The sequence below is a fragment of the Cyprinus carpio genome, chromosome A2 (assembly GCF_018340385.1).
Source record: "Cyprinus carpio isolate SPL01 chromosome A2, ASM1834038v1, whole genome shotgun sequence".
Classification (NCBI taxonomy): domain Eukaryota; kingdom Metazoa; phylum Chordata; class Actinopteri; order Cypriniformes; family Cyprinidae; genus Cyprinus; species Cyprinus carpio.
In genome coordinates this window covers 23,525,008-23,669,186 of record NC_056573.1, presented here as the reverse complement: position 1 = coordinate 23,669,186, position 144,179 = coordinate 23,525,008, and the positions used below count along the sequence as shown (strand labels likewise).

General features: G+C 36.8%; 10 protein-coding genes, 1 long non-coding RNA gene and 1 pseudogene across 14 annotated transcripts; 8 read left to right on the top strand and 4 right to left on the bottom strand.

The window, feature by feature from the left end:
• Window positions 1-14,792: 14,792 nt before the first annotated feature.
• Window positions 14,793-16,984, top strand: LOC109057324 (C-type mannose receptor 2-like). The gene is made up of 5 exons (XM_042711538.1): window positions 14,793-14,961; window positions 15,039-15,398; window positions 15,494-15,829; window positions 15,952-16,052; window positions 16,278-16,984. Exons 1-5 carry the CDS (start codon window positions 14,925-14,927, stop codon window positions 16,407-16,409), a joined length of 966 nt encoding a protein of 321 aa, XP_042567472.1. The 5' UTR covers window positions 14,793-14,924; the 3' UTR covers window positions 16,410-16,984.
• Window positions 16,985-41,822: 24,838 nt separating this feature from the next.
• Window positions 41,823-44,207, bottom strand: LOC122147084 (annotated as a pseudogene).
• A 3,648-nt stretch (window positions 44,208-47,855) lies between these two features.
• On the top strand, window positions 47,856-50,988 carry LOC109092742 (macrophage mannose receptor 1-like). The gene is given in 6 exon segments (XM_042768171.1): window positions 47,856-48,669; window positions 48,758-49,094; window positions 49,730-50,073; window positions 50,159-50,482; window positions 50,602-50,702; window positions 50,860-50,988. Coding segments are annotated over 6 exon segments (1,614 nt in total). The 5' UTR covers window positions 47,856-48,290.
• An 8,555-nt stretch (window positions 50,989-59,543) lies between these two features.
• On the top strand, window positions 59,544-60,521 carry LOC109057325 (hepatic lectin-like). Its single transcript, XM_042767732.1, has 2 exons — window positions 59,544-59,670; window positions 59,748-60,521. The coding sequence occupies exons 1-2, from the start codon at window positions 59,634-59,636 to the stop codon at window positions 60,119-60,121; spliced, it is 411 nt and encodes a 136-aa protein (XP_042623666.1). The 5' UTR covers window positions 59,544-59,633; the 3' UTR covers window positions 60,122-60,521.
• A 2,803-nt stretch (window positions 60,522-63,324) lies between these two features.
• LOC109057328 (C-type mannose receptor 2-like) lies at window positions 63,325-65,114 on the top strand. The gene is made up of 5 exons (XM_042767717.1): window positions 63,325-63,551; window positions 63,629-63,988; window positions 64,084-64,419; window positions 64,570-64,664; window positions 64,754-65,114. The coding sequence occupies exons 1-5, from the start codon at window positions 63,515-63,517 to the stop codon at window positions 64,886-64,888; spliced, it is 963 nt and encodes a 320-aa protein (XP_042623651.1). The 5' UTR covers window positions 63,325-63,514; the 3' UTR covers window positions 64,889-65,114.
• Window positions 65,115-66,632: 1,518 nt separating this feature from the next.
• LOC109057340 (macrophage mannose receptor 1-like) lies at window positions 66,633-67,554 on the top strand. Its single transcript, XM_042768156.1, has 3 exons — window positions 66,633-66,669; window positions 66,747-67,106; window positions 67,202-67,554. The coding sequence occupies exons 1-3, from the start codon at window positions 66,633-66,635 to the stop codon at window positions 67,552-67,554; spliced, it is 750 nt and encodes a 249-aa protein (XP_042624090.1).
• Window positions 67,555-67,578: 24 nt separating this feature from the next.
• On the top strand, window positions 67,579-68,629 carry LOC122134395. The gene is made up of 2 exons (XR_006153085.1): window positions 67,579-67,752; window positions 67,953-68,629. It is a non-coding gene; the product is annotated as an uncharacterized LOC122134395 (long non-coding RNA).
• Window positions 68,630-79,493: 10,864 nt separating this feature from the next.
• Window positions 79,494-117,121, top strand: LOC109057329 (period circadian protein homolog 2-like). 2 transcript variants are annotated; one of them, XM_042711524.1, is made up of 24 exons: window positions 79,494-79,686; window positions 88,573-89,052; window positions 97,585-97,683; window positions 98,032-98,189; window positions 98,748-98,869; window positions 99,014-99,215; window positions 99,537-99,588; window positions 101,290-101,432; window positions 101,705-101,783; window positions 101,971-102,077; window positions 102,309-102,459; window positions 102,957-103,065; window positions 103,344-103,484; window positions 103,626-103,701; window positions 104,395-104,560; window positions 105,176-105,303; window positions 105,967-106,152; window positions 108,456-108,512; window positions 108,787-109,023; window positions 110,064-110,989; window positions 111,877-112,057; window positions 113,687-113,906; window positions 115,036-115,186; window positions 115,842-117,121. In XM_042711524.1, exons 2-24 carry the CDS (start codon window positions 88,667-88,669, stop codon window positions 116,004-116,006), a joined length of 4,242 nt encoding a protein of 1,413 aa, XP_042567458.1. In that variant the 5' UTR covers window positions 79,494-79,686; window positions 88,573-88,666; the 3' UTR covers window positions 116,007-117,121. The 2 variants fall into 2 exon arrangements, with proteins under 2 accessions (XP_042567458.1, XP_042567462.1); XM_042711528.1 differs by lacking the exon at window positions 108,456-108,512 and having other exon boundaries at window positions 79,495-79,686.
• A 2,306-nt stretch (window positions 117,122-119,427) lies between these two features.
• Window positions 119,428-121,070, bottom strand: LOC109057287 (transcription cofactor HES-6-like). Its single transcript, XM_019074508.2, has 4 exons — window positions 120,795-121,070; window positions 120,625-120,711; window positions 120,444-120,525; window positions 119,428-120,340 (listed from the first exon to the last, which is right to left on the bottom strand). The coding sequence occupies exons 1-4, from the start codon at window positions 120,849-120,851 to the stop codon at window positions 119,901-119,903; spliced, it is 666 nt and encodes a 221-aa protein (XP_018930053.1). The 5' UTR covers window positions 120,852-121,070; the 3' UTR covers window positions 119,428-119,900.
• A 2,107-nt stretch (window positions 121,071-123,177) lies between these two features.
• On the top strand, window positions 123,178-130,514 carry LOC109057292 (integral membrane protein 2C-like). Of its 2 annotated transcripts, none has more exons than XM_019074517.2 (6): window positions 123,178-123,404; window positions 125,975-126,115; window positions 126,293-126,481; window positions 127,252-127,362; window positions 127,952-128,102; window positions 130,023-130,514. In XM_019074517.2, the coding sequence occupies exons 1-6, from the start codon at window positions 123,312-123,314 to the stop codon at window positions 130,118-130,120; spliced, it is 783 nt and encodes a 260-aa protein (XP_018930062.2). In that variant the 5' UTR covers window positions 123,178-123,311; the 3' UTR covers window positions 130,121-130,514. The 2 variants fall into 2 exon arrangements, with proteins under 2 accessions (XP_018930062.2, XP_042567445.1); XM_042711511.1 differs by having other exon boundaries at window positions 123,184-123,404; window positions 125,978-126,115; window positions 130,023-130,512.
• Window positions 130,515-131,519: 1,005 nt separating this feature from the next.
• On the bottom strand, window positions 131,520-133,300 carry LOC109057289 (lysophosphatidic acid receptor 6-like). The gene has a single exon (XM_019074512.2). It carries the CDS (start codon window positions 133,116-133,118, stop codon window positions 132,138-132,140), a length of 981 nt encoding a protein of 326 aa, XP_018930057.1. The 5' UTR covers window positions 133,119-133,300; the 3' UTR covers window positions 131,520-132,137.
• Window positions 133,301-139,623: 6,323 nt separating this feature from the next.
• Window positions 139,624-142,851, bottom strand: LOC109057290 (G-protein coupled receptor 55-like). Of its 2 annotated transcripts, none has more exons than XM_042711495.1 (3): window positions 142,723-142,851; window positions 141,879-141,957; window positions 139,624-140,994 (listed from the first exon to the last, which is right to left on the bottom strand). In XM_042711495.1, the coding sequence occupies exon 3, from the start codon at window positions 140,985-140,987 to the stop codon at window positions 140,049-140,051; it is 939 nt and encodes a 312-aa protein (XP_042567429.1). In that variant the 5' UTR covers window positions 140,988-140,994; window positions 141,879-141,957; window positions 142,723-142,851; the 3' UTR covers window positions 139,624-140,048. The 2 variants fall into 2 exon arrangements, with proteins under 2 accessions (XP_042567429.1, XP_042567436.1); XM_042711502.1 differs by lacking the exon at window positions 142,723-142,851 and adding an exon at window positions 142,164-142,654.
• Window positions 142,852-144,179: the final 1,328 nt, after the last annotated feature.

The window sequence follows — 144,179 nt, the reverse complement described above, 5'->3', positions numbered from 1 at the left end:
CAAGATGCTTTGTCCAGTAATGAGACAAGACATGCAGAAATGAAAATGAGCTATTTGAATAGGAAAATTATTCACATCTTTTCTTCGCAAAAGTCAGCATGTGTGTGTTTGTTTGTTACACTGGGGTAAAGTCAAATTGCGGTGCAAACTGAACGTCATCATCTCATTCTGAAGTTTAAATGTTAATAAAAGTGTAATTTTGGGTGTTCTGGTGGGTCAGACTCAGATTCAGAGTTTCTATAGTAGTTCACTTTTAGTTCCAGGCTAATATGAAGGAATCTTTGGCAATTTTGCAATTAATTACGAAGAAACAGCAAGTAGCCCTTTGACATAAACAAGAAATGTTTGAATAGAAAGACTGAAATAGTATTTTCTTGTAAAATGTACTCCAACAATCTTTGTTTTATTTAAAGTTTGAAAATCTACATTAATAGAATTAATAATACAGTATCTTCCCAGGGAATGCATAAACTGTTCAAATGTACTGTATACTGTAGCTTGAATAACATGTAAGTCACTCTGGATAAAAGTATCTATCTTTGGTTCCAGCAGATTAGATCTCACTAGACTGAGAAACTTCCAGACTGTGAGTGTCTCATGCTGCCTGACGATGTGTAGAATTCTCTGACTGGAAGCTGTAGAGTTTTCCACAGCACTTTCTGCGCAGGTCTGGGTAGATTATGCTCAATGTTATCTTTAAAAGACAGTATGGCCAGTTTTAGACTATTAATATTTTTAAAATAGTACCTTCACTAAATCTAATGTAACTGGTACAATAATTAAAAGTAGAAAATTTACAAGAAATAAAATGCTGAAATTGTTAAAAGGATGCGTAGTTAACACAAATTGAATAGTTTAGTAAGTTTACCATATTTAAGGTGCATTTCTTGACATGAGGTATGTCAAGTCACAAAGAATGTGACTGTACACTGACCAGGCTACTGTAGACAGCATGGGTGATGTGAACATGCTGGTGAATATAGTGGATGCTGGATACAGTGGATCAGTGTGGATTGGACTGAAGAGGGGGACACAGAAACGCTGGGGTTGGTCTAATGGAGAAAACACAACTTCTCAGTACTATAACTGGGCTTCAGGACAGCCAGATGGGGATGGAGATTGTGTAGTTATTTATTCTGGAGGTTGGCATGATATGTCATGTGGCTATAAGCAATATTTTGTGTGCTATGGTGACTTCCCTGTTATTTTAAATGTATTATTGTGCAGTTTAAATAGGAAAGAAGAGCTGAGAATTAATACTTTCCTTGCATCTCTCAATAGGAAGTGATGGATGCATAATGGTAAAAAATGTTCAGATCTGGAGTGATATTCAGAGCTATTGCAGACAGTATTACACATATGGTGAATTCAAATAATAAAAGTAATAGGCATCTTCCACATACTTTGGAAAATAGTAGTAGTATACAATATTTATTAACAACATTAATTAATCTAACTTTAGCTACATATATTTTAATTCCTATTTCAATTAATTTATTTAATTTCCTTATTTCCTCTCTAATTTCTTTATTAAATTGACCACTTAATACTCAAGTTAAACAAAGTAAATATTTTTTTGTCAAATAAACATTACTTAGGTTCTAGTATGCAGAGAGGAATTTGAGATATGTTGAAAGGTGACAGAATTTGTCGGTATTTGATACTATTAGTTTACATCACTTCTCCCAAAGTTACGATTCAGTTTCAGAGATCTTCAGAATGAGCTTTTTTCCAGTTTTGACCAGCAGTGTGATGCAGTCTAAAAATGAAAATGACCTATTTGAATATGAAAATTTACTAATGTCTTGTCATAAAATTAGCATGATCTTATTCTGCTACATCTGTTTTTGAGCAAAAGCATTTGCTTTTTAGGTAATGCAGCAATGTTCTTTAAGTTTAAATGTTAACAGAAGTGTGTTGGTGTGTTCAGGTGGGTCAGACTCTGTGTCACATGTTTCTGTAATGGTTCACTTTCGGTTCCAGACTGTTATGAAGGAATCTGTGAAATAAGTGAAAGTGATGTGACATACAGCCAAGTATGGTAACCCATACTCGGAATTCGTGCTCTGCTTTTAACCCATCCAAAGTACACACACACAGCAGTGAACACACACCTGGAGCAGTGGCCAGCCATTTATGCTGCGGCGCCAGGGGAGCAGTTGGGGGTTCGGTGCCTTGCTCAAGGGCACCTCAGTCGTGGTATTGAGGGTGGAGAGAGCGCTGTACATTCACTCCCCCCACCTACAATTCCTGCCGGCCTGAGACTCAAACTCACAACCCTTGGATTGCGAGTCCAACTCTCTAACCATTAGGCCACAACTTCCCCAATAAATAGGTCTTGTCTTAATGTATGAAAGCTGGAAGCATCTAGGAAACATGTAGGCAAGGGGCGGGGGCTTCTTTAGGGCTTCTGTGCCAGAAGGAACACAGAGCCGAGGATAATCGAAAGAGTCTTTATTAATCCAACAAAGGGGTAAATCCAACATGGAGAACAGGAGGAAGACACATGTACTTGACTGGTAGACCCGACAAAACTGAACTGAAAGGACTGGGGCGTAAAAAGACAGGATAATGAGGGAACTAAGGAGACACACCTGGAAACTAATCAACAATCAAGGAGAGACAGAGGCTGCATCCGAAAACTTAGGCAGATGAATTGCTGCCTCGCTGCCGTATCAAGCAATGACTTCTGAGGCAGAGTAATGGGTAAATTATCTACAGCAAAATATAGAGAGCTTTGGTGATAACTAAGTGGATATTTAATTACTGCAATATTAATTTCTTGCTAGAAATGACATAAAAAGTGGAAAACGTTGATCAAAAACATACATTTACACACAAACTGAGCACCAACTGCAACTTTCAGATGCCATCTTAATTTTTGGCTTAACTGTCACAGAATGGAACGCGCTGTATTGTTGTATTTCAAATGCTGTGATGGTTTCATGTATGTTGCATTATTGTGTCGGCCAGATGAAGGCATCTCAGGAGACAGGAACTGAAACTAACATGCCTTGATGCCTTCCTGCCTTGGAATGCATCCTCCGAAGGCAGCATTTTTCAGTTTTTGGATGGAGCCAGAAACTGGGTCACAGGGGAAAAAACACACAGACAAGTCCATAGTTCTGACATATACCCAATATCTAAAATGTTCATGTTTTCTCTTTATGTTACAGACTTTTGAAACAAACTGTGTTGCAGCATTTATTGGTCCTAAACAACAATTTAAATAATAATAATAATAATAATAATAATTTGATTTGACTGTCATGGAGAATGATTTTTCTTTTGTAGAAAGAATTCTGCTCTATCTTCAAGATGATCTCTCTTTTTTTTTTTTTTTTTTTTTGCCCAAGATGCTTTGTGATGAGATGAGACATGCAGAAATGAAAATAAGCTATTTGAATATGAAAATTACTGACATCTTGTCATCACAAAAATCAGCATATACCACCTTGTAGAATATTCTTTGTTTTTATTTGTGTATATATATATATATATATATATATATATATATATATATATATATATATATATATATATATATATATAATTTTTTTTTTAAGTTGGCTTCACACTCTGAGTCTGTGCACTTTTCCAAATATTTGCCAATATTAACCAATAATAATTACAGTACTGCAACTCTTTAATCCTGTAGCTCAAACAGTAGAGCATGCACCAACCACATATGGAAAAGAATGCCAAGGTTATGGGTTTCGATTCCCTATGCAAAAGAATGCCAAGGTTATGGGTTTCGTTTCTTGTAAGTCACTCTGGATGAAAGTATCTGCCTTCTATCCTGTATGTTCCAGCAGATTAAATCACACTAGACCGAGAAACTTCCAGACAGTGAGTGTGTCATGCTGCCTAACGATGTGTACCTCATTCACTTCATGCAGATCTGTGACACAGAAAACATATGTTTAATCATCTTTTATCAGAATCCAGCAGAGAGGATCTGTGTGAGCAGTCATGGACGGGAGTCTGTTTGTGCTGCTTCTGCTGTCAGGTTGGTGTGGTCATTACCTTCTATGTTTACAGATTTATAATATCACTTCAAATGCAAATAAGATCTACACTGCTATTATTACTATACTATAAATGTTAACTGAGCCAGTGCATTTGAAACTTACGTAGCCTATGTTTGGGTCCTGTGAATGAATTAAATACACTAATGTTCACGAAATGAAAGTTGAACTCATGGTGTGTACACACAGCTGCATAATGTCTTTTTCCCTTACCAATTATGTAAATGTACAAATTACTTATTTCTCGAAAATGTTTGTATTACATTGATTTTTTTTTTTTTTTTATGAAATATTTACCTTGTGAGTATGGAAGCAGATTAGTCTCAAATATAATTCACGCAAAAAACACGATTCACACATGCGTAGACAATTTCACATGCATGAAACCTAATTCACGTACACACAAAAAATATTCATGTGCGTGAAAAAAAATTAATTCACAAAAAGCAATTCACCATGCGCAAAATAAAATTATATATTCATAAAATACATTTCACAAATGCAAAACACAATTCGTAGATATACAACTGTGCACAAAAACCTTTGAATGTTTAAAATGTCCGAGTGTCTGAATGTACAAATCGTCATTTACTACGAATCCACTCGGATTTGTGTGTGTGTGTTTTTGAGACTTTCCTGGCAGAGCTCTCTTCCCACGTGGGTCTGTCGTACTCTTTAGCCAATCAGATGCGAGCTTACCATTCAACCAATCATATCATAAGCCACTGAGAGTGCATTCAAGGAGCACGATTCTGCGCACCTTTTGCGCAATATGGATGAATTAGAACGGAAATTAAGCCTTTACATCAGTAATCCCATAGACAGTAAAAGAAATGGACACAGTGACCCAATTGGAACTCAATTCAGACAGGTGAAGCCCATTTTTAGCGATTTTTAGCACTTCCGTTTCTGACGCGCAGACTCAAACAAAGGAAGCTTCTGCCATTATTGTGACTTCATCTGAACATGTGCAAAACTACTCTCCTTGAATGCACTCTCAGTGGCTTATGATATGATTGTTTGAATGGTAAGCTCGCATCTGATTGGGTAAATAGTACAACAGACCCACGTGGGAAGAGAGCTCTGCCAGGAAAGTCTCAAAAACACACACACACAAATCTGAGTGGATTCGTAGTAAATGACGATTTGTACATTCGGACACTCGTACATTTTAAACATTCAAAGGTTTTTGTGCACAGTTGTATATCTACGAATTGTGTTTTGCATTTGTGAAATGTATTTTATGAATATATAATTTTATTTTGTGCATGTGAATTGCTTTTTGTGAATATATTTTTTTTTCACGCACGTAAATTTTTTTTGTGTGTACGTGAATTAGGTTTCATGCATGTGAAATTGTCTACGCATGTGTGAATCGTGTTTTTTGCGTGAATTATATTTGAGACTCATCTGCTTCCATAGTAAAATGGTACAACTAGCCTAATACATGAATATTTTTTATATTTGTTTTATCTGATAATTAATGCAAAAGAAAAATGCGCTGCTTATAGACAGATAATGATTTATGCTGCAGAATGCAGATCTTTCACATAACAGATAAACATTGATAAAAACACACATGAATGCAAACACCAATCTTTTTTATTAATGCAAACCTACCATAATTACATTACATTAAATTGTACAGTTACAGTTATAAATTATGTTATCAAGTAAAGTTAATAAAACATACATGCTTTATCAGAAATCTCTGTCTCGTTTGACAGTCGGAAACCTTATGAACTTATAGATAACAGTCAGAACGAAATCAGCTCTCCGAAAATGTAAAGTAGCCCATTGCACATTTGAGTGGTTTGTGTTTGAATGAAAAGATCCCTGTGGACTGATTAACCGCTGATGCTGAACCGCATAATCAACAGAAGAAAGAATAAAGCAATCTTCGCAATGTATCTTGATGAATTTCCACACAGAGGTACACAACAATGTAGGGAGGATGTTTCTCATGTCTTTGATATACCAATATCCGCTGTTTAATCTGAAAAACATTCATTATATCCATCTAGCCAAGTTCCGTATGTAAGTTTCCCTTAAAGTAAATGTGGGCGTCGGAAGACCGGAAGGATGCACTCGCGTCACCAAAGCTCACCGACGCCATCTTGTGCACCGAGCCCACTGCTATAGCAAAGCTTAACAACTCCCTGTTGAAAAAAAAAAAAAACAAACAGCTAAAACCAGCCTAAGCTGATTGACTGGTTTGATTGGTCTCCCAAGCTGGTTTTAAAGTGTTTTTTAAGCATTTTTTTTTAGTGAATCAACTGGTTTTAGGTGGATTAGCATAGAAATATGATAACAAAATGCTAGTAACTTGCTAATCGTGCTAGAAACATGATAACAACATGCTAGTAACATGCTAATCATGCTAGAAACGTGCTAGTAACTTTGCTAATCATGCTAAAAAAGGCTAACACCATGCTAGTAACGTGCTAATCATGCAATTATGCTAGTAACATGCTTATCATGCTAGAATCATGCTAGCAACATGCTAGTGATTTGTTAATTATGTTAACAACATGTTAATAACTTGCTAACCATGCTTTAAACATGCTAACAAAATGCTAGTAACTTGTTAATCATGCTAACAACATGCTAGTAACTTGTTAAACCTGCTAGAAACATGCTACTCATGCTAGACACATTATAGTAACTTGCTACTCATGCTAATACCATGTTAGTAAAAAGTTAACTATGATAACATGATAGTAACATGCTATTAACTTGCTAATCATGTTAACAACATGCTAGTTACTTGCTTATCATGTTAACAACATGCTAGTTACTTGCTAATCATTATAGAATATTGTTAACAACATGCTAGTAACTTGCTAATAATGCTAGAAACGTGCTACCATTATACTAGTAACATGTTAATCCTGTTAGAATCATGCTTGTAACAAATGCTAATCATGCTACCAACATGCTAGTAACATGCTAATCATGTCAGAAACATGCTACTAACGTGCTATTCATGCTAACAAAATGCTAATAACATGCTTATCATGCTAGAATCATGCTAGCAACATGTTTGCAACATGGCAATTATGCTAATAAAATGCTAGTAACACGCTACTCATGCTAGAAACATGCTAGTAACTTGCTAATCATGCTAGCTACATGCTAGAAACATGCTAGTAATGCTAGAAACCACCTAGCAACCACAGCAGGTACCCTAACAAAATGTTTAATACTTATCTATTTTTCTCATAGACTGTATTGCCGTGAAAACATTCTAACTTTATAATCTATTTTAAAATCTATTTTGACTTTCAGACTACTTCAAACTGAAACTTTTCAGACTGCAAGCTTTTAAAACTACTTCAAACTTTCTGGCTAGGCTTTTTCAAGCCAACTTAAAGTTTGCTTACAAACTTTACTCATCTAGCTTGTAATCTGTTTTTAATCATGATGTGTTCACATATAGATGATTTAACAGGTTGATTTTCACAGGGCTCCTCTGGAGCAGTTCTGCTCTTTCTCGTCCGTACTACTATATAAATGTGAGAATGTCGTGGCCAGAGGGTCAGAGTTACTGCAGATCGAAGTACACTGATCTGGCTACTGTAGACAGCATGAGTGATGTGAACAGGCTGGTGAATATAGTGGATGCTGGATACAGTGGATCAGTGTGGATTGGACTGAAGAGGGGGACACAGAAACGCTGGGGTTGGTCTAATGGAGAAAACACAACTTCTCAGTACTATAACTGGGCTTCAGGACAGCCAGATCAGGGTGCATATTGTGTATCGTCTTATTCTGGGTCTTGGTATGATATGCCATGCAACCATTTACGGTATTTTACATGCTATACAGGTGAGTTCTAGTAAAATAATGAATGCACAGTTTAAACTGGGAAAGAAGAGCTTCAAACTGAATTTTTTTTTCTTTGCATCTCTCAACAGGAAATACTGCATACCTAATAAGATCTGCTAAAACCTGGAGTGATGCTCAGAGCTTCTGCAGACAGCATTACACAGACCTGCCCACTATTCGCAACTCTGTGCAAAATAACCAGATAAATCAGATTCTTTTATCTGGATATTACATCTGGATTGGTCTGTTCCTGGACTCTTGGGAATGGTCTGATAAATGGATCCTCTTCTTCAGACACTGGGTAGCAGGTCAACCATCCATGAATTCAGGATCTGGTGACTGTGTGGGCATGTCAAGAATGAATTCTGGCAGATGGGCTCAATACAGCTGTGATCTTCAGAGTCCTTTTATCTGCCATGGAAGTGAGCATCTAACAAATTAGATCATGTTAGACAGAATGCCTTATTATTTCTCCAGTGTTCTGTTCTGCCATTTAATTTATTCATCACTGTATTTAACAGTGATTGTGATTACCAGCACAGCAATATGCTGATAACTATCAAAAACACTAAAAATTAGCTTAGAGAATGTGAGCAAATACCGTTTGTTTTAAAATCAACAAAGCTGTGACTGAGTTCAAAACAATCTTATATCGTGAGAAAACGTAACTATTTTCTGAGTTGGCTATTTTATATGAATCTGTACCATTTTATTATACAAAAGTATATGAAATGAATGAAGGCATATTGTGAATGAAAGCATGAATACTAAGTCGCCACCAGTTTGCCAAAAAGTGAAATAGTTAAGAATTGCCATGAGAGTGTATTGGTTCTACATATTTTCAGTCTACTATATATTCAGTCTGTTACCTTTACATATTTTCATATATAATTTAATTGGCTTTCCGCTTATAAATTGCTCAAAAAAAGTTAATGCAATTTGTTTTAGGGCAATATGATTTTGTTTTAAAGACTTTAATCGTGACTATATCTCTATGATATTTATATCTCTAAGCATCTATGATCTTTACAATCTTTTTATTTTCCTCCTAAAGTGCCTAGGCCTTCAGTACCAATGTACCAGTTTATGAACCAAAGTATGACATGGCTTGATGCTCAGAGGTACTGCAGAGCGAGATTCACTGATTTGGCAGTTGTTATGACCATGAATGACGTGAGAAGGCTGGTAACTACAGTGGATCCTGGATACAGTGGTTCAGTATGGATAGGTCTCCGTGCTGTGTGGGTGGGACGCTGGGTCTGGTCTATGGGAGACAGCGCAATCTCCCAGGACAGTATGTGGAATCCAGGAGAACCGAGTGGTGATGGGGAGTGTGTGAGGAGTTTTAATGGAAGCTGGTATGATGAGAGCTGCAGCACTGTTCTCCCATTTGTGTGTTTCAATGGTGAGTTCTCTTAGAGTTTATTTTTTTCCACTTTAGCTGATCCTTGACTGAGGGCTGGTCCTTATCTTGTGTTTCTGAACAGACAGCACTGGTTTTGTTATTAATAACACTGCTATGACATGGAGAGATGCTCAGAGTTACTGCAGACAACAACACACTGATTTGGCGAGTATCAGCAGCCCAGAGCAGCAGAATCTGCTCAGTAATGAATCGTCGCTCTGGATCGGTCTGTTTCTGGACTCTTGGGTATGGTCGAATCAGTGGAGCTACTTCTTTAGATACTGGGAAGCAGATCAACCATCTCTGAGTTTAGTGTCTAGTAACTGTGCTGGCATGTCAGCAACCGATTCTAGGAAATGGGCTCAATACAGCTGTGATCTAAAGCAGCCTTTTATCTGCTATGGAGGTGAGTTTCCATTCAAACAAGAAATTTGTAGGTCACTCTTGAAACAGATATTAAAAACAACTGTGATATGTTTTCATTTATTCTGTGTTGAGGATGATTTTAACTCTGTATTTCTCTAGATGACAAGTTAATTAAAAAACAGATTGTCAGAGTGAAACTGTCCTGTAATGGAAAATGCACACTGAATGATCCTTCATTACAGACGACCATTCTGAATGAGGTTTGTATCTGCCTCAAACACTGAGTTCAGTTTCATTGTCAAATTCTGAATGAATAACTGTGCCCTGGCAACCATGCACCCTCAAGCTTTGTGTGTTTTCTCTCGTTTCACATTGTTGTAGTTATTAGGTTTTGATTCTTTCTTGCTGGTCTTCCAGATAATCAAAAAGCTGAAGAGCATGGGGCTGGAAAGTGACAGAAAATTAAGCTGGAGAAAGGAGCAAGATGGAGACGTGTTTCATCAGGAGAGAAAATCTAGAGCGAGTTCAAATACTGTGTGTAATAGGCAGTAATCTTCTATTTCTCTATTTAAACTTTCAAATAGGTTCAAAATATATAAAAGATTTATAATAAATGTAGATTGTTTTAAGGAACTGTGAAGTAGTTGTATATTATCTGCTATTTAAACATCATTATAAGTGATAGTATATGATATATTTATTGTAAGTGATTGTTGTTTTTTTTACTTTTCCTGTTCTAAATATACCATTTAATACTATGGTTTCAAAAGGAAATATTTAAACTGAAATCATTGAAAGTATAATTTAAAAAAGGTTTAATGCAAAAAGAAGAGATATATATGAGCTATTGTATGTCAAATAATTATAATTATTCTCATAATTAATTGAAATATGATTGGAAGAAATCATCCTGTACATATTATTCCCATTTTCAGGTGATAGAGATGTGTCAAAATGTCAAGTCAAGTCAAGTCTGCTTTATTGTCAATTCTTCCACGTACAGTACATACATAAAGAGAATTAAAATTGTGTTACTCTCAGACCCTTGGTGCATACAGATAACTAACAGTAGAACATTAAATACAGATAATAAAATATAAAGTACAACTACAAATATACAAATAGGTCATTTAAAAAGAAAGAACGATAAGTAAAGCTTGTTTTAATTAGTTTTAGTGTTTCAGTGTTTTTCTTTTGAAATTGATGACTGATTTAATATGGGAAGTTTAAAATGCTATATGTTAAAAATAAAAATTGCTTTATAAAACTGAACTTCAGAACTTCAAATTTTTTGAAATCATTATCATTGGAGCAGCCATGTGAATTCTTAAATAGAAATGTCTCTATCTCTCTCTCTTTGATTGTGTGTTTTGAAATTAGAATAATTATTAGATAATAAGTATATAATAAGGTAACAATTGCATATATTTATATCTTGCAGTATACCTGTCACTCGTGTCTTGTGTGTTTCCCCTCTATGCCCTTATTTGTTCTTTCTGTCCTAGTTTAGTTTGATTGTTTAGATTATGTTCCAGCGGTGTATAGTTAATTATCCTGTGTATATTAGTTCCTGCCTGTTCAGTTAGTTTTAGTCTGGTGTACTTGTTACATTCCCTTGGTTGAAGTTATTCTATGTCTTCAAATTCCTTGTTCCTCCCTGCTGTGTGCACTGTGACAGAAGACAATACCTAAACAAAGTAAGCGGCACCTCTTTTTCACAGTTTTGTTTTCCGTTATTTGAAAGGATTTTTTTTGTTTGTTTGTTTGTTTGTTCCTGGTTTTGTTTTCCCCATGACACTCAAGCCCGCCGGTCGCTCCAAAGTTAAGTTCACGGGCTGCCAATCCCTCAAGCCCACCGGCTGCCGCTCCCTCAAGCCCACCGGCTGCCGCTCCCTCAAGCCTGCCGGCTGCGGCTCACTTCAGCTCCCAATTTCGCTCCAGTTCCCCAGTTTCAGCCAGGATTGCCGTTTATAGTTCCTGACCAGAGTCCAGTGCAGGCTCCAGCCCCGGACTAGAGTCCAGTGCAGGCTTCAGCCCCTGTCCAGAGTCATGTCATTTTAAAATCTTGTTGTGTCCACAGGAGCAGTTTTAATCTTGTCTTGTCGGTGTTGTCCATGGAGACTCGTCTGGGGCTGGCAGCTCTTCTAGTCATGGCCACAGAGGCCATTCCCAAGCCGCCTGCTCCTCCTGTTGTAGAGATGGAAGTGGTTCCTGAGTTAACCCTGTGAGGGCCCCTGACTCCACTTTCAGCCCAAGGAGGGCTGTGGATCTTCCGTCTTGCCCAGTAAAGGACCTCAGATTCCATACCTAGCCCAGAGTGGGCTCCTGTTCCTTTGGATAGCTATGTTCCTGTGTTTAGCCCACAGAGGGCTCCTGTTCCTGTGTCTAGCCCACGGAGGGCTTCCTGTTCATGTGTTAATCCCATGGAGGGCTTCCTGAGTGTAGCTCATGGAGGGCCCCGGAGCCCATAAGTTCCCCCAAGGAATTTTTGGGGGGGTAGTAGGGTTCAGATTGTAGTGGCCAGGGTGAGGGGACTGAGGCCATGGACACGAAGACCACCCGCCATGGCTTTCAGAGCTCCCTGCACCACCAAGGCCTCCTGAACTCCCAGATACGCCATGGCTGCCCCAAACTCACCATGGCCCCCCTCCCCGGGGGTACTGTTACGGCGCGGGACACGCCTTCCGGAAGGTGGGGGGGGTTATGTCAGTCGTGTCTTGTGTGTTTCCCCTCTATGCCCTTATTTGGTCTTTCCTGTCCTAGTTTAGTTTGATTGTTTAAATTATGTTCCAGCAGTGTGTAGTTAATTATCTTGTGTATATTAGTTCCTGCCTGTTCAGTTAGTTTTCGTCTGGTCTACTCGTTACACTCCCTGTGTGTCTCAGTCCTGCCTTGTCTTGCCTCGTTCCTCCCCGCCATGTTCACCATGACAATACCAGACAAAGCATCACATATAGCCTATTTAACATTTATTATTTCTTTTGGTGCTAAATTGGAAATTTACTTTAAGTATTCCTGAAATGCACATTGCTTATCTTGTTTCATTTAGCAAAACAGGCCATACTGCTTTTGTTTTTCTGGAGCATAGACTGGGTCTGGAGTTGAGTTCATGAAGATCATATTTGTTAGGTGCTATATTTTCATCATTTGACCACAAAGTAACCTGCAGACCCTGCACTGTTTTGAAAGGAGCTGGCTAATAAGCACAGATTAGAGTTGATGATTGAGTCAGCATACGAACTCAGCTTGGGAGTAGAACTTTTCTTTTTACATTTAGACTAGCTATGCAAAAGTTGCTTGTTTCTTTGAAAATAAGTTACTCTTTCATGGAAATAGTTCACTCTCCTGTGTAATCTGAAGCAATAATAAAATAATTGTAGATGCAGAAATATTCATCCATTAGAAATAGCTAGCGTTATCATCATCATTATGTAATTCATGTATGAAGCTGAACATGAACCTTGCAGTAAGTCAAATGACTGTGGCATGGTTAAAATAGATCACATATTATGCAATTATTAATTATGCATTTAAGTCTCATTCTGTCATTGCCAAATCGTAACACAGTTTGTTAGCTGCAGTTCATCCTTTGACTACCAGATGGCCCTAATTCGTTTTAAGATGCAGTTCAGAGGAAAGCGGTGCTGCAAAAGTCTTCCTTCCGCTATCAATAATTTAAAATGGACTAAACACCATAAAACTAAAATCATGAAGTATATCGTTTAGAGCATCACAATGCCCCCCATTACTGTACCCCATCAATATACCGTTTATTGATTTTTCTAAAAGTCTAATGTCACTGACTATATTAATTAGTCCAGCCTATCTTAACTATAAAAAGTAAATTAAACTCATAATGCACAATATCCTATAACTAGTGCTCTAGTTAAAAATGTTAATATTTTAGTAGATTAAGTTTAATTAAGCTACTGTTAATTACTAATGAAGATTATATTTGTGTGTGTGATATCACCCTTTTTTGTATGCAGAGAAGAGTGTAAGAAATGTGCAAATCCTTTTTTAATATGTCAAATTATATTAAGATGATATTCGTATATCTGTCCCGTGCTATGAATATGTCAGCCATTGCAATTTTGAGAGTAAATACTGTATTTATATGCAGATGTCACTCTCAAAGCTTTGCAGTGTGTGGCTCTTGGCAGCATGAAAAAAAAATCTGATATTCATATTCTGAATGGATTATAGCCTAGAAAGCACAAAACAGCACTCCCTTTATAATAATTTCAAGTCTGTCACTCTCTTCAACTGATTGTGGTCTCATAAAGTTACTTACTAGTAATGTCTTGTTTACATTGTGTCTGCACTTTATGTGTTATAATGAGAGGATCTGCACAAAATCCAGATTATAACTTAAATGTGTCTGATTGGCCATTGCATCCAAGAAATCAACAGATATGCCTGTGATTGTCTCCATTGCTCAACACTGCAAAAACATTTTGAAAATAAACCTTTCACACTTTCCAGAGCACAAACACAAATACACAGAATTGTTTGCCAAATCTGCCAATATCCTATTATTGCAGCTTCAAGGGTGCTCTTGATTTCATTTGAGGCTGTTTAACATCTTCTAGCATCCCTGTAGAACCAGGCCTGCTGGGAATGGATGTAACACTGTCAGTTTAAGCACTTAAATCCCTGTATTTGACCATGATCAGGTGACAGGAGAAGTAGTTCCTGTGTAGTGCAGCAGGTGTGCATTTAGGACAAGTATTTTGTGATTCCACTTGTCATGACCATATTTAGATTTCCTGTGTTTATCTGGCAACCATGCTAATTTAGGGAGATAATTTGCCCATTTTTTGTTGCCTAGCGATCCAATAAACGAGGACGTGATTGCAAGGATTTCTGTGTAATGAGACTCTGTTTACTACACAACACAATGCAGATTAAACACTGCTACAGTAACAATATAAAAAAATTTTTATAATTTTTTTTTTTATATATAATTATATAGCAATATATATATATATATATATATATATATATATATATATATATTTCAAAGAAGTGACACTGTGTGTAAAGGAAATGTAGTACAAAAAACAGATAAAAATGTGACCTTTACGTTTGGTTTAAAATTTTAATTGATATGAAATTTTAATTTCATATTAATTTTAATTAATATGAAATGTGTCATGTGTCATTTTCAGATTCTCTTTTCACTTATCGATAATGGCATTAGATCTGAAGGTTTCAGTTCCACTTATTTTCCTACACATTAGAATACAGCATCAGACAGTGCTGATAAACAGCAGAGAGGATCTGTGTGAGCAGTCATGGAAGGGAGTCTGTTTGTGCTGCTTCTGCTGTCAGGTTGGTATGGTCATTTGTAATCTGTATTTATGATGATGTGTTCACATATAGACGGTTTAACATGTTGATTTTTACAGGGCTCCTCTGGAGCAGTTCTGCTCTTTCTCGTCCGTACCACTATATAAATGTGAGAATGTCGTGGCCAGAGACTCAGAGTTACTGCAGAGAGAGATTCACTGATCTGGCTACTGTAGACAGCATGGATGATGTGAACAGGCTGGTGAATATAGTGGATGCTGGATACAGTGGATCAGTGTGGATTGGACTGAAGAGGAGGACACAGAAACGCTGGGTTTGGTCTAATGGTGAAAACACAACTTCTCAGTACTATAACTGGGCTTCAGGACAGCCAAATTGGGATGGAGATTGTGTAGCTACTTATGCCGGTGTTTGGCATGATATGTCATGTAGCTATAAGCGATATTTTGTGTGCTACGGTGAGTTCCCTGTTCTTTTAAATTTGTGAATGTGAATTTTAACTGAGAAAAGAAAGCTAAGCACTGAATGATTGCTTCTTTGTATCTCTCAATAGAAAATTCTAGATACATATTTGTAAAGACTGCTAAAATCTGGACTGATGCTCAGAGCTACTGCAGACAGAATTACACAGACCTGCCCACCATCCACAACTCTGAGCAAAATAACCAGATAAATCAGATTCTTTTATCTGGATATTACATCTGGATTGGTCTGTTTCTGGACTCTTGGGAATGGTCTGACAAATGGAGTCTCTTCTTCAGACACTGGGCAGCAGGTCAACCATCCCAGAGTTCAGGATCTGGTGACTGTGTTGGCATGTCAACAGCTGATTCTGGGAAATGGGCTCAATACAGCTGTGATCTACAGCAGCCTTTTATCTGCTATGGAGGTGAGTTTCCCCAGTTAACAGAATCAAATAATTCAAACAAATTTTACAAACAACTATTAAATGTTTTCATTTATTTATCTGTCTTCTGTGTTGAGGATGACTTTAACTCTGTATTTTTCTAGATGCCAAATTCATTAAAAAACAGATCATCAGACTGAAATTGTCCTGTTATGGAAAATGCACATTGAATGATCCGTCACTACAGATGGCCATTCTGAATGAGGTTTGCATCTGCCTTAAACAACCATTTTAATTTCATTGTCAAATTGTGTTGTTGCAGTAGAATTTGCCAAGTATGCCAAATATGTTAAGTATATACCTTATAACCAACCAGCACCACTCATATCATCATCATCATTGTTGTTGTTAGGGTTAAAAATAATATGTAGCCAGCAGTAGTGTGATGATATTTCATGTATTATTTCATTTTTTCTTGCTGGTTTTCTAGATAAGTGAAAAGCTGAAGAGCATGGGGCTGGAAAGTGAGAGCAAAATAAGCTGGAGAAAGAAAGATGAAGAGGTGTTTCATCTGGAGAGCAACCGTACAGCCAATTCAAATAACAAATGTAATAAGCAGTAATCTCTCTAAAGGAAACAAATATAACTACTTGTTATATTATTTTGAAGAATTGGGAGGTAGTAATAATAACCATCATTTAAACTGATCATGAATTGTGATATTATATAATATATTTATTTACTGGAATCAATTGTGAAAATAATTTTTAAAGTTCTGTCCTTAACTATAATGAATCTAGCAAAAATGTACCTATAAATAGTTTTATTGTGTATTACAGATTTTCTTTTAGTAAATAAATCATTTAATGCTCTAGTCCTAAATGATTTATTTATGTATCTATTTTTATTTTGTCATAATAACATTAAAGTTTAGCACAAAAATATTTGAGGACAAATCAATTTGAATTGTAAAAATGAAGCCTTGAAATCCTACATCTATGAGTTCATTAGCTTGGGAGTATCCCTTTTCTATTTACATTTAGACTTAATTTTATGCAAAAGCTGCCTGTTTCTTTCAAAACAAGTTACTATTACTTGGAAATGATTCTGTCTGTGTATTACAAAACTATAATAGCGAGAATTGTTTACCCATTAAAAACAGCACCCATAAAAAAGAACTTCTGGTGCAAACTTGAATATTTACTATAAGTATTTCTGAAATATACATTGCTTGTTTCATTTTATATCCAATCAAGCCATACTATGTTATGAATGTCTGGACCTTTGCTACTGTACAACTCTGAGAACAATGCAGAAGTACACTGTTGTATATATGAGAACACATTCAAGCGTGTATAAAAAAGTATAGCCTACTAAGGTTTCTCATTGCATATTTAGTTGCACTGAAGTACAGTGTAGTATTAGTTCGGCTAGTAGAGTAGAGCATCCAAATAGCAGACGTAGAGTTCTTAACAATTATTTGGTATAGTCTAGTATGACACTAACCATGGAAATGTCCTTTGTTCAATTCACAAACAAGACGCATGGATAAGAAAATCTAGAGCGAGTTCAAATACTGTGTGAAGTAATATTGTGAAGTATTTGTACTATTTCCATTATTTAAACACCATCAGTTGTGATAGTATATAATATATTTATTGGATTTGTTTGTCAAATTATTTTTCTTATGACTTTTCCTTTTCTAAATTTACCATTTAATATTATAATTTCGAAAATAAATATTTTCAGTAAAATCATCATTAAAGTATGATGACATCATTCGCAAAATTAATTTGAAAGAAATTTGACAGCAGAAATTGTGCATATTTTTCCCATTCTTAGGTCATGCCTAGATGTGTCAAAATTTCATATTAGTTTCTGTGCTTTTCTTTTGAAATTGATGACTGATTTAGTATAGTAACTTCAATACACTATAATTTAAAATAACATTTGCTTTGTAAAACTGACATTTGGAAATTCAGCTTTTATGAATTCTTTAGCTTTGTAGCAGCCCTTCAAAATATTTTACTCTTATGGAAATAACTCTTTATCTGTATATTCTGAAATAATACTAAATGTTAGATAATAAAGTAGATACAGATAAATATGCATTTAGTCTGTTATTTATTACTTTTGGTGCCAACTTGGATACAGAAATGCACATTGCATATCCTGTTTCATAAAGCAAAACAAGCCATACCGGTTATGTTTGTCTGGAGTAGAGTTCATAATTTGATTGGTGTGGCACTAGCCATGGAAATATACTTGCCAAGGTACTTGGCTTGGAAGCTTCTTTTGCCTAAGAACCACATGACTAGAATGTTTCAGTATTTTGTGCGCACTGTGTTTTCAATGCATTCATGAACACTTCTGATGAGCGGAGCTCAGTGAGCGGACCAGCGTGAGAGTACTGAGAGTTGTACTGATCACGTGTGATTCATCTGCATCTGAACGGTGCCACACGCTCAATTCCCATGATCCAGATCACGGATCGTGGAGCGTTTTCATCGGAAACCCTCTCCTTGGTCTGGCGGTGGAGCCGCGGCTGGTTGTCAGCCTTTTGGGGGGCGGAGTGTGGCTTCCGCTCGGCTGTTCAGTGGCTGGCGGGAGCTGAAGACTTTCTCCTTGGGGGCTGCTGCGGTCTGTGACGGGAGCCAGTCTGGGAGCTGGAGTGGCCTGGCGTGGGAGAGGTGCGGGCTTGGCGAGCTGCGTGCTAATATGGATGCATGCCTCGCTGGCTAGCTGTGTGGCTCTACTTGGATAAATGACAGTATATTGCATTGGTAAGTGCAAGCCACTCTGGAATTAGGTCTTTTCGCTGACTTTTTGACTTCCTCTGTTGAACCATGGATATACTCAAACTATTTTGCATTCTTTCCGCACTTTTTTCATATTTCTCAGTACCTTGCGTTACTTCATGTGCAATCAAACAACATGACCTTGCTCATTTAGGCAGTAAAACAGATAGTCTATTCAAATGATAGCGATTCTCCCTCTTTAATGATATTACAGACTTTTGGGTTAGTGCCTGACAGATTTTCTGTCACTCCGGCTCTACTGTCATGTTTTATTTTGAGAACGCTTATTAATATTATTGCATTACCTTACAAACTGCATACAACTGTTTTGTTAAAAGAACATTACTGTAGTGCCTCAGCTGTGCTCTGTCAGGCCTTGATTATATTACTGCTTATGATCTCTGGTAATGTTCATGTCCACCCTGGCCCTTCTTCTGATGTTCTTTCTGATGTCCTCAGGATAGTGTGGCCTTAAATAACATATGTTTTGATGATTTTTGTAACCGCAATAATCTTGGGTTTTTGCATGTAAACGCAAGAAGCATATTACCTAAACTGGACCAGCTTAAAGTATGGGTTGAGAGTTCTAACCCTGACGTTTTAGTAATCACTGAGACATGGCTGCGTAACTCTATTCCCTACCCTGACCTGTATTTATCTGGTTACAACCTGTTTCGGCAGGATAGGTCATCTAAGGGTGGGGGGGTGGCGATTTTCACCAAAGAATATCTTCAATGTACTATAGCCCTGGCAAAGTCTATACCCAAATAGTATGATCTTCTTGTTCTTAACATGAAATTATCAAACAGCTTTTCTTTATCTGTGGCTAGCTGCTATCGCCCTCCATCTGCACCAGCATGTACCCTAGAGGCCTTAAGCAATGCTCTTGCGCCTTTCACCAGGTCTGAGTTGGTCATACTTGGCGATCTAAACTGGGACATGCTTAAGCCCCCTGAGAAAGTTGTACAACAATTTGACTGCCTAAACCTTCACCAAATCATAAACCTACCTACTAGATACAACCCAAAAAGTTGTGACAAGGCCACACTGATAGATGTTGTGTTCACAAACGCCCCACTCATGTACGTATCAGGTGTTTTTTGCAATGACCTCAGCGACCACTGTCTCATTGCCTGTGTTAGGAAACAAACTTCTGTCAAACAGCCTGTCGTAATCACTTCTAAACACATTCTGAAATATTTTGATGCTCAAGCCTTCTTACGTGATCTGACCAATGTAAACTGGTATAGAGTCAGCCTGATTCCCACCGTGAATGATGCATGGTTGTTGTTTAAATATCTTCTTACTACTGTGATCAACAAACATGCCCCAAACAAAAAGATACACATAAAAAAACCGCAACAGCCCATGGATTAATCGTGATCTAGCTGTTCTGCTTCAGCAAAAAAATACAGCCTGGCACAAAGCACGTAAGACACATTCTGTCGAAGACAACCTTTTATTTTGCCAAATTAGGAATAAGGCCACACAAGCAGTGAGGGAGGCTAAAGCTGGCTTCTTTAAAAAACAGTTCACACTTTGTGGTGCGAATCCAAAAGCATTTTGGAATACGGTAAAAAAAAACTTGCAAAAAAAAACCCCAGACCATACCATTGTCCCTAAAAGTGGATGGCATAGTTGTCACTAATAAAAACTCCATGGCTGAAGCATTCAATCACCGCTTCATAAATTCTGGCTTTGTTTCCAATGCATTAAACCCTATTGCTACAGCCCATGCTGCCTCTAATACCTGCAGCCTTTTAGCACCTCCTCACAGTTTTTCCATTCGGCCTGTTTTAGTAGGGGAAGTCCTGAAGGAATTGACCGCTCTGGACCCCAATAAAGCAGCTGGGACAGATGATCTTGCTGCCTTTTCATTAAAATTGCTGCCCCTGTCATTGCGGCTCCTCTCACATCCCTCATTAATCTCTCCCTCCATACAGCCGAGATTCCACCTGCTTGGAAAGAAGCGGTTGTGCTTCCCCTGTATAAGGGTGGTGATCAGGCTGACCTAAACAATTACAGGCCAATCTCCATCTTGCCTTGTGTGTCTAAAATTCTGGAAAACTTGTCAACAAACAACTAATCAATCATCTTAATGTGAATGGTATCTCTGGGGCACAGTCTGGCTTCCAATAAGGGTATGGTTGTGTTACAGCCACCACTAAAGTGCTCAATGATATTACATCTGCGTTAGATAAAAAACAACACTGCGCTGCTATTTTCATTGACCTTGCAAAAGCTTTTGACTCTGTGGACCACAATACACTCTTCCACAGACTCAGCAGCATTGGTGTCACTGAGCACTCACTGGTTTGGTTCTCAAATTATCTGTCTCACCGGGTTCAATGTGTAAGATTTGAAAACCACTTCTCCCATTCTCTCCCGGTTACCAGGGGTGTCCCCCAAGGCTCCATCCTTGGCCCTAAACTTTTCTTAATTTATATTAATAACATTCCCCAGGCAGTTGGTAATTCACTCATTCACTTATATGCTGATGATACAATCCTTTATGCCACAGGTTCCTCCCCCGATGCTGTTCAAGCTACCCTGCAAGATAGCTTTTACCAACTACAGCAGTCTTTTACACAACTCAAACTCACTCTCAATACCTCCAAAACAAAAATAATGTGGTTTTACCGTAAGGGTACTACGCCTCCTCCTGCCCCTAACATCACCACCTGGAAGGGGGTTATTCTATAACAAGTCATTGTATATATGCCATCAGTGGTTCGGTTGTAATGTTATGTTTCTTTGAGGATTCGAGTATCAAAGCTGCAATCAAAGGTCAAAGCCAAGCTTGGTTTCCTTTACAGAAACCGCTCTTCATTCACCACCTCTGCCAGACTTATTCTCATTCAAATGACCATTCTACCCATGTTAGGCTATGGAGACACTATATACAGGGTTGCTTGCAAGTCCACTCTTTCAAAACTTGATGCTCTTTATCATTCTACTATCAGGTTTGCCACAAATGCACCCTTCAATACATACCACTGTGCTCTATATTCATCTGTTAACTGGCCCTCCCTTCACAATCGCCGTAAAATTCACTGGTTCACCTTCATTTACAAGAAACTTCTCGGCCACTCACCTCCTTACTTAGGTCACCTGCTGCAGCCAAAGCCTGTCACATATAACACTCGGTCCTCACTTCATCTTCAACTAAGCATTCCCAAAACTAATTCTGCGTTTGGTCTTACATCTTTTCAATCTGCTGCCGCTCGCAACTGGAATGCTCTGCAAAACATTCTCAAACTAGATAAACTAATTCCAATTTCATCCTTCAAAACTAGTATATCATACTTGTTCACAGACATATGCAGTTGCTTCACTACATAATTATTAATTTATGGTGTTTTTATGTCTGTTAGTCTCGTTTCCTCATCTTCAAACAGTCTCACCTCATCGCAAAACCAGCAGATAAACACTCGGAAACACATCTATGATTGACAGAGCCTTTTGGAAATCGGCAGTGTGTACAAACAACAGTGTTATTAATAACCGGATTCTCCACATTAGTTCTCCCATTTACTCTCTTCACTGTACGTTTTAAAGGGGTCATATAATGCGATTTCTATTTTTCCTTTCTCTTTGGAGTGTTACAAGCTCTTGGTGCATAAAGAAGATCTGTGAAGATGAAAAGACTAAAGTCTCAAATCCAAAGAGATATTCTTTATCAGATTTGAGACTCGTCCACACCCCCCTGAAATGGCTCGTTCTAACACACCCCCACATCTCTACATCACTATGTGGGAAGATTTGCATAATGCCGCCCAAAAGTTCACGCAAAGAAGAAGGCATAACATTTATTCTCTCTGTTGCCCCCGGCACCATGTTGTGGAGTCGCTGTGTGTTTCATTGAAGTGAAACTTTGTTTGGCCTTCCAAAAGAACACATGACTAGAAATCAGTGGTTAAGTTGTATTTCAACACTGTTCCAGAACAGTTCGACCCAAATATTCAGATGTGTGCTGCGCATTTTATGGAGGACAAGGAATGTTTCCTGAACCAATAGGCTGCTGTGTCTGTTGCACAATGGCTGTTTCTATAAAGTTGGGCAGTTCAAACTTTGCAAGGACAGTCTGGCGCTTCTTACTCACAGCCGGTAGGTATGTTTTTTTTGTATTTAAATAATTTGCCAATGATGATTCAAATGCAAGTTTTGAGCAGTTAGAGTAGGCTTGTTTGTTGTTTCTCAGATCACAAATGCAGACATGGTTTTATGTTTATGCAGCGTGATACGCAACGCAACACGTTAAAAGGCAGTATAAGTCATTATAATCAGTAATTATGTCCCCATTGGATGCAACAAATGCCTGATTTGTAATGGGGTTTATTTGTTTTGTCTGTCTCGTCTAGTGATGTCCGGATCGCAAACGAATCTTTCTATTTAACTGGATCTTTTTAGTGAACCGGTCGAACCAGTTCACCAAGTCGAACTGAATCGTTTGAAATGGTTTGCGTCTCCAGTACGCACTAATCCACAAATTACTTAAGTTATTTGGTTTATAAATGTGCCTTACACTCCTTCTGATGTGAAATAAACTAATATCCCGAGTTATTCAGTTACGCCTAACAGTACATTGACTGAACTGCTAAAAGAGAACCGATAATGGGATGTGCACGAGCAGAGCAGCTGGACTGAGTCTCGTCCTGCTGCTGGCCTAAGAGATGGCATAGTATCTTAAGGGGTGTAACCACAAAATTTGAGTGAGTCAGTGAGTCTTTCTGTCTCCTAAGTTCCTCTGACGTCATTTCTAGCCTCTGTTCTCACCTCATTTATTTGTGAGGTTATTGTAAGGCCATATTGTGGACAATAATTTACAGTTTATTGAAGTAATGTTGCTAAGAAACATTGAATTTAAAGGGGTCATATGATGCTGCTAAAAAGAACATTATTTTGTGTAAATTTCCGTCACCTGCTTGAGGCATTCGGCCAATCACAACACACTGGGTAGCTGGCCAATCAGAGCACACCTCGCTTTTCAGACCGATGAGCTTTGTAAAAATCGACGCGTTTCAGAAGGCGGGCATAGAGGAGAAACTATAATGTACAAACCCGATTCCAAAAAAGTTGGGACACTGTACAAATTGTGAATAAAAACAGAATGCAATGATGTGGACGTTTCAAATGTCAATATTTTATTCAGAATACAACATAGATGACATACATGTATCAAATGTTTAAACTGAGAAAATGTGTAATTTTAAGGGAAAAATAAGTTGATTTTAAATTTCATGGCAACAACACATCTCAAAAAAGTTGGGACAAGGCCATGTTTAGCACTGTGTGGCATCCCCTCTTCTTTTTATAACAGTCTGCAAATGTCTGGGGACTGAGGAGTCAAGTTGCTCAAGTTTAGGAATAGGAATGTTGTCCCATTCTTGTCTAATACAGTCTATTACAATCTAGTTGCTTAGGTCTTCTTTGTCGCATCGTCCTCTTTATGATGGGCCAAATGTTTTCTATTGGTGAAAGATCTGGACTGCAGGCTGGCCATTTCAGTACCCGGAACCTTCTTCTACGCAGCCATGATGTTGTAACTGATGCAGTATGTGGTATTGTCATGTTGGAAAATGCAAGGTCTTCCCTGAAATAGACAACATCTGGATGGGAGCATATGTTGTTCTAGAACTTGGATATACCATTCAGCATTGATGGTGACTTTCCAGATGTGTAAGCTGCCCATGCCACACGCACTCATTCAACCCCATACCATCAGAGATGCAGGCTTCTGAACTGAGCGCTGATAACAACTTGGGTTGTCCTTGTCCTCTTTAGTCCGGATGACATGGCGTCCCAGTTTTCCAAAAAGAACTTCAAATTTTGATTCGTCTGACCACAGAACAGTTTTCCACTTTGCTACAGTCCATTTTAAATGAGCCTTGGCCCAGAGAAAATGCCTGCGCTTTTGGATCATGTTTAAATATGGCTTCTTTTCTGACCTATAGAGTATTAGCTGGCAACGGCGAATGGCACGGTGGATTGTGTTCACCGACAATGTTTTCTGGAAGTATTCCTGGGGCCCATGTTGTGATTTCCATTACAGTAGCATTCCTGTATGTGATGCAGTGCTGTCTAAGGGCCCGATGATCACCGTCATCCAGTATGGTTTTCCGCTCTTGACCCTTACGCACAGAGATTGTTCTAGATTCTCTGAATCTTTGGATGATATTATGCACTGTAGATGATGATAACTTCAAACTCTTTGCAATTTTTCTCTGAGAAACTCCTTTCTGATATTGCTCCACTATTTTTCGCCGCAGCATTGGGGAAATTGGTGATCCTCCATCTTGACTTCTGAGAGACACTGCCACTCTGAGAGGCTCTTTTTATACCCAATCATGTTGCCAATTGACCTAATAAGTTGCAAATTGGTGCTCCAGCTGTTCCTTATATGTACATTTAACTTTTCCGGCCTCTTATTGCTACCTGTCCGAACTTTTTTGGAATGCGTAGCTCTCATGAAAACCAAAATGATCCAATATTTGGTATGACATTTCAAAATGTCTTACTTTCAACATTTGATATGTTATCTATATTCTATTGTGAATAAAATATAAGTTTATGAGATTTGTAAATTATTACATTCCTTTTTTACACACAATTTGTACAGTGTCCCAACTTTTTTGGAATCGGGTTTGTTTTTTTAACCTTAAACTGCATAAACAAATTGTATTACACCAAATACACAAAATAATGTTCTTTTTAGCAGCATCATATGACCCCTTTAAATTCAATGTTTCTTAGCAACATCACTTCAATAAACTGTAAAAATTATTGTCCACAATATGGCCTTACAATAACCTCACAAATAAATGAGGTGAGAACAGAGGCTAGAAATGACGTCAGAGTTACTTAGGAGACAGAAAGACTCACTGATGTTGATGAAAAGGTATTCAAATTCTGTGGTCTACCATCTATTGGCAAACCAAAACACTACCAGAGCACTTAAATGGTTAAACAAACTGCAAGAGTGTCTGCATGCAACCTCTTGGCATAGGGTTGATACATGACTAAGTCAATATTGTCAAACAAACAAACTGTCTCCATGGAGATTAATCTATAAATTGCGCAATCCGAATTATGCTTGCACATTTGCAAGAATGAAATCTTTAACAATGTTATACATATATTATTCAATAATGTTATTTAACAGTGTTATACATTGTTAAATGTACAAATATTGCATGTAGTCTGTCAGTCAGTTTGAGGTCATTATAACTGCATACAAATCATTAAAAAAGAATTAACATAATGCTGTTTATATAGTTTGGCAATAGTAGGCATGTTAAACAGCAGGATATGTTAACTTTGCAAAGATAGTGAAATGTAAAGAACAAATTGGCAGCAGTAGTCCTGAAAAGTCAAATGCTGGTGAAGCAGAACTTTGCCCTCAACAACAGTTCTGTCATGACTTAGGTCTGAGTTGCGGTGTTTTTGTCGTTGTGTCTTGTCTCTGAGCACATGGGGTTTTGTTTTGGCAGCTCATGTGTTCTGCTGTCAGTGTGGTGTCTTCCCCCTCCCACTCATTATCCTTAATTCTCTGTGTTCTGTCACACCTGTAGCCACTCTTTCCTCATTGACTCTCCCCTATTTTAGTTCCTCTCGTGCTCAGTCTTTTGTCAGACTGTTGTATGTCATATAATTCTTTGCTAGTGACCGTCTTGTCTTGTTTGCCTAGCCCTGCCATGTTATGTTGTCTTAGGCTCCAAGTGTTTTGATTTTTTTGTTTCTGTCTAGAACTGTTCCCTTTCATTCTACTAGACTTTACTGGTTCTGCTTCCGGCCCTGGCATCTAATTTCTGTTGGGAACCCGATACTTGACTCCAGCTCCTCTCTGCACACTAAACATTCTCATTCGGGGAGTTCGGTGGGCCTTCGACGCTGCGTCCACAATGATGCTCAGATTTTTTATTACTCATACCACAATAGTAAATAAGTGTCTTAGACATTTTTTATAATATATGTTATCTTGAAAAAGACTCTTCCTTTTAAATGGATAGCAATATATTTAATAATGCCTGTCAACATATATAAAAATGAAATATTTAATGATCTACATTTGACAGATTTCACTGTACACTACCCTAATAGCACACGCACATCACAGAGATGTCAATTTGACATCTGCATTTACATCTGCAGGACATATTTTTAGAGTGTTTGCTCATCTGCAATACACCTATAGGACATTTCCTAGATATTTAGAAAATGTCTTTATGATGTTTATGATGAAATCTTAAAGAGGTCTATCAGATGTTTGTACACAGGAGATGTTTTCCAGATGAACGACCTTTAAAATACCAAGTAAAAAATTACATTTGTTGTCTTGGCATTTAACTGTTGGCTGTGTTATATTAAAATGACTATGACATATTCTTTTATAGTCATAAAATAACCAAAATTTAATACACTTGCCCCCCAGATCCCGTTATTAGTGAAATAGAGATGTAAATGTGTAATGTAAATGAAAGAATTGTGGAAGTCAGGGCTGTACAGTGCGACATATATGTAAACTGGTCCGTGCAATTAATACATTTACCACTGTAGCACGCATGCGATACAGTTTTGCATGTACATAACACAGCCACTTAATAGGGTGAAGTGATTTCGTTGTTCTTGTTTGTGTCTGAGATTGATTACAGCCTTATGAGGAAATAACTAATAGTTTAGTCACACTTACACTTGTAGCCAAAAAGAAAAAGAAATACTGATATTGTAATGTCATGTGAAACACATTGGAAAATTAAACAACCACGGTGTCAGGAGCCGTCTATGTTCCCCTGTCTTTGGTTTTGTGGACTCTTATTTTGAAATGTTCTTGTTCCCTATTGTTTCTGTGTTCCCTTGTTCCTTTGCCCATCTTGTTAGTTTCTATAGTAACTGATTAGCTCCTCCCTCCTCGTTACCTCATTATCCTGTCAGTATATAACTCACAGTCTTACACCACCATTCGCTGCCGAGTATTGTTTAGCCCATGTTGTCTTGGTTCCTGCCTTGTCTTGCCTTTGTGTTTTGTTCTTGGATTGTTTACCTGGTTTTTGATTCTTGCTTTCGGATTTTTGGATTTACCCTTTGGATTACCCTGTCTGGATATTGTTCGCTCATCGAGGACCCACGCCTGCCCTAGGATTATTCTTGTGTCTTGCCCTCTATATACCTGTTTTATACCCTGAAATGGCTCGTTCTAACATGCCCCCACATCTCTACATCACTATGTGGGAAGATTTGCATAATGCCGCCCAAAAGTTCACGCAAAGAAGAAGGCATAACATTTATTCTCTCTGTTGCCCCCGGCACCATGTTGTGGAGTCGCTGTGTGTTTCATTGAAGTGAAACTTTGTTTGGCCTTCCAAAAGAACACAGTGGTTAAGTTGTATTTCAACACTGTTCCAGAACAGTTCGACCCAAACATTCAGATGTGTGCTGTGCATTTTATGGAGGACGAGGACTGTTTCCTGAACCAGTAGGCTGCTGTGTCTGTTGCACAATGGCTGTTTCTATAAAGTTGGGCAGTTCAAACTTTGCAAGGACAGTCTGGCGCTTCTTACTCACAGCCGGTAGGTATGTTTTTTTGTATTTAAATAATTTGCCAATGATGATTCAAACGCAAGTTTTGAGCAGTAGAGTAGGCTTGTTTGTTGTTTCTCAGATCACAAATGCAAACATGGTTTTATGTTTATGCAGAGCGATATGCAAAGCAACACGTTAAAAGGCAGTATAAGTCATTATAATCAGTAATTATGTCCCCACTGGATGCAACAAATGCCTGATTTGTAATGGGGTTTATTTGTTTTGTCTGTCTCGTCTTGTGATGTCCGGATCGCGAACAAATCTTTCTATTTAACCGGATCTTCTTAGTGAACCAGTCGAACCAGTTCACCAAATCAAACTGAATCGTTTGAAACGGTTCGTGTCTCCAGTACGCACTAATCCACAAATAACTTAAGTTATTTGGTTTATAAACGTGCCTTACACTCCCTCTGATGTGAAATAAACCAATATCCTGAGTTATTCAGTTACTCCTAACAGTACATTGACTGAACTGCTAAAAGAGAACCGATAATGGGATGTGCACGAGCAGAGCAGCTGGACTGAGTCTCGTCCTGCTGCTGGCCTAAGAGATGGCATAGTATCTTAAGGGGTGTAACCACAAAATTTGAATATCTTTTCATCAATATCAGTATGTCTTTCTGTCTCCTAAGTTCCTCTGACGTAATTTCTAGCCTCTGTTCTCACCTCATTTATTTGTGAGGTTATTGTAAGGCCATATTGTGGACAATAATTTACAGTTTATTGAAGTAATGTTGCTAAGAAACATTGAATTTAAAGGGGTCATATGATGCTGCTAAAAAGAACATTATTTTGTGTAAATTTCTGTCACATGCTTGAGGCATTCGGCCAATCATAACACACTGGGTAGCTGGCCAATCAGAGCACACCTCGCTTTTCAGACCGATGAGCTTTGTAAAAATCGACGCGTTTCAGAAGGTGGGCATAGAGGAGAAACTATAATGTACAAACCCGATTCCAAAAAAGTTGGGACACTGTACAAAATGTGAATAAAAACAGAATGCAATGATGTGGACGTTTCAAATGTCAATATTTTATTCAGAATACAACATAGATGACATACATGTATTAAATGTTTAAACTGAGAAAATGTATCATTTTAAGGGAAAAATAAGTTGATTTTAAATTTCATGGCATCAACACGTCTCAAAAAAGTTGGGACAAGGCCATGTTTAGCACTGTGTGGCATCCCCTCTTTTTTTTTTATAACAGTCTGCAAATGTCTGGGGACTGAGGAGTCAAGTTGCTCAAGTTTAGGAATAGGAATGTTGTCCCATTCTTGTCTAATACAGGCTTCTAGTTGCTTAGGTCTTCTTTGTCGCATCGTCCTCTTTATGATGGGCCAAATGTTTTCTATTGGTGAAAGATCTGGACTGCAGGCTGGCCATTTCAGTACCCGGAACCTTCTTCTACGCAGCCATGATGTTGTAACTGATGCAGTATGTGGTCTGGCATTGTCATGTTGGAAAATGCAAGGTCTTCCCTGAAATAGACAACATCTGGATGGGAGCATATGTTGTTCTAGAACTTGGATATACCTTTCAGCATTGATGGTGACTTTCCAGATGTGTAAGCTGCCCATGCCACACGCACTCATTCAACTCCATACCATCAGAGATGCAGGCTTCTGAACTGAGCGCTGATAACAACTTGGGTTGTCCTTGTCCTCTTTAGTCCGGATGACATGGCGTCCCAGTTTTCCAAAAAGAACTTCAAATTTTGATTCGTCTGACCACAGAACAGTTTTCCACTTTGCTACAGTCCATTTTAAATGAGCCTTGGCCCAGAGAAAATGCCTGCACTTCTGTATCATGTTTAAATATGGCTTCTTTTTTGACCTATAGAATTTTAGCTGGCAACGGCGAATGGCACGGTGGATTGTGTTCACCGACAATGTTTTCTGGAAGTATTCCTGGGGCCCATGTTGTGATTTCCATTACAGTAGCATTCCTGTGTGTGATGCAGTGCCATCTAAGGGCCCGAAGATCACGGGCATCCAGTATGGTTTTCCGCCCTTGACCCTTACGCACAGAGATTGTTCTAGATTCTCTGAATCTTTGGATGATATTATGCACTGTAGATGAGGATAACTTCAAACTCTTTGCAATTTTTCTCTGAGAAACTCCTTTCTGATATTGCTCCACTATTTTTCGCCGCAGCAGCATTGGGGAAATTGGTGATCCTCCATCTTGACTTCTGAGAGACACTGCCACTCTGAGAGGCTCTTTTTATACCCAATCATGTTGCCAATTGACCTAATAAGTTGCAAATTGGTGCTCCAGCTGTTCCTTATAAGTACATGTAAATTTTCCGGCCTCTTATTGCTACCTGTCCCAACTTTTTTGGAATGTGAAGCTCTCATGAAATCCAAAATGAGCCAATATTTGGCATGACATTTCAAAATGTCTTACTTTCAACATTTGGTATGTTATCTATATACTATTGTGAATAAAATAGAAGTTTATGAGATTTTTAAATTATTCCATTCCTTTTTTACACACAATTTGTACAGTGTCCCAACTTTTTTGGAATCGGGTTTGTTTTTTTAACCTTAAACTGCATAAACAAATTGTATTACACCAAATACACCAAATAATGTTCTTTTTAGCAGCATCATATGACCCCTTTAAATTCAATGTTTCTTAGCAACATCACTTCAATAAACTGTAAAAAAATTGTCCACAATATGGCCTTACAATAACCTCACAAATAAATGAGGTGAGAACAGAGGCTAGAAATGACGTCAGAGTTACTTAGGAGACAGAAAGACTCACTGATGTTGATGAAAAGGTATTCAAATTCTGTGGTTTAACATCTATTGGCAAACCAAAACACTACCAGAGCCCTTAAATGGTTAAACAAACTGCACGAGTGTCTGCATGCAACCTCTTGGCATAGGGTTGATACATGACTAAGTCAATATTGTCAAACAAACAAACTGTCTCCATGGAGATTAATCTATAAATTGCGCAATCCGAATTATGCTTGCACATTTGCAAGAATGAAATCTTTAACAATGTTATACATATATTATTCAGTAATGTAATTTAAAAGTGTTATACATTGTTAAAAGTACAAATATTGCATGTAGTCTGTCAGTCAGTTTGAGGTCCTTATAACTGCATACAAATCATTAAAAAAGAATTAACATAATGCTGTTTATATAGTTTGGCAATAGTAGGCATGCTAAACAGCAGGATATGTTAACTTTGCAAAGATAGTGAAATGTAAAGAACAAATTGGCAGCAGTAGTCCTGAAAAGTCAAATGCTGATGAAGCAGAACTTTGCCCTCAACAACAGTTCTGTCATGACTTAGGTCTGAGTTGCGGTATTTTTGTCGTTGTGACTTGTCTCTGAGCACATGGGGTTTTGTTTTGGCATCTCATGTGTTCTGCTGTCAGGGTGGTGTCTTCCCCCTCCCACTCATTATCCTTAATTCTCTGTGTTCTGTCACACCTGTAGCCACACTTTCCTCATTAGCTCTCCCCTATTTTAGTTCCTCTCGTGCTCCATCTTTTGTCAGACTGGTGTATGTCGTATAATTCTTTGCTAGTGACCGTCTTGTCTTGTTTGCCTAGCCCTGCCGTGTTATGTTGTCTTAGGCTCCAAGTGTTTTGATTTTTTTTGTTTCTGTCTAGAACTGTTCCCTTTCATTCTACTAGACTTTACTGGTTCTGCTTCCGGCCCTGGCATCTAATTTCTGTTGGGAACCTGATACTTGACTCCAGCTCCTATCTGCACACTAAACATTTTCATTTGGGAAGTTCGGTGGGCCTTCAACGCTGCATCCACTATGATGCTCAGATTGGTGTGACTTTGTTGCGTCACGGGAGACGCTAGGATCGGTCCCTGCGGAGAGGTTTCTCTTTGGCCCTGTGCTCTTGGAGTGATCCGTCATTTTTTTCCCTGTTTGCCTAGTGAGGGCATAATAAACTTTTTTTTTTTTTTTTGTTACCTGCAATTGAATCCTGTATTTTCCTGACAGAATGGTCTGACCAATGATGGATTCAGCAGGTGCAGACCAAGTCAGAGTTGCAGTCAGCCAACGAGGCATTCTTCTGGGACAGCATTCCAGTCAATTGACTACCACTTCAAGGGAGGTCGAGTGCCTCACAGCCCAAGTAGCAGACCTCAAGGTCCAGATACAGGAACTCCAGCTCGAAGCCTTTGCCGGCAGATCAGCTGCTACCTTTGGCCATTCCCAGTCTCATGCTGAGCCAGAACCCCATGCCAATAGTCCGCCGCCATACGATGGGGATCCCGACTCCTGCCAAGCCTTTCTATCCCAATGCTCTCTGGTCTTCGCACTCCAGCCTTGTCGCTATGTTACCCAAGTTGCATTTGTTGCACCCTCCTGAAAGGAAAGTCCCCGGAATGGGCTACGGCTGTGTGGGACGCCCGTGCTCCATTCTGTGCCACTTTCCAGGACTTCAGAGCGGAGATGATCAAACTGTTTGACCGCTCTGCTCAGGGCGATGAGGCAGCCGCCCAGTTGGTGCGATTGAGCCAGGGCAGACGTTCTGTTACCGATTATTCTATCCAGTTCAAAACTCTGGCAGCTGCCTGTGACTGGAATGAGGCGGCTTTGCGTGCAAGGTTTCGGGAGGGATTGGATGACAACATCCAGGATGAGATCGTTACTCACGAGCTGCCTCCGAGTTTCGACACCCTTGTGGAGCTGGCCCTCCGTGTGGAGGGGTGCCTTCAATGTCGACGTCAGCAGTGGACTGCTCGAACCTCTTGGATGCTGGAGGAGGGCGCTTCCAGTGCTTCTCCCACCTCCTTGTCACCTTCAACAAACCCTGAGCCAATGCAAGTGGGGCGTCTTCGCCTTACCCCTAAGGAGAAGCAGGATCGGTTGATTCGGGGCCTTTGCCTGTACTGTGGGAAGCCAGGCCATCGGGCTACCTGGTGTCCTTTAAAAGCTGGAGCCAATCAGTAGTCCGGGGGATCCTGGTAGGTGCTACTCCTCATCTCGACCCCCCCATCTCACGTACCCTGTTAAAGGTCTCTATTCAGCATAAGGGCTCCTTTCATTCCTGTTCTGCACTGGTTGACTCTTGTGCCGAAGGCAACTTCCTGGATGCATCTGTTGCGGCACGGTGGGGTATTCCTGCTATTCCACTTCCTTCTCCTATTTCTGTCCGCTCCCTAAATGGTCTCCTCATCTCTTCCATCACCCATTCCACTACTTCCATAAGTTTAACTGTCTCTGGCAATCACCGTGATGTAATTGAGCTGTACCTCCTAGATTCCCCGGGTGCTCCTGTTGTCCTAGGGCACCCGTGGCTGGTGCAGCACAACCCTCATGTGGGTTGGTCTGGCAATTCTGTGTTCTCTTGGAGTCAGTCATGTCTTGCGTCTTGTTTGGGTTCTGCCTTGTCTCCTGGCTCTGTGTCTACTGTTTTTTTCAGGTTGAGGAGGGTGATCTTGCCGGGGTCCTGGAGGGGTACCGTGATCTTTGTCAGGTCTTCAGTAAGTCCCGGGCCACGTCCTTGCCTCCTCATCGGCCGTATGATTGTGCCATCAATCTCCTCCCAGGCACTTCTCCGCCCAAGGGTCGTTTGTATTCCCTATCCGGTCCTGAGAGAGAGGCCATGGACAAGTATGTTCAGGAATCCTTAAATGCCGGCCTCATCCATCCCTCTTCCTCACCTGCAGGGGCTGGGTTCTTCTTTGTTAAGAAGGATGGCTCCCTGCGACCCTGCATTGACTACCGTGGCTTCAATGACATCACTATAAGAAACAGGTATCCTCTGCCTTTGATGTCGTCAGCCTTTGAGTTGCTACAGGGAGCCAAGGTCTTTATCAAGCTAGACCTCCGTAATGCCTACCATTTGGTCCATATACGTGAGGGGGATGAGTGGAAGACAGTATTCAACACCCCGATTGGACACTTTGAATACCGGGTCCTACCCTTCGGGCTCACTAATGCCCCAGCTGTCTTCCAGGCCCTGGTGAACGATGTGTTGAGAGACATGGTGAACAGATTTGTCTTTGTGTACCTTGATGATATTCTCATCTTCTCTCCCTCATTGCAGGTCCACATTCAACATGTCCGTCAGGTGCTACAACGGCTGCTGGAGAACCAGCTGTACGTCAAGGCGGAGAAGTGCGTGTTCCATGGCAAATCTGTTTCGTTCCTGGGGCATATTATCTCGACAGAGGGGATCAAGGCTGATCCCGCTAAGGTAAGGGCCGTGGCCGAGTGGCCAACCCCTGACTCACGGAAGGCGTTGCAGCGGTTCTTGGGGTTCGCCAACTTCTATAGGTGATTAATCAGGAACTTTAGCCTGGTTGCTGCACCCTTAACCGCACTCACCTCACCTAAGGTACTGTTCAGATGGAATATACAGGCTCAGGAGGCCTTTGTCTCCTGTTCTTTGTCTCCCAGATCCAGAACGGCAATTCATTGTTGAGGTGGATGCATCTGATGTCGGTGTAGGCGCGGTCCTTTCCCAGCGGTCCCCCAGGGATGGGAAGGTGCATCCTTGTGCCTTCTTTTCTCACCGTCTGAGCCCTGCAGAGTGAAATTATGACATAGGTAACAGGGAGCTGCTGGCAGTCAGGTTGGCTTTGGGGGAGTGGCGCCACTGGTTGGAGGGAGCAGCGTGGCCCTTCTTGGTCTGGATGGATCACAAGAATTTTGAGTATATCCGTTCTGCCAAGAGGTTGAATTCTCGCCAGTCCCGCTGGGTACTCTTTTTTTTTTTTTTTTTTTTTTTTTTTTTTTTTTTTTGGTTTTTTTTTTTTTTTTTTTTTTTTTTTTTTTTTTTTTTTTTTTGTTTTTTTTTTTTTTTTTTGTTTTTTTTTTTTTTTTTTTTTTTTTTTTTTTTTTTTTTTTTTTTTTTTTTTTTGTGCAGTTTAACTTCTCCCTCTTGTATCGGCCAGGAATGTTAACCCTCTGGAGTCGATTAACGCGTATACGCGTTTTGGGGTATTTTCGCCTGATAACCCCGAAAAGAACTTAAATTACACTTTCAGTTTTGATCGTACAGATAAGAGCAATATATCAATCGAATCTGTAAAGGGTCTACTTTTTTTTTGTATAAAGACATAATAACAACAAAGCTTTGTGCACTTATAAAATAAAGATAACAAACAAGGAGTGCTGTCTGCAGCCTTTGTCTGCGCTGATCTTCAGTTACAAATGCGTCATTAAAATGAACTGTAACTCAGTGAATACTCAACGAAGAGAAATGAGAGAGATATCTATAGAAAGCCTGACATGTCTACTTTTAAACTAAATGAGTGCTGCTGAAAACAAATATTCTGTGATAAAGTAATCCATATGAAAACAACGTGATGTCCGTTTTTCACGTCTCCCTTCATTATCTTCTAATGTGACCACGCCCCCGCGCCGAGCGCGCTTTTGAGATTCAAATGTTTCACTGAAGCGCGCGGCTTTTGAATATGCCCACACAACAGAAGACAACGCAGCGAGATTGTTCTTCAAGTTTTATTTTATATTATACTGTTTGCTTCGCGATGAGAGGAATAAGACATAATTCACCCCAAAAAGATGTGATGTGGTTGAGGATTTGAGATTTGGATTTCCTCAGAAAAAAAGAATGAAGCACTTTATTCAGCAGAGATCATAAACATGACTAAGTCTCTTTTTATTTATTTATATACTTGTACTAGTTTTCACATAACGTGTAAACATTTTACTAGTTCGACTTGTTCCAAAGACTTTTTCCAAACTATAATTCCTGACTAACTGTATAATCAAGTGAAATATTATGAAGTTTCAATAACAATATACACTACTATACCATTAAAAAGCTTGATGTAAATAATATAAATGTAACAATAAATGTAACTAACAAATGTAACAATCATTGCTGTTCTTTCAATTTATCCCCCCTAAAAAACCTAAAAAAAAATATTCTCAGCTCTTTTCAACATTAATAATAATAATAATAATGATAATGATAATAATAACAATAAATGTTTTTTTTTGTAGAAAATCAGATTGTTAAAAGGATTTCTGAAGGATTGTGTGACTGGAGTAATGATGCAAAAAATTCAGTTTGAAAGTCAGCTTTGATTGATCCTAATAAACTGTTTAAAACTGCACTCACAAGTGAATATTAAATTATGTTGTGGGATAATTAAATATATTCTAAATAAACTACAAACATAAAATTATATACATTTATTTTGTCCTCACATTCTTTCTTGTAACTCATCCCTCTCAGTGACACAGCTGACTGAATGGCTCATTATGCAGCTCATTATGCAGGCCTTTGTCTTCTCAGGTGTGAATTCATGATAGTTGGACGCCTACTCGCATATGACTTTTACCAACAAAAAGTGTCTTAGAAAATTTAAATCAATATGTTGTTTTCTGTAAGTGAGTAAACAAGATGATTTTCACATCATTTAGAAAAAAAAAATTCTAGGTTACAAGCTCCAGTTCTCCAAATTCCTGGGAACCAATTTTCTATATGTGTTTTATTGCCTTATTCAAGTGATTTAACATTTTTAGTTTTTCACTAACCACGCATAACATTTTTTTTTTCTCAAAAACACAATCATGTACATACATGCTGTTTACATATTATTATTATTATTATAGCCCAGTTTGTGCTGATTACAGTGAGATTCGACTTTAGCCATTTAGATATTTATAAGAAATTGAAAAAAGCACAAATGTCAGGGCATGCGTCCTTCGGTCCTTAAATGGGGTCATGAGTCCAGAGTAGCCTGTCATCCAGGGGTTCGGAGATCGCTGGCTGCCATCCATCAGTGATTTTTTTGTGGCCCTCCATGGTCCAAGATGTCAGGCAGTTTTTGTTGGCTTGCTCCGTTTGTGCTCAGAATAAGACATCTAACCAGTCTCCTGTTGGTCTATTACAGCCTTTACCCATTCCCTCTCGTCCATGGTAACATCTGGCCCTTGATTTTGTCACTGGCCTTCCCCCGTCGAGAGGTAACACCGTTATTCAGATGGTGGTGGACCGCTTCTCCAAGGCGGCCCATTTTATCCCCTTACCCAAACTCCCCTCCGCCAAGGAGACCGCTCAGGTGGTCGTGGACCATGTCTTCCGGATCCATGGTCTTCCGGTTGATGTGGTCTCCGACAGAGGACCACAATTCGTCTCCCGTTTTTGGAAAGAGTGCTGTAGACAGATCGGGGCCTCTACGAGTCTGTCTTCAGGTTTCCACACTCAGACCAACGGGCAGGCTGAGCGAGCCAACCAGGATCTTGAGCGTGCTCTCCGCTGTCTGGCATCACAGAGTCCGAGCTCCTGGAGTCAGCAGTTGTCGTGGGTTGAATATACCCACAATTCCCTCCCGGTGGCGTCTACGGGTATGTCTCCTTTTCAATGTTCCATGCACCTCTTTTCCCTGAACAGGAACCCGAAGCTGCTGTCCTGTCTGCCTTGGCCTTTATCCATAGGTGTCGGCGCACCTGGAGGAGGGCTGAGGAGGCCTTGGCCCGGGCTTCCAGATGGACCAAAATGGCGGCTGACCGTCACCAGACTCTGGCTCCCCAGTATGTTTGCGGTCAGAAGGAATGGCTTTCCACCAAGGACCTGCCTCTCCGGGTGCCTTCTCGTAAGCTGGCCCCCAGGTTTATTGAGCCATGTCGCATCACCAAGGTCCTGAGTCCGGTGGCAGTGCGGCTCAAGCTTCCTCCCACTCTTGGTCGGGTTCACCCTGTCTTTCACGTGTCCAGGGTTAAGCCTGTTTAGGTTCCCCCTTAATCCCATTGTTTCTGATACTTGACTCCAGCTCCTCTCTGCACACTAAACATTCTCATTATGGGAGTTCGGTGGGCCTTCGACGCTGCGTCCCCAATGATGGTCTGATTGGCGTGACTTTGACGCTGCGTCACGGGAGACGCTAGAATCGGTCCCTGCGGAGAGGTTTCTTTTTGGCCCTGTGCTCTTGGAGTGATCCGTCATTTTCTTTTCCCTGTTTGACCAGTGAGGGCGTAATAAACTTTTTTTCTTTTTTTTTCTTTTTTTTGTTACCTGCAATTGAATCCTGTATTTTCCTGACAAGTTCAGTTCCTAGACCATTATAAGCACACTACACTACCTTTTAAAGGTTTGGAAGCATAACTGTTTTCAACACTGATAATAAGAAATATTTCTTGAGCAGCAAATCAGCATATTTTAATGATTTCTAAAGGATTATGTGCCACTGAAGACTAGAGTAATACTAATGATGCTGAAAAAGCAAGTTTGCATCACAGGAAAAAATTACATTTTAAAATACATTAAAGTAGAAAACATTCATTTTAAATTGTAATAATATATTATTTTGAAATATTACTATTTTTAACTGTACCTTTGATCAAATAAATGCAGCGTTGGTGAGCATAAGGATAATTTAATTTATTCATAAACATTAAAAACTTTACATACCCCAAATTTTTGAAGGGTAGTGTTTTGAATGGTAAATTCAGAATAAATCAAAATGGTTATTTTAAATAATAATAATTTTTTTCAAAATATGTCTTTTTTTTTTTTTTTAACCAAACTTTTGAATGGTAGTGTATACAGATCCAGAATAATCAGTTCTGGTTACATATAGCTATTGTCAAACATTTTGGCCCTGTTTACACCTGCTGTTCTCTTTTGTCCACTTTTAACCACTTTCCTGATTTCTTTGAGGGTAGGGTCTATGGGCAGGTGCATGCATTTTTCTGATCTCTTGATTTAATATTCTGAAATAAGCTTGTGTAAATAACATACGAATGCAAAAGGAGACAATGGAAAATGATATGGAGAGCAGCTTTCATTTCTGCTCTTATAGCCACAAAACTATGCCAAACGCTGTGGGTTTGTGTTAGAATCAGGAATGGTATGAAAACATTGTGCTTTTTACAGGTTTTTTTTTTGTCTTTTTTTTACTTCAAACCGAACTTACAATTTCAGCCAGCAAAGTTTAAATCCCATCTGTCTAGTGCACTTCAACAACACATCCCATGATGTTTAAGAAACAGGTCAGTAGACAGAGAGGAGGCGGTTCAAATGCATTCGAACACATGAGTGTGTTTTTAGCTAACTCTAAGAATAGTCAAAAGTGGACAAACTCAAAACATTTCCCAACCCATTTACACCTCTATTTAACATTCTCCACTTGTGATTGGATCAGAAAAACAGGGGATGTGTCTCAATCAGCTCTCTAGCTCTCGAATCAGTGTATCATGTACTTGAATCCGGGCACAGAGCTAGAGCATTTACCAATAAAACCCAGAAATTTGATGTCGTTTTACTCACCGTCTGCAGTTCCGACTCGCATCGAACTGGGCCTTGTTTATAAAACATTTGTCACCGAAATGACGGGATCAAACAAATACACTTGCGAAACGTTCTAAAACTTATTCGAACCCAGATGTAGTGTATATGGCACAGAAATACCGTCATACATCCTAACCACTTTTTGAAACCTTGGCCATGTTTAGCATGATAATCCAACTCTTTAACAGTGTAAATAACTCAGAATGCATGAAACAGCATTAGACCCACCCTTTTATCATGTGTCTATCATATTTACTTAGTTGGCTTGTACATTTTATGTTTCGCACTTCACAAATGTGGCATAATTTCTGGTAAAGAAACATAGTGAGCATCAATGCTCTCTGGTTTTTGCAGTGTATTTGCCATGGGACTCATTGCCATGAGACTCTGTTCCACTCCCACTGGACCCACTGCTCTTCATCTCCACATCCTCATGGAGGGAATGTGCTATCTTCCGTTTGTTGTGGGGTGAGGCGGGAGTGTCTTGGCTGCTGTTGCTACCTTCAGATCCCATGCCAAGTTTGGTCCCCATTGCAAAACTGCCCATACGATGCAGTGTCGACATTGAACTGCATCCGGCTGCTTCATTCTGCCCCTCCAGGGAGGAGAACAGGTACAGTTTGGATTCTGAGTCCTCAGACATTGGAATAGGTTTGAAGAAGTGAAGAAAGGAGCCAGCAGATCAGATCATATTCGTGGTGGGGAGCATAGAGGGAATGTAGACAACATTTATATTTCTACAGGAATAAACACAGAGAGAAAAATTTTCCATCTCAAATAGGGGCATTTTTACCTTTTATAAGGCCATTTTTTTCATACCTAATTAAATGTATGCATCATCTTTTGTGGCAAATTTTTAAATTTAATCCATAAATTCACATTTTAAGACACTACAGGGCTGTTACCAATTAAATGAAATCAGTATCAACAAAATTTGTGTTTGCAATGCAGAGGTGGCACAGAATCTGCATCTGATGTGGCATTTAGATGCATTTACACAGACAGGACATGAACGCAGATAACCTGCAGTAACAAATGTATAAATAATGTTTTGATGTTTTAAAACAAAATGCTGAATACTGATATTTGAAATGATTTTGGCAGACAAATCACTGCATTAGTGAGTCATTGAGTCATTCATTCAACCAATTTGTTCAAACGGCTGATTGATTCAGTAACGAATCACTGTTGTGTGTTGCTCAGAGATGCAAAACAGTTCTGCTGTGGCTTTGTTTGGAACTATTTTCATTGTCGAAATACAGCAAAAACAAGAACTGTTGTGTCTAAAATGTAAGTCAGATGAGACATAATATAAAAGTCATACGGGGCATTTTTGCCACCTATTCTTGAATTTTGGGGGAATTCTAAAAGTATTTTAATAGACTAATTCATTAATCTAATTCATGACTAATTCGGTCTCCTCCGTCTCTCATTATGTACAGAAATACATCCTTGTGGCGCGGATGACACAGAAGAGCATACACAGCAAACGGTGATAAGGAGAGACACAGAGGAGACCGTTGACAAAGGAATTATTGAATAAAGTCGTTATTTTTGATTTCTTCGCTTACAAAAAGTGTTCCTGTCGCTTCATATAACCCAGATTGCATGTTTGATGGCAGATGGAGTATTCTGACAACGAATTTCATACCTTTCATGGACCTTGACACTGTTATTTATTTGGCAGTCTATGGGACAGTCTCAAGCCTCCAGGATTTCATCCAAAATATCTTAAATTGTGTTCCAGTGGCATGACAAATGAATTTCTCTATTAATAAAAGTCTGTAATTATAAAATAATGATAAAAACACTGTTTATAATAGTTTAAGACAGAGTATAGCATGTCATACAGCAGAATAAACTAAATTACAAATACAGAACACTTGCCTGTTATGAGCCAAAGGAAAAACACAATGAACTTCAAACTGTTAGTCCTTTTGTTAAATCGTTGCAATGTTTCTTCTCCCTGCATCTTCATCACGTGATAATGCTACAGAAACAGTTTATCACTCAAGGAGAATTATATGACCTTAAGTTCTCACTGTCTCAGTCTCTCACTTCCTGACTGCTCTCTCACTTCAGTCTCTCACTTCTCTCACTGCTCTTCAGTTGCTTATGTCACAGAAACTTAATTTACAATAAAATGTCATAATGCTTGATTGCAATTGTTGCAAAAAACCACAAGTTACAAATGCATCACTTGGTCGAGGCATGTAAGATTATTCTGAAAAAAAATATTTATTTTACTTGCAATGCAGTCAATATCAAAGTGTTTTCCTCTAGGTTTCTGGGTATTAATGCTGTTTCATTCTCCAGTTCTCATTTTACAATTATAGAACTATTAGAATAGGTCACTGCTGAAGTGAGTTTCTTACATTTATTTATATGCAGTATGTAGCAAACAACTTCAAATAAAGATTTTAATAGGACTTGAAACAGGATTTGAATTAAGCACTATTTCTGTACAGAGATTAATAGTGGACAAAAGCTTTTCATCATTTATATGCTGATAAAACAGAACAAGAGATAAAATAGTCTCTATTACGGCAAACAGTGAGATATGGGTAAATTCTCAGTGCTTCTGTATGTTTTTGTAAAGATTCACACTTTCACACATTTTCTGCACTGTTAGTTGAGAATAACTGCTCATGGTAAAAACATCTTCACACAGCACAATTCACTCATAAGGCTTGTGCTTACTTACAAACAAATGTGAAATACATGACATGAAAAATGCATTACAATGAAATATGATCTTCCTGTTAAATGTATAGGAATGTCAAATAATAGACCAGTCTTGAGTTTCTCCAGTCAGCAGGACTCTCTTAGACTTCATAAAGACAATTAAAGAGTCAAAGTGTCCATCAGTTCACTTTAGGATATTCTTCATCATGAATGTCCATGAGTTTGGTGTTTCCCATCATGAGGCTCCTCTGTTAGAGCATCTGGGCCTGAGCTGGAGCGTGCAGGAAAATCACCGAGGCCTTCTTATAGTCTCCTTCTTTCCATGGACACATCTGAAAATGAGTGAAATATCAAATACAGCAGAAAAAAAGTTCATCACAATTGGACACCAGACACAACATCATCATGAGTTGTGGATCTTTGGTAAAGATTTACATTGCACTCCATTCTGTCATTTCTTATTAAAGCATCTGTATGCACGTATTTTTTCCCCTTGAAGCATCAGTTTTACAACATTTAGTCAGGAAAAATGCATCTGTACTTTGTATTTTCATTCTGGGAAAAGTAAACTTTTAACTGCATTACGTTTCTCGTTATTTCCAAGTAAAGAACGATCATCTTTCAATGAAGCAATTAACCGTTTGTTTGTTTGTTTTTGTTTGTTTGTTGTTTTTTGTTTTTTTTTTAATAATGTACACAGATAATACTTCCACAAAAGAAGAGGAGGGTATATTAAGAATGTAAATAGGGTATTTTTTTATTTAATGTTGACAGTAAAATAACTGCACTGACTGTGAGATTATCATTTATTTCATTTGTCCCTTGATGTTTCTGCTTTTTATCTGCAAAATGAAACAAAGAACATTAGAATGCATCCTTTTTATTCTAAATCTAAATTAGATAAAATTAAGGAAAACAAATGCTTAATAATTCAATTAATTTATACAACACAAAGAATGACAAATAACCTTGGAAACTTACTACATAGCTGCCGCAACTTCCAAAGTGCCAAACACACAGTCAGGACCAGCAGTACGACCCCACACACCACTAGAGGAGACTCCCAAACAGGACGCCTGAACAGATATGATGTGTTAGTCAAATACCAGTTCACCAATATATATGGCACAGCTGATCACAATTTTTTTTTTATCCATTTATGAGAACTTGACCATGACCAGAACTCAACCATGAGGAATTACACAGAAAAGTGCTGGTGTAGAGCAGGAGGTCAACTGTGAGGATCATCTGAGTTCAGTACAGATGGATCCCTGACTGTTGTTTTCAGATTCTGGAGAGGAGACACTGTGCTCACTGGCATAAGGATAGAAATCAAATGCAACAGCATTGAGCAGAAATGTTTTTATGCAAAATATCAGTGATGCAGCATGGCAGAAACTACATAGCAATGTGCCACAAGCAACCTGTTTCAATAGGTTTCTCTTTTTTGGCATCAGTAAAAAACACTCGCGTTTCTACAAAGTACGTTTTTGTAGTATGGGTGTTAGCTGTTATGTGTGTGACATACGTGTTGTGGTTTGTGGTGTGACTGACACATGAACAGCCACCTTCTGTTGACCAGCTCCACACCAGTACCAGCCTGAGTCTCTCATCTCCAGCTGCTGTATCGTCACCGTCAACATGCTGTTCCTGTCATCATGGATGAACACGTTTCTGCTGCTGAAAGTTCCTTCAGAGTCCGTCATGACCTCCGTGGAATGACCTCCCGATCTCAATTCGAACAGCTGAGTCTTTACTCATTTTCAAAAAACATCTAAAGACTCATCTTTTTCGCCAGCACTTCACCAACTAATACTAGTACTAACCTTTTCTTTTCTTGTCTATCATATTCTTAAAAAAGTAAATAAATAAACCCTGGCTACGTGTTCTGTACTAGACTAACTGAGACTTGTCATAGCACTTGTATACCGTTGTTGTTCTCTTGTTGATCTGATTGCTTCTATTGTTCTCATTTGTAAGTCGCTTTGAATAAAAGCATCTGCTAAATGATTAAATGTAAATGTAAATATAAATGTCACCATGCAGGAGTTCCAGTTCCCACTGCGACACCACCGCTTCTTACTGGACCTGCAGGAAGAATGGGAAAAACGCGACAGAAGGAATTTTAAAATGTAAAAAATAATCAAAATGCCATATTTAATATAAACACTTTATGTATTAAATACATTGCAGTGATACTCATACATCTTGCATCTCTTAGATCATGGGTCTGTTGAAGATGTACAGTAGGTTATCTGAGGTTTTTAGAGACATTGAACAGTGACGCTGCTGCCTTCATCTGCACTCAGCAAACTGCTCACCACTGACATACCTGCAGCACAACAACCACTGACTAACACACACCTTCACAAATAAATGGCAATATTAACATTACTGTAAGCAGATATGGTCACATTCCAAAAGGATATATATATATATATATATATATATATATATATATATATATATATATAATATTTTATTATATGTTTTACATATGTTTTCATTGTGGGGGAAATTTGCTTAATTGTCATGAAAACAACAACAACAATAATATAAAATAAAATAATATTTTATACATAACTTTACCCCACCAAATCCTCAGTTTTTGCATTATCTTAAGTCAGCATAAATTAAAGGAAGCACAAGAAATACTTGCATGATATATAAAATATTTATAAATATTTAAATATTAATATTATTATTATTAGTTACAATGAAATAAAAATAAGCGCTGGAAATAAAAAATAAGCAATTATAAACATATAGAAACATTAAAAAATATATTTCTTGAATTTATACATTTATAAAAATAATAACAGAAAATATTATAGAAAATTACAGAAAATTCCCCAACTCCACCAAATTCTAAAAATTTAATTTTTAATGTAATTTTGAATCAGCATAAATTAAAGGAAGTACATTACCAGCATAATGTATACATTATTTTTATGTAAAAAAGGAAAAGTTTAAGTACTTATAAATATATCTTTATTTATTTGTTTATTTATACATTACATTTGCAGGAATTAGATTGTTCTGCATTGCAGTAATGCAAATAAATATGGAGCAAATGTGATAACTGTCATGGAATTAATAATAATAATAATAATAATAATAATAATAATAATGATAATGCAAAACTCTTAATATACTTAAACAAGACTTAATTTGAATATGAAATATGATCTGAACATTTCAAGTTTTGTTGAATTCACATAGCCATAGCATTAAAATAATTATCAGCAATAGACAAAGATTTATATATTAGTGCACCTCTAATAGCAATCCTAATAGCAAATCCTTTTTTTAAACTGTAATAATAATAGAATGTAAAAAAAAAAAAAGTTTTGATTTGCAGATTGATATTATTATTATTTTCTATATAGATTTGAATACATTGTAAAATGAAGTTAATGTTAAATTAATCATTTTCATTTCTGGAAAAAGAAAATAGGAGTAACTTCTCTAATTAAAAAATGTCATCAAATCAGGAGTCTGTTTTCAGCATTTAAACATCAAAATCATGATGCCCTTCAATAATAGGCTAAAATTAGGTTTATGCATTCCCCATGAATGAAGAAAATAAGGTTGCATCCCAGGAGCTCTAGCAGCCAAGGAAAACATGAAGAAAAGAAAGTGGAAAATACCACAGGTAAGACAAATAAATTAATTATTTCCATTTACATGTTAAACTGTTGGTAAGCCGACAAGAAAGGGTATTTAGAAAATGTATTATTTTAGTTATTGCATTTAAGACTACTATACTACATGCAGCTCAAAAAATAAATAAATAAATAAATAAATAAAAATAATGTAATATAGCCATATTGGGAGATAGAATCCAAGCAAGTGTCGATCAAATGCACTTGATCGATTGACATCACTTTAGGGCACGCAGCATGTATCCATGGCAACGCTCAGCTGCTTAGTGAAAGTTAACGGTCATTCCAGTGATCCCCTCAGACACGGCCTTGAGATTTCGCTTTTGTTTGGTCGAAAAGTTATTTATACTTTTATATTATTAGACATTATAGCTACCGTAACTACTGTTTATCTCCTAATGCTTACATTTTATGAAAAGTTTACCTTTTTAAACCTTGCTGAAGTTGTCCCATAAGGCTGCTGACGGTAGGCTATGTGAACACTTTCGAAGCTAACGTTAGCATGTAAATATTAAATGATTACGTAAAAAAGACTGACAGATATTGAACTTAAATATTGAATTTCCATATGGTAAAAATACACATCGAGACGCCTATATGCGGCAAAAAGGCATATGTCCTCTAAATTTCGGACAGCTTGGTCTAAACCGTGCTCCTGTAGCTCAAGTGGTAGAGCATTGCATTATGAAGTGCAAGGTTGGGGGTTCGATTCCCTGGGAACACATGATAGGTAAAAATTGATAGCCTGAATGCACTGTAAGTTGCGTCTGCTAAATGCATAAATTTAATTTAATTTTAATTTAAATCCAAACTGTCAACAGTCTTTACAAATCTTTTTTCAATGGATTAACGATAGTCCTAGACATATAAAATCATAACACTACTGAATGTGTTCATTTTGTTGTTTTAGGTTAGAAGACAATGGGAATATTGCCATTGGACTAACCACAAATGACATGCTTCAATAAAATATGAAACCCTGCCCCCTTGCGTAAATGTCCGGAGGACGTCTTCGCGAACGTCCACTCGACGTCAAGGGGGCCCTACACGCTGACGTCCGGGGGACGTTCGCAGAGGCCATTTAGGGGACGTCCTGGGGACCTTTTTTTGTTAGCTGGGAGATACTTCCGGTTGTGCTAAACGCCAGTGCAGAGAACCGGAGAAATCCAAATATTAGCCTACCTTCTGTATGTTTACAGATTTATAATATCACATCAAATGCAAATAAGATCTACACTGCTATTATTACTATACTATAAATGTTAACTGAGCCAGTGCATTTGAAACTTACGTAGCCTATGTTAGGGTCCGGTGAATGAATTAAATACACTAATGTTAATCCCTACTGTTCATGAAATGAAAGCTGAACTCATGGTGTGTACACACAGCTACATAATGTCTTTTTCCTTGACCAAAAATTTACAAATTACTTATTTCTCGAAAATGTTTGTATTACATTGTTTTTTTTTATTTAATTTTTTTTTTTTTTTTTAATGAAATATTTACCTTGTGAGACGTGGGCTGCGATTTGTCTTCATAAATGTCCATTTCTCAATTGTGCACATACAGTTTGTATGTGCACAATCATCATTATTTTCACAACATATTTTACACAGTTAACTTTGCATAAAACATTTTTTTAAATGAAAAAAAACGGACTGTAAAATGGTACAACTAGCCTAATACATGACTAATTGTAATATTTGTTTTATCTGATAATTAATGCAAAAGAAAAATGCGCTGCTTATAGACAGATAATGATTTATGCTGCAGAATGCTGATCTTTCACAAAACAGATAAACATTGATTAGAACACACATGACTGCAAACACCGATCTTTTTATTAATGCAAACCTACCATAATTACATTACATTAAATTGTACAGTTACAGTTATAAATTATGTTATCAAATAAAGTTAATAAAACATACATGCTTTATCAGAAATCTCTGTCTCGTTTGACAGTCGGAAACCTTATGAACTTATAGATAACAGTCAGAACGAAATCAGCTCTCCGACAATGTAAAGTAGCCCATTGTACATTTGAGTGGTTTGTGTTTGAATGAAAAGATCCCTGTGGACTGATTAACCGCTGATGCTGAACCACATAATCAACAGAAGAAAGAATAAAGCAATCTCTGCGATGTATCTTGATGAATTTCCACACAGAGGTACACAACAATGTAGGGAGGATGTTTCTCATGTCTTTGATATACCAATATCCGCTGTTTAATCTGAAAAACATTCACTATATCCATCTAGCCAAGTTTCGTATGTAAGTTTCCCCTTATAGTAAATGCGAGCGTCGGAAGACCGGAAGTAAGTATGCACTCGCGTCACCAAAGCTCACCGATGCCATCTTGTGCACCGAGCCCATTGCTATAGCAAAGCTTAACAACTCCCTGTTGAAAAAAAAACAAACAGCTAAAACCAGCCTAAGCTGATTGACTGCTTTGATTGGTCTCCCAAGCTGGTTTTAAAGTGGTTTTTAAGCAGTTTTTTTAGTGATGGTTTAACATGTTGATTTTAGCAGGGCTCTTCTGGAGCAGTTCTGCTCTTTCTCGTCCGTACCACTATATAAATGTGAGAATGTCGTGGCCAGAGACTCAGAGTTACTGCAGAGAGAGATTCACTGATCTGGCTACTGTAGACAGCATGAGTGATGTGAACAGGCTGGTGAATATAGTGGATGCTGGATACAGTGGATCAGTGTGGATTGGACTGAAGAGGGGGACACAGAAACGCTGGGGTTGGTCTAATGGAGAAAACACAACTTCTCAGTACTATAACTGGGCTTCAGGACAGCCAAATGAAGATGGAGATTGTGTATCGTCTTATTCTGGGTCTTGGTATGATATGCCATGCAACCATTTACGGTATTTTACATGCTATTCAGGTGAGTTCTTGTAAAATAATGAATGCACAGTTTAAGCTGGGAAAGAAGAGCTTCAAACTGATTTTTTTTTCTTTGCATCTCTCAACAGGAAATACTGCATACCTAATAAGATCTGCTAAAACCTGGAGTGATGCTCAGAGCTTCTGCAGACAGCATTACACAGACCTGCCCACCATTCACAACTCTGTGCAAAATAATCAGATAAATCAGATTCTTTTATCTGGATATTACATCTGGATTGGTCTGTTCCTGCACTCTTGGGAATGGTCTGATAAATGGATCCTCTTCTTCAGACACTGGGCAGCAGGTCAACCATCCCAGAGTTCAGGATCTGGTGACTGTGTGGGCATGTCAAAAACCAATTCTGGCAGATGGGCTCAATACAGCTGTGATCTTCAGAGTCCTTTTATCTGCCATGGAAGTGAGCATCTAACAAATTAGATCACGTTAGACAGAATGCCTTATTATTTCTCCAGTGTTCTGTTCTGCCATTTAGTTTATGCATCACTGTATTTAACAGTGATTGTGATTACCAGCACAACAATATGCTGATAACTATCAAAAAGACTAAAAATTAGCTTAGAGAAAGTGAGCAAATACCGCTCGTTTTAAAATCAACAAAGCTGTGACTGAGTTCAAAACAATATTATCTTGTGAGAAAACGTAACTATTTTCTGAGTTGGCTATTTTGTATGAATCCTTACCATTTTATTACACAGAAGTATATGAAAAGTATGAAGGCATATTGTGAATGAAAGCATGAATACAAAGTCGCCGCCAGTTTGCCAAAAAGTGAAATAGTTAAGAATTGCCATGAGAGTGTATTGGTTCTACATATTTTCAGTCTACTATATATTCAGTCTGTTACCTTTACATATTTTCATATATAATTTCATTGGCTTTCCGCTTATAAATTGCTCAAAAAAAGTTAATGCAATTTGTTTTAGGGCAATATGATTTTGTTTTAAAGACTTTAATCGTGACTATATCTCTATGATATTTATATCTCTAAGCATCTATGATCTTTACAATCTTTTTATTTTCCTCCTAAAGTGCCTAGGCCTTTAGTACCAATGTACCAGTTTATGAACCAAAGTATGACATGGCTTGATGCTCAGAGGTACTGCAGAGCAAGATTCACTGATCTGGCAGCTGTTATGACCATGAATGACGTGAGAAGGCTGGTAACTACAGTGGATTCTGGATACAATGGTTCAGTATGGATAGGTCTCCGTGCTGTGGGGGTGGGACGCTGGGTCTGGTCTATGGGAGACAGCGCAATCTCCCAGGACAGTATGTGGAATCCAGGAGAACCGAGTGGTGATGGGGAGTGTGTGAGGAGTTTTAATGGAAGCTGGTATGATGAGAGCTGCAGCACTGTTCTCCCATTTGTGTGTTTCAATGGTGAGTCCTCTTAGTTTGAGTTAGTTTTTTCCACTTTAGCTGATCCTTGACTGAGGGCTGGTCCTTATCTTGTGTTTCTGAACAGACAGCACTGGTTTTGTTATTAATAACACTGCTATGACATGGAGAGATGCTCAGAGTTACTGCAGACAACAACACACTGATTTGGCGAGTATCAGTAGCCCAGAGCAGCAGAATCTGCTCAGTAATGAATCGTCACTCTGGATCGGTCTGTTTCTGGACTCTTGAGTATGGTCGAATGAGTGGAGCTACTTCTTTAGATACTGGGCAGCAGATCAACCATCTCTGAGTTTAGTGTCTAGTAACTGTGCTGGCATGTCAGCAACTGATTCTAGGAAATGGGCTCAATACAGCTGTGATCTAAAGCATCCTTTTATCTGCTATGGAGGTGAGTTTCCATTCAAACAAGAAATTTGTAGGTCACTCTTGAAACAGATATTAAAAACAACTGTGATATGTTTTCATTTATTCTATGTTGAGGATGATTTTAACTCTGTATTTCTCTAGATGACAAGTTAATTAAAAAACAGATTGTCAGAGTGAAACTGTCCTGTAATGGAAAATGCAACTTGAATGATCCTTCATTACAGACGACCATTCTGAATGAGGTTTGTATCTGCCTCAAACACTGAGTTCAGTTTCATTGTCAAATTCTGAATGAATAACTGTGCCCTGGCAACCATGCACCCTCGAGCTTTGTGTGTTTTCTCTCGTTTCACATTGTTGTAGTTATTAGGTTTTGATTCTTTCTTGCTGGTCTTCCAGATAATCAAAAAGCTGAAGAGCATGGGGCTGGAAAGTGACAGAAAATTAAGCTGGAGAAAGGAGCAAGACGTGTTTCATCAGGAGAGAAAATCTAGAGCGAGTTCAAATACTGTGTGTAATAGGCAGTAATCTTCTATTTCTCTATTTAAACTTTCAAATAGGTTCAAATTATATAAAAGATTTATAGTAAATGTAGATTGTTTTAAGGAACTGTGAAGTAGTATTATCTGCTATTTAAACATCATTATTAGTGATAGTATATAATATATTTATTGTACGTGATTGTTGTTTTTTTCCTTTTCCTTTTCTAAATATACCATTTAATACTATGGTTTCAAAAGGAAATATTTTAACTGAAATCATTGAAAGTATTATTTAAAAAAGGTTTAATGCAAAAAGAAGAGATATATATGAGCTATTGTACGTCAAATAATTATAATTATTCTCATAATTAATTGAAATATGATTGGCAGAAATCATCCTGTACATATTATTCCCATTTTCAGGTGATAGAGATGTGTCAAAATGTCAAGTCAAGTCAAGTCTGCTTTATTGTCAATTCTTCTGGGTGTATGGTGCGTAAGTTGTGTGATTTGGAATTGTGTTAGTCTCAGACCCTTGGTGCATAACGATAACTAACAGTAGAACATTAAATACAGATAATAAAATATAAAGTACAAATATACAAATAGGTCATGTAAAAAGAAAGAACGATAAGTAAAGCTTGTTTTAATTAGTTTTAGTTCTTTAGGGGTTTTCTTTGAAATTGATGACTGATTTAATATGGGAACTTTAAAATGCTATATGTTAAAAATAAAAATTGCTTTATAAAACTGAACTTCAGAACTTCAATTTGAATTTATTATCATTGGAGCAGCCATGTGAATTCTTAAATAGAAATGTCTCTCTCTCTCTCTCTCTCTCTCTCTCTTTTATGTGTGTGTTTTTAAATTAGAATAATTATTAGATAATAAGTATATAATAAGGTAACAATTGCATATATTTATATCTTGCAGTATACCTGTCAGTCATGTCTTGTGTGTTTCCCCTCTATGCCGTTATTTGGTCCTTCCTGTCCTAGTTTAGTTTGATTGTTTAGATTATGTTCCAGCGGTGTATACCGGCCATGGCTCACTTGAGCACCCATGTTCGCTCCAGTTCCCCAGTTTCGGCCAGGAGTGCCGTTCCCAGTTCCTGACCAGAGTCCAGTGCAGGCTCCAGCCCCAGACCAGAGTCCAGTGCAGGCTTCAGCACCTGTCCAGAGTCATGTCATTTTAAAGTCTTGTTGTGTCCACAGGAGCAGTTTTAATCTTGTCTTGTCGGTGTTGTCCATGGAGACTCGTCTGGGGCAGGCGGCGGCTTGGGAATGGCCTCTGTGGCCATGCTCCTCCTGTTGTAGAGATGAAAGTGGTTCCTGAGTTAACCCTGTAAGGGCCCCTAACTCCACTTTCAGCCCAAGGAGGGCTGTGGATCTTCCGTCATGCCCAGTAAAGGACCTCAGATTCCAAACCTAGTGGGCTCCTGTTCCTTTGGATAGCTATGTTCCTGTGTTTAGCCCACAGAGGGCTTCTGTTCCTGTGTCTAGCCCACGGAGGGCTACCTGTTCATGTGTTTATCCCACGGAGGGCTTCCTGTTACTGAGTCTAGCTCATGGAGGGCCCCGGAGCCCATAAGTTCCCCCAAGGAATTTTTTTGGGGGGGTAGTAGGGTTCTGGTTGTAGTGGCCAGGGTGAGGGGACTGAGGCCATGGACACGAAGACCACCCGCCATGGCTTTCAGAGCTCCCTGCACCACCATGGCCTCCTGAACTTCCAGATCCGCCATGGCGCCCCAGACTCACCATGGCCCCCCTCCCCAGTGGTACTGTTATGTGTCGTGTGTTTCCCCTCTAGGCCCTTATTTGGTCCTTCCTGTCCTAGTTTAGTTTGTTTAGATTATGTTCCAGCGGTGTGTAGTTAATTATCCTGTGTATATTAGTTCCTGCTTGTTCAGTTAGTTTTCGTCTGGTCTACTCGTTACACTCCCTGTGTGTCTCAGTCCTGCCTTGTCTCGCCCTGTTTAAGTTCATTAAAGACTGTTATTTTGAAGTTATTCTACATCTTTGAGTTCCTTGTTCCTCCCCACTGTGTGCACAGTGACAATACCAGACAAAGCATCACATATAGCCTATATAACATTTATTATTTCTTTTGGTGCTAAATTGGAAATTTACTTTAAGTATTCCTGAAATGCACATTGCTTATCTTGTTTCATTTAGCAAAACAGGCCATACTGCTTATGTTTTTTCTGGAGCATAGACTGGGTCTGGAGTTGAGTTCATGAAGATCATATTTGTTAGGTGCTATATTTTCATAATTTGACCACAAAGTAACCTGCAGACCCTGCACTGTTTTGAAAGGAGCTGGCTAATAAGCACAGATTAGAGTTGATGATTGAGTCAGCATACGAACTCAGCTTGGGAGTAGAACTTTTCTTTTTACATTTAGACTAGCTATGCAAAAGTTGCTTGTTTCTTTGAAAATAAATTACTCTTTCATGGAAATGATTCACTTTCCTGTGTAATCTGAAGCAATAATTGTAGATGCAGAAATATTCATCCATTAGATGAATAAGCGTTAGCTAGTTAGCGTTATCATTATTATTATGTAATTCATGTATGAAGCTGAACAACCTTGCAGTAAGTCAGATGACTGTGGCATGGTTAAATAGATCACATATTATGCAATTATTAATTATGCATTTAAGTCTTATTTGCATATAGTTTAATTCTGTCATTGCCAAATCGTAACACATTAGTTTGTTAGCTGCAGTTCATCCTTTGACCACCAGATGGACACAAATCGTTTTAAAATGCAGTTCAGAGGAAAGCGGGGCTGCAAAACTTCCTTCCACTATCAATAATTTAAAATGGACTAAACACCATAAAACTAAAATCATGAAGAATATCGTTTAGAGCATCACAATGCCCCCCATCACTGTACCCCATCAATATACCGTTTATTGATTTTTCTGAAAGTCTAATGTCACTGACTATATTAATTAGTCCAGCCTATCTTAACTATAAAAAGTAAATTAAACTCATAAGGCACAATATCCTATAACTAATGCTCCAGTTTAAAATGTTAATATTTTAGTAGATTAAGTTTAATTAAGCTACTGTTAATTACTAGTAATGAAGATTATATTTTTGTGTGCGATATCACCATTTTTTATACAGAGAGGAGTGTAAGAAATGTGCAAATCCTTTTGTAATATGTCAAATTAAATTAAGATGATATTCGTTTATCTGTCCCGTGCTATGAATATGTCAGCCATTGCAATTTTAAAGAGTGAATGCTGTATTTATATGCAGATGTCACTCTCAAGGCTTTGCAGCATGTTTGTGGCCATGTATGTGGCTCTTGGCTGCATGAAAAACAAAAATTCTGATATTCATATTCTGAATGGATTGTAGCCTAAAGCACAAAAACAGCACTCCCTTTATAATAATTTCAAATCTGTCACTCTCTTCAACTGATTGTGGTCTCATGAAGTTACTTACTAGTAATGTCTTGTTTACATTGTGTCTGCACTTTATGTGTTATATTGAGAGGATCTGCACAAAATCCAGATTATAACTTAAATGTGTCTGATTGGCCATTGAATCCACAAAATCAACAGATATGCCTGTGATTGTCTCCATTGCTTAACACTGCAAAAACATTTTGAAAATAAACCTTTCACACTTTCCAGAGCGCAAACACAAATACACAGAATTTTTGGCAAATCTGCCAATATCCTATTATTGCAGCTTCAAGGGTGCTCTTGCTTTCATTTGAGGCTGTTTAACATCTTCTAGCATCCCTGTAGAACCAGGCCTGCTGGGAATGGATGTAACACTGTCAGTTTAAACACTTAAAATCCCTGTATTTGACCATGATCAGGTGACAGCAGAAGTAGTCCCAGTGTAGTGCAGCAGGTGTGCATTTAGGACAAGTATTTTGTGATTCCACTTGTCATGACCATATTTGGATTTCCTGTGTTTATATGGCAACCATGCTAATTTGGGGAGTTAATTTGCCCATTTTTTGTTGCCCAGCGATCCAATAAACGAGGACGTGATTGCAAGGATTTCTATGTAATGAGACTTTGTTTACTACACAACACAATGCAGATGAGACACTGCTACAGTAACAATATAAAAAATATACAGAACTAAAAAAAAAAAAAAAAAAGGAAAATTTCAAAGAAGTGACACTGTGTGTAAAGGAAATGTAGTACAAAAACAGATAAAAATGTAACCTTTACATTTGGTTTAAAATTTTAATTGCAAAATTATGAAATGTGTCATGTGTCATTTTCAGATTCTCTTTTCACTTATCGATAATGGCATTAGATCTGGAGGTTTCAGTTCCACTTATTTTCCTACAGATTAGAATACAGCATCAGACAGTGCTGATAAACAGCAGAGAGGATCTGTTTGAGCAGTCATGGAAGTGAGTCTGTTTGTGCTGCTTCTGCTGTCAGGTTGGTGTGGTCATTTGTAATCTGTATTTATAATGATGTGTTCACATATAGATGGTTTAACATGTTGATTTTAGCAGGGATCTTATGGAGCAGTTCTGCTCTTTCTCGTCCGTACCACTATATAAATGTGAGAATGTCGTGGCCAGAGGCTCAGAGTTACTGCAGAGAGAGATTCACTGATCTGGCTACTGTATACAGCATGGATGATGTGAACAGGCTGGTGAATATAGTGGATGCTGGATACAGTGGATCAGTGTGGATTGGACTGAAGAGGGGGACACAGAAAACGCTGGGGTTTGGTCTAATGGAGAAAACCCAACTTCTCAGTACTATAACTGGGCTTCAGGACAGCCAAATGGGGATGGAGATTGTGTAGTTATTTATTATGGAGTTTGGCATGATATGTCATGTAGCTATAAGCAATATTTTGTGTGCTACGGTGAGTTCCCTGTTCTTTTAAATTTGTGAATGTAAATTTTAACTGGGAAAAGAAAGCTGAGCACTGGATGATTGCTTCTTTGTATCTCTCAATAGAAAATTCTGGATACATATTGGTACAGAGCGCTAAAAACTGGACTGATGCTCAGAGCTACTGCAGACAGCATTACACAGACCTGCCCACCATCCACAACTCTGAGGAAAGTAACCAGATAAATCTGATTCTTTTATCTGGATATTACATCTGGATCGGTCTGTTTCTGGACTCTTGGGAATGGTCTGACAAATGGAGTCTCTTCTTCAGACACTGGGCAGCAGGTCAACCATCCCAGAGTTCAGGATCTGGTGACTGTGTTGGCATGTCAACAACTGATTCTGGGAAATGGGCTCAATACAGCTGTGATCTACAGCAGCCTTTTATCTGCTATGGAGGTGAGTTTCCCCAGTTAGCAGAACCAAATAATTCAAACAAGAGGATTTGAAACAAATTTTACAAACAACTAAGAAATATTTTCATTTATTTATCTGTCTTCTGTGTTGAGGATGACTTTAACTCTGTATTTCTCTAGATGACAAGTTCATTAAAAAACAGATTGTAAGACTGAAATTGTCCTGTTATGGAAAATGCACACTGAATGATCCGTCACTACAGATGGCCATACTGAATGAGGTTTGCATCGGCCTTAAACAACCATTTTAGTTTCATTGTCAAATTGTGTTGTTGCACTAGAATTTGACAAGTATGCCAAATATGTTAAGTATACCTTATAACCAACCTGGACCACTCATATCATCATCATCATTGTTGTTGTTAGGGTTAAAAATAATATGTGGCCAGCAATAGTGTGATCATATTTCATGTATTATTTCATTCTTTCTTGCTGGTTTTCTAGATAAGTGAAAAGCTGAAGAGCATGGGGCTGGAAAGTGAGAGCAAAATAAGCTGGAGAAAAGAAAGATGAAGAGGTGTTTCATCTGGAGAGCAACCGTACAGCCAATTCAAATAACAAATGTAATAAGCAGTCATCTCTCTAAAGGAAACAAATATAATTACTTATTATATTATTTTGAAGAACTGGGAGGTAATAATAATAACCATCATTGAAACTGATCATGAATTGTGATATTATATAATATATTTATTTAATGGAATCAGTTGTGAAAATAATTTTTAAAGTTCTGTCCTTAATTATAATGAATCTAGCAAAAAATGTACCTATGAATATTTTTATTGTGTATTACAGATTTTCTTTTAGTAAATAAATCATGTAATGCTCTAAATTATCTATTTATGTATCTATTTATTTTGTCATAGTAACATTAAAGTTTAGCACAAAAATATTTGAGGTCAAATCAATTTGAATTGTAAAAATGAAGCCTTGAAATCCTACCTCTATGAGTTCATTAGCTTGGGAGTATCCCTTTTCTATTTACATTTAGACTTCATTTTATGCAAAAGCTGCCTCTTTCTTTCAAAACAAGTTACTATTACATGGAAATGATTCTGTCTGTGTATTACAAAACTATAATAGCAAAAAGTATTTACCCCTTAAAAATAGTACCAATAAAAAAGAACTTCTGTTGCAAACTTGAATATTTACTGTAAGTATTTCTGAAATATACATTGCTTGTTTCATTTTATTTCCAATCAAGCCATACTATGTTATGAATGTCTGGACCTTTGCTACTGTACACCTCTGAGAACAATGCAGAAGTACACTGTTGTATATATGAGAACACATTCAAGTGTGTATAAAAAAGTATAGCCTACTAAGGTTTTTAATTGCATATTTAGTTGCACTGAAGTACACTGTAGTATTAGTTCGGCTAGTAGAGTAGAGCATCAAAATAGCAGACGTAGAGTTCTTAACGATTATTTGGTAGAGTCTAGTATGACACTAACCACGGTAAGGTCATGAGTTCAGTTTAATGTAAATATGCTCAATAAATGATAATGGGAGTTTAGGAATGTCATTTAGTGAGGAAGGAAATAAATTTAAGGTCCCACTTTATAGTAGGTGGCCTTAACTATTATGAACTTACATTTAAATTAATAATTTAATACAATGCAAAAAAATAAATAAATAAAACAAAGTCATAAAAATAGCTAATAATAAAAACATACATATAAACAACTAAACAATAGTTCAAATTATCTTCCTTCTTCTTTATTGGACAAAATAAAGGACTACAGTGTGGGACACGATAGAGTGTTCTGACAGAGGAATTGTTCTCTGATGACATCAAGCCAGAATTAAAAAGTAATGGAATAAAAAAAAAGTAATAATACTAGAATTCAAAGGTTTTTGTGAATAGAAAAGGTTGGGGGGCCTTGCAGTATTGATTCGGAGAGGAGGGGGACCTTGGGGTAAAAAAAGGTTGAGAACCACTGCTCTAGGCGAAAAGTTGATTAGAAAACAGGTTGTCTGACTAATATTGACCTGAAATGGAAAATGCACATTGAATGATTCTTCAATACAGACGACCGTTCTGAATGAGTTGTGTATCTGCTTTAAACACTGAGTTCAGTTTCATTGTCAATTTCTGGTGCAACAACACAGTTTGCAGAGTATGTACTGGGTGAAGCAGTTTTAAGAAAATGTCTTAAAATACATTACATGACAGAGTACATGACGAAACCACTCATATTATCAATATTGTTGCTGTTGATGTTGTTATTTAGGGCTATAGATGATATGTAGCCTGTAAATGTGATGTTTTTTTTTTTTTTTTTATTCTTTCTTGGTCTTCCAGATAAGTGAAAAGCTGAAGAGCATGGGTCTGGAAAGTGAGAACAAAATAAGCAGCAGAAAGAGAGATTAGCTTTCCTCAGCCTTTGCAGAAAGTAGAGACACTTCCGGGCTTTCTTCACTATGCAGCTGGTGTTAAGAGACCAGGTGAGATTCTCCGTCAGATGAGCACAGAGGAATTTGGTACTCTTGACGATCTCCACAGAGGAACCATCAGTGTTTGGCAGAGTTGATGATGTGTGCTCTTCTAAGGTCAACAGCCATCTCTTTTATTCACGTTCAAAGACAGGTTGTTGACTTTGCACCAGCCTGATACCTGATGCATCTCCTCTCTGTATGCTGACTTGTCACCTTTGCTGATGGGACCCCCTACAGTCATATCATCTGAAAATTTAATGATGTGGTTTTGCTGCACAGTCATGAGTCAACAGAGTGAACAGCAATGGACTAAGCACGCAGCCCTGGGGGGTTCCTATGCTCAGTGTGGTGGAAGCACCACGAAAAAGAAAAGAAAAGAAAATAACTTCCTCTAAAAAAAATTTAAAACAGACATATTTTACATATGGTTTAAACATTTGAATTGTTATTGTCAAGCTTTTATTCCATTTGAAAAATCTGATTCTTCTTTCACATTTACACAAAAACTCAACTTGAAGTTTTGTTCTTGTGATCTTGTGATTCTACTCCCTATCAGTAAATCTAACAATAGAATTTAAATATATTTTCTAGTGCATTAACAGTGGTGTCAAAATGTCATACTTAGCCTTATTTACGTATTACTTGTGATACAGTATGCTTATTGTAAGTGTACTTGGTTTTAGCCATGCAGCTTATGAACAACAAACCAGCAGCTTTCTAGTTACAAACTCCAAGCTTGGAAAGTTGACACTGTCTGATGTTTAAGTAAGAAAATTTGTAACACATCTCAAAGTATTTACAGTGCATGTACAGTGTTCTGTATGTATTCACCACCCCCCTTATTGATGATTTGTTTAATCATCTTTCAGTTTCTCTTATTTTCCTAGTTATTACAACAGTAGCACACATACTATACAGCAGAGAGGATCTGTGTGAGCAGTCATGGAAGGGAGTCTGTTTGTGCTGCTTCTGCTGTCAGGTTGGTGTGGTCATTTGTAATCTGTATTTATGATGATGTGTTCACATATAGATGGTTTAACATGTTGATTTTAACAGGGATCTTATGGAGCAGTTCTGCTCTTTCTCGTCCGTACCACTATATAAATGTGAGAATGTCGTGGCCAGAGGCTCAGAGTTACTGCAGAGAGAGATTCACTGATCTGGCTACTGTAGACAGCATGGATGATGTGAACAGGCTGGTGAATATAGTGGATGCTGGATACAGTGGATCAGTGTGGATTGGACTGAAGAGGGGGACACAGAAACGCTGGGGTTGGTCTAATGGAGATGATACACTCGCACAATACAGTGAATGGAATGAAGGACATCCAAACAGTGAAGGAGAATGCAGCTATTTTGCCTTTGGAGTTTGGTATAGTTATCCATGCTCATCACTTTTACACTCTGTGTGCTACAGTGGTGAGTTATAAGTTGATATCTGTGTTGATATTCAGATTAGCTTGGGTTGAGGCCTGATTCTTGCTTTCCATATCTCAGTAGAAAGTGCTGAATACATCAGGGTACAGAAGTGGAAGAATTGGACCGATGCTCAGAGCTACTGTAGACAGCATCACACAGACCTGGCCACCATCCACAACTCTGAGGAATGGAATCTGATAAAGAGTGTAATTCCATCGAACTCGTGGGTCTGGTTTGGTCTGTTTCTGGATTCTTGGGAATGGTCTGACAAATGGAGCCGCTTCTTCAGACACTGGGCAGCAGGTCAACCATCCCAGAGTTCAGGATCTGGTGACTGTGTTGGCATGTCAACAGCTGATTCTGGGAAATGGGCTCAATACAGCTGTGATCTACAGCAGCCTTTTATCTGCTATGGAGGTGAGTTTCCCCAGTTAACAGAAACAACTGATTAAAATAAATCAATAAAACTGTAGATCTCTAATGAAACAAACATTACAAACAACTGTAATGTGTTCATGTATATATCTTGAGGATGCTGAGGATAAGAGTAACTTTTTATTTCTCTAGACAAGTTGAATAGAAAGCAGATTGTCAGACTGAAATTGTCCTGTAAAGAATGCACACTGAATGACCCTTCACTACAGACGTCCATTCTTCATGAGGTTTGTATCAGCCTTTAAGATGTAGTAAGGGATTTTTGAGAAATATTGTTGATATTTGAAATCGACAGCCAAACAAACACCCCTCCCTTCGTCGCCCTGCTCGCAAATTCATGAACACACTATGCAACACAGGCAACAAATAACAGCTGGCAGATCAAATAACAGCATACAGTATGTTGGTTCTGTGAAATATAGCAAAACCAATGTTATACACATGACGATCAGAAACAAATCAACCTTACCGTCCATCTAATATAATCACAGGTTCTAGCTGGTCTGATCGTAACCCTTACTTTTCCACTGATATTCCTCCAGCCTTTTCCTCTTTGGTATTGTCTTTGCTATTTTGTTTTCCACAATGTCTTGAAATACATTACAGCCATCCGACACCACTCATATCATCAATATTATTGTTGCTGCTGCTGTTTTGGGCTATAGATGGTATGTAGAGTGTAACGTTTTTTATTTTTTGCTGGTCTTCCAGATAAGTGAAAAGCTGAAGAGCATGGGGTTGGAAAGTGAGAGCAAATTAAGCTGGAGAAAGAGAGAAGATGAATGGAATGTTTGATCAGGAGAGTAACTATATGGCCAACTCAAATAATGAATGTAAAAAACAGTAATTTTCAGTGTCCCTCTAAGGTAAAGTAAGTCTTTAAAACAGACTTAAAAAAAAATATAAAGTAAAAGTCTGAACTATATTGTTTAGAGGAACTTCTTTAAAGATTTCTTTAGACTCTTCCTTTACTAAATCTACAATTTAATTCTATAGTTTTAAATGTAAATGTTTCTGTAAAATCATTAAACGTGTACTTAAGTTAAAAAAGGCCTTTAATATGTAATCTGAGTACCTGTATTTGATATTTACTGTGCATGATGAAGTCATTCTAATAAATCTGAATAGAATTTTAACATCCTGTCCATATTATTCCCATTTTCAGGTAATGGCTTAATATGTCCATTTCAGATTTGAAACTGATAACTAATACAGTTATGTGTATACACTATATGTTTTTGTATATACCCAGAAATATTTGAGGGAAAGAAATTTGCATTGTAAAACCAGGACTAAAAGATTAGCTTTGAATAAATCAACCTATGAATTCAGTATAGGGGAGTAGCACTTTTCCATTTAAATGTAGACCAACCATGCAAAAATGGTCAGTATCTTAAAAAACAACTCTTACTCGTGACTTACTCTTTCATGGAAATGCTTCATGTGTAAATGATAATAATAAATAATTGTAATAATAATGAAAAATAATTGTAGATACAGAATTATTCACCTATAAGGTAGTGGATAAACATTTTCTATTTTCACATGCACAAATTCACAAATTTCCAACAATGCACATTGTTTATTTTATTTTGTAGCCAAACAGGGCATATTGGCTTAAGTTATAACTATCTGGACGTAGGGTAAAACATATGTATGAGTGCAACATATTATAATTCAAACTAGTCACTCATCGTTGATTTAATTATGATAATATATGTGTATGTCGAGTGTTGAAAGATTGTACAGAAAGACCTTATATGGAGATGGTTTGGGCGTATTTTTTGCAAATGACTAACCTTGTGCATGTGGTCACTCATTTAAAACATTCCAAATTCACTAACAAAGGGCCTCTCCCAATATCCACACTTGCCGTCCTGGCGTCCTGGTGGAATGACCTCCCAATCTCAATTTCGAACAGGTAGGTCTTTACTCATCTTCAAAAAACATCTAAAGACACATCTTTTTCGCCAGCACTTGACCAACAGAGTGCTGTGCTAGACTAACTAAGACTTGTCATGGCACTTGTATACTGTTGTTCTCTCACTGGTCTGATTGCTTCTATTGTTCTCATTTGTAAGTCGCTTTGGATAAAAGTGTCTGCTAAATACCTAAATTTAAATGTTAAATGTAAATGTACTCCAAGGTTTTTCAAACTGGGGTAAATTAAAGAGGGGGTTTTATCCAAAAAATGTAAAATTAAAATTAGTATAAAATTATTAACATTAGTGTGACCATTAAAGGGAAGGTAGGTGATTTGGTAACATTTTTTTGTTAATTTGGTTGAAAGTCTCTTCACATCCCAATAAAAATCACAAAGTTAAGTGGTCTAAAATGGTCTGCAAGCATACGAATTAAAGTAAGAGCAGTTGTTGATACAGTGGTAGTGTGTTTGTTGGTAGTGGTAGCACTGAGAAATTCCAAGTTCCAAGGCATGTGTACCACTCTCATTTCGCATGAATCCAAATGTTTAATTTGTAACATCAGTGCAACATTTGGTTAACCCTTTATCTATTATGGAAACAAGGCTTTATTCTTTTTAAATCATGTTGCATGCTTTTTTAATTTAACAAATGAGATTGTACCGTGTACGTTTCCTTAAGGATGAATATTTTTATGCCCCTGGTTGAGCCACGACTGATTCAAAATCTTACAAAAGTCTTACTTGTTTTCCTAGTTTCTTTGAAAATTTGTTTTTCAGGCAACTTATGGAGATCAAGCCAGCAGCGTTTTAGTTAGTGGGTGCAAGCTTGCAAATTCCATACTGTCTGATGTTTAATTAAGGAAATTCTGTAAAACACTTCTAGATATTAAGTATCTGTACAGCACCTGTGTGCAGTGTTCTGTGTGCATTCATCACTCCTGTCAGAAAAGGTAATGACATTAGATCTGTAGGTTTCAATTCCACTTATTTTCCAGAAGCAGCAGACAGTGGTGATAAACAGCAGAGAGGATCTGTGTGAGCAGTCATGGACGGGAGTCTGTTTGTGCTGCTTCTGCTGTCAGGTTGGTGTGGTCATTTATAATCTGTATTTATGATGATGTGTTCACTTATAGATGGTTTAACATGTTGATTTTAACAGGGCTCTTCTGGAGCAGTTCTGCTCTTTCTCGTCCGTACCACTATATAAATGTGAGAATGTCGTGGCCAGAGGCTCAGAGTTACTGCAGATCGAAGTACACTGATCTGGCTACTGTAGACAGCATGGATGATGTGAACAGGCTGGTGAATATAGTGGATGCTGGATACAGTGGATCAGTGTGGATTGGACTGAAGAGGGGGACACAGAAACGCTGGGGTTGGTCTAACGGTGAAAACACAACTTCTCAGTACTATAACTGGGATTCAGGACAGCCAAATGGGGATGAAGATTGTGTATCTACTTATGCCGGTGTTTGGCATGATATGTTATGTAGCGATGAGCGATATTTTGTGTGCTACGGTGAGTTCACTGTTCTTTTAAATTTGTGAATGTGAATTTTGACTGGAAAAATAAAGCTGAGCACTGCATGATTGTTTCTTTGCATCTCTCAATAGAAAATTCTGGATACATATTGATACAGAGCACAAAAAACTGGACTGATGCTCAGAGCTACTGCAGACAGAATTACACAGACCTGCCCACCATCCACAACTCTGAGCAAAATAACCAGATAAATCAGATTCTTTTATCTGAAAATTACATCTGGATCGGTCTGTTTCTGGACTCTTGGGAATGGTCTGACAAATGGAGTCTCTTCTTCAGACACTGGGCAGCAGGTCAACCATCCATGAGTTCAGGATCTGGTGACTGTGTTGGCATGTCAACAGCTGATTCTGGGAAATGGGCTCAATACAGCTGTGATCTACAGCAGCCTTTTATCTGCCATGGAGGTGAGTTTCCCCAGTTAACAGAAACAACTGATTAAAGTAAATCAATAAAACTGTAGATCTCTAATGAAACAAACATTACAAACAACTGTAATGTTTTCATGTATATATCTTGAGGATGCTGAGGATAAGAGTAACTTTTTATTTCTCTAGACAAGTTGAATAGAAAGCAGATTGTCAGACTGAAATTGTCCTGTAATGAATGCACACTGAATGACCCTTCACTACAGACGTCCATTCTTCATGAGGTTTGTATCAGCCTTTAAGATGTAGTAAGGGATTTTTGAGGATGGTATGTAAAGTGTAACGTTTTTTTTATTTTTTGCTGGTCTTCCAGATAAGTGAAAAGCTGAAGAGCATGGGGTTGGAAAGTGAGAGCAAATTAAGCTGGAGAAAGAGAGAAGATGAAGAGGTGTTTGATCAGGAGAGTAACTATATGGCCAACTCAAATAATGAATGTAAAAAACAGTAATTTTCAGTGTCCCTCTAAAGTAAAGTAAGTCTTTAAAACAGACTTAAAAAAAATATATAAAGTAAAAGTCTGAACTATATTTTTTAGAGGAACTTCTTTAAAGATTTCTTTAGACTCTTCCTTTACTAAATCTACAATTTAATTCTATAGTTTTAAATGTAAATGTTTCTGTAAAATCATTAAACGTGTACTTAAGTTAAAAAAAGGCCTTTAATATGTAATCTGAGTACCTGTATTTGATATTTACTGTGCATGATGAAGTCATTCTAATAAATCTGAATGGAATTTTAACATCCTGTGCATATTATTCCCATTTTCAGGTAATGGCTTAATATGTCCATTTCAGTTTTGAAACTGATAACTAATACAGTTATGTGTATACACTATATGTTTTTGTATATACCCAGAAATATTTGAGGGAAAGAAATTTGCATTGTAAAACCAGGACTAAAAGATTAGCTTTGAATAAATCAACCTATGAATTCAGTATAGGGGAGTAGCACTTTTCTATTTAAATGTAGACCAACCATGCAAAAATGGCCAGTATCTTAAAAAACAACTCTTACTCTTGACTTACTCTTTCATAGAAATGCTTCATGTGTAAACGATAATAATAAATAATTCTAATAATAATGAAAAATAATTGTAGATACAGAATTATTCTTCTATAAGGTAGTGGATAAACAATTTCAACTTTCACATGCACAAATTCACAAATTTCCAACAATGCACATTGTTTATTTTATTTTGTAGCCAAACAGGGCATATTGGCTTAAGTTATAACTATCTGGACGTAGGGTAAAACATATGTATGAGTGCAACATATTATAATTCAAACTAGTCACTCATCGTTGATTTAATTATGATAATATATGTGTATGTCGAGTGTTGAAAGATTGTACAGAAAGACCTTATATGGAGATGTTTTGGGTGTATTTTTTGCAAATGACTAATCTTGTGCATGTTGCTGTAGATGTACATTAATTAGCTGAACTTTAATGAGTTGTTTGGAATAAACACATAGTATATTAAATTAAATTTAACAGTATTTAGAAGAGAACATGAATTAGTAATATATCTATAAAATTATACTATAAAATTATAAAATAAATCAAATTATAGTGGCATTCTGAACAAAATAGAAACCTTGATCAAAAATGAACTGATTTAAAGAGAAAACTGTTGGGCTTGTGTACCACTCTCATTTTGCACAAATACAAATGTTTAATTTGTAACATCAGTGCAACATTTGGTTAACCCTTTATCTATTATGGAAACAAGGCTTTATTCTTTTTAAATCATGATGCATGCTTTTTTAAGCATGTTGCATGCTTTTTTAAGTTAACAAATGAGATTTTACTGTGTACGTTTCCTTAAGGATGAATATTTTGATGCTCCTGGTTGAGCCACAGCTGATTCAAAAGCTTACAAAAGTCTTACTTGTTTTCCTAGTTTCTTTGAAAATTTGTTTTTCAGGCAACTTATGGAGATCAAGCCAGCAGCGTTTTAGTTAGTGGGTGCAAGCTTGCAAATTCCACACTGTCTGATGTTTAATTAAGGAAATTCTGTAAAACACTTCTCGATATTAAGTATCTGTACAGCACCTGTGTGCAGTGTTCTGTGTGCATTCATCACTCCCGTCAGAAAAGGTAATGACATTAGATCTGTAGGTTTCAATTCCACTTATTTTCCAGAAGCAGCAGACAGTGCTGATAAACAACAGAGAGGATCTGTGTGAGCAGTCATGGACGGGAGTCTGTTTGTGCTGCTTCTGCTGTCAGGTTGGTGTGGTCATTTATAATCTGAATTTATGATGATGTGTTCACTTATAGATGGTTTAACATGTTGATTTTAACAGGGATCTTATGGAGCAGTTCTGCTCTTTCTCATCCGTACCACTATATAAATGTGAGAATGTCGTGGCCAGAGGCTCAGAGTTACTGCAGAGAGAGATTCACTGATCTGGCTACTGTAGACAGCATGGATGATGTGAACAGGCTGGTGAATATAGTGGATGCTGGATACAGTGGATCAGTGTGGATTGGACTGAAGAGGGGGACACTGAAACGCTGGGGTTGGTCTAACGGTGAAAACACAACTTATCAGTACTATAACTGGGCTTCAGGACAGCCAAATGGGGATGAAGATTGTGTATCTACTTATGCCGGTGTTTGGCATGATATGTTATGTAGCAATAAGCGATATTTTGTGTGCTACGGTGAGTTCACTGTTCTTTTAAATTTGTGAATGTGAATTTTGACTGGAAAAATAAAGCTGAGCACTGCATGATTGTTTCTTTGCATCTCTCAATAGAAAATTCTGGATACATATTGATACAGAGCACAAAAAACTGGACTGATGCTCAGAGCTACTGCAGACAGAATTACACAGACCTGCCCACCATCCACAACTCTGAGCAAAAAACCAGGATAAATAAGATTCTTTTATCTGAAAATTACATCTGGATCGGTCTGTTTCTGGACTCTTGGGAAAGGTCTGACAAATGGAGTCTCTTCTTCAGACACTGGGCAGCAGGTCAACCATCCATGAGTTCAGGATCTGGTGACTGTGTTGGCATGTCAACAGCTGATTCTGGGAAATGGTTTCAACACAGATGTGATCTGCAGCATCCTTTTATCTGCCATGGAGGTGAGTTTAACATCTAACAAAATAAAATTATTCAAACAAAATGTCTTGAAACAACTATGATAAATTTTATTTTATTCATGCATCTTCTGTGTTGAGAATGACTTAAACTCTGTATTTCTGTAGATTTAAAATTAATTAGAAATCAGATTGTCCGACTAAAATTATCCTGTAATGGAAACTGCACATTGAATGATCAGACGGGCATACTGAATGAGGTTTGTATTCATCTAAAACACACAGATCAGTTTCATTGTTTAACTGTGTTACACCCGAGTAAATCGGTTTTAAAGAAAACATAAATACATTAATTACAGTTAAACCAGCATTGCTCATAATTGTCTCATAATTGATGTTGTTGTTGCGTATAGCCTATAAGTGAGGCATGAATTTTTATGTTTGATTTGATTCTTTCCAGATAAGTAAAAAGCTGAAAAGCATGGGACTGGAAGGTGAAAGTAAAATAAGCTGGAGAAAGAGTGAAGGTGGAGAGGTGTTTCATCAGGAGAGCAACCGTACAGCCAATTTAAATAATAAATGTGGTAGACGGTAATCTACTGTATGTACCCTTTTAAACATCTTAAAGTGTATTAAAGATGCTTCAGAATTTTCTGCATATTTTAGAAACAATACATCCTGTAAATAGAGCAGAAGTAGGATGCATGGAATTGCACAAATATATTTTAAGAATGCTTGCTTAGGATATAAATTGAATGTGCGAGACTTCCGGTTCATTAACATACCACTACACATTAGATAGATAGATAGATAGATAGATAGATAGATAGATAGATAGATAGATAGATAGATAGATAGATAGATAGATAGATAGATAGTAGGGCTGTACGATTATGACATAAATCTTAATTGTCGATTATTCCCTTGAAATTGTAATTGCGATTATTAATTACGATTATCACAATTTACATTGAATGATGTTTATACTAGAGATTGCACCGAAGTGGAACAGATTGCCTACTATCTTACTCAAAGAAAGTACTCTTTACTATTCTTACTCACATGCTGTATTGCTAATAAACATGACATAATTTCAGTTCTGTTGCTTTTATATGAAAATAAATATGGTGAACAAGACACTCAAAGTGCTTGCTATTTAATTCCATACGAAAGGCGTATTTATCATCCATTTTTACTTTAATACAAACATGTATTTTAGATTTTTATAGAAATATGACAACAATCATATCTCACACAGAGAGCGCACTGTCATAGTGTTTGGGAACATTCATGCATAATTTAAATACATAGCCTAATCACATGAAATCAGATAAAAAAGTTAATATTTTAAACAATGAGCATTTAGCTTTGTCGTTGTTTCCCGTCATGCTTTTGAGCAGCGCAGTCGCAATATTTTTTTCTCCTACAAGTGACGTGCCGGGCTCCGTGTTACGAAGAAGGTTGAAAGCCACAAAACTTCTTTTGGCTTTAGGTAGTGACTATTACCAACATAATTTAATTTAATAAATCGTTTGACCCGACCTGTTTGTCACAGGTGTGGTCAAACGATTTGTTAAATTATTACATTTTGATTGGATATAAACAGTTAGGTCCGGTCGAAGTAGGATATCAGGAAGCAACATACAATGACGCACATGACAACAAGGAGGTGACGGCGGAGCTAAATCGAGTTACCTCTCCCACTTCTGGTCTGGTGGTTTTTACAGAGATTTCTTATCGCGTGCGTATTGGCCATTAATATTACAGACGTCGTGAGGTAAAAATTACATTGCTCCATCTACCCTGGAAAAAGTAATCCCGTCCTAATTAGGGTTTTAAAATTGTAGTTTAAGAGACAACCCGTCAGAAGAGGGCGCCATCACACAGATTTTGCGCAATCAAGACCATGTTTACTAAACTACTCTGCATGAGTTTGCAGCCGATCTTTAAGGTTTACAGATTAGCATGAATAGAGTTTTTATTATACAACAATTAAAATGAATATTAATGAATTAAATTAAATGTGAATTTATGATTAATTAAAAAAAGAGAAGGAGAGCAGAATAGGCCCTTTTTTCACTGCCTTTTTTTGTTAATATCTTGTAGTGTCTCGTCATTACCTCTAGAGAGCAGCACAGCTCATGAATCGGTTTCACTCACAAGTTGCAAAAAAACCTGCGCACCGTTTGTGTGCTGAAATTACGAACATAAAAACATCATGACATACAATATGGATAAACATAATAATGATAATAATGCTATTAAGGTGCATGGAAGACATTACAACAAACTTTTGTGTATTTTGGTGCTTATGCTAGGCTCATCTTGCACTCGGATCACCAAAAGGTTCAGGGCCACCAAAGGTTCAGTGTTTTGGTTGGTTAGCATGTCCCTGTTTGCCCCTGCTGTCCATCTGGCTTTCTAAGCATTTCAAAATGTATGTGTATTCAAACCAGTTAAAAGTTCTTACAAGCAATATTATAATTGAAAATCATGATTTACCAGTACAAATTTTTTTTTTTTTTTTTTGAGCTCCCATAAAAGCATGAAATGGACATGAATTTTTCTCCAACTTTCTGATTCAGCAGAAAATGTGTGAGAAATGCACTTCTGAAATCATTTAATGGGGTCTATAACAACTGCTGATTGCTCAGTTATTGATTTTAATTTGAAATCATATTGTTATTTATAGAGTTGGCCTTCAATAGTAACTCTACAATCATAGGTTCTTACTTGAACTAAAAGTGAGCACTAAAAAGGGATCAAATGCACTATATATTATCTAGGAAACAATTACATCTGGAATTGCCAATGACCACAGTCACAATATTGTATTAGAGTTCTGTATCAACAATAATATACCTCATGCCAAAAAGCTTTAGGCTCGTTCTATTCAGCAAATTCTGTCAATGCATGTTTGTAATAGTTTGTCATTTGTATATTCTGAAAGCTATGCCATGCAATGTTAAAACATATCAGCTGTGGGCCTAATCGAAAATATATGTGTCTGTGACGCACTTAATACGACATTCTGAGTTAAAAACACAAACCCTGCCCACCATCTGCGTCAAGTCACACCGTGTGTGGTTTTCAAGCGTGTTCACAAATGTGGGAATCTGAGGCTCCCCCCTCCTCCATGACAGTGCGGTAGATTCAATTCTACCATGGTGGCATCTGATTGATGCTTTTACTTAATTTATTTGTTTGCCCAAGTTTTTTGGACTTTTAGGCCACATTGAGTTTTCAATTAAACCTGCAAATAAACAACGTTTTAGGATTTGCAAAAATGTTAAAACAAATTAAGGTTTTGACGTCAATATCAAATGATTATTCTGTGCATGCCAACTTGGGTGCATGGTGTTATCAAGGCAAAAAGGCAACAGAGCAAATTATATATTAAAAAAAAATGTAGTTTTTAAAATGCTTTTTTAAATTGGTATTCTGGTAACATAATTCATAATAATATAATGTATAATATAATATAATATATAATACTGTATGTGTATATAATTGGTCTAACCAGTAATTTGGGGGTTAAAAAAAAAGAAAAATGTACTATTGGCCGTTACATGCATGCATTTCTATGCTGATATATAGTAATATTATTGATACATATATATATATTTAAATATGCTTTAAATATATATCAGTAATATTACAGCTATATCAGCATAGATTACATGTTTTATAATGTTACATTTATATCAAAGTATATCAGGTTGTTTTTTGTGCCATCAACAATCTGAATAAAACACTTGAGACTTGACATGAAAACTACAAAACGTGTAATGATTCAGTGGGCAAATGAAGGCTGCCAGTGCCGTGGGTTTGTGTCAGTAGGAGTGTGGTGGCGCGTGATCATGTGTGTGTCTGTACGCAGGGGATGTGAGAAAATATGCATTTATAAGTGGGTGAAATTGTGATGCATTTCCGCCGGCTCATCGGGTGTGGGAGGCAAAAACACCTCTCGTGTTTGGACTGTAATGACTTTATATGAGCATGAATTTTCTGAAGGGAAACTCTCTTCTGCATCAGCTCAGATCCATGATGCGTCCGAATGAGATCATTCATCACAGAAAAGCACTGCATTTATTCTGGACAGTTAGTCATGGACTGTTTTTACACTCAGACTTGGATCTGCCCACATGAGTTTTAAAGTCAAAATGAAACGGAAGTGACGACAGATATTTTCTTCTGTGTTGGGATGTACATCCAAGTGAACAGGTTTATTAATAAATAAATAAATAAATAAATAAATAAATGTAGGATGAGAACTTATTGGTTGTTATATGGATTTTTTAGATGTGGGCAAATGTGTAGGCAGATGACTGTGACCTTGAAAGGCGGGGTTTAAAGAATTAATTCAGCCAAAAATGAAAATTTGCTGAAAATGTCTAAGATGTAGATGAGTTTGTTTCTTGATGGGAACAGATTTGGAGAAGCATTACATCACTTACTCACCAATGGATCCTCTGCAGTGAATGGGTGCCGTCAGAATTAAAGTCCAAAAAACTGACAAATCATTACATTTATCTAAAAGTCCTTACCACTTCAGTCCATCAATTAATGTCTTGTGAAGTAAAAATCTGTTTGTTTGTAATAAATCCATCCTTAGGCCATTTTAACTATAAACCTTCATTTCATTTAACATTTGACATATTTCATAATATTTTATTCTAGGCCTATAATAGTGAGCTGTAGCATCTCTTCCTGTAGCTGTCAGACATCTGTTTTAACTGATCTCAGAAATCAGTTTTATTGAATCTGTTTTAGTTTTTGGTTCCAAATCACCCCTTAAAACATTATTTCATAATTGTTCTGTTTGATAATGTATTTCAGTTTCACTATTCACATGCTGTGCTTTTCTTAAAGAAACTGTGTCCTCATTGAGGTAAAAAGACCATTTCTGACAATGTTGCAACTTAGAAAAGGTTTCCAGAATCTACCATTTAAACCATCTTTAAAACTTTTTTGACATATTTCACATCTTTAGTAACCTTTTAAAAGTTTTATATATGTTTTTCTTTAGCACAGATTGCACAGCTGTAGATATTTTGTCTCTCTCTCTCTCTCTCTCTCTCTCTCTCTCTCTCTCAGCTCTCTCTCTCTCTCTCTCTCTCCTCTCTCCTCTCTCTCTCTCTCTCTCTATATATATATTATATATATATTATAGATATATATATATTAGGGCTGTCAAATGATTAATCCTGATTAATCACATCCAAAATGAAAGTTTCTGTTAACATAATATATGTGTGTGTACTGTGTATATTTATTATGTATATATAAATACACACACATAAATTATATATTTAGAAAATATTTACATGTATATACATTTATATATTTATATTCTTATATTTTATATTATATATAAATATATTTAATATATAAACATAACATATTCTTCTTAAATATATACATGCATGTGTGTGTATTTATATATACATAATAAATATACACAGTATACACACATATATTATGTAAACAAAACTTTTATTTTGGATGTGATTAATCGTGATTAATCATTTGACAGCCCTAATATATATATATATATATATATATATATATATATATATATATATATATATATACAGTATATATATATATATATATATATATATATATATATATATATATATATATATATATATATATATATATATATATATATATATTTCTTTATCAGTTTATTTCTTAATGAGCTAAATATTGTGGCTGTTTCATTATCTTTTTAATACCTGTATTGAAATGCCTAAGCATCAGCTTGTGAAAAACATATTGTAATTTTAACAGTAAAGAAACTTAATAAAAATGCTATGGTAAAACCTGTTAACTGGCTAAGTTCCAGCTCTGTATTTTAAAAAACTGTAATACCTCGAGACGTGATTTTACAGTAAAATACCGTTAAATGTACAGTTTTTGGAAGTGACTCTGTGTGATACTTAACATTTGTTGATTTTTCATTGAAATAACAGTTTCTTCTAAGTTTTTTTTTTCTTTTAGGTTATGTAGGTTAGGGTTTTATGTTAGAACTTCTGTTGTTAAATGAATGTTTATTGTATTGTTTTAGTGTTGTGTGTGTTACTATTACATGTTTTGTATATGTGCAGCTTCTAGTTTGTGGAAAAGCTATTTGTGATGAATTTTTGCTTTGTTTTACCACCTGGCAACCACAGCTGTGAGGGTTTTTTTTTTTTTTTTTTTTTTTTTTTTTTTTACAGTGATGATTATAAAGAAATAGTTTTTGTTGACAACAATAACCACAGCTAGAAGTTTCCAGCAGTCAGAAGCAAATGTTTCCCTGCCTCTGGAGTTTATAGATTAGAAAGTGTAAAGATTTTCATTTTCAGCAGGGCCCCATTCACTGATTCATAATGGCTGTTCCTAAGCAACATCAGCAGGAGTCATTCTGCAAGAAGTCAACGCAACATAACTAGAATGCCTCTCAGGTCATAACTCCTCTGCCCTGAGTAATGTGTTCAATTTTGAGTAGAAGAGTCCCTCGAGCTTTACAAGTGCTTTCAAGCTAGAGGAGTGTGTGAGATTTAGCAGCTCTATTAAACTACAAAACAAAAAAAATAATGCAGGAAACTTTCATAATGGTGCAACACAGACCCATGCATGTGAAAACAGATCCACATTAAGGAAAGATGCAAAGGTACTGCACAACAACTGAAGTTTAGCATAGCATGAGCCAATCATGTTTCATTAGATTAAAACAAATTACATGGCGACCTATTAAGCTACTTAAAGATCTAGATGCCATGACAACAAGAACGCTACAAAGCCTTCATCTACCCTAAAATAACAGAATCCTATTAAAGCTTTTTTTTCAGCAATGATTCAATAAAGCAGCATTAGGGTGCCTTTTTAACATTAGCAAACAGATTTGGTTCATGCAGCCCTAGGACAAGGCAATACGACTTTATAAGGAAATGCAAGTTATTATTTGGACATATTACATAATAAGGAAGCATCTTAATGCAAAAATAGTAAATTGTGATTGTGAGTTTTTATTTTAAACTGTATACGTGTCGTCTCCCTGAAGCAATTTACAAACCTCCACACCGTCTGAAGGCACGAGCAAACCCACGCTTCAGTCCTTAAGGATTTACGTCATGGAGAGAGGTGGGCATTAAAAGTTCATTCTTGTTTATGGTTCTCTGCCTGGTGTCCTTCATTAACACTTTCATCGATGGAATCAGGAGAATGGTGTCATATTCTCATCCTCTGACATAATGTTTTAGAAACAGTGTACTGTAGCTAAAACCCTGCAAAATGCTTGTGAGTTTACTCATTTAAACAAAAAAAATAGCTCACAGCAAATATATAAACTTGAATTTGAACAATGATATTTTATGAAGCATTGTGAATGATTTAATAATGTTCAACACAATGCAAAACTTATGAGCCATTGATTAAAGGTTATAAGAAGTATAAGGTGTAGCTAAAACCCTGCAAATGCTTGTGAATTGAATCATTTAAATATATTTTTTTAATGCTCAAAAAAACACAATACTAATGGTGTGTGTGTGTGTGTGTGTGTGTGTGTGTGTGTGTGTGTGTGTGTGTGTGTGTGTGTGTGTGTGTGTGTGTGTGTGTGTGTGTGTGTGTGTGTGTGTATTCATTTTAGTGAATTTAATCATTTAAATTATTCCTGGAAAAACTAAATTGATTTTATTTTGTTTTGTTTTTATTTTAAACTTTGTGTACTTTGTTTATTTACTTATTTATTTTACGTTTTGTGTAAAATTTTGTGTACTTAAATCCTTTTTGAGGCATAATGAATGACATAATTGCTTGAAAAAGAAAGTAGAAAGTACAATATAAAACATTTGACTTTTAGTCATTGATTAATGGTATTTAATATGTAAAATTATTTACATATATACAAATATACACATTTGTTTGCAATTGCAATCGACTTTGATACATATATGGTGTGGTATGTATGGAATGGTGTTTTTTATATCTAACTCCTGATTAAATAATCTTTAAAAAATTGCTAATTAATCAAGTGAAAATGATTTTTATTCCTGGATTCTTTTTTGGCAAAAATGCTTGCAGAATAAAAACATCCTTCATTTTGTAATCCCATACATAAAATGCTCTGTCATGGAGCTCTATGACGTTGCTCCACATGCAGACAAAATACATTTCCCCTTACTACACACTTGGCTCATGTATGGCAGTACAGGCACTGTTGTCTGCTTAACTCATACTAAATTCCACAGTAAGGGGAAAAGAGAGAGGAGAGGTGGAAGTTTGAGGGAAGAGTTCAGACAGCACGCTTTCACCGGGCAACATGCCAGAGCCTTTTCCGTCCGGCTCATGTCTGCTGCTGGGTTATATATGTGGTTGGTGATGTAATGCTCAGGACATGATCCAAAAGACAACTCCCCTTTTTCCTTTACAGACAGATGTAGCAGACATTGGAAAATCTGGGTGAAGACGCCAAGCACTATTTCTACAGGAGACTTCAAAATGTTCTGAATGTGCAATGAAATACGTTTAATAGCTTTTTAAAGTGTTATCATAAAGTGCAGGAGAATAAAATGAAAAATCAGAGATGTAATTTTACTTTCCCCAGTGAAATTACATCTTTAGAACAGTGTGTTCTTTTAAATGGGAAATTAGCTTCTGTATTTAAGGCCAAAGAAATTGGAACCTCTGTAATACAAAAAATAGGTAGGGTAGGTCTAGTTAGCTTTTAATCAACTTCATTACTTCTACCCATAATTATTATTATGTTTTTTTACAATAGACAGACAAAAGAAAAAAGCACATACGAGTATAAAATGTTTCAGCGTTATTTTTATAGTGTTATTATTTAATGAGGAAGAGATGAGATGTTAGAGTTTATGTCGTGAGAATGGAACTCAATATTGCAGCTTACATTTTGATCAAATTAGGCCAAACAGATGGCATTACAAATATAGCAAGTTTTCACTTGGTTATGAAAGCAAGAAAAGTATTTGAGTGTTAGTTTGAGTGCAAAGTAGGAAATAAAAATATAAAAGTGAAATAATTCACATTTAATTGACAAATAAATAGGATATAAAATTGTACTAGGAAAACCAAAGTACTCACAGACGGTTTAAAGGAGCCACAGACTATTTTACATCCAGAATGTGTTTAAATCACTATGAGCATTTGAATAAACTGTCAGGCATTAAAAAGCCTTGACTCTGAATCAGTTTGGTTTTAGTTTATTTTGCGAATGATGCATTACTATATTTGTCATAATATTTGTTCTATATGTTTATGCTTAATGTCCATTTCTAGTGTAATTTTCCTATTTTATGCTTTTCAATAGGCCTACTGAATGAATTCTAAGTATAATTATAATTATTTTATTTTTTTGCTGCATCTTGGCTGGATTTGTTTCCCCTAAGGATGTTGTAATGCATTATGTGACTCCCTTCTTAATGTTAGATTTTTAACCAAAGAAAACCAAAACACTGGAACAGTATCTTTTCAAAAGGTATACCTTTGTATCTTAATTACCCCTAAAGAGTGCATATAATTACCTTAAATGTACATATTGGTACCTAAATGGTACATTGTACTGCCCCAGTGACAGCTTTTGTACCTTTTTTTTTTTTTTTTGAGAGTGACAGAAATATGATTTCATTTGATTTCATCATCTATAAAGGCCCATTCACACTACAAACGATAACTAAGAGTCCACACCAGCGGATAATGTTCTGCTTTGTTTGTGTGTGCAGTTTTGTCATCTGCTGCTTCAATAAGTCGGGTGTATTCTGATTGTCTGTCAATGTTTTTCATTCATCAGTTGGGAAAAAATTGTACTGAGCATAATTCCAATGATATTGTTCCTCTGTGACGTTATTGTCAGTTGTGGTGTGAACATACTGTAGAATTAGACTGATTGTTAAAACGTTATCTTCATTGTTATCGTTATAGTGATAGTTCTTGGTTGGACGTACTGTAACACGCTGAAATGTCATTCATTGCAATAAAAAAAGATCACCCCATGATAAAACAATGAATGTACTTTTTTGCAGAAAATCACTCCAATAACGGGTCATTCAAGAGCCTTGTTATGGGATTGTTTGGCCTTCGGTTATATTTTATGTGCGTCACTTTCATGAAACCCAAAAGAACCAATGACAAGCACACTCAAACACAGCAAACAGCCTTTATCTGATGAGCATCTAATAAAAGATAAAAGTGGAACTATTAGAGTGAGTCGCACTCAATTCACTGACTCATGGCTTTTTTCGGGCATAAAGTGCTTCCGTTGGGACAACAAACACCAACATGTCCCTATTGGATTTACTGAACATTTAAAATTAGTTTTTTGGTTTGCATCCTCATTCAGCTCGTTTTTTCTGTCTCTGGTTCTATCATATAATCGATTTATGTACTCAGACCTCATTGTAGGATTACACATTTCATTTTTCAATATTTTAATTTCATACTTAGTTTCACCGGAGAACACAATGTTCTTTTTGTGCTAACTGGATCAAATCCTTTAAAATATTAATAGAATGGTCTGTAGGCTTTCAGGGTTCATTAGTGCTCAGAAACTGCTGGCAATATAGACATCACTAATGATCAGCTGTTAATAATTCATATGTATTTGCTTGTATAATGAAATACCTGCTTTGTGAATAATGGAGAGCAATTGAGGATTTGTTTTTGTTTATTATTCTAAGACACAAGTTTGACAGACAGAAAGAAAGTGTTTCTGTATCTGAGAGTTCTTCGAAATGGTCTGGATTTGACATCCAGATATGTGGATCCATATTGGAAGAGATAGACGCCATCTGGTGTTATTTGAGCGTTGTTGTTGTTGTTGTTGTTGTTTAAGAGCTCTGTGTGTATGAGAGAGGAGAAGAAGTGAGAAAGAGATCTTAGAACACTTCTTATCCATCTTCTTTGAGATTGTTTTTTTATTACATTTGCTTGTGCCATATTCAGTACAGCACTCTTGCTCATTTGATATTGCTTAAATGATAGATGGAACTAATATAACTATGTATGATTGGAAATCATTATCACGGCAATCAACACAATTCACTAGAGAATAAATCGTGTTTACCCATCACGCAAATGCCTGTTTTAGCAGCTCCAAACAGAACATTGCCTGTGTGCTCTCTTTTGAAGTAAAAATAAATGCATGCAACTAGAGAAAGCACAATTATAAAATTGGCAAAAGAGAGGATCTTCTAACAGATGGAGATGGAGAGAGTCCAAACAGTGAAAGAGAGAGTGTTTCCCCACGCACACTGTTTTATTATTTGTGTGCACTAAAAACTCATCCAAAGTGCTTTCTGAAACATAGGTACAGCCTTATTATAGGCTATGAGTTATTATAAACGGTACAAGGATAAAACCTGAAAATGGACTTGTTGCAAAGGATGTGCAAAGTAAAAAGTAAAATAATAATAATAATAATAATAATATAGATGAGATGTTGTGCAATAGCATCTGTATAATATGTTACGTATTATGTTATGTGAGATGCTATGTTATGAAATGCCAAATGTGCCTGAAATGAATACGAAATTGTTACAAATTGTTATAAATATATATTATAAATGCATGTAAAGAATCACTAATGTATCTATAATTCGATTTCGAGCAATCACGCACATATAGTCTAACTATTCTAATAGCATCACATGCCTTGTTTCGCGCATACGGGGCGAGACCACATTGACTGTACACACACTTGTATAACCGTTTGTATAACACTTCAACGTTCTCGGCTTTCCCGAACCAACCACGCACCCTTCCCTTGTCAGCGTCCCATTCACCAGCTTTCTCTTACTACTGATTTGCCCATACGCAGCGCACGCCGTCACTGGCCATGGGCGTCCACGTGAGATGTATGACATACTTATGTAAAGAGACTGGCGGTCCTTTCGGCCAATCACAGCGCGCTTCTGGTATTTCCGCATTTTCCGCATGCAAATAGCCGGGGTTTGACCAATAGGAGCACGCGGTGGGAGGAGTTTGAATTCAGGTCATGCTGCGAGCTCGAGAGATGCAGGGCAGCGGTGTGAGGGAGCGCTCGGTACTGAAGTGTGTCAAACTGACTCTGCAGCTTGACTGGAATTTCAGGAATATATTTTACTTAGCCGGACTTTTAGCCGGACAGGACGGAGACCTGCTTTGAGACGTGCATCTTGTACGAAAAGCAAGACTGTTTAAGTTGTCAGGTAGGATACATTCATGTTTTAAAGAGCCGGCGGTTGAGCTGTTGTATAACACTTTCCATTGACTGCAATGTGACCAGTGCTCAAAAACAAGTTTTTCAGTCGTGAACAGAAAGTGATGTTCATAAAGATGCACGGTCACATATGTAAAGCACGTCGACTAGGTCATATATATGTCAAAGATGTATATTTTATATGTATTAAACTTAGGCGTTGCATAACTGTGTCAGCGATTAGGTCATCTCTGGTCAGTGCTCCAGAACAAAGCCCTATGTATCACTACAGTTTTGTCCTCCTTGTTTACCTCAACCAAAAAAAGCCATATGAGTTTTAAAATTGAAATGCACCCTAATTACTGAGACTGCAATACGTTAGACTAAAAGTATGAGCCAAAAACTCGTAGTTATGAGCCAGCCTACTAGCCTCATTGTCATGGCAAGCCATTTTAACATTCATTCCTTAAAACTAGCATTTTTATTACTAGTACTGATTTTTACTTGTATTAAATTCAATACTAATAGTTTTCCCCATTTTACTAGCAGCTATTTATTACTATCACTTTGAATACTTACTATTATGGATTCAGTGATTTATTTAAACATTTTCTTAGTAATAACTGGAATAGATTCTATAGTTTAATAAATGTGTTATTATTCAGTTTGTTGTTATAGGATAACTGGAATATTTGCTAGAACTTATTTTAGTAACTAAGAAATATTTGTTTAGTTTTGGAAGGAATAACTGATAGTTTTTAATGAATAAGTATTATTGTGTATTGTATTATTGAATATTTAAAATGTAAAAGTTGCTCTAAATTACTTACTAGTAATTTTAAAAAAAACTACTGGTAACATAAAAGTAGATACTGTTAATAAAAGAATAAATGTTTAAATAGCTTGCCATACATTTCCCTCGCTAAAATGAATGAATCTCAACTTCATCTACTGTAGCCGATGGGTCTGAATGTGGTAATGATACGTCATTGTAAGCTGTATATATAATTGTCACGAGTAGAGTCATGAATGTTAGATAATGTCTTGCTGTAATATATGCACAGTTCAGACTTATACATGGGACAATGAATGAAGCACTTATTGCATGTGTTTTAGGTTGCGTTAATTCATAAAATTTTAATCAAATTCCCTGCTAGTATGTGGTAATTTCAACTAAGAATACAGGAAGCCTATATTTATTTCTTTAGGAAAAGTTTAGGCAGAATCAGTCACCATTCAGTCACTCAATCACTCAGTCACCTTTTTGCAATACAATGAAAGTGAATGGTGACTGAAACAATTTTTTGGCTTAATCTCTTCTTTTGCATTCCTCAAAAGCAAAAATGCCATATGGGTTTGGAACAACATGAGGATGAGTAAATGATGACTGAATTGTTATTTCTGGCTGTGCTTTGCTCTTAAATTGATTTTAAAAGAGTAAATATAGCCTGAAGTTGGCAGTTGTCCACTTTTGTTGCAGCGTATGCCGGGTAGTTGCGCTTGAAGTCAGATATGCGGAGGTGAGGAGGGGGTGTTTGCTGGCTATTAAAATGGAACTACTCCTTCAAGAGGTGCTCCAAATACTTTAATCTGCCTCTAATGTATCAAGCACATAAACTTGCATGAGCATTGACATACAACAAACTGTCAAAAAAGACTAAATTAATTTTTATAGCACTTTTCACAAAACACATTTCAGAGCAGGTTTACAGAAAATCGTGATGTTAATATCTCAATATGTCCATGCCTTATAGTTACATTGAGCAGTTGGGCAATAAAATAATATATATATCTAACTTCATATAAAGAGTTGAGTAATAATATAGGTACATTTATTAAAAAAAAGCTGAGGTCTTTCTTTTTCAGCATAATTGTACTCATACTTTTTTGGCAGTCATTTCCCAAAATGTTTTGCTTGATGTAAGCTCATTTGCATATATGGTTTATTCCATTTAAAGCATGCAGGTTGAATGAAAAGTAATAACTGTTTGCAGTCTTTAAGATGTTGTCTTTCAACATCTGCTTTGATTTGTCGGATGCTGCATTTTTTTTAAATGGTATCAGGAGGTAGAAGTCAAATTTCTTGCTTTTCTGTCTTGTATTTAATTTATTTTTATTGACCAAGACAGTAAATGTTCCACAGCTTGATCCAAATGAGAACCTAGAGACATGTAATTGTTAGATCTATTTTGGTACTAGAGATGCTGGAATAATGGTTAGCAGCATGCAGCACTGATGTAATCAGGAACTGACCATCATTTGCTCCTGACAGTAGCTGGAGACACAAATAATATTAGTTTCTAATACTAGATAAGATATGGATTCTCATTTTAGCACCTGCTATTAAGGGTAAATGTGTACATAGCACCTTAAATTGCTGAAATAAAAATGCTTTGCGTTTATCTGTGGAAACACTGTCTTTCTTCAAATAAAGCTGTTTTAAATACATGCTGTAGGACCACCCAGGTGATTGTTGAACTTCGCACTCTGGCTATAAAAGAGATGGTGTAGGCGAGGAGTTTAAGTGATGTGTCTGATAGCAAGACTCGCTCAACAAGAGCCTGAAAGCGTTGGCAGTTGAAATGGGATTGGCTGCTGCAGCAGAGGCAGTAGGAGGGTAGGAAGTGATGACGCACGAAGGCTGTCCTCTGGTGCATTTTTATGTATTTACGGACTATTTCTGGCAGAGTGCCACATGCACAGTTCATCAAGCCAAAGCTGTCGTTGATATTATCTTTCCAAGTGTAACTTGAGTTTGTTGAGTGGTTCAGTAGATGTGAAACAGGACAGTCATGGAATTAGATTATGCTGAGGATGTGATTGATTTAAACTACAGTTTTATTGCAAGTTTTTTGTGATTTTTATTTATTTATTTTTCTGCACAGATTTTCTTTAAATGAATTTAATAGTATTATGTTTAAAGTGTAGTGTATGTTTAAGGTGTAGAGCAACTTTAGGTTATTTAAATAATTGTAAAACTGTAAGAATGTATTGCAGTCAAAGCGAGTGCTGTTTCATTTGTGGCAAACTTTCAACTATTACAAGTGTTTGGCATGCAAGCTTAGTTTTACTGCATTACATAATTGTCTAGTGCAGAGAGAATCTCATATATAGACATGGACCTCATACACTGCACTGTCATATATCATTCTCTGTATGCCTTTGGTTTCATCAGTTTGTAACTTGTGAAAAGCCTTTCTTTCCCAAAATGAGTCACTCTGACCCACAAAAAAGCAAGTGAAATATCTGCGTATGAGCTTTGAGATAACACAGTAGTGATTTCCCTTGAGGGGTTTTCCAGCTGCTGACCTGGCCCTGCCACTTTCACCTTTCTGGTGCCCATCTGTGCACCTAAAGGCAGTAGACGAGTAAGAGTGTAGATAAGTAATGGATTGATAGAGTGCTTTTTTCCTGGCCGGAGAGAGCGAAAGTTCTGGTTGAAACCAGTTGTTGCTGGATATGCTTGCTGTGTTCTGTTGTAAAGCGGGTACAAGGATAAAGGTTTGGCCTTTGTTCACTTTGCACACACATCTTGAGTTGGAGATCCCAGAAACTGCAAGAAACACTTCCTGAAATTACTGTATTCATTCACTCATCTATCTGAATCACCTGTTTAAAGATGTTTCTTTTAGAACTGAGGGCTCGAATGGTCTCAGATACTCGATTGTGCATTGCAATAATGCATGGAGTAAAAAACATGCTGAATTTAGGTTTGGAAGGATGAGACACACAATCTAATCTGGAGGTCTCCACACCTGCTCTTGTGTAACCCCAATCACATGTGTCTTCTTGTTGGGATTTTTTTGTTTGGTTGCTTGCTGCTTGCTTGCTTCATTATTACCAAACAGCTGTTTACAAGGACACTTTGGAATATGACTACCACAAAGACCTTAGCATTATATAAGGCTAGGCGACACTCAAGCAGCTAATGAGTCACTGTATAGCTTGTTGAAAGTTAATTAAACTGTGTGCAAGTAGTTTTTTAATGACCAGTATGCTTGCTCTCTGTTTTCCAAAGTAAACTTTAGAGCGACAATGGCACATTCATGAAAGTTTTCATGAAGGTTTTTTCATTCATTCATTCATTCATTCATTCATTCATTGAAATGATCAATTAATATAACAAGTACTTATTTGTTAATATTTGTAGTCATAACAGTTTTTCATTGTTTTTGACACATGTTAACTTGCATTCTAATAATTAGGGTTGTTGCAACACAAGAAAAAAAATGTAAAATTTCACAATTCTCGACTCAGACTAGTAGGATATAACACTAGGGTGTATATCGTCGCTCTGTAAATTCATGAATCTGTAAATACTATCAAATCTCAACTTGTTCCAAAAGCACAAATGTGTGTCAACAGATTGTGTAGTACAGCTACAGCTTAAGAACGGTTTTCCTGTCACATGCTACTCTGAAATAGTGCATTTCTAAGCCATGACCTGATGGCACAGGATTCACGCCATGACATCATGGAGCACAGACATCAATCTCTGTCTAACCTTTTTCAGGACTGGTGAACTCAATGTCTTATATCAAATGTAAGGGTTCATTAAGACAGATTGGTGTGTAGTTTTTTTTTTACAGTGTATTTTTACCTTGCCTTATAACTTTAAACCCTCACCTTAAACCCAGTTCAGTCTTCTCAGCCCTGCTAAATGTCTTGTTTGCAATTGAAATATACATATGCATTGAATTGTATGTTATATACTTTTGGTTTTAATGCCAGTGCTGAAGTGCATCCAAGGATGTTCGGATGCTTGAAGTTCAGAATGATTTGAAGAAGTTTTCTTGTCTGTGAAGTATTTAAAACCACAAAAATAAATGCATAGTATTTGTTACATCACATAATTAGTTCCAATTGTGTTGAAATGTGAGCATTTGAGGAATATGAACTATTTGCATTCAGAGCTGTCTGTGAACTTATGTAAGTCCTTATATAAAGCATGTAGTAGCCCATGTGCCATTGCTACACATTCAGTTACATAAATTACATAAACCTGACACTGAGTTATAAAACTGCCTGCAAGGTGGTTATGTGGTTCATGTTTATATCATTAGGTTTAGGGGTTTTTATAGTTTTTGGTGCAAATTGAAATGTTACATTTATGTTGATAAGATTTGGAATGCAATGAAAGATGCTGAAGACCAGATATACTATAAATGAATTTGCTACAAGCCTATATAATTAACCTGTATAAGTTATTCAAGTTATGGAAAGCTTGTTCTTGGTCCCATTTATATTTCTTGACTTCTGTCTTTCATGTGTTGTAGACAAACATGACAGAATTCAGCCAATCTACTATGGAGTAGCAGTTGTTGGTCCTTGAGGTCAGTGACCTGAAAAAAAATGCTGAATTGGCAGTGAGATTGTGACTATAGACTTTTGCTGCCTGGCAGTGGACTTGGACATGATATTTTTAGCAGGCAAAGTTTGCTTAGAGGCCAGGGAGGTGCATGAATTTGTCTTGTAAAGTGAGGATTTTGAACACTGTTGGCTTGATTGCTCTGAATTGCATTGCATCATTTGTCGTTTAATTGATGTTTATTGCTTTGATTGAGTTTTTTTTTTATTTACATTTTCTTTTTTATGTTTATGAGCTAAGAAGATAGCAAGAACTTAATAATGTTAGTTAGTCTAATAGCTACACACATAATTATAATGTGGTCTGGTAAAATGTTAAATTTGCTTTGATGTGCTTCAAAATTAGGTTTCAAATGGGTTCTTCCGTTTAGTTTTTACTAATCACTGCAGATAATGGTTCAGCCAATGTACTGTTCCCAATAGTACCTATATGATTGTATTAGAAAGAGATATCAATATAGGACTGTCAGCTGTAATTATATTAAAATGCAGTGTTCTTCTCCATGGCCCCCAGGCAGTGTATATCACAGGAAGACACCCTTAGGGTTTAAATAAAGTTCACATTAATGGCTAATAATGTGTCATTTGAAGGTCACATCTCTAGATCACCTGATTTATGACTTTAAGAAGGACAAAAGTAGTCATTTTCACTAGGTTGCAAGGTTATAGTTAAAGATTCACACTGAAAGGCTAAAATCCACGTTTTCACGTGCTGGGGTTTACACAAGCTTATCTGACTTGCGTCAAATATATGGCTTAATAACTGATACTGTCTTTTTCATTTTCTGTCCTGATTAAAAGTGCACAGTGCCACTAGTGAGTTACTATGTAACTGGAAATCCAAAGGTTAGTGGCATCGTGTCATCGTCCTGTAGGTTACTGGGTTACAGAAGGTAGTCAGCCAGACATATTAATGTCTCATTGATACTAATAATTCAAACAGGTGTGAGTTGGGTAGGGCACCAAGTGATTAACCATTGACGTATATTCCAGGTAGGGCTGGTATTATGGCTGTAGTAGGTGATTATATAAAGGCTATGATTTTGTTGTAACTTTTATACAGTGGGCAGGTCTGCTTTATTTACACATGAGAAAGACAAAGAAACATGTCTCAAACAAGTCAAGAGCACAAAAAAAGTTGGTATCGAAGGGCACGCTTAGCCAGCAACCAAGTAGAACTTAGAACTTAGAACTCAAAATTATGCATTTTTAAATATATAATTCAATGTATTATTCCAAAATGTGCATTGACATTGATTTTATAAAAATATATTTTAAATAGTGTCCAAAAGTTCAAAAGTTTGGGGTCTGTATGATTTTTTTTAAAGTCTCTTATGCTCAAAAAATCAGTAAAACCAGTAATATAATAAAAAAAAACAGTAAAATAATAGATTTCTATTATAATATTCTTAAAAATATAATTTATTCCTGTGCTGGCAAAACTGAAGTTTCAGCATCATTACTCAAGGCTTCAGTGTCACATGATCCTTCAGAGATCATTCTAATTTGCTGATTTATTATCAGTGTTGGAAACAGTTGTGCTGCTTAATATTTTTGTATTGACCTCAAACTTTGAATGTTAATATATATATTGTTATAAAAGATTTCTATTTTGAATACATTTTTAACTTTTTATTCATCAAAGAATCCTGAAAAAGTATCACAGGTTCCAAAAAATAAAATAAAAAAATAATTAAGCAGCACAACTGTTTAGAATGATTAGATATTAGAATGATTTGTGTAGGATCATGTGACACCGAAGACTGCAGCAGTGGCTGACGAAAATCCATCTTTGGATCACAGAAATAAATTATATTTTAAAGTATATTAAAATAGAAACTATTATTTAAATTGCAACAATATTTCACAATATTAAATTTTTTTCTGTATTTTTGATCAAATAATGCAGCCTTGGTAAGCAGAAGAGACTTATTAAAAAAAAACATATATTATGATTTTATTTTATTAATTGGATGCGGGGCGGGTTCCAAGTTTTAAGTTTTAAGAGACCTTTTTTTCATGGGCCATTTTCCAATGAGTTTAAATCAACTGACCACAAGGTCATTTTTTTGCGACTAAATGATGCAAGACAGGTCTCTGTCAATCCTACAATCCTATTGGGTAGAAGAGTGGTAAGTCACGAATCAGTTACCTGAAGGTGTCCTTCCTTAGTATGGCCCATCTCGTTTCCTGACCAGGGCTCTGGTCAGATTACTATTTATTTCTTCAGAGCAAAGGGATAAGAGTTTATTTTTTCCCCCTGCCATTTTAATGGCAACATGAAGGGATGAAAACCAGTCATGGCCTGTTGTTGGTCCAGACAGCTGTCTAGCATCTTTTATGTGCACTTGCTGGGATTAATCCTTTGAAGGAGGCAGTGTTTACAAGCCGAAATGCCACATCTGTTTGGGTAAAGGACACTGGACAGACACAACGAGGGGACGCCAGGGACTCCCACCTTTGAACACTCAGTTTAAGCTCTCTGGGACCAGACAGTAGCCTGTCTGTCTATAGATTGTACCACAGTAGTGGATCAGAGAGGGTTGTGTATACTTCACTATGATGTGAGTTTGACTTTTTTAACTTTCGATGTTCTGCTTTTGATGGAGAGTCAAATTAGAAGAAGAGCGTGCAACTGAAGAGGTGATTTTATCTCCTGTGCAGTGATCACGTCCAGATTAGTTTTGTCCCATCTTGCCCTTGTTTCTTTTGACGTACTTAAGGGTACCTTCCACTTGTCGAAAGACAAGCGTTTCTGGGTGTGCAAACAAAAACAGACCAAGAGTGCACGTATACATACCTGATGTATGGTAGACTACTGCAAGTGCGCAATTAGAGTTCACACTTTTACTGCGTGAATTAGTCTATTAAAATGCTTTTAGAATTCCCCCAAAATTCAAGAATAGGTGGCAAAAATGCCCCGTATGACTTTTATATTATGTCTCATCTGACTTACATTTTAGACACAACAGTTTTTGTTGCTGCTGTATTTCAACAACAAAAATAGTTCCAAAACATTTTGCATCTCTGAGCAACACACAACAGTGCTTCGTTACAGAATCAATCAGCCGTTTGAACGAATTGGTTGAATGAATGACTCAATGACTCACTAATGCAGTGATTTGTCGACACCTATTGGCGATTTTAGGATTATATTAAAAATATGCCAAAATCATTTCAGTATTCAGCACTTCGTTTTAAAACATCAAAACATTATTTATGCATTTGTAACTGCAGGTTAACTGTGTTCATGTCTAAATGCATCTAAATGCCACTTCAGATGCAGATTCTGTGCCACCTCTGCATTGTAAACACAGATTTTGTTAATACTTATTTTAGTTGATTGGTAACAGCCCTATAGTGTCTTAAAATCTAAATGTATTGATTAAATTTAAGAATTTGCCACAAAAGATGATGCATACATTTAATTAGGTATGAAAAAATGGCCTTATAAAGGTAAAAATGCCCCTATTTGAGATGGAAAATTTCAGATGATTGACTCATTTTCTCTCTGTGTTTATTCCTGTAGAAATACAAATGTTGTCTACATTCCCTCTTTGCTCCCCACCGTGAATATGATCTGATCTGCTGGCTCCTTGCTTCACTTCTTCAAACCTATTCCAATGTCTGAGGACTCAGAATCCAAACCGTACCTGTTCTCCTCCCTGGAGGGGCAGAATGAAGCAGCCGGATGCAGTTCAATGTCGACACTGCATCGTATGGGCAGTTTCGCGGAGGGGACCAAACTTGGCATGGCATCTGAAGGTAGCGACAGCAGCCAAGACACTTCCGCCTCACCCCACAACAAACGGAAGATGGCACATTCCCTCCATGAGGATGTGGAGATGAAGAGCAGCGGGTCCAGCGGGAGTGGAACAGAGTCTCATGGCAATGAGTCCCATGGTAATGATTCCCATGGAAATGAGTCCCATGGCAATGAGTCTTCTGGGAGTTCCAATAGCCGAAGCAAGGATTCGGCGCTGATAGAGTCGTCGGGGAGTAACAAAAGGTAATTTTGTTATATTCTGTTTGTCTGTATATTTATGGGTGCCTCGAAGGCAGTGGGTGCATCTCAATCAGCTCGGTAGGCAGGGCACTGATCAGGGAACCAGCCATTTTAAGTGCTGTCTCAATCGTGCTGGAATTTTCACTCCCTAAAAAATCCCACAATACACTGCAAAAACACGAGAGCATTGATGCTCACTATATTTCTTTACTAGAAATTACGCCACATTTGTGAAGTGCGAAACATAAAATGTACAAGCGAACTAAGAAAATATGACAGACACATAATAAAAGGGTGGGTCTAATGCTGTTTCATGCATTCTGAGTTATTTACACTGTTAAAGTTTTGTTGGATTATGATGATAATGGTGGAGGTTTTTTAGAGTGGTTAGGGTTTATGAAGGTTTTTTTTTGGTATGTACAATAATTATGTGTTGGAGTAAGTTTCAGAACGTTTCGCAAGTGTATTTGTTTGATCCCGTCATTTTGGTGACAAATGTTTTATAAACAAGGCCCAGTTCGATGCGAGTCGGAACTGCAGACGGTGAGTAAAACGACATCAAATTTCTGGGTTTTATTGGTAAGTGCTCGTGATTCTTTAGCTCTGTGCCCGGATTCAAGTACATGATACACTGATTCGAGAGCTAGAGAGCTGATTGATCCAGTCACAAGTGGAGAATGTTAAATACAGGTGTAAATGGGTTGGGAAATGTTTTGAGTTTGTCAACTTTAGACCATTACCAGAGGTAGCTAAAAACACACTCATGTGTTCGAATGCGTTTGAACCGCCTCCTCTCTGTCTACTGACCTGTTTCTTAAACATCATGGGATGTGTTGTTGAAGTGCACTAGACAGATGGGATTTAAACTTTGCTGGCTGAAATTGTAAGTTCGGTTTGAAGTCAAAAAAAAAAAAAAAACCTATATAAAGCACAATGTTTTCATACCATTCCTGATTCTAACACAAACCCACAGCGTCTGGCATAGTTTTGTGGCTATAAGAGCAGAAATGAAAGCTGCTCTCCATATCATTTTCCATTGTCTCCTTTTGCATTCGTATGTTATTTGCACAAGCTTATTTCAGAATATTAGATCAAGAGATCAGAAAAATGCATGCACCTGCCCATAGACCCTGCCCTCAAAGAAATCAGGAAAGTAGTCTGTAAAGTTTTAATGTTTATGAATAAATTAAATTATGCTTATGCTCACCAACACTGCATTTATTTGATCAAAGGTACAATCAAAATAGTAATATTTTTAAAAAAAAGTATTATTACAATTAAAATAAATGTTTTCTACTTTAATGTATTTTAAAATGTAATTTTTTCCTATGATGCAAAGTTGCTTTTTCAGCATCATTAGTATTACTCTAGTCTTCAGTGGCACATGATCCTTTAGAAATCATTCAAATATGCTGATTTGCTGCTCAAGAAACATTTCTTATTATCAGTGTTAAACAGTTATGCTTCCAAACTTTTAAAAGGTAGTGTAGTGTGCTTATAATGGTCTAGGAACAGAACTGTTGTTGAGGGCAAAGTTCTGCTTCACAAGCATTTACTTTTTTCAGGACTAGTGCTGCCAATTTGTTCTTTACGTTTCACTGTCTTTGCAAAGTTAACATATCGCAGGACAATTGTTAAACAATTGTTTAACATGCCTACTATTGCTGAAATATATAAACAGCATTATGTTAATTATTTTTTTAATGATTTGTATGCAGCTATAATGACCTCAAACTGACTGACAGACCACGTGCAATATTTGTACTTTTAACTATGTATAACACTGTTAAATAACATTGTTATATAATAATATATATAACATTATTAAAGATTTCATTTTTACAAATGTGCAAGCATAATTTGGATTGCGCAATTTCTAGATTAATCTCCACTGAGACAGTTTGTTTGTTTGACAATATTGACTTTGACTCATGTATCAACCCTATGCCAAGAGGTTGCATGCAGACACTCATGCAATTTGTTTAACCATTTAAGTGCTCTGGAAGTGTTTTGGTTTGCCAAGAGATGGTAAACCACAGAATTTGAATACCTTTTCATCAACATCAGTGAGTCTTTCAGTCTCCTGAGTAACTCTGACGTCATTTCTAGCATCTGTTCTCACCTCATTTATTTGTGAGGTTATTGTAAGGCCATATTGTGGACAATCATTTACAGTTTATTGAAGTAATGTTGCTAAGAAACATTGAATTTAAAGGAGTCATATGATGCTGCTAAAAAGAACATTATTTTGTGTATTTGGTGTAATACAATGTGTTTATGTGGTTTAAGGTTACATTACATTATTATAAGGTACATTATAGTTTCTCCTCTATGCCCCACCTTCTGAAACGCATCGATTTTTACAAAGCTCATTGGTCTGAAATGCGAGGTGTGCTCTGATTGGCCAGCTATCCAGTGCATTGTGATTGGCCGAATGCCTCAAACATGTGACGGAAATTTTACACCCCTTAAGATACTATGCCATCTCTTAGGCCCCGTCCACACGGAGATGCGTTTCTGTGAATACGCACAAATTTTTTATCGGATAGGCGTTTCGTCCACACGGATCCGGCGTTTTCGTACGGGGAAACCGCTATTTTTTGAAACCGGGTCCCAAAGTGGATAAATCTGAAAACGCCGCCTTAGCGTTTTCGTCTGGACGGCTAATCCGTATATTTTCTGAAACGATGACGTCATCAGCCCATGTCTCCCCCAGTCAGACACCTCTACGTCACGTAACATCAACAAAAACATGAACAAACACTGAACGATTGTCTTTTTATTAACTAACATTAACACAGGTTAATAAATGTATTGTTCCATGTTCGTTTGTGTACCACGCGCAAGGTTTCTGAGCATAGTCCAAAAGTCTTCTTCTCCGTTTTTAGTGTATCTCTGTGGCAGAATTACAGCGCCACATACTGGTCTGGCATGTTTACTACATCATTTAGCGGTTTCGTGTGGACGCGGATATTTCTTGAGACGAGGAAAAAAAAAGATCGGATTGGGGTAAGCTCCGTCTCCGTGTGGACGGGGCCTTAGGCCAGCAGCAGCACGAGACTCAGTCCAGCTGCTCTGCTCGTGCACATCCCATCATCGGTTCTCTTTTAGCAGTTCAGTCAATGTACTGTTGGGAGTAACTGAATAACTTGGATATCGGTTTATTTCGTGTAAGAGGGAGTGTCAGGCACGTTTATAAACCGAATAACTTAAGTAATTTGTGGATTAGTGCGTACTGGAGATGCGAACCGTTTCAAACGATTCAGTTTGATTTGGTGAACTGGTTCGACCGGTTCACTAAGAAGATCCGGTTAAATAGAAAGATTCATTCGCGATCCAGACATCACTGGATGAGGCAGAACAAATAAACCCCATTACAAATCAGGCATTTGTTGCATCCAGTGGGGACATAATTACTGATTATAATGACTTATACTGTCTTTTACGTGTTGCTTTGCGTATCGCGCTGCATAAACATAAAACCATGTCTGCATTTGTGATCTGAGAAACAACAAACAAGCCTACTCTAACTGCTCAAAACTTGCGTTTGAATCATCATTGGCAAATTATTTAAATATAAAAAATGTACCTACCGGCTGTGAGTAAGAAGCTCCAGTGTGTCAGAAGAAGCTTTGAACTGCCCAACTTTATAGAAACAGCCGTTGTGCCACAGACGCATTGCAGGCTACTGGTTCAGGAAACAGTCCTCATCATCCATAAAATGCGCAGCACACATCGGAATATTTGGGTGGAACTGTTCTGGAACAGTGTTGAAATACAACTTAACCACTGATTTCTAGTCATGTGTTCTTTTGGAAGACCAAACAAAGTTTCACTTCAACAAAACACACAGCGACTCCACAACATGGCAGCTGCGGCAACGGAGAGAATAAATGTTACACCTTCTTTCTTTGCGTGAACATTTGGGCAACGTTATGCAAATCTTCCCACATAGTGATGTAGAGAAGTGGGGATGTGTTAGAACAAGGCATTTCAGGGGGGTGTGGACAAGTCTCAAATTTGATAAAGAATATCTCTTTAGTCTTTACAACTTCACAGATCTTCTTTATGCACAGCTTGTAACACTCCAAAGAGAAAGGAAAAATAGAAATTGCATCCTATGACCCCTTTAAAACATACAGTGAAGAGAGTAAATGGGAGAATTAATGTGGAGAATCCGGTTATTAATAACACTTTAGTTTAGGGACCAATTCTCACTATAAACTGGTCACTTCATAGCATGCATATTACTAGCATATTGGCTGTTTATCAGCACTTATGAAGCACATATCAATGCTTTATTAATGCATGGGTATATTTTAGATCCCTACCCCATACCTAAATTTAACAACTACTTTACTAACTATTAATAAGCAACAAATTAGAAGTTTATTGAGGCAAATTTCATAATTAGCTGTTAGTAAATAGTTAGAATAAGTCCCCAAACTAAACTTTGACCATGATGCTTATGGTGCTGAAAAGTGTACCATATGCTTAATAAAATGAATGTTTGATTGGGATTCTGTCACTTGTTGCACATGATGTTAGGCAAAGTGCATTGATTGCTGACTCCTGTTGGCACCAATTGCTAATTTCCTCTGTTTGTCTCCATCTCCGGTCCTCCATAAATGGGATGCATCCTTGTGAAGAATGTCAAGAGATTTAAAAATAGAAGCGTGATGATCGTGGTTGCCACAGCTTGTTTGAAGTGGCAAATAAAAATCTTGACTCTACCATGGTGAAAAGTTGTTGAGATATCTCATTAACACGAACACGTGCGTTATGTTTATGTTTCAGGATTCATTTGATCATTTAAATATTTGTGCTCAAACAAAAACATTAAATAAAGTCAACAAGAGTTATATTTAGTTCAGCTTCATTGGATTATGATATTTATCCGCCATGATCATATCTAGCTCATTTTGTTTTGTTTTTTTAATCATTTTGTTTTATTTTAGATTTTTTTATTGTATTTTATTTAGGTAATTTTTCATATATTCTTTTTTTTTATTCTATTTTAGTTTTATTTTTTTGATTGATTGATTTTTTACAAAAAGCCTGGCATTGACTACAGAATATGTTGTGATGTTGATGGCATTAAATAAAATCCATTAACTAATATATAAAAACTTTTATACTTAAGCTGTGTTTAAATGTAGATAAGAGACTGTGGTTGTTTAATTTTCCAATGTGTTTCACATGACATTACAACATCAGTATTTCTTTTTCTTTTTGGCTACAAGTGTAAGTGTGACTGAACTATTAGTTATTTCCTCCTCATAAGCCAAAATTACAGAATTTTGTTATCTTTCAGGCAGCATAATGCGTCAGAATGCTGTAAGGTCTCTCAGGACACTGTGAAGAGTCATTATCACATGATAACCAAATATGAATGCTGTTTTATAGTGCTCATTCAGTTCAAAAAATGATTGAAAGAAAATAATAATAATAAGAGGAAATTAAATAAATAAATATTTTAATGTCACAATACCATAATATAAATTTTGATTAAAAATATTAGCACCTGTCGGTCCCAATAGCCTCAAGAGCAGCGGGCTGACTTATAGCGCTTCGGGCGTCCCGAGTTCAAGTCCCAGCTCACAGACCGTTCCTGACCCCGCCCCCTCTCTCTGTCCCACCTCCTAATAAAGGCAAAAATGACAAAAATAAATCTTTAAAAAATATTAGCACCCTGCTAAATCCGGCCATGTTATCTGGTAGGATATCACTTAAAGTAATAATAACAGTAATAATTCAAGTCTATGGATCTAATCATCAGAACATCTTCTTTCAAACCTTTTTTTCCCTTCAAGTTTTGGCTTATTGTTAGCACAGTTTTCTAGACAACTAGTATAGTAGTATCCATTCTGTAAAATAATAATAGAGTGGAAACTCTGGACAGCTGTAGTGCCCGCCTCCATCAATGTGTCACTGTAAGTATTTCCCAGACATGTGTGCCATAGTTTCCATTGACAACGTACTGTTTGTTCTTGTGTACAGGACGGGTGCGGTTGAGAGTTTCTGCCTTTCGTCAGTCTTTCTTTCTCTTCTACAACTTTTTTCCTTCGCTAGCAGTCAGTCTTTGACTTTATAAACAAGAAGAATATATTGATTTTTCTTGAATTTAAATCGTTAGACTCTTAACACAGTGCTTCCCAGTCACATTCTCATTCTCATATTCTTTCCATTTGAGTAGGATCTGTAGCAGTCTAGGAGCGTATTTGTGTCATTAGATGTGTTCCCTATTTAATTGCTCATTGATTCATGCATTTCTTGTAGCAACCAGGCCTTTTATCTGTATATAGTGCCTCAGTGGGTGAGGCAAAATGAAAGACCTGGAATGGTTTTTGTTGGGTTTCTCTTTCTTTGTATGTCTTTTCTCTTTCTCACACACAGTCATGTGCCCATCTATCTGTCTCTCTGTCAGTCAGTCACCCTTCATCTATCTGTCTGTCTGTCCATCCATCCATCCATCCATCATTCTTCCATCCATCCATATATCTATCTATCCGTCTGTACATCTGTCTTTCCATCCGTCTGTCTGTCGTGACACTTACATGATTTAATCATGGACATTGGTGCCACATGAATCAATTAAGTTAAACAAACGTGATTTTGTTCACAGATTTTCAACACCATGAAATCAAGTCTGACCCAATTAACTAGTCTCAAAGTGATTTTCTGTGGTTCCATGACAGAATTCATTTATTGAGTTTCATATATTTTGTCACATGATTGAATTATAAGATTGCACTAGGTAGCTAAGAAGCTATAAGCTAGCAATAGCACATATTAGCATGCTAAATGCTAAGCATTAAATGATCCTTGAGCAAAGCCGTAAAAGCATGCGTGTACCAGTCTACAGCTAAAGCAAATTCTCCACTCTTCTCCATAATGGTAACCCAAAGTAATTTAAACAGTTCTAATAACGCCATCATAATTGAACATTAAACACTATTAAAGACTGTCAAGTCTCCCCCTCTCTCATATTGCTCAAAAACACAAAATAACATTTAATTTCATTTTTACATGCTTGCAACTGTAGGTTTAGCAAAAATTATTTTCAAGTACTTGATTGGTTCACATTCACCCTAAATAATTTAAACTAGTCAATTGCACATTTTAGAGAATTGCATTAATCGAAAGCAAAGAAATCAAGTTTAGAAGAGGAAGACAAATTTATTGCTTAGATTTCAAATAATAAGATTGCGTACATTTTCTTTGACTGCATGTACTGTTTTCATAGTTTTGAATGAAGTGTATCTATATATTATTTAAAATAAATGTTAATTTTATCAAATATCATCTTTAAAAAGTCGTGAATGAAACTATGCAAGGTAAAAGAAAATGCGACCCAAACTAAACTAAATAAGTATTGGTTGCCAAGTATTGAAGCCTGTGTAAAAATAAAACAAAATTGTGTGAAAACATTTAAAATAAGAAAAAAAAATTATGTATTATCACAATGTGCGATATGGCAAATTTAGCCATTTATTGGGATGTATTGGCCATCATGTTCTCCTTTGTCATCAGCCTTTGAAAAACCCATAACGGTCAATTATATGATATTCTTACATTCCTGTACTAGTATACCTGTTCAAGTGTATTGAAGGCTGAGTCAGCATGTTATAAGGCCACACTTCCTTGCATGTGTAGTTGTATAAATAATCTTCCAAATTGTCAAATCTCATTAGCCTCCTGAACTGACTGACTGTATCAGCAGCATCGAAACACATTGCCCTGCTAGACTAACACAGATGTGCTTTATATAATTAACTCACCTACAGATAAGAAGTGCAACATGTGAAGCCCATTTCAATTCAAAGCTACTTAGTGGGCTATTTATAATCACTCCTGTTGTATTTATGTCCCTCAGCATGTCACCTGCAGCTGGACGTTGGACTTGTTATAGTATCAGTGCACTAAGTTGAGCGATTTAATCCACTTCGGTCTGCCTTCTACTTTACTAGAAGCCTGCAATGCAAGCCATTCTTAGCTGTGCTAATGGGGGCCTGGCTGGGAATGGCACATGACATCGTGTTTTTGTGGCAAATTGTATAACTGGGATGGAGAGCAATGTCCAAGTGACCTCCATCTTGAACAGGAGCAACTATTTTCTGTTTGATTGTCCACAATGATTGAAAATGTCCTGTGAGAATGAGGTTTTGTGCTGAAGTTACTGCTTGCTTTTTCTCTTGCAACAACAGCCTGTCCTGATTGGCTTCAGCTGGCATACTGAATGAATCATTTCTCGATAATGTCATCATGTTTGTTGCGTGGATGCATGATGTTTCTGAGTCAAACCTGATGTCAAACAATTTTAGATTAATGCAGATATATAGTATTGTGTGTGTGATTCTTTGTTGGTTTGGGCCACTTTATTCATTTTATACTTAATTTAATCACAGTTGTAAAGCAATAAAGGGTATCATAACTGATAAAATGACATCTGTGAAGATTAATATTCATAAAGGATTTGTCTGTAGTTTATGACTTGTTTTATGATGGCTATATGTGTCTTCACTCTTTTTACAGCTCCAACTCTCATAGTCCTTCACCGCCCAGCAGCACGAACGCCTTCAGCCTTCTGAGCGCCAGTTCAGAGCAGGACAACCCATCTACCAGCGGCTGCAGGTTAAACATGAACACACATGACCCTTCTACCAGTGCCTGCATTTATTTTATTTTATTTTATTTTAATGTGATTTTTATTTTTAAAATATTTTTATTTATTTAATTTTAATTAATTTGATTAAGTTTTATATTAAGTTGTTCTGGACCCATCAATAAAGAACTTTTCTTTATTTTTTCCTAAACATTTTTATATTTGCTACAAGTATTTATTTATTTTCAAAATGTTTACAACATAACTTGTATAATTTCATTCGAACTTGATGTATTCTGTACGTTGCATAGAATGTTGTGTTTAGAATGGGTTTTATTGCTCACATATATTTGCATGTGTTTTTTGGGCACCTGCAGTAGCGAAGAATCCGCCAAAGCGAAGACACAGAAAGAATTGATTAAAACTTTGAAAGAGCTGAAGCTTCATTTGCCGCCGGAAAAGCGGAACAAGGGCAGCAAGTCGACGACGCTCAACACTCTGAAGTATGCCCTGCGCTGCGTCAGACAGGTGGAGGGTGAGCAGTACATTATGATGTTCAGTATATCATTACATAAGTCATCCCTAACACTTGCCTGATCACAGGGACATAGTCCTACCTGTCTAGTAAATTATTAATATACAGTATTTTATGAGTTTCGTTTTGCTTGCAATGCAAATGAAGCCTAGGTGCATATAATAACAAATTTAAGACCTAACAAATCCATTGGTAATACAAGCAATATTTCAGCAGCTACTTGGTGAACATCATGTCACATGATCAGTAAGCGGATCAGTTTTATGTCTCCCCATTTTTAGATTGTGATTTTTACAATGCATATCTCATTTAATAATAATCAGTTATTGTGAAGGACTTCATATATATTTTGGTTTATAGTGAAATATGACAATATATCTAATACAGGATTGGTTATTTGTTATGCATTAATTAGTGGATAGAACGCAAGTAACCAGTTGAACCTGAGCTAATACACTACATGTGTTTTTCATGTTTTTTTATTATTAGGCACATATCACAAACTTAATTTGTAATTGAATTGACTTAATGCATTTATTTTGACATTTTTTATTTCAGCAAATGAAGAATACTACCAGCTGCTTATGATTAATGATAGTCAACCATCAGGGCTTGACGTTTCATCGTATACCATAGAGGAGATAGACAGCATCACCTCTGAATATACCCTCAAAAACACAGTAAGTATATGGTTTCAGTATATTTTTCTATTTATGTATGTGCATTTATTTATTCCAGTTTATTTGTTGCAGAAACACTTGCATGATTTCATATTTCAGTTGTTCTCTTTAGTAATCACTGATCATGGGATCTTTGTTTTACAGGATATCTTTGCAGTGGCAGTGTCACTCATCACTGGAAAGATTGTCTATATTTCAGACCAGGCCGCCTCCATCTTGAACTGCAAACAGGACGTGTTCAAGAATGCTAAGTTTGTGGAGTTTCTTACACCGCAGGACGTTAGCGTGTTTTATAGCTTCACCACACCTTACAGGCTGCCGTCTTGGAGCATGTGCACTGGCGCAGGTATGACACACACATCAGTCGTAATATCTATAGATAAATTAAAACAGAGACATATCAACAAAAAAAACTTTCACACTTTTCACATATTTCACCTAAAGGTGACTAAACACAAGCACAAATGTGCACAGATACGAAAGGCTTTGTGTTTTTTTTATTCATTAACAGAACCAGTGCTAATTATTGAGGCGTCTTTGTTGTTCTTGAATCCATGAAGCAGCAACCACTATTAGCTTGAGCTGACAGCTGATTTAGTCACCTCTGAAAGACAAGATGCTGTTGAATTAAACCTGAGCTCATCACTCTTGTTTTTCCTCTTTAAAGAGTCGTCACCGTCAGACTGCATGCAGGAGAAATCCTTCTTCTGTCGCATTAGGTGAGTGTGTGTGTGTGTTGGAGGGCTGGAAGTATCCTGTACACCATCTGTTCACCATGATTTAATTCATAGTTTCCCCTTTTTGAATCAGCCTGGGCAAAGTAATTCTGGTGAACTTTTGCCCCTGTGAATAGGAAGATTTGATTACTAACGCATTTGAGATTAGTTTGGAAAACATGCATTCAGTTAACACCTGTTAAGCAACGTAGTCCAGTCAATTGCTAATAAAAACTCAGGGTTGTACACTTGGGTGTACACAGGATTTCTGGAACTTTGCAATTCCAGTTGGGAGGGTATCAGTAATCAGTATCACTTTAGTGTAGTCATGGAATTTCAGATTTTACGGTTTAACAATAATATTATGTATTTTAGTTTGCCGATGTCAGCAAGTTGAAGCGGTTAGCCAGGCCTCCACACTCCAGAATTTATGCTTCTTAAAATGCCATTTATCTAAAGGTTTATACTTCAAGGGGTCATATGATGCTTTTTTAAAGATCATTATTTTGTGTATTTGGTGTAACAGAATATGTTGACATGCTTTAATCTTCAAAAAACACATTATTTTTCAAATACTGTACATTATTGTAGGTCCTCTATGCCCCCGCCTCTCTCAAATGTGTGGTTTGAGAGAGTCCCTCCTTGTGACAAGTGCGTTCTGCTCTGATTAGCCAGCTGACCCAGTGCATTGTGGCCGAACACCGCAAGCACTCGTTGGAAATGTAACGCCCCTTTCCATAATCACAAGCTTCATCTTTCAAAATAAATGTAAAGACAGTTAATAATGTCCTTAGTTTTACCATCAGTTCAAGCCGAAAGGGGAACAGAGTCTCGTGACAGACACAGTGATGAAGCTCATATGTGTCTGCAGTACACAAGCCACGGACGGTTAAGACAGCTGACTCACTGTGTGACCCTGTCTCTCTCTCTCTCTCTCTCTCACACACACACACAAACATGGTGCAAAACTCTGCATTTGAACAGTCAATAGTAAATACTTAAACTAATAACAAAACATGCTTACAGTAGCTGATTCAGAAGCACCAGATTGTCATAGCAAAGTCAGAATTACCTTCTCTCCTAGGTTCACGAAACGGTCGTCCATGAAATGCGTTGCTGTTCTGTTGTGAGTAATCTTAAAGCTTCCTAAATGCATCTACTTTCAGAAGACCAAATAAAGTGCTTTTGCTTTCACCTAGAAACACACAGCATCTCCCTGACATGACTGCTTCAACACTAACTGCAGTTACTGAAACCACGCCTTTTTTCTTTGCGTGAACATTTGGGCGGCATTATGCAAATATTTCCACATCGTGACGTAGACATGTGGGGCATGTTTGAATGAGCCGTTTTAGGGGGGCGTGGCAGAGTCTTAACTTTGATGAAGAATATCTCTTTGGGTTTGAGACTTTAGTCTTTGCAACTTTACAGATCTTCTTTATGCACCAAGAGCTTGTAACACTCCAAAGAAAAAGGAAAAATTGAAATCGCATCATATGACCCCTTTAAATGCTTGAAATTAGTTTTATAGACATGAAATGTGCTTCCGTATGCATTTGTTTAGAAATCATACTGTTTTAGAATAGATAGGAATAGGAAATCTCACTAGGTTGTGGTAGGCTGCTTACACTGGACAAAGCCAATGTTTATTACCAGATATTTTTGTTGAATGTGTGTGTTAATCTCTCCTGTCCTGTTCTCTAGCGGTGGTAAAGAGTGTGAGGGAGATCTTCAGTACTATCCCTTCAGAATGACTCCTTATTTGATGAAGGTTCAGGATATGGAGCACTCTGAAGATCAGTTCTGCTGCCTCCTGCTGGCCGAGAGAGTGCACTCCGGCTACGAAGGTCAGTTCTTTTACACAATCTTCTGTATGTATAATGCTTTTTTTCCAGTATGTAGTGGTACAGTTTTTTTTATCATTTTATAGTAACATTGAGGAAGACAGAATCATTATTAGTACAGTGAATTAACGAGAACTGATTCTCTGAATTATTTGTTGTGGCTTAGTAATGTTACAAGAGATGCATATTTTTTGGTGACTAATAAATTCAGTTATTTAAATAAGAGTATTTTATAAACATTACCATTCAAAAATTTTATTATGTTTGTTCCTCAGCTCCAAGGATCCCCACGGACAAACGAATCTTCACCACAACACACACTCCCAGCTGTGTGTTTCAGGATGTGGACGAGAGGTAAGAGTGTTAATGCTTCACTGTTGACGAACCTGACGATGATTAGCTGGTAACTTAAGCCCTAGGTGTTTCATGCAACAGCTGTACCTCCACACCTGCTGTTTTCCATTTCTCATAATCATGCATATTATGTTTTTTTTTTTTTTTTTTTTGCCTAATCAGAATTGTATGTGATGTTTTTCTGTAGGGCCGTTCCATTACTAGGATACCTGCCACAGGATTTGATTGGCACACCTGTCCTGCTGCACCTGCATCCCAGTGATCGACCAGTTATGCTTGGCATCCACAGGAAGAGTGAGTCACACTGTTCATTCTGTTTAGTCTTTGTTCTGTCTATTAGTTCATTAAAGGTTATGTTTAACTTTTTTAGGGGAAGGTGCTTTCTTCTGACTTAATCAGAGATAACTATAAGTCAATTGTTTTGGAACAAATTGGGGTGGATTTTTTTTTTATAATAAAATGTATTTTAAATATTATATTTGTGAGTAAAACGTTTTTTTTTTTTTTTTTTTTTTTTTTCATTAGTCCTCCAGTATGCCGGCCAGCCGTTTGACCACTCAATCCGCTTCTGTGCTCGTAATGGAGAGTACATCACCATGGACACCAGCTGGTCCAGCTTTGTCAATCCCTGGAGCCGCAAAGTTTCCTTCGTCATTGGCAGACACAAAGTTCGCATGTGAGTGCATAAGATGAAAATAAGCTTGATATTTGTTAAAAAATGTAATTGCTGAAGTTTATTTATTTATTTATTACAAGAAGTTTATTCTTTTATTCAGCAAGGATGCATTAAATTGATTAAAAGTGACAGTAAAGACATTTAAGTGTTGTTCTGTTTAACTTTATATTCATCAAAGAATGAAAAAAAAAAAAAGTTTCCAGAAAAATATTTGGCAGCTTAACTGTTTTCAACATTGATAATAATCAGTGTTTCTTGAGCAGCAAATCAGAATATTAGAATGATTTCTGAAGAACCATGGAGTAAAGATGCAGCTTTGCATCACATGAATAAATTATATTTTAAATTACATTCAAATAGAAAACACTTTATTTTAAATTGTAATAATATATCAAAATATTACTATTTTTACTGTATTAAATAAATGCAGCCTTGGTGACTTCTTTCCGGAAACAACTTTTGAATGGTAGTAACTTTAATTTTGTCCATTCTACCAGGGGTCCAGTGAATGAAGATGTGTTTGCAGCTCCAGCCGCAGCTGAGGGCAAATCCTTAGACTCAGACATCCAGGAAATCACTGAGCAAATTCACAGACTCCTGCTGCAGGTACAGAAACTCATTCACAGTGGAAAGAACCAGATTAACAGAGATTACAGGAAACTGTCTTTTACATCCTGCCACATGATGTCAGAGATTCATGGCTGAGACTGTGTAACAGACAGACTGTAGTTTAGTGTATGATGCCCAATTTTTTCTCAGTAACAATTTACAAAGTTGGCAAGGTTATGATGCCAAGTGTTAAAATCTCTTGGTGTTGTGTACTTAATCTTTTAGGATGAGAGAAATGAAAGTCAGTGGTAAAAACATGTTTTTGTGTGCTGTAGCCGGTACACAACAACGGTTCGAGTGGCTATGGGAGTCTGGCCAGTAATGATCACCTGCTGAGTGTGGCATCATCAAGTGAAAGTAACAGTAATGGAACACGCCTGCGACAAGAAGAAGAGGATGCCAGGAAAGCCAAACCGGTGAGTCACATGATGGATTCTAGTTCAGTGTTATTTTCAGTGGAGCCATTTATGAAAGTCAGATGCTTCAAGGTCACTTTTTTATTCATGCATTGAGGCTCTGGTGGATTTATTTGTCTTTATATATGGGTGTTTTCACAGAGGAGCTTTCAGGAGATCTGCAAAGGAGTCCACATGCAGAAAAACCAGGAGCTGCAGTCCAAGAAGAGCCCTACTAGTATGTACCAATATCCACCACCATCTGTGCACCCTCATCTGTCATCAAAGTCTGTTTTTTTGGTGTGTAACTCAAATCTGTGTCTGAAGACCAGGGATCCATCATGAGAGAGATTATATTAACAAATATTACAAATGTGATTTGAACTGCGATTTTAAAACACTTAACATCTGTGGCTGGCACTTACAGTATAAACGAAAAAAATGCATCAGATCTCAGTGAGAAACCCTTCACATGGTTTCCTCTATTGTAAAAGATATAAAAATAAAAGTAAGGGAAAAAACATTCAGCATTTATTCACAAATGCAGCATGTTAATTATTTTAATATGATATAATTTTATATAATATTTATTTATATTACTGAAACTAGTGTTCAAAAGTTTGGGGTCATTAATTTTTTCTTTTTTAGAAAGAAATGAATACTTTTATACTGAAGAGATGCATTAAATTAATCAAAAGTGACAGTAAAGATTTATCATTCAAATACTGTTCTTTTGAACTTTCAATTAATCAAAGTATCCTGAAAAAAAAAATCTAATAAAATATTGTGCTTTTCCAACATTGATAATAAATAAATAATAATAAGAAGAAATGTTTCTTAAGCACCAAATGAGCATATTAAAATGATTTCTGAGTTTTCCCCCCGTGTTAAAATCCCAAAGTATTTTCTGAAGGCCTTGTTTTCTTTGCAGAGTTTCTACAGAAAAGTCCAGTGGTTCGACCCAAAGATTCTGCGTATCCTGTGAACTTGAGAGAGGCTCCTGTGGAGCAGCGTGCTGGCCTTCAAGAGGAGCTGGCCTTCAAAGACCAGACCGTCTACTCCTATCAGCAGATTAGTTGCCTAGACAGCGTAATCAGGTACAAAGACGCAAAGGCATGTCACAGTGAAAATTGATGGTGCATGGACAGAGACTGTCTCGATTCACTTAGCCACATTTAATGCACTTATTGATTCTGTGATGCAAAGAGAATATGAGAAACTGAATTAAGCGTGCCCTGAAGATGAATGAACTTGTTTTCATAAGTTGGCAGAGGACATTAGGTTTTGCAGGATGTGAAGTCGCATTAGCACTCTTTCTCAACGGGATAATCGTTCTACATATTTAGCCTAAAGCTTAAAACAATGGAAAATGACACAAAATTACATCCTACTCAGTTTTTATGTATTTGACTCATGTGTTTTATATAGTTAAAAAAAATCCCTCTTAAATTTAGCAAATATTCACTAACTAATCTTTGAGATTTTCATTGATGATATTTTCAGTCAGGGAATTCAAAAAGATTAGAAAAAAAATGGATAGGATTTTGACACGTGTTATACACTTAAACCACAATAATCAAATGATTATAGGGTCATAATGGTACAAAACAATGAAATAAAGACAAAACAAAGTAGATCAGATGGGTTTTTATGTTACATTCAGCTGTTTGTAAACCTCGTTTCCATTAATGGTGTCTTTCTCTCTCCATCAGGTATTTGGAAAGCTGTAACGTGCCCATCACAGTGAAGAGAAAGTGCCAATCCTCTTCAAACACAACATCTTCAAACTCAGACGAAGACAAGCAGAGAGGTGTTGAGAGCTCCATACAAGTGTCTGAAGGTACTGAAACAAATCCATTTTCCAAGTTTATTTTTCAAAGTTGAGCAGGCTCCCAAATTTTAAAAATCCCATTCATTTTCTCCAGAGAGAAATGTTAACAATAACACATAAAACTTTTTAAAACAGACCTACCATAAAAAATATTTCACCCCAAAAACGTTTACAATTTTATTTTTAAGTATTAATTTATTTTATTTTTATTTAATAAATTATTTTTAATTAGCAATATTACATTCTATAAATTCAGTGGCATACCTACACGCTCTCACACCACATTTTTTACTTAATGAAAAATATCGCAGAGCAAAGAGAACACAGACAACTCGCTGAGAGACAAGACAGAGCAGATTAATTTTGACAATAGGAAACAAAGTCTCAGCTTTCAAATCCTGTTAGTTTTATTAAGAATTTCAAATGATAAGAACAGTTTTGGAATGATGTGAAATAAACATGAATGAACATCCGAGGGCATGTTGAATGATACACTGCAAAAAAAAAAAAAAAAAAAAAATATATATATATATATATATATATATATATATATATATATATATATACTGTATATATATATATATATATATAATATGTTATTTGCATATCAGGCAATCTTGATTGTCAATCCATGTAAATCCTCTTTTTATTCTGCATTTTCTCTGTGTTCAGAGGCAGGCCATCTAATGAACCAACCAGGTCTCTCATCATTAGAAGTGTCTAAGAAGCCTCCAGGCTCTGGTGTAGTGAGTCCATCTCTGACTCCTCTCCCGCTGCCCAGTAAACCTGAAAGCGTGCTCTCTATTACCAGCCAGTGCAGCTACAGCAGCACCATCGTACACGTAGGAGACAAGAAAGGTAAATGATTTATTCTGTATATCTGTATGTCTGTTCGTCTGGCCTGTCTGTCTTTCTTTCTCTACTGCCTATCTATTCTTATAAATAATGTTTCTGTTACAAAACCTAGTGAGCTGTCTTGATGTCTGCTGCCTACGTATGAAATTGTTTTAGTTTGCCATTAGCATGTTGCTAAGGTAATAGTATGATTCTAAACATAAATACTTTTGTAGTACCAAAGAGTATAGAAGCCAAGAGGCGAAACTCAATAGAACGCTCCATAGCAACAGTTGCCCCATGACGTGACGGCGCGGCCGCCATTATGGACTGAAAACTGAAGCAAAACGCCGAGAAATAATGGGAGTCAATGGCACTGAAAAACTTAACATAACAAAAACTTAACATAACTTAATTTTTTCTGGCCATCATATCTAAATATGAAAACAATTTAAAATACATTAATGAGGATGACCGACGTTAAATGACAGAAAATATACGTCTATGTGTCGGTTATGCATGGCCTAATTACCCTTAGGAAAATAGTATTTTGGGACAAAATATTACTATAGAAGTACTATAAGACTACTATAGAAATACTATAGCGGCTCTAGGATATTATACAGGTATTACCGAGCATAACATACTTCTGTGATGTTCTGTAATACCTCTATAATATTTTTAAGCTGCTATAGTATTTCTATAGTAGTCTTATCGTACTTCTGTAGTGTGTCCCAAATTACTATAGGCCTAGTATTCCTATAAGATTACTATAATATTTTGTCCAAAAATACTATAAGATTCCTATAGTATTCATATTCATTAGCCTACCACTTACGGTTTGCAAAGATACAATTATAAAATTACTGCAAACCTTTAATCTATCAATATTTATGTTCTATTATGCATTTTCCTTGTTATATGAATAACAGAAATTCATGAAATAATATATATAGGCAGACACACAGTAATAAAATTTATTCAAATGTTGATTTTGACATTAGTGAACATCACCATATATATGATTTGGAAAAATAAATAAATAAATAAAATTATAAATTAGCATTTCTAAAGACAGTTCATCTTTTACATAGAATTTCACAAAAATATTAACAACTTGTATTTTCAACATTTTCAGTGAAAGTGCACACAGTGAACGTTTCAATGGCAAGAACAAAAACAATCTGTGAATGTCCTATTACAGACGGAAAGGTACAAAAAAAGATGTGCAATCTAGCAAGTGCACACATGAACTATAAACAGTACTAAAATGGAAGTGGTGCCATAAGATCTCAGTAATTAATCAGACACCACCATCTATTGTGTGTGCATTTGTGTATGAGAAGTTTGTTTGTATATTTTTTTTTTCTTTTTGTGAGAGAAGAGGCATTGACATAGAATGGAAGCATTAGTCAAAAAGGTGTATAATCTAGCAAATGCACACATGAACAAAAAAGGAACTCTGACCATCTTTCGGAAACTAGTGTACTACTAGCCAGCTACTAGCCAGTTCAAGTTTTGTATAGATTTCTAAAAACGAACAGCAAAACCTCTACACTGGTAGAGATTTGAACAAACAAACAATAAATATCAGTTCAAGTTTTGTATAGATTTCTAAAAATGAACAATAACTGATTCTGATATATTCTGATAACTGATCATATGATGAAAGAACTGATCATTTGAACTGATTGAAAGAACTGATCATATGATGATTTCAGCAGCTTTCAGTCCATAATGGCGTCCGCGCCTCCGCAGCGCCATCTACAGACTGTTACCCATAACACAACAGAGTTTCGCCTCTTGGGCTTCTATACTCTTTGGTAGTACTGTATGTATGTATGTGTGTGTGTGTGTGTGTGTGTGTGTGTATATATATATATATATATATATATATATATAAACAAAATTAAAATGATAATCTAAATTAAAATAATACATTTGCAGATACTGATAAGCATTTTCATGTTATGACTAATATTAAAAATCTATATTGTTTGTTTACTTTAATAAAAAAACATGCAAATTTTATATTTATTTTAATATTTTCTAAAAAATAGCATTTAACCTTATTCAGTATTAAATTATTCATGTTTTTAAAAATTAAACTTAAGTGAGTGTTAGATTACTCAAATCATCTAAATAGCAATCTAATTTGCGAAATGAGCATCCACAATAAAATATCCAATAACAGACGATAGATATGGACAGATACGGCTAAATAATAAAATGCTATCTATGCAGCTCACAAGGTTTTGGATAGTTTATCTGTATTAGAGCTGTATGTGTTTTGTCTGTTCCTTGGTAAAACACCTTTTTTGTTTTAGTCGTATCCTCAACAAGACACATCTCTCCAAAGCAAGAATTCTCTTCCAAACTTCAAAGTTAGTAAAATCTTCCCTTGACATAGGGACAAAAATTGATTGCGAAGCCTTTTGATTGAGATGATGAGTAAAATAAAGGTGCAGATCACCCCGACAGGGCTTCAGGAATTTATGCATCCTACTAGCATTTTCCCCTGATTCCCATCCCAACATGCATGAGATAAACTTGAGAAGGCCTGGATGCAGCCCGTAAACAAGTGCCACCTGTGCCACCTGTGTTTTGGGAGAACACTTTGCTCATTGTAAAGTTATCATCTTGTGTTGTTCTTTGCAGAGATCATTGAAGACGTCCCTGTTGAAGACACTGTTCCTCCGGCCACGGTCTCGCCGCACAATCAGGAGCGAGAGGCTTACAAGAAACTGGGCCTGACCAAGCATGTTCTGGCTGCACACACACAGAAGGAAGAGCAGGCATTCCTCAGTCGCTTCAGAGAGCTGCCAGGTGTGCACGCTTTTAAAGCCGACTGCTCCCTCTATCTGGAGAAACAGAAAGGACAAGTTACATCTGAGGGTAAGGAAGGATTTGAAGCTAAACCTGAATTTTAAAGGCTGCACAGCGCTTCTATTACACGTGAGCAGCTCGTGATCCAGTGTTTTCAGTGTCTCAGAGAGCAGCTCAGTTCAGTAAATTTGTTCCACACAAATACATCTCTGCATATGTGCTTGTAGTTTATAATGTGTTGTTTATAACGTGCATTTGGAAATGCAGTGTGCACCTACCATCATCCAAACATGTAATGTAAAATACCTATTAACTGATCATTTTAAAAAGCCATAAATATTATTATTTTGTTTAATACTTTTATATGATAAAAAACTCACCAAAATAGATCATGAATGTTATTATTATATTATTATTATTAAACATAACATTGATTGTTAGTATTATTATTATATTTGATTTTATTATTATTTTACAGTCATATTATTATATAATAACATAGAATAGCCAAGCTTATTTTTTTTTCCAATCACATTTTTTTCTTTGACTGTAAATTTCCAAAAAATAGAATCAAAGTAGTCTTTACATCATATGAATGAATTAATGAATGACTGATGTTATTATATGATATTATGATTTTATTACAAAATTATTACAAGTAAAATAAAGGTGCACATAATTTCTTTTTTTTTTTTGTAATAATAACATTATAATACTTTTTTTTACAGCGAAATGTTACAAAGTAAAAACAAATAAAGTAGCAAATAATATCTTATTTTGTTTCATATTTTTATACAATAATACTTATAATAATAATAATAAAACAAATTACCATAATAATTAATGAATATTATTTTTATTATATTTAACATAACATTGATTGTTATTATTACTATGTTAATTATTATATTTAATTTTATTATTATTTTACAGTCATATTATGATGTAATAACATATAATAGCCAAGCCCATTTAATTTTTTTCTTCTTTTTTTTTTTTTTTAATGTAAATGACCAAAAAGATTTGAATCAAAGTAGCGTTTACATGATATGAATGAATAAATGATATAATGATATAAGTCGGTAACTGGTTCCTGTCTTTCTTTCCAGCTGTTCCCGCTGCTCGTTTCTCTAAGCAGGCAGGCGGTGCCGCACCTGAGACCAGTGGAACCCGCCGGGGTCGCAACAAGAAGACCAAGTCCAAACGCATCAAGCCGAACGAGTCGTCCGACAGCACACCTTCAGGCCGTAGGCCACCACCCAAACCTCAGCTGCAGGGCCTCAACCAGACCTCCTGGTCTCCCTCAGACACATCCCAATCCACCTACCCCATCGCTTATCCAGCTGTGATGCCCGGGTACCCGCTGCAGATGTACCCGGGAGCCGGCGGCATGCAGCCCAGGGTAGATGCTCCACTGTCAGGCTTTGGGGGGAGTCAGTGCAGCCAGGATCCACACATCCCGATGCAGCCTATCCAAACGCCGTTCTCAGCTCCTCTGGTCACGCCCATGGTGGCTCTGGTACTGCCCAACTACATGTTCCCACAGATCGGCGGTGCTCCACGGCAGCCATTCTACCCCAAACAGGGAAGTTTCCCCACACAGCCTACCTTTCAACCTCAACCTAGTTTTGCTGCACAGGCGCCGTTCCCTCCACAGTCCACATTCACCTTACAGACCCAGTTCACCCCCCAGAACCCCTTTACTCCACAGACTCCCTTCCCACCACAGCCGTTTCCGTTCGCGTGTCCCGAGGAACCACCAAAACCACCTGAGTCCGAGCTGAGGGAGGAGCCTTCACGAAGCCCCACCCCTCAGTCTGTGGGTGGAGGTGGGCCGCCGTCCCCGCCTTTGTTCCAGTCGCGCTGCAGCTCGCCTTTGCAGCTCAACCTGCTGCAATTAGAGGAGACTCAACGCTCTGCAGAGAGACAGGAGTGCACAGCGCCATCTGTTGTACCGCAGACAAACTGCAGTAGTTGTGTGGAGAAAGCAGGAAGTGCAACCGGGCAAACCAAAACAGACAAGGATGTGCCACAGGTTGGGAATCTTAATCTCATTTTCTGTGATTCACAAGCACTGTCATAATACAGTGTATTTTTGACCATTGTGTTCTTTTTAAATACTTTTGTTAATCTCACCTCTCATTCTTTCATTCTTGTCCGAAAGTTATAAAACAACACACAGAAAATCAGGGGTGACCAAACCCAGTCCTGGAGGGCTGGTGTCCTGCAGAGTTTAGTTCCAACTTGCAGGGTTCGTACAGTCATGGAAAAACCTGGAAAAGTCATGGAATTTTAAAATGGCAATTTCCAGGCCTGGAAAAGTTTTGGGAACATTTATAAACCCAGAACATGTTGGAAAAGTCATGGAAATTTATTTCTCAAATGCATCTATGTATTCTTCATAGACTGTAGGTATTCTTGCAAAATGCCTGAAAGTTTCTAGTAAGTTCAGGTGTGTTTAATTAGGGTTGGAGCTAAACTCTGAAGGACAGCTCGCCTCCTGGACTGAGTTTGGAGACCCCTGCACAAAGCAGAACGCAAATGCAAAATTTTGGCTTGACCAGCAGGTGGCAGTATTAAACCTTTTTTAAAAACTTTAAGCAAGTTCATTCAAAATTAAGCTTTGCATCTTCATTTTGCCACATTAGACTTAAACCATGCAGAATTATTATTGCAAAAGTAATATCTGTATTTAAAAAAAATAATGAAGTATTAATTATAATATAATAAATGTAAAAATGTTATGCCAAACATGCAGCTTTAAAGTTTGTATTCTTCACATTAGGCTTTAAGCATACAAAATTATTTAGGATTATCTGACAGGATATGATGTTCTGTACTTTTTTAAATTATTTAAATAAAGACATTTATTTTTTTTTAATTCTGGATTTTGTTACATTCTATATTTTTGTTGGTTTTTAGTATGAAGGGTCCCCTGTCGATGGTCAGCATAGTGAGGGGTTCTCATCATCAGAGAATGACCTGCTGGACATTCTCCCAGAGGACTCGCGCTCCGGCACCGGCTCTGCTACCTCAGGCTCCATGGGCTCTGGTTCTAATGGCTGTGGAACATCTGCTAGCGGCGGGTCTGTCAGCAGAACTGGTGAGTTTTGGGGTTTATAGTGTTAGATCTGATACAACACTTGTGTCTTGTGTTACCTCTTTATGATCACTTTTAACATAACCGATTGTGTTATTAAAGAGGTCATATGATGCGATTTCAAGTTTTCTTTCTCTTTGGAGTGTTACAAGCTGATTGTGCATAGATAAGATCCCTGAAGTTGCAAAGACTAAAATCTCAAAACCAGAGATATTTTTTATCAAAGTTATTTACTTAAAACGGCTCATTCAAACACGCCCCCACATCTCTACGTCACGATGTGAAAAAAAAATTTGCGTAATGCCGCCCAAATGTTCACGCAAAGAAAGAAGGCGTGGTTTCAGTAACCGCAGTTAGTGTTGAAGCAGTCATGTCAGGGAGATGCTGTGTGTTTCTAGGTGAAAGCAAAAGCACTTTAATTCTGATTTTGCTACGACAATCTGACGCTTCTGAATCAGCTACTGTAAGTATGTTTTGTTATTAGTTTAAGTATTTGCTATTGACTGTTCAAATGAGGAGTTTTGCGCCTCGTGTGTGTGTGTTTGTGTGTGAGAGAGAGACAGGGTCACACAGTGGAGTCAGCTGTCTTAACCGTCTGTGGCTTGTGTACTGCAGACACATATGAGCTTCATCAGTGTGTCCGTCACACGACTCTGTTCCCCTTTCGGGCTTGAACTGATGGTAAAACTAAGTACATTAGTAACTTTCTTTACATTTATTTTGAAAGATGAAGCTCGTGATTAAAGAAAGGGGCATTACATTTTCAACGAGTGCTTGCATTGTTCGGCCAATCACAATGCACTGGGTCAGCTGCCCAATCAGAGCAGACTGCACTTGTCAGAAGGAGGGACTCTCTCAAACCACACGTTTGAGAGAGGCGGAGCATAGAGGACCTACAACAATGTACAGTATTTGAAAAATAATGTGTTTTTTGAACATTAAAGCATGTCAACATATTCTGTTAAACAAAATACACAAAATAATGATCTTTAAAAAAGCAAATGACCCCTTTAATATTTCATTATAAAGGAACTTTTTACCAAAAAAATGCATTTGACTGTTCACACAAGTCTGCCAGTCAAATCAGTTCTATGTCTACTGTAAAATTACTGTACTGTTATATATCTTGACAACCTTATATATAAGCACATAAGTGCAGTCCCAAAAAAGGAAGAACCTCATATTCTTAGCCCACAATAAATGTTTTACCCACTTCCTCTAAATTATTTTCTATTCTGTTTGGTTTCTCCAATACATGCTTTCGAAAGTGACGTGACGTGACATACAGCCAAGTATGGTGACCCATACTCAGAATTCGTGCTCTGCATTTAACCCATCCAAAGTGCACACACACACTGTGAACACACACACACTGTGAACACACACCCGGAGCAGTGGGCAGCCATTTATGCTGCGGGGCAGGGGGAGCAGTTGGGGGTTCAGTGCCTTGCTCAAGGGCACCTCAGTCGTGGTATTGCCGGCCCAAGACTCAAACCCACAACCTTAGGGAGTCAAACTCTCTAACCACTAGGCCACAACTTCCCCTTCCCCTTTCAATGTTGAAACTGTGATATTCAAAAGGTCCACTTCTCTCATCACTCCTTTCTGCTCTTTTTTTTTTTACATCTTCAGGAAGCAGCAACACAAGCAACAACAGCAGTAACTACTTCGGCAGTGTGGATTCTTCCCAGAAATCCCATAAAGCCAAGGGGCAAGGCTCTGGTTCGGGCTCTGGGGTGCTGGCGCTGGATGGGAGTGAGACGCTGATCAAGTATGCACTGCAGGACCCACTGTGGCTGCTCATGGCTAACGTGGACAAAGATGTTATGATGTCATACCAGTTACCATCTCGGTGAGTGGGCGGAGAGAGGAGAGATAGTCCCCACCCCACCCCACTCCTAGTAATGCCCGCTTACCAGTAACCAACCCCCCCTTCCCGCCATTCATCTTTAGAGCTCTAGTCAAGTCAGTTGTACTCCACAGTCTATACTGTGCTTGACCAGGTCATATTAACAGAACGATAGAATCTAGAAGAGGAACACGATGTCTTTTAGCTTCCTGTCAGTTTGACCACACTCAGCTTTCAAACTGCTTGAAAAACTTGTTAAAATATTTCTTCTTTAAAATGTGTGAATATTTCTCACTTAGTGTCATGAATCCACATTTGAACCAAATTTCAAAACATACATGTGTTTTGGAAAGGCTGTACAGTTTTTATTATGAAAACAGAAAACTTTTATTGTAGCTTGTCAAACACTAAAACAAGAAACACATGAGAACTTATAAAAATGATTAAGGACTTAGTTTACTAGAAAATGAAGAATTAACTGTTTCACAATCAAAAAAAATCAGCCTAAGGTTGTTTTTAGCTGTTTTTCCTACCATTGATTAAATTTACTAAACTGAAGTCCTGAAAAGAAGCACGGGAATGTTAGGTACTATTTATTCTTATAGTTATTTGCACCTTTCTTTTTTTATTTTGTGTGTGCAGCTATTTTTGAATATATGTGAGGCAAATTGATCCTCAACACTTTAGAAATAACAATAAAATTGATGGGAATTATTATATATGTATATAATAAATTTTTGGTTTAGTCTCAAGCTACAGTAAAGGCTTACGTTAATCTTTAGTGGTTTTCATAATGTCTATTTTTCACAAATAGGATGGATCAATTTGACCCACAACACAAAATTTGTACCCAGTTTTTAAACACAGCAGTAAGTTAAAGATATGCCAGTAGGGTGTGCTAGTAAGATGTGTTAGAGTGAACTTAGCCACTGATTGAGTGTGTATGTGTTTGCATTTTATTCTGCTTTCACTTTTAAAATCATTAGCAAACCACATTTGGTTTCAAGCGTATACAGGTTTTAAACTTCTATTTATAGTTTTTTTTTTTTTTTTTAGCCAGGTTTTCCCCAGAAAATTGTTCATGGATGCTGGCTTGACGTTAAATTACAAACATCTTTTTTCCCTTTTGCAGTGACATCCAGAGGGTTCTGAGGGAGGACAGGGAGAAGTTGCGGCAGATGCAGAAAAGTCAGCCGCGCTTTACAGAAGAGCAGAAGAGAGAGCTGGCGGAGGTGCATCCCTGGATGAGAAGAGGTGGGCTGCCCAAAGCCATCGACGTCAAGGTCTGTATACACTGATATTTATCTGATTTTTACTTAAGTCAGTTTTAAAGTGAGCGAATGAGGTGTTTAAATAATGCTAAGCTGAATTTTTAGCATTATTACTCCAGTCTTCAGTGTCACATGATCCTTCAGAAATTTAGAAATATTTAATAAAACTGTAAAAAAAAAAATGTTAATTTTTGATCAATTTAATGCATCCGTGCTGAATAAAAGTCTTAATTTCATTAAAAAACAATCTTACTGACCCCAAACTTTTGAACAGTACTGTAAAAAACCAAGTGTGTGTGTGTGTTTGGATTTTATTTTATGTATATAATATTATTATTATTTGTTTGTTAAATAATCAGTAGAATTACCATTCAATACACAATGTCCCATTTTGAAAATTAGAAATTTATTTAAAAATATTAAGGTGCTGAAATGTAATCTGAAATTTTTTACATTTTTCTTAAAAAAAAAAAAATTTGTTAGATCTTGTCTTGTAACTTTAATCAAAAAGTAATAACTTTTACCACATTTCACTATCTAGTCAATTCCAGATGGATGAAATCAAGCCCTACGTTTTCTTAACTGTAGAATTCAGAGTACATCACATTCAAGAAGTCAAATGGGTTGCAAACTCTATGCGCAGACTAATGTCAGTGTTTATCTGCAGGTGTGTGTCGGCTGTGAAGAGATGAGTGAAACCCTGACAGAGGAGGATCAACCAGATCTGCACATGGGAGAAACAGAAAGCAGTGATGTCACAGTGCCTCCGGCCAATAGCAGTGAAGACTCTACACACTCAGAAACACATGGCTGTCCCAGTCCTGTCACCTGAACTGAACCCCTCTTTCCACCTGTAAGAATACAAACCTCATCTGATCGGACAAAGCGGACACTTTAGCATAGAAAAAATGCTTCTGCCGCTGCAACAGACCTTCATGAAGACTTGTTGCTTGTTTGTGTGAATGTGTACAGAAGTGTAAATACATGAATGAGTGAGAGAATAAATCAGAGTGAATGAATTATTTCCAGACAAACTGTCTCTTTTAAGCCAGACTGTGCTGTTCAATGACCATTACTGTTAGATTGTAATGTTAATATTTCCTTTTCAGTGTTTCCCCAGCAGTTTTTTTTTTTTTTTACTTAATGTGCATATACACGGACTAACTTATTTCTTCTTTACAAATTTTTTTTACACTATTTTATATGTTTTTTTTCTTCTTCTAAATAGATGTATAAGCTGTTGTAACAGTTCTTCTGGTGTTTGATAGTTGTGTTGTTGGATATGTTTCTAATATCCTTTCAAATTCACAATTTAACACTGAGGATTTGTAGTTTATGAGCTGAAGTATTATTTATTAAACTAGGACCGTTGGAAAGTGCTCTACATTATTGGCACAAACCACGATAACTTGCATCACTTTGCTTTAGCACTTGCAGCTTACTGGATCAGATAGTGAATGTGTTGAGAGCTTTATTACAATGCATTAGTTGCATTAGTAGCATTAGTTTAATTTATATGAGAAGTATTTCAAGCTGAAGAGTTTTAGGTGCTGCTGTCTTGTTCAGATTGACTGTCTGAAGGTCTGTTGCGATGTAGAACCTCAGTGTTAAATTTCTCCTCTATTATAAACCCTAGACTGAATCTACTCAGACAGAGGTCTGATCTCACCCATGTCCCTACCTAAACCTGTGAAAACCTGCTGTACGACCACAATGACCATAAATCCCCAGCATTACGGACATATGGGGAGATTTCAATATCAGGTTCAAAGGTCTCTGTTTTGAAAAGAACTAAAACACTGTTGTGGAGGTCAACTTGGCGTTAAGGTTTTAATGCCCACATTGTGAATAAATGTGCTCACATTCGGTCACTTTCAAACTTGTGAACATATGGTGTTCCTTCATGCTGAAGTGTATTTGAATTAAAGTATATTTTTTTACAAATTACTCTTGTTTATGTATTTTTTTCTTGTTGTATTTTAAACAGTTTGTGAGGTTGGATAAATCGAACCACTGTTTGGTAAATTATTCCGATCAGCATTTAAATGTCTATGCATTGTTTTATATGTAATAAGTAATACATTAAATGTACCTCTGCATTTTCCCACACATTTACATGTATTATTATCATGATTTATATAATTAAGTTTCAAAGAGTACTGATCATGTACATTTTTACATGTACAAATATTCACAAGAAATTAGGACAATCTTGTATTTTATTTAAAGTTGACTGTCAGACCCATTTTATTGAAATGTAGTCAATAGGGAAAGAAATTATAGATCAATATTCCTATGAAATGTGAGATATTCTTATGAAAATGTTGCCAAGTAGGCTAGTTATTCCCGTGATTACACTTCTTATTTCATTATGGTTTGCCCCAAGAACACATCAATATGCAAATTAGATGCAATTTATAGATACATAGAGAATGGGAATACCAATTTATGGGCATTTTACACACATATTCCATAAAATACAATAGTATATTAAATCATGCTGTTATATCTTTCATAACAGTTGAGAATCATCTTAGTACAAAGTTTGGCTGAAAATAGCCTGAAAACCTGATTGATGAATGAAAAAATAAAACATTGTTTTTGCCTATACATGCCTTTTCATGTCTATTTATTTATTTATTATTATTATTATTATTATTATTATTATTATTATTATTTAATAATAGTCCTGGCGTCCTCTAGGACATAGAATAAAATATTAATAAATTATATTTTTTCAAAAAGTTTTTTCATTATCCTACTACTGTGTTAGGCTACTTTCGTCTCTCAAAATACATAGATATTGCCATAAAAATATGCTAGTATGGTAATAAAAACTAAATAAATAGCTGACTATGAAAACAAAAAACAAAAAAAACAACCAGAGAACAAATATAACAAATAAAAATAAAAAAGAACAAAAGATTTACTTTGTGTATCCTATAAAATTCCTTTGCATTTTAGTGTAGCCTACAACACAGTGCTGCCCAAATGGACCGTTGGAACAGAGGGGCCCTTTCTGCGCCATATGTTCAAAGTCAGACGACCGTTACAGCGTTTTTTTTTTTTTTTTATACTGCCACATCCGACGCACAGCTTCCGTTCATGTGATCAAACTCTACATGAAAGAGGCGCTAGTTCCTCTTTTTCACACCTGCGCCAATCTGAGTACAAGGTGTGAATGGCTCCTTCAGGCCTCCTACCAAGACAACAAACTTCAGACACCGAAAATCCAACCCCTGATCCGATGAAAGCAGTGGTCTGTAACCTGTCATCAGTCTGCGAACATTAGCCTAAACGTGGATTTAAAAGAGTTAATACGTGCTCTGGTTGTGGAAAACTGATGATTTATATAAACTAAGACACAGAACGTGTCAAAACTAACGTTACTGGTTATCCAAACTCTTAATCAGACATGAATCAGTGTTTTTCTGTCAGCCGCAATCGATTGCGGTTTGGTCCTGCAGGCCTAGTGACGTTACAGCTAAAAGCCTAACCGTCGCCTAACCGTCAACTAACCCATTTAAAAATTAAACCTTTAAATGGTTATGTGGTATTAAGACATGTTTGTGATTTGCAAATTTAAAACAATGTAATGTGACTTATGTGCTATTTCTTTTTGGTTGAGTCTAACGTTAATTCAAACACAACCCGCGCAAAAACCTAGGCCTATAACAAACAGTCTAACGGTTGTAAGTTAGCCTGAGTCTTTTCTTAGTGCGCTAATTATATGGACTTTTCCTTTGTATTATTATTTTTTTTTTTTCTATGATCAGGCTGAAAAGTCGTTAAAATATTAATCGGTCAAACGTTAAGGAAACCGTGAGCGACGTTAACGGACTTAATGTTACAGGCCTATAACGTTGGTTGCAGGTTTTATGTCCCTGTCCCAAAAAACTTTAAAACCATAGTTATCGCTAATTACTAAATAAATATAATCTACAAATACCTATTTTTGATGACAGACTTGGCCAGTAACACGTAGTCTAATCTTCAGCACCACATGACACCTTACAGTCTGCTGGTTAATCGTCAATGATGTGTTACGTTTTACACGTCTGAAGGGCCAAAGCGGGCATTCACACTTTCTAGTGAGTGTGAAGGTGTGATAACATAGGTTACATACTCTGGTTATTTCGTCAAAGCCTAAAACCTGCATAACATCTGCTTTTCCTCAGTTCCGCGAAAAGCCTCAAATTCGCGATACTTTAACTTAGACTTAACACAACATGAAACTCTTTACAGTGAGGGAATCAAAATGTTTTATTGAAATCACAATTACATATAAAACACATTAAATGTCATTACATTTGACATCTACTTTTTTATTTTATTTCAAACTATTACGTAATGATAACATCTTTTTTTAAATGTCAAGTGATCTATCTACATCCACGACACTGAAATATTTACATCTTAGCCTACAATAATTAGAGATGGGAAAACACTCCCTAGACATATTATTTATCCTTAAGGTGTTAACTTAGCTTATACAAAATTAAATAAACATACGAACTTTTTGTGTAAAACTGTACTGAAATGCACATTGTTGCACCAAGAAGAGCTTCTGAGGGGTATCCACAGGTCGATGACAAAAAAACGTTGCAGCTGCCCTATTCCTATGTAGAACTGTCCGTGGTCTTATTATAAAGGTACTCCTGGACTATTGCATGTTTTAAAAGCTCTAACTAAAAATGTACTGTTCATGAATCAACTCTTTGTTTGTCTACCACGGTCTCCACATGGACTTGGAGAGATGCATGTTTGGCACGCTTGGCGCTTGATCCCCGGCGTCCACCGAGATTCGGCTGTGCTCCGTGTCCGTGTCATCCAGGTCAGAGCAAAGGTCGTCGCTGGAGGGGGCCGGGGACAAGGCTGGGGAGCCGCTGCTGACCACGCTCCTGTCTCCGGGCGACAACGCAGCGTATGTCGCCTCTCCAGGCCAAGTGCCACAATTACTAGAGAGCGACACGAGATCTGACAGGGTGTCCTGGAAGCGATCCTCGTCGTTCAGAGGCATGCACTCCAGGAGGTGGTTCAGCAGGTCTGCGGCGATGGTCGCGTCGATTCCCGGGCAGCTGGACACGAAGGTGTGCACCTCATGCATGCACTGGATGTAGCCCGCGGCGAACCGCTCGCTAGCGTCGCGGTTCACGCTGTCAGCCTCTGGAGGAGAGAAGCGGTGTGACGTCACGACCCAAATACATACGACTCGGGGTGTTTATCAATGCAGTAGGCCTGTATGAAACTTGATAACAGCCCTTCTTACCCGTCGCTTTGTTTTGCAGGATAGTTTCCACGCGCTTCACGGTCATTTCCAACACCTCTGCATTCTCCATTTTTACCTGCGCCTAAAATAAATAAATAAATAAATAACAACGTTAAGGCTCTCTTTGCGCTATATGTTGGTGCGGGATACAGATGCTTGAAGAAGTGATGAATGAACTTACATCCGGGTCGGCTAGCAGTAGCCTCAGCTCCTGTAAACTTTCATTGATGCGGGCGCGTCTCTTTTTCTCCACCAGCGGCTTCCTCGTCTGAAGAGGGAGAGAGAAATGCGTTTAACGTGTGGAAAACGTCGATAAGTTTGCTTGTGCGATTAAAAAGACGCGTTGCGTACCTTTCTGTCTTTTATTCCGTCCTCCTCTTGTCTGTTACTGCGGGACGCAGGGGCCATATTGCTGCAGTATAGAGACCGCTGAATGGGGGGCAGATGGTCGGCGGGTTCAATTCAAGACAAAAGTCTGTGCTAACAAGTAGTACATATACTGTGCAAAGTGGGCTATTGAAGGGGGACATTTATGAGGGCTGATTTACATGTGAATGGACTGACTGGTAACCAATCAACAGCCTTGCCTTTGTCTGGGCACTTTAAACCAGCCCTCCCTGTGAACCTGTAGATGGACCAGAGCACGGTTTAGTGAATAAAATTAAGGTAGCCTACAACTACACTAAGTAGATAGATAGATAGATAGATAGATAGATAGACAGACAGATAATATCATACTGCATAAGTCAATAAGTTATTCAGAGAAAAACAATATCCTGACAGTAAACTGAGAATAACATGATGAAACTTCAACTGCATATTATAGTTTTTCAGCTCAATTTTCTTTAAATTAATTTCAAAGTGGTCAGAAGGAAATGGCAATGATCTCCCTCAATTTATTAATATATTTGTAATTTAAAAATCCAACAGATGTAGGTTTTGGAGTTTAGAGGGTTGACACTTGATGTTATCCTCCTGACTAGAGTCAGAATTAAACTCTTAGAGACATGGAGTCAGAAGTGACTTTGAAGACAACGAGAAAACTTCATCCACAGGCTATATATTTATAATCAACAAAGCAAATTAAAGCAATTTTTACAAGTATTTCTGTCAAGAAACTTAATCGGTCACCTATATGGAGGCTGACAGATGTTTGTGAGCAATATAAACTGTGACTTACAAGGAGGGTTGTCAAGGAGGGGTCTGAAAATAAATGGCAAAGACATAATCTGAATAGCTAGCAACCAGAGATTGGTAGTTTTTATGCATTACATAATAATAGAATATTTTCCTCCCAATATGACAATTACAGGAGGTAATTCTTTTATTGAACAGAAAGTGCGCCCGCTACTGGAATTCAGTTCACGCGCACGGCATCATTTCAATCAGTGCGGAGTTGATCTGATTTCTGCAGTACATGCTTTATTATGCATACTGTACTGCTGAAATTTAGCATCCATGTAAGATTACTTAAAACTAAACATTTAAGTCAATAATAATTGTATGCATTCATAATATTTATAAAGGCTCCATATTTACGTCGGATAGCGAATCGCATTGTTTAGTGAATAAAAGAAAGCAAATGAGTTACGTTTATTTTATTGCAGTTGCTGAATATATTTAGCCTAGCTTCTGTGGAGGCCATATATACACTTTTGTCTAATTTATTTGTTAAGTTAAAAAAAAAAATTGCATAAATGAATGTCACTAAATCAAACTTTTAAATCGACAATCACACAGTGCTATTATAAAACATGACATTCAAAATTATTTTCTGTTTTATAACCTGAACAAAATTGATTATGCTTCATGTGCGCTGTTTGTGGATAATAATTTATAGATTATAACCTGCATCAGAGCCATAAAAAGCATTAATCAGTGTCAAGTTATTTATTGACTTCCGGCAGTCTGATGCAAATAAGAACGCGTAGTAGAGCACCGTAAACGGCTAAAATAGAACCGGAATGTACGTCCATTTGTGGGAAAAATTCCACAATAAAAGTCCAAAAAAGGGACCAGGCGGAGATGAATGGCTGATTTAGAAAAATCCCGCGGGATATATATAATCCAAGTACAATTTAAAAATGATTTTAAATCTGTGCAAGTTATTTAATTGTTTATTGTCAGTTTGTTTTTCAAATCCATGGCGAGATAATCTTTTGATATATAATTCAAGGTTATTAATTTGACACACGAACTTGGCCCATTAAGATTTCTCGCAATCATTGTTATGCAAATTATTATTAGATTAGATTTCTATCTTAACTATGCACCAAAAATGTATATCAATGCGTAATAATGCAAAACAAAATTTAAATCTTTAAATTGCATCAATAATACCATGTTGAAGAGTTACATTTATTATGCAGGATGGTTTTTCTTTAACATGTTAAGCAAAATAGGCATTGTGTAGGATATACTAAAATTCTGTATATTAAAAATGGCTAAATTTGATCTCAGGAAAAATCTTATGGGAATGGATGTAGATTGAAAATCTTAAAGAATGGATGTATAGATGGATGGATTATTCTTGTGCTGATTTAAAAGTGATTTCCCCCGAATAATTATTATTTATGGTTGCATTTAGAGTAAGAATAAAGCGTTGTCATTTTGTCCTTTGGGATATAATTCGAATCTGAACGGGTTAATAGACAATACTTTTTTACTGTCAAAATTGTAAGTGATACTAATTTTAGAAAGCAGACGCCGATTGGTTGACTCTTACTTTGAAGTCTACCGGAAGCGAGGGAATCCTCTTTAAGTTCGCCCGGCCTCTGTTGAGCGCTTCATTCACAGCTCACAACCGTCCTTTGTGGTACAATCACTACTGGACGTCCTAACCGCAGAAAACTAGGAAGAAGCGTCAAAATGGTGAAGATATCTTTTCAGCAAGTAACTGCACAGAAGCCGGAAAAGGAGAACGATGGAGACAAAGAGGAAATTCACATGCCCTACTCTCACGTGAGTTACAGCTTCCTATTTAAATACCAATTATTGTCTATTGTTTTGTTGTCTGCTGTGAAACCATCCTTTGTTTTGTCTCGTTCCTCCAGGCAAAAAGAAATAAAAAAATGTAAAAAAGCAAAAATATTTTTTTTTATTTGAATTCATATTTATGTTAAAATTCTGCTTAAGCAAAAACAACATTTTAATAATTGGACTTTTAACAGTGCCATTATGTCTCTAAACCAATCAGGCGATTAATAGACAAAACTGAAATGTGTATCTATAATATCTAAATTCATACATGCACAAGCCTGCGAAAGTGAATAATATTTCATGGAACACCAATAATAATAAATGATGAAAATTATTATTATTGGTGTTCCATGAAATATTATTCACTTTGGCAGGCTTGTGCATGTATGAAGTAAAAAATGAATTGCACATTATAGATGTGAAGCAGTGTTTAGATGCACAGGAAAACATCCATTCATTTGTGAGTATTGGCATTGACAGAAAAAAAAAATGATGCTGACAGCAGATTTCACAATTTTCTTATTTCTGTGAATGCATCAGTTTCTGTCTTTATTTGTCTGTTCCAGAAGGATAAATATCAGATGTCTAATGTCTTAACTGAACAACACAGACTTTTATGAATATATTAATATTAAAGTATATGTTATACACTGTGGCAGGCTTAGATCCGCTTTGGTTTATAGCTGATAGATGCGAGTCAGTATTGAGATGCACAGCAGGATGACATCACATCATCCGTCAGTGTGTAGCCGCCACTGCAGATTAGTGCTGAACAAATCGGCTTGAGCTGCATTTGTGTGTGTGTGTGTGTGTGTGTGTGTCCTCTACAGGGAAGCTTTCTATTTGTTCCCACGGTAGTTATTCAACTGCAAAACCTTTTATCATAGTTATCATAGTAGTTATTTAACTCCAAAACCTTTTATCATCACTTGACTTGCGCTCTAACAGTGCAGATGACTGCAGCCTTTTGTTCTGATGTGCCTGGAACGCTCAGTACTCGCTCCAAGCTGAATAGGCACATGCTTGATCCTGCCAGCCGGGGGGAAATAGGATATTTGCCTTCACAAAATGGATGCCTGACATCCGTCTTTTTGTCAGAGTGTTGTAATCGGTGCAGACAGCATCATATTTATTAATTTTCTAATTTCTGAGAATGCATCAGTTTAGAGTCATTGGAAGCTGTTAAAGTGCCTCAGATCTTTAGGATTTAAGCTGAAAAGCTAAATAAAGTCTATTTATTAGAATTCATTTGAAATCTACAATCATTATAATGTAGGACATTTGTGGGCGACTCAGAACGTTCCCTTCTCTAGTGCGTCATATTTTTAATTCATCCTCATGTGCCTGCATTCATCTCCCCTACTAGAGTGAAAATGACGTGGATTCATCTAATCTGATACTAGTGCTGTTATTTTCAGCCTGGTTCCCACACACTGTCTCCTACCCGCTGCTACTGTGTGTCCTCCCTACGTAGATAGGAACTCCTGTACAAATAAGGAGAGTGGAAGTACAGTGCATGTCTAAAAATATCACTCTGCCAGGCGGAGATAGTAGCTCTGTCAGCAAGTCTGTTTGATTCACGATGATCCAGAGCCTGCGTGGGCCGATCCGGGCTGGTGTCCTCTGCACCAGCGTCTCTGAGAGACTGGAGGCGGATGGATTGCTCACGCCACCTGACGTCTTGAGACGCTGCCGTGACTAATTTCTTGGCGCAGTTGGGTGCTGAAATTAATGCACTGCAAAAAAAGGATTTTCTTGCTTAGTATTTTTATCTTGTTTCTCATTATACATCTCTAAAAAAAACTCAAATCATGATATATTAACTTGAAAAGGAAAGTGGCTTAGATAGTAAGTCTTGTTTTCTGAAAGATGTATTAAAATGAAGTGAAATTATGCTTAATAGAAGAAAAAATTTCAGTGGGGTAAGAATTTTCTTAGTGTTTTTGTTACAGATAACTAAAAATGACTTGATTTCTGGGAAATGTCAAAAAACATGCTTAAAACAAGAAAAAATATTTGTAAATGGGTTATGAAAAATAATCTCATTCTTTTCTCACGTAAATGTATCTTGATTTATGAATGTTTAGATATTTGCACTGGAAACCAAGACCACCCAAAATGAAAAATCATGTCAGTCCAAACATGTATGCAAGTTTTTTTTTCTTCTGTGGAGCACAAAAGGGGACATTTTGAAGAATGTTGTGAACCAAGCAGTTTCGGGGCCCACTGATGTCCAAAGTATTTTTTTTTTGTCAATACAATGTAAATCAATTTTATCCGAGATGTTTTGGTTACCAACTTTCTTAAAAAAAAATATATGTATATGTATATATGTGTGTGTGTGTGTGTGTGTGTGTGTGTGTTTAAAAGAGGTTAAAAAGCCACACAGGTTTGGAACAATAAATGAGGGAGAGAAAATGTTGACACAATTTTAATTTTTGGTTAAATTCTCTCTTTAAATATTCAGTAAACATGCAGCATTTGTCAAATGTGAATCAGTCCAGCCAATGAAAACTATCCCAAGGGTTAAATGACCATGTTTTGTTTCCCAGCAGGATGAGTTGGTGCTCCCGGTTAGATCTAAGAAGTCTTCCTTTAGAGGCCTTTGGTGCGTGGTGCTTGGCTTGGTGATCTTCCTGTCAGGCTTGATCCTGGCGTCTGTATGCCTGTACCGCTACTACTTCAGCCCCCAGGTGAGACGCTAGACGTCACTGCTTCTGTTAATCATCTTTTATTCACAAACAAGCCTATTAAAGTTCATTGCCATAGCGATCACCATAGCAACACCTTGCTGGAGCTTTTACTCAGTGTTCCATTCACTAAACTAGTTCAAGTGCCCTCTTTTGAAGCCCTCTACTTCCATTCCCCAGATCCCAGAGGACAGTTTGTTCCACTGTCGGGTGATGTACGAGGACCCCCTGTTCGCCCCATTACTCGGAAGGCAGGAGCTAGAGGAGAACGTCGGTATCTACCTGGATGACAACTATGAGCAGATCAGCGTGCCTGTGCCCGACTTTGGAAGCAGTGACCCAGCTGACATCATTCACGACTTTCACAGGGTGAGGATCTTTCCTAGAAGCACTTGAAGTGAAGTTCTGAACATTTAGCTCTGGTACAGTTTCTTCTAGTTCTCTGGCTGTACAAAAGACGGCGTTAGTCATCACAGCTCCCCCAGATGGACTGTTAACCATTTGTCTTCTGAAATCATTGTTTAATATTCAGCGCAATGTGCCAGGCTCAGGAGTACATGCAAACGTTTCTGTGAAAGCCACATTTCCAAGTCCCCCAGAAGCTGTAAATCCACAAGAATGTCAGTCTGGTAAAAAGCAGAACATTTTGTTCTTCCAGCTCCATTTAATTGACCCAAAGTGCATTAGAAACAGTAATATTGTGAAATATTATTGCAATGTAATTACATTTAAGACTTGTTTTCTATGTGACCATATTGTAAAATGTAATTTATTCCTGTGATGCAAAGCTGAATTTTCAGCATCATTACTCCAGTCTTCAGTGTCACGTGATCTTTCAGCAATCAGGAATTTGCTGTTAAAACTGTTGTTTCTTACTATTTCTATAGAATCCCTGATATATGTTTTCATAGATGCATCGACAGTTCAAAAGAACAGCATTTATTTGAAATCAAAATCTTGCTACTGTCACTTTTGATCATTTTAATGTATCCTTGCTGAGAAAAAGTATTAATTTAAACTTGAGTTCAAACTTTTAAACAGTGGTGAATGTATTGGACTTCATCATATCTCTCAAATCATTTTTTATTTGATTCTAGAGTCGTTATTAACAGAGGTGGTGTTGTTTTTTGTTAACACAGGGACTCACAGCTTACTACGACATTGCGTTGGATAAGTGCTACGTTATTGAGCTCAACACGACAATCGTCATGGCGCCAAGGAACCTGTGGGAGATGCTTGTCAATGTCAAGGTAACGGATTGCATAAAGTTTTATGTAACACACGAACAAAAGGTCTCAGTTTGTGAGTCACATGTTTGATGTGAAATATTTAAGTATTTCATGAATGAATACTGAAGATACTGTACCTTCAGAAATCAATTGTTAATAAAAAAAATTAATAATAATTTTAACCCGCAAGGACAGTGTTCCCATGATCATGGAAAACCTGGAAAAACGTCATGGAAACTTACTTATAAAGATTTATTATTTTTAGTTTGCAATTGAAGTTATTTAGTGTATAAAAATGTAGTATTTTAAATTATTTAGTGTAGAATTTAATATATATACTTTTAATACATTTCTTTTTTTCAACTTCCCCCAGTTCTGAAACTAAAATTATTTACAAAGTTATTATTATTTTTATTTTTAATTAATTCAATGCAAAAATCAAGGGGGAAAAGTCAATGCATGCAAACCCTAAAAGGAATTTGTCACTTCTCTAGCGGAGGCGACACACAGATTTCTAATCTGATTGATTCATCATAGCCAGTGTGTCAGTGTTGATGGAATGAAGCCCGTAGCCCCATGTGACCGTTTGTATGTATCCGTGTTTTGACAGCGGGGGATGTATTTGCCCCAGACCTACATCATTCAGGAAGACATGGTGGTGACGGGACGCGTTAGGAACATGCGTCAGCTGGGACCCTTCATCCACCGGCTCTGTTATGGAAAAGAAACCTACAGACTGAGACGCCGTAGCAGCCAAAGACGTGAGTTTCTTGACATCTTGATGAATATTATTATTATTATTATTATTATTATTATTATTATTATTATTATTATTATTACAAAAGATTAAAATAAATACGATTTTTAATGTCTTTGATTCCTATGCTCACCAAGGCTACTGTGATGCTGTTTTTATTCTTTGATGAATTAGAAATTCGAAGAACAGCATTTATTTGAAATCTTTTGTAACATTATGAATATCACTTTTATATGACTTTTAATCAATTTAAAACAGTCTTGCTGAATAGAAGTATTAAAACTTTTGAATAGTAGTGGATCAGTTTTCACAAGAATATGAAGCAGCACAACTGTTTTCAACATTGATGATGATAAATGTTTCTTGAGCAGCAAATAAGAATTAGAATTCTTTTTGAAGGGACACTGAAGATTAAGAGTAATAACACTGAAAATTTATTACAGGAATAAATAACATTTTAAAATATATTTAAACAGAAAACAATTATTTTAAACCGTATGAGATCATGTTACAAAAACAAAAAAACAACAACTGACTATTACATGTTATTTATTACTGGAATCTGCGCACACAGATACGTATCTGTGGTTGTCTGTCAGCTGCTCTTCCTGTTTTTTTATTTATTTATTTTTTCTTATTTCTATCCACCCAGTTATCTAAATCAGACACAGTAACTGTTGCTGATAGCACAACAACGTCTTCCTCTTTTTATGAGTCAGACTGCTTTAATCTGACGTTAAATGTTGCATTCAGGTTGATCTGGGCATGTGCTTTGTTTTTTTGCGCATGCCACGTTGACACCAATCTTCATCCTGATTAATGTGTGCGCACGTAGGTGTGTAAGCGTGACTCACGATTGTAGAGTACACAGAACGTCTCTAGTTAGGAAACCACACAGAGGGGGATGTGATGCACGTCAGGCACTGATGCATTGTGGGAGCTGTCGTTTGGATCAGAGGGCATCTCTCTGTGGTGTGATGCAGAGGCTGAAGTGTGGGAAGTGATTCGGTGTAGGAGCTGTAGTTTGGCTCCCATAAGGACTTATTCACACTCATCCGTGCGCAGATGGTGTCTGAAGCCACAGGAAATAGAACTTGACTTGCAACATTTGTGTCACACCAAGAGTGTGACCACGGAGTTGAACTTCTCAAAAATTTATTTTTCACTTAGAGAATGTATGACCCAAATGACCAACTCTGAGATGAATCAAACTTTAAGACATTTTCAGTTTGAAACTAAAAAAATTTTTAAATTAGAAATAAAAAGACAAGGGTAGGCATTAAATGGCATGTGATTTATTTTATTTAATGAAAGAAATCACTTATTCAAAAAGGATGCATTAAATCGATTTTAAAAAAAAAGACAGTAAAGGCATATTATAATGTTGCAAAAAAAATCTTTCAAATAAATGCTTTTTTTTTTTTTTTAGAACTTTCTATTCATCAAATAATCTTATATTAAATGTATTGCAGTTTCCACTAATATATTAAGCAGCACAACCTGCTTTTAACATTGATAATAATAAAATTATTTTCAAATCAGCATTTTAGAATTATTTCTGAAGGATTATGTGACTATGAAGACTGAAATGGTGCTGAAAATTGAGCCTTTTCAGGAATAAATGACATTTACAATAGAAAAATGTTCTTTTAAATCATAATAATATTTCACAATATTACTGATTTTACTGTATTTTTGATTAAATAAATACAGACTTGGTCAGCATAAGACACTTCTAAAACATTAAAAAACAAATGTTACTGACCCTGTACTTTTGAATGGTAGTTTAATTTATTTCCTGAATTAGGCAGCACAAAAACATGTGAAGTCGACATTAGTATGTACATGCAACAATTATGCAACACAGTGCTATATCATGAGCCTCCTTGTTTATTAACCCAACTCGAATCTGTTTTTTCCTCAGGCATCGATAAAAGGGAGACCAGAAACTGCCACAGCATCCGGCACTTCGAGAACACGTTTGTCGTAGAGACGAAGATTTGCGACCGACTCCTGCTGTAGTTTCCCTCCCTTCTCCTCAACTCTACTGAGCAAAACCCAAAACTGAGTCGTCCCCATCTGTCCAGCTTAACAGCACTTTATCAGCATGATAAACCTGTACATAATGTTAGATAATGCCATATTTGTGTTCTTGGTTCGGTTTTCCCAAGAATAAACTGTAATTAATTTTTTTTTTTTCACCTAAGTTTGTTGTTGTTTTTTGTCTTTGTCTAAATTAGATTTTGAGAATTTTTGATTTGCATATTCTGAAGCACATTGTCTAGATTGTAGTTTTAGTTCACTCAGGTTGTTTTTTTTTTTCTTTTCAGTGGGGTCGTTTTCTCAAATATAACTGTGAGATTATTCTCAGACGTCTGGCATGCACTAATGATTTGCTTTTTCCTTTTTTTTTTCTTTTTTTTTTTTTTTTCTCTTTTTTTTTTTTTTTTTTTTTTTTTGATGGTTCTGTGGCGCGTTTCATTTGTTCAAAAATGTTGTTCATTTCTTTGTTTTTTTTTGAATGTTGTATTAGGAAATTGTGTATTAGAAAATTGTCTTCGATGCCAAAAGATGTATACCTCATGACTTTTTAAGCCTGATTTTTTAAGTCATAGTGTGAGTTTTTGAACGTGATATAAGCAATATAAGTTTTCTTATCTTGGATTTCCTAACTTGACATCCATTTCTTTGTAGTAATGTTGGTCATCTGAGCAGTTTATCATGTTCAAATACTCTGTGTGTTGCTCTTTAATACATGTGAATAAAGTTTGTAGAAAAAATGTGAAAAACTAGCCACCGGATGTTGGTTTGAAATGTTTCATTATCTCTAAATGCAGTATGTCTATACTGATAAGAACGGGCTGTTCTTTAAGTTAAAGGTGAATTTTCTCAGGCACAGATGTGCAGAAATCTCTTCCTTTCTGTTCCTATTCCTTTTTTTATGTACGGTCCATCCATGAATAATGGTAGATCTTTAGGGGGAATCATTTCATATTGCTTGCACTTTTTCTAATTGTACCATTTAAATGTATTTGTTCATCTTCCACATACTGGTGTAGCAACAACTGGTTTTGTCTGGAATAAATGAGGCGTTTGATTTGATGCACTCTATTCTTCTGCTTTGTCAATGATAATTGCTTGTAAAATCCATCAATAAACTGCTGAAACCCTACTCGCTCTGTTGATCATTAAAGATACAGTATGAGATTGCATGCAAGAGACCTTTCAGCACACTTGGCCCACAAACCACAACATGAAAAACATCCCTCATGTGAAACAACAGGAGAGGGTGGGGACATGAAAGCTGTTGACTCGAAATTTTCACTTCCTTATGCCAGCCTGTAATCTTTGTGCAACCATGTGAACGGTTTCTCATTTTTTCACATCTGTTGAAGTCAAATGAATCATCAGCATGCAGATCTTAACTGAGAAGATAAATGTTTGTTTTATTTCTACCAGCATAATGCATGACACAAAAGTAAAAGTGCAGACATATTACTTTGCAGAATTCAGTGCAATCTCAGGGAAATAAAGATGCAGTTCAAAAGTATTCCTCTATGACACAAAAACACAGAAAAAAAGACAAACTGAACAGGTTTTCAATGGTAATGCTGGAAGAAATGAAGCTAATGCGGCTTAACATTGCAATACACAACCAGAGGGGTCAAAAGTTTTCACAGTAGCTACTGCCCTTGGTTCTCGGTGATAAGCAAATATACATAGCTTAGTTGATGATTTGCAACAATACAAGAACAACAATGCAGAACAAATTAAAGTATATATATATATATATATCACATTGGCAGGTACTGAAGCAAACTGTCTCAACATTTGGTGTCTTGTTTCCCTTTCACGCACTTTAGGACACCCGAGATGGGTAAACAGAGTTGCATGTGATGCACATGAGCAGAGACGTGCAATTCTCTCTTGCGTGAGTCAGCTTTTGGTTTAAGACTTTGGTTTTTTTACATAACCATTTCCTTTCAGACAAAGAGCTTGTTTACCTCAACAACATAGGCAATTGTGATTGTTTGTTGCTTTACTGTCCGTTCCAACTCATGCTCTGAACCAGTCCAAGACCAATGCTTTTGGATGAAGAATTACATCTGCTTCTGCCTTGAATAGTCTTTGTGCTGAAATAGTAGATCAAGGGGTCCAGACAGCTGTTTGTGCTGGCCATGCACATGGTAACAGTCTGTAGGTTAAAGTAAACTTCATGAGAATTATCTCCATGCAAGAAATGACGTTTGCTCAGGCCGAAGAGGATAAAAGCAACGTGAAATGGGATAAAACAAATGGCATAGATGAGCAAGTTAGACAGAAAGAGCTTTACAATCTTGCTTTTGCTCAGCTCGGTGTTGCACGAGGAAGTCGCCATACTGTAACCTTTCAGCTGCCGCACGACTGACACTGTACAGCCCAAAATAATGCAGAAAGGTACTAAAATACCAAAGAAAGTGGTAAAGCAGAGGATTATGAAACCATTCTTCCAATTTGTATCAGAGTATTTCTCAAAACATCGTATAACGTTACAGCTGTCGTCCTTGTTTTCAGGGTGGTTTAAGGCTGTTGGAACTGCCAATCCAATGATGATCAGCCACACGATCACACAAAACACCCAGGCCATCGGTACCGTCCGCAGTTGTCTCGATCGGAGCGGATACACCACGGCCAGCATCCGGTCCACGCTGATGAGCGTGATGAACAAGGAGCTGGAGTAGATGTTGACGGCAAAAAGGGTCCCTGGAATCATGCATAGAGTGTTTCCCAGCTTCCATTCACCTGTGGCGAAGTAGATGATCCGAAAGGGCAGGGAAAGTGTGAAAAGTAGGTCCGATAAGGCCAGGTTGGCCATGTAGATCACCGGAACAGATTTCCTCAAGCCATTCCGACAAACCAGTATCCAAAGAGACACAGAGTTCAAAGGAAGTCCGAACAGCAGTACAATGCTGTAGGTGGAAATGAAAAGTGGATATCTGAAATGAGATGTGCTGCAGTCACCTGTGTTGTTGGATGGCATTTTTCCAAAGATACAGGCGAATTGAAGAGAACTGCTGTGCCAAAATGTGAAATGGCTCTGTAACGATTTTTTTCCTGTGTGGTACCTTTTTTTTAGTTCCACTTGTTAGTGACAGGAAACAGTGGGTGGTGTTAGTAAGTGAATTGCATTTACAAGCAGATATTTAAGAGTAGCAATTATTGCTTTGGGGGGGTTGAAGATGTTTTGACATGTGGTCAAATGCAAACCAGTTAAAATTAGGTCAGGTTGGATGCAAACTTCAAAGTTTTTGCTTGTTTATTACAACATCTTGTTTAAAAAAAAAAATACCAAACTGACACTGGGATGCTACCCTTTTAAAAGGTACTAATATGTACACTTCTGGTACATGTACTTTTAAAGAAGCAATTTAGCATTCAAGGGTAAATAAGAGTAGTACATTTTAGCTTTTGTTCCTAATTGCACCACCCCAGTGAAAGCTTTGTACCTTTTTTTCTGAGATTGAAACAAATATTCATTGGTCATGTCCGTGATATCTTTCAGATTATTCAAAAGCATTCTGAAATGAACTCTTTATTAAACTTCCCTCTTCATAGTAAACATCTCAGTTTGTAAACATCACTGATAGTGTTGCAGATAATAACAGCATAATCACACACTAATCACACACAAATCACTCAAGCAAAAAAGAAAATAAAAAAAATAAAAAAATCTGCTGTATGCTTGGTGAAGTCAGCATGGTCACAATCAATGCAAACTATTTGCAAAATATATGACCTATACTGTATTTCTGCTAAAATGTAAAACTATTTAATTCAAGCCTGTAGTGCTTCTCTAGGTTAACTGGAAAACCATAAACAGTACATATATCATAAATGCAATAAGCTAAATAAGTTACAACCTCACAATCTTACATCTGCTTTCAGAAAAGAGCAATAGCATCTATCTGGCTTGCCTAACCACAGTCTCACTGATACTGTCTTGACGTAAAAGGTCAGTTCAGCAGCAGGCTATATGCACAGACACAACAGCTTTTCGAAAGTCCTGTGGGTGGAGTGGTTGGTGAGGCGCTCAGTGCAAACAGGATGAACGTATTGCATGTTTGTTGTCAAAAAAAACATTTTGTTATTTCGGCATCAATATGTTTAAGTTAAACTTTTTATCTATGTAGCTGCATGTATGTAATGTAGCTACATGTATGTTATTAATTAATATTTAGAACATTTATTCTAACGGTAATGTTTTTTTTTTACTTGTATGTTTTATCACATTTAATAAAGAATAAATTCCAATAAATTAGTCAAATATTGCTTTTAGTTGTTTTAGATGTATAACTTGTCACATTTCATGTTACCTACCCAGTTGCAGGAAAAGTTTTAGTGTCGTGGCGCCATCTAGAGGTGGATGTTGCACAGGTTTGTCGTCGAGCCTCACTCGGACATGCGCGCGGCGGAATCGTTTGGCGCGGTTTCTCCTCAGTGATAAAATGTGAGGAGATTCTTTAGAATTAGAAGACAGAGAACAAAAACAGCGCGGTATAAAGGGAATATTTCCCTACGATCCATTCAGACAAACTGCAGATGAATTCTATCGTTTGAAAGGGGTAGGTTTTTAAGTTAAACGACGTGCAGCTTTGTGGACGACTATGTTACAGGTAAAGATATTTTACACCTAAAGGAGTATCTACACATTATTAGTACACGAAAAAAACTACAGAAATGATGGAACAAAAACGATTTTGCTGTGTCACGTTATATCGTTAAAATACGATGATAATCTTTGAAATACAAATCACGTAGTCAGGCTAAATAACATCAAGGATATGGTAACAATCTCAGTGGTATGACTATCTCATAGATTACAATACTTAAAAAAAATTTAAAAAATTATGGAAAATTAAGCTAGTGCTGTCTCTTTGAGATGCCCTGTCTTTCACAGTACAGTATAATTACCTTATAATAATTATATAGAATTATCTGTTTTAAATATAAAAACTACATTTTGTAGATACATTTGATTTTCCAGTAAACTTGATTAACATTAAATTTCGTTTTTAAATAGGCTAAGTCATATTTATTTTGAAAAACTTTAAGAACGATGACTTTTCAAATTGGATTAAAATGCAAACACCTATAAACCTAAAACAACATATAATTGTATTATGATTTACAAATATTATTATGTTACCACACGTGCAAACCCGATACCAAAAAAGTTGGGACACTGTATTTATTGTTATTAATTGATGAATGGTATAGTTTAAAAATCTCTTAAACTTATATTTTATTCACAATAGAATATAGATAACATATCAAATGTTGAAAGTAAGACATTTTGAAATGTCATGCCAAATATTGGCTCATTTTGGATTTCATGAGAGCTACACATTCCAAAAAAGTTGGGACACGGAGCAATAAGAGGCCAGAAAAGTTAAATGTACATATAAGGAACAGCTGGAGGACCAATTTGCAACTTATTAGGTCAATTGGCAACATGATTGGGTATAAAAAGAGCCTCTCAGAGTGGCAGTGTCTCTTAGAAGTCAAGATGGGCAGAGGATCACCGATTCCCCCAATGCTGCGGCGAAAAATAGTGGAGCAATATCAGAAAGGAGTTTCTCAGAGAAAAACTGCAAAGAGTTTAAGTTATCATCATCTACAGTGCATAATATCATCCAAAGATTCAGAGAATCTGGAACAATCTCTGTGCGTAAGGGTCAAGGCCGGAAAACCATACTGGATGCCCGTGATCTTCGGGCCCTTAGACGGCACTGCATCACATAAAGGAATGCTTCTTTAATGGAAATCACAACATGGGCTCAGGAATACTTCCAGAAAACATTGTTGGTGAACACAATCCACCGTGCCATTCGCCGTTGCGGTCTAAAACTCTATAGGTCAAAAAAGAAGCCATATCTAAACATGATCCAGAAGCGCAGGCGTTTTCTCTGGGCCAAGGCTCATTTAAAATGGACTGTAGCAAAGTGGAAAACTGTTCTGTGGTCAGACAAATCAAAATTTGAAGTTCTTTTTGGAAAACTGGGACGCCATGTCATCTGGACTAAAGAGGACAAGGACAACCCAAGTTGTTATCAGCGCTCAGTTCGGAAGCCTGCAGCTCTGATGGTATGGGGTTGCATGAGTGCGTGTGGCATGGGCAGCTTACACATCGTGAAAGGCACCATCAGTGCTGAAAGGTATATCCAAGTTCTAGAACAACATATGCTCCCATCCAGATGTTGTCTATTTCAGGGAAGACCTTGCATTTTCCAACATGACAATGCCAGACCACATACTGCATCATTTACAACATCATGGCTGCGTAGAAGAAGGATCCGGGTACTGAAATGGCCAGCCTGCAGTCCAGATCTTTCACCCATAGAAAACATTTGGTGCATCATAAAGAGGAAGATGCGACAAAGAAGACCTAAGAGAGTTGAGCAACTAGAAGCCTGTATTAGACAAGAATGGGACAACATTCCTATTACTAAACTTGAGCAACTTGTCTCCTCAGTCCCCAGACGTTTGCAGACTGTTAGAAAAAGAAGAGGGGATGCCACATAGTGGTAAACATGGCCTTGTCCCAACTTTTTTGAGATGTGTTGATGCCATGACATTTAAAATCAACTTATTTTTCCCTTAACATGATACATTTTCTCAGTTTAAACATTTGATATGTCGTCTATGTTGTATTCTGAATAAAATATTGAAATTTGTAACTTCCACATCATTGCATTCTGTTTTTATTCACAATTTGTACAGTGTCCCAACTTTTTTGGAATCGGGTTTGTACATATAGCCTTCATATATTGTTATTATTATATATTATTCCACATCTATCTATCTATCTATCTATCTGTCTATCTGTCTTATCTGTTTCATTTACCCTTACTCTATTCTGTCCTCTCTATGTTATATACATAGATGTTATATACAATGTTATTCTGGCGCCATCTGCTGGTCATAGAAAGAGGAAAAGGTTCATTATACTGTACACCGCAAAAAAGAGGAAGAAGCACATGGCCAAAGCATTATGATAATAACTGAAGGACGATACAAAATTGCCATAAAATGTTACACAGTGGTTCACATACACCTACAATAGCTCTCGAATTTTCCTTTCAAGCTTGTCATTTTCCTTTAGTTTAAAGAGGACATTAGAATGTTGCCTCACTTCATAGCTATATCATTTTACATTTACATTTATGCATTTAGCAGACGCTTTTATCCAAAGCGACTTACAGTGCATTCAGGCTATACTTTTTGTTTTTTTTACCAGTATGTGTGTTACTTGGGAATTGAACTCATGACCTTTTTTGCGCTGCTAACACAATTCTCTACCACTGAGCCGCAGGAACGCTTTTCATATCATATAAACCGACTGCTGAATTCCAGATATGAGAGGACACTCACTATCTGACTAAGTGAAATTAGTGGCACGTGGTTCTGTACCCACACATTCTTACCCACAACTTGTGGAAATCGGTGCCATACTCTTGCCCAAAGGGATCCTGTTCACATTTTACACAGTTTTATTAATATACAGAACAAAACAGGTGTCACAAGTCTACACAAATAGTTTAATATACTGATTTATGAGACAAAATGCAGAACTGAAGAGGTAATTGTGAAGTGTGTAATGCCATACCAAATGTTGCATCAGAAACATTTATGAGTCATTGTGAAGGTTTCAGGATGGTTTGTCACACGACCGTCGCGTGTGAGCATGAAGACCTCATGGTTTTTCATGTTGACGGAGTTAGCATGAGATAAAGACAATAAAGAAACTTTCGAGTCAAAATCCTTATCGCAGGATCATAAATTGATCGTAAATGTGACGGACACATTATAAATTCAAAAGAAAATAACATTTAAATAGAGAGCTGCAGTGATGACATATTTTTGTAGGCCAGTTCGGAAGTTCACTTCATTGTTTCCTCAACAAAAACACTTTACGATTTTTTTCCATTGACTTGTGGATTGATGCAGAAAAGAAGCTCTGTGACCCAAAAAAGCATACATGTTTTGTTCATCATAATCATTGTGACAAACGAACAACTTCTATGAATTTGAAGCCTGGAAGTAAAAGGTTATAAATGAATTACACGTTGCCGGACTTCAACTTCACAATCACAAAACATCCGACAACTCTTTCATTATTTATTTAAAACATTTTCCTTTCCTATGAGCCTGTAAAAGCAGACTAGTGAGTAGATGAGTTTACCTGTTTGACGTGATGGCATTTAATGTCCCGGACCACTATTGTTATCCACCTGCCTTTTTCAAGACATGTTAACACTTTAAAAAAATAACGGTGTATTCACTGCTCACTACTCCCATGCCCCGCTGGAGGTCTGTGCAGGCCACTGCTCTCTGATGCTTTCATTTTGTGTGGGTGTCTGCTGTCGTGGCTTTAGATGGCAGGGTTTCAAGGATGCGGTTCATCTTATTTAGTGACTAAAGTTTTGTGGAAGTTAGAGTTACGTTTCACAAATGAAATGGATTTGGGTGATCCTGATCTTAAACTCCAATCCAGACAAATTTTGGGACTGTGCCGTTCTGAAGATCAGAGAAAAGATTTTGTTCTATTCCCATTTTCTTCTCATATTTGTCACACTTTGTAAAATTAAATGAATAATCCTCCCAAAAAAATGTCATTCCAAACCTGTATGAGTTTCTTTCTCCTGCAGAACACAAGCAGTGTTGGGAAAGTTACTTTAAAAGTAATGCATTACAATATTGCATTACTCCCTAAAAAAGTAACTAATTGAGTTAGTTACTTTTAATGGAATGTAATGTGTACTTTTGAGTTACTTTTTAAATCTGAGCTGAACTTGCTCATTTGGCTTTAATATAAAAAGTTTATTTTGGAAAATGAAAAAAGCCATTTCACAACAAAAAGGAAATGAATAAGCCGGAAATGTAAATTTACCTCTGTACAGTAGCAAATGCTACAATGTTACAGATATTATTGTTTTGTTTATGAATATTATTTTTTGGTTGTTAATTTTTTTGATTTGTATTATTAAAGGTCTGTTGTGGATTCATTAGTCAATAAAATGGGATTAAATACATAAAGGATATCTGTGTTGTTTAACATATTGAATCACTGCAGGTTTGTGTCATATTCTGAGTTTGCATTTCACTGTTTTTATTCATTCTGAGGAATACTGATTCCGTTTTTCTGCAAGTGAGGTGAGTAAATGCATGTTCACATTTAGTCTAGAAGTACAGTAACAATCATGTTTACACAGAGCACACAAGGCTTCTGCACTTACTCCCGATTTATGGGGACAGGAGAGCTGTCGGACAATAAATGGGAAAACGGTAACTGGCATTACGTATTTAAAAAGGTATAATATTTTTTTGTTGTTTATTATGTAGTGTTTTGTTTTTTTAGTTGTTTCTTAAAAAGTGTTATATTTTTGTGTAATGCGATAGGCCTACTTGAAATGCATTACCCCCAACACTGCACACAAGAGATGATATTTTGAAGACTAACTCATACGGTTTTGCAATGACGTTAGCATGACCAAATGATGACAGCATTTTCATTTTTTGAGTTAAATGTGCCTTAAACTAGAATGAGAGAAGTAATAATTTGTCAATTAAATCATGCATTAACCTAGTCCAAAATGTTTTCTTGAAGTCTTCTCACATTTATCTTTTGGTATATTTTCATGGGTGAAATCCAGTTATTTCACTAGGAATCCACACAAATTTTTATTTTGTGTCAGGGTGAAAGATTTTGCAGCGGATTTAGGCATGTGAATTTGCTAAATTGACCAACAGAAAGTTACTTTTTTTTGGTGAGCTGTTCTTCACACGTCGCTACTCTGTTGACAATAGACTTTTTTCAACGTTAAAATTTCACTAGTGTGACCACAACTTTACTTCCACTGGAAAGCCATCAACACACATTTTGAAAGTCTAATAAACTGAATTCGACTTCTCAAACATCTGAGGTGCTGGTGGTTCTTGCTCTGCTGATGGACAGTCTCCAAGGACCAAGCGTGTCCTTGGTGGATCGGACTTCCTTTGCGATGAAATAGTAACACAGTGCATCCAAGCAGCAGGTCACGTTTGCAATGTTTATTGACACCTGTATAAAAAGGGCAATGTTCTTTTGCTGTTTGCAGTCTAAAATAAATTCGTTACGGACAAGATACTGCAGGAATATGGCCACGTGACAGGGAGTGAAGGGCACTAGGAAGGCCGCTAGGCTGCTGTAGATGATTCTCACACCAGCTTGCCTATTGTGTTCACTGTACTTTGAGGCTTTGAGAGTACGGATGCTCTGAATGGAACAAGCCACCAGTACTGCGGCAGGCAACAGGAAACCAAAGACTTCCAGGCACACAATTATTGCAGTGCTCCAACCCTTCTTAGAGAAGCCATGGAAACAGTTGAAATTCTTCTCCGTTTCCCCCCAGTCCCGGAAGGTGTAGATGGGTGAAGTTGCTACCATAACGAACACCCAGATGAAAATGCAAACAATCAAGGCGTTTTTTTTCGAACGCACCTGCTTGGCTCGAAATGGGTGGTTTATTGCGATGTATCGGTCTATGGCTATGCACACAATTGTGTAGATGCTACCGTACATAGCAACAAAGTAAAGACTTTCCAGGAAGGAGCAAAAGAGTTTCTTGTCTTCAGCCCACTTGTGGTGTATTGCGTGCATTTTGAAGGGCAGCTGCAGCAGCAACAGCAGGTCCATCAGTGCCAGGTTGGTCATGTAGATGGAGGACTCCGTCCATTTTCTGAGCAGCTGACAAAACACCACCAGTGCTGCACTGTTTAATGCCAAGCCGAACACCAAGACGGGCACGTAAATGATCAAGTCCAGCTTCTGCATTAAAGTGTCCACTTCTTTAGTTGAGCAGTTCGTCATAGTGAAACTGTCAGGAGAGATGTGCGAAATACATCACATACGTCCTTATGAAATGTCTAACATTCACAACTGAAATGTTTACATCATATGCACACTCATCAATGTTATGCTTTCTTTTTTCACTCGTTGTTCAGATTTCAAAAAATAAGCAAAAAGAGCTACTTTCAAATCTTTTGTGGGTGTTCTGAATGCAAAATGCTAGCTCTGTTTTCTATATGCTTTAAAACAGCCTTGCTCAGACTTTTCACACAAAGAGCTGCATACTTTCATACTACTTAAGACATCAAACATTTCACAGGGTTTTAGGTTTCTGTTTTTGTTTTCATTTTGAACAAGTTTCTATTTATATAAAAAATGAACACGGTGTAAATTTGCTGATGATCAACATTTATTTACACTGTATGATAAACCGTTCATTTTATTTGTAAAATTCTTCCAGATCTTACCAGCTGCCAAAAAAATGAGGCAGAGATAAAATTTTAGTAAAAAAAAAAACAAAAAAACTTGTGCACTCTTGTTTCATATAGAAGTCAAATATTAGCAAGATTAATAAATATAACTTACTACAATCAGTTGCATTAAGCATTTTACACCACAGATGATTAAAATTGTCTAAATATTAAGCTTTTATCATTACTGTCTAAAAATTCATAATTGGTGCAATTTTGCACAATTGCTTTATTTATTGAAATTATTAGCATAGTATACATTTATGTAAGTATTACTGAGAAGTCTATAATGTGACCATTCGTTTATTGTTTAAAAATATAGTTATTTGAAAGAAAAATATGAGAAAATGATAAATGTAATGATTGACAGTTTCTTTTAGTTCATTCGATAGTTCTGCATATCATTTTTGCCGCTCTTTAGTTCATTATTAGATATTCTTACCTTCGCAGATGACTTCAAAGTATCATTTATGAAAATGATGGTGGTAGTCTTCCGTGGTACATACACTCATGAAGTAAATCTTTGTTAAGAAACAAAATATGACCGTTAAAAAAAAATGGAAGGGAAACGGTGACTGTGTAACAATGAAATTACCAAATACCTCCAATCTTGGACACAGTCAGACGTTCTAACAAACACATGCACAAACACACACACACACACACAAAACAACCTGCATTCATCTCACAACACCCATGCAAATTAGCATAGCTGTAAAGGTCATACCTCTGCTGCCAAAGATCAGCAAAATTTTCTTAAGCCAATAAACCACAAGAGCAAAATCCGTTGAACAGGACTTATGCAGGACAAACTGGCGGATGTCTTTTTTTCCTTCCTGTATTATCTATGAAATACAGCCAGTATGCAAGACCCCCTCTTACACTAAATGTTAAACCTCTTTGACTTTTCGTCTACTTTTACATCTTAGTCTGAGATGCATGTCAATAAACCACAGTCTTTCCCTTTTTCAGACATGTGGGCTGCATCTCTCACGAAACCAAGTCTGGTGTACAAAAATCACCATTAGACTTACGAATGAAATAATGAAGTTTTGTCCCACCTGTACACAACAAAGCTTAAGTGTGGAATTTACTAGTTATATATTTTTTTCCACACATTTCAATGAACCTACAAGCAATCTTCTAACACCGAAACTTACTGGAAGAGAGAATTCATTTACTGAAACTTTGCCTCTGTGCAATATCTAAACTGACTTCAAAAAAGAGATTGTTATGACCTGAAAAAAAAAAAAGTGTTCAATGAAATAAAAGGTGTTTGTGCTTACCAGGACGATAATTGTCTCAGAGGAGATATTTTCCTTTAAATGCTATGAAGAAAACTGTAGTTAGTCGCACTTCTGTTTTCAGAGGTTTTGCCTGTGACCACATCCTTACTAACAGAAACATGCCTTTGGTACTTTTCTGATATCTTCCTGTTAGCCTGTTAAGTAGGCTACTTCATTTTGTCTTAGTCAGTATTATCACAGCTCAAATGGGTATAGTTTTGGGAAGTTAACACACCCTGCAATGTGACATATATCCTAATCTATTTTAAACAACATTTTACTAGTTCATTTATCAAGTATAAGGGATGTGGCTACTGTGAGCTCATCATTAAATGCAAGGTTTTTTGTACTTTTAAAATGTATATCACACTAACAGGAGCATTTAAAACGAAGACGTGATTAAAATGGTAAATTAAATACAAAAAGGTGACCAGTTACAGAATATACACGGCAAAAACAAACAAATAAAAGTTCTTAATGAGTCTTATTTACCAAATAAAAATTGCAAAAATCTTAAACCAGTATTAATGTACTTAAGAATCAATATTGCAGTACTGAAATATTACCAAGGCTTGTTTTCAAGTGGCTTGAATGCAAGTGTATTTTGTCTTACTGCATTGGTAGAACTTTGTTTTAAGTATAAATAAGTTTATAGCAAGTGAAAACCTCTGCCAGTGCAGTAAGACAAAATCCTCTTAAATACAATATACAGTCAATAAATAATTCAAAATCCCTTATAAAGTGTTGCTTCTCAAACAAGTTTTAAGAATATTTAGATATCTAATATTTATATACTAATATGTCTTTAATTTTCAATTATTTCATTTTTTATAGGCCTATATTTTTCATTTTAAAAAGACTAATTAAAAAGTCATTAAGAAGACTCTTTTTTTTCCAGTGTACACTTTCCTTATACAGTATATCTATAAAAATTTTAACCTAAAAAATTGTATTTGTCAATATCAAAATCTCAAATGGATCATACACAACTTTATGGTTATCTTATTTTCTTTTCTTTTTTTATTTGACTTATGTTCACTGCCAGATGTTTGTTTTATAAATATTGTTGTGTTAAAATAAGTTTACTGAAAGCAAATAAATAAATAAAAGCTGAAAAGCATATATGGATTTACAGGCAATTTTCAGGCAACACAAACAATGAAAAAAGGAATCAGTCATGTGTACACAAGTCTTGCATGAGAGACAAAGAGGATCACAATCACAAGGATTACTTCCTTTTTGTTTTGACTGTTTCAGGGGGAGCACATAACCCACACACAGTATAGATACTTTAAAGTGAAATATTCTAGTGTCATTTCTCAGAATTACATTGTTGCGTGACACAGTGTTTATCTGTTCATGTGCTTGCTTGCATTCAGATGTAGATGATAGCGTTAAGATTAGTGTGTGGGTGATATTACCAGTCATCGATGCTAGAAGAAGAGAGAAAATTAATT

Coding starts and splice junctions, on each gene's coding strand:
- LOC109057324 (XM_042711538.1), top strand. CDS start 14,925: ATGGAAGGGAGTCTGTTTGTGCTGCTTCTGCTGTCAG. Junction 15,399..15,493: donor GCGATATTTTGTGTGCTACG/GTGAGTTCCCTG, acceptor ATCTCTCAATAG/AAAATTCTAGATACATATTT. Junction 16,053..16,277: donor AGATGGCCATTCTGAATGAG/GTTTGCATCTGC, acceptor CTGGTTTTCTAG/ATAAGTGAAAAGCTGAAGAG.
- LOC109057328 (XM_042767717.1), top strand. CDS start 63,515: ATGGACGGGAGTCTGTTTGTGCTGCTTCTGCTGTCAG. Junction 63,989..64,083: donor GCGATATTTTGTGTGCTACG/GTGAGTTCACTG, acceptor ATCTCTCAATAG/AAAATTCTGGATACATATTG. Junction 64,420..64,569: donor GCCTTTTATCTGCCATGGAG/GTGAGTTTCCCC, acceptor TTATTTCTCTAG/ACAAGTTGAATAGAAAGCAG.
- LOC109057329 (XM_042711524.1), top strand. CDS start 88,667: ATGTCTGAGGACTCAGAATCCAAACCGTACCTGTTCTCCTCCCTGGAG. Junction 89,053..97,584: donor TCGTCGGGGAGTAACAAAAG/GTAATTTTGTTA, acceptor CTCTTTTTACAG/CTCCAACTCTCATAGTCCTT. Junction 103,485..103,625: donor ATGCCAGGAAAGCCAAACCG/GTGAGTCACATG, acceptor GTGTTTTCACAG/AGGAGCTTTCAGGAGATCTG.
- LOC109057290 (XM_042711495.1), bottom strand. CDS start 140,987: ATGACGAACTGCTCAACTAAAGAAGTGGACACTTTAATGCAGAAGCTG.
- LOC109057325 (XM_042767732.1), top strand. CDS start 59,634: ATGGAAGGGAGTCTGTTTGTGCTGCTTCTGCTGTCAG. Junction 59,671..59,747: donor TGTGCTGCTTCTGCTGTCAG/GTTGGTGTGGTC, acceptor TGATTTTAACAG/GGATCTTATGGAGCAGTTCT.
- LOC109057287 (XM_019074508.2), bottom strand. CDS start 120,851: ATGGCCCCTGCGTCCCGCAGTAACAGACAAGAGGAGGACGGAATAAAA. Junction 120,712..120,794: donor ACGGAATAAAAGACAGAAAG/GTACGCAACGCG, acceptor CTCCCTCTTCAG/ACGAGGAAGCCGCTGGTGGA. Junction 120,526..120,624: donor TACTGCTAGCCGACCCGGAT/GTAAGTTCATTC, acceptor TATTTATTTTAG/GCGCAGGTAAAAATGGAGAA.
- LOC109057292 (XM_019074517.2), top strand. CDS start 123,312: ATGGTGAAGATATCTTTTCAGCAAGTAACTGCACAGAAGCCGGAAAAG. Junction 126,116..126,292: donor GCTACTACTTCAGCCCCCAG/GTGAGACGCTAG, acceptor TCCATTCCCCAG/ATCCCAGAGGACAGTTTGTT. Junction 128,103..130,022: donor ACGCCGTAGCAGCCAAAGAC/GTGAGTTTCTTG, acceptor TTTTTTCCTCAG/GCATCGATAAAAGGGAGACC.
- LOC109057340 (XM_042768156.1), top strand. CDS start 66,633: ATGGACGGGAGTCTGTTTGTGCTGCTTCTGCTGTCAG. Junction 66,670..66,746: donor TGTGCTGCTTCTGCTGTCAG/GTTGGTGTGGTC, acceptor TGATTTTAACAG/GGATCTTATGGAGCAGTTCT. Junction 67,107..67,201: donor GCGATATTTTGTGTGCTACG/GTGAGTTCACTG, acceptor ATCTCTCAATAG/AAAATTCTGGATACATATTG.
- LOC109057289 (XM_019074512.2), bottom strand. CDS start 133,118: ATGCCATCCAACAACACAGGTGACTGCAGCACATCTCATTTCAGATAT.